The sequence below is a fragment of the Dendropsophus ebraccatus genome, chromosome 5 (genome assembly GCF_027789765.1).
Source record: "Dendropsophus ebraccatus isolate aDenEbr1 chromosome 5, aDenEbr1.pat, whole genome shotgun sequence".
In the NCBI taxonomy this organism is placed as follows: Eukaryota; Metazoa; Chordata; class Amphibia; order Anura; family Hylidae; genus Dendropsophus; species Dendropsophus ebraccatus.
Window position 1 is genome coordinate 143,303,769 of NC_091458.1, and position 144,179 is coordinate 143,447,947.

The 144,179-nt window shown below is 44.4% G+C and overlaps 1 protein-coding gene across 1 annotated transcript; it reads right to left on the bottom strand.

Annotated features, from left to right (window-relative positions):
- Positions 1-50,201: 50,201 nt before the first annotated feature.
- On the bottom strand, positions 50,202-117,376 carry LOC138793876 (choline/ethanolaminephosphotransferase 1). Its single transcript, XM_069972597.1, has 9 exons — positions 117,245-117,376; positions 98,887-99,259; positions 92,981-93,128; positions 85,200-85,341; positions 77,448-77,532; positions 69,523-69,654; positions 65,883-66,041; positions 51,919-52,044; positions 50,202-50,627 (listed from the first exon to the last, which is right to left on the bottom strand). The coding sequence occupies exons 2-9, from the start codon at positions 99,223-99,225 to the stop codon at positions 50,508-50,510; spliced, it is 1,251 nt and encodes a 416-aa protein (XP_069828698.1). The 5' UTR covers positions 99,226-99,259; positions 117,245-117,376; the 3' UTR covers positions 50,202-50,507.
- Between the last annotated feature and the right edge of the window lie 26,803 nt (positions 117,377-144,179).

The following is a 144,179-nucleotide window of genomic DNA, read 5'->3' on the forward strand; positions in this document are numbered from 1 at the left end:
TGCAGCAGCTATCGCCCAATCTCCCTATTAAACGTGGACTTAAAAGTTTATTCTAAGTTACTGGCCAATAGACTAAATCCCCACTTACCCTCCCTTATCCACCCTGACTAAGTGGGCTTTGTGCCAGGAAGAGAGGCCCGTGATAATACCCTCAAAACTCTGGATATTATCCACTATGCGCGATCACGCCATATCCCTCTAATGATCCTTTCACTAGATGCCGAAAAGGCATTCGACAGGATCTCATGGCTCTCCCTGACACAGACCCTGCAACATATTGGAATAGGCCCCTTCTTCCTCACTAAAATAATGGCTTTATATAAGAACCCTTCGGCCCAACTGAAAGGGAATGGAACACTTTCGGCCCCCTTTCCCATTTTCAATGGAACCAGACAGGGTTGCCCGTTATCCCCCCTCCTATACGCCTTAATCATGGAAAATCTACTAGCCTCTATTCGTTCCGACCTAGACATCACGGGTATACGTATTGGGAATCAGGAATATAAATGCTCCGCCTTTGCGGACGGCCTCCTCGTATACATTACAAATCCACATATTGCCCTCCCCGCCCTGATGGCTAGGTTGGAACAATTTGGAGTGTGGTCCAATTTCAAAATCAACTTCTCCAAGTCTGAAGCCCTGAACGTGTCCCTAGACCCCAAAATGGTAAGCATCATTCAGTCCAATTTCCCATTTGCTTGGCCCAAGTCTGGCATCACGTACCTGGGCATTCAAATCCCCCCCACCCTTTCCCAATTGTTTGAGGTAAATTTTCTTTTCCTATTGGCACGTTTTATTAGGGACCTTGATGCCTGGAACAAGAAGGATTTCTCTTGGTTCGGGAGAATCAATATCCTAAAAATGACATTACTGCCCCGGCTTCTGTATCTACTGCAGACCATCCCCGTGCACATCCCCATTTCCTTTTGGAAACGAGTGCAACGTTGCTTCACCTCTTTTGTGTGGTCCGCGGGCCGTCCTAGGATTAGGTGGGAGACCCTATCTCGCTCTAAGGACGCGGGCGGGGTTGGTCTGCCAGATTGCCGTTTATACTAGCTGGCCTGTGTCCATGCCCGTATACTGGACATGGTCCATCATTCCCACTCTAAGTTGTGGGTTCAACTTGCACAGGCGCAATGCCCTAGACCCCTCTTCACCCTCCCTTGGACCTGGTCACCCTCTTTACGGGATGTCACTGCTTTGTCCTACGTCACTCGACATACATGGGCCTCTCTACACCTGGCAGACAAATCCCATGTTTTGCTGCGTAGACTCGGACCACTGACCCCCATAACACATAATCCACAGTTTACACCGGGCCTTTCTTCATCTTTCTTAGGGCTCCCGGCAGACCGGGTCCTCCGTTTCTACCAGGTACTCAAACAGGGCTCCCTCTTGCCCCTACCAGCGATCCTGGATACCACCTCATCTACTGCACGACATTCGTTTGAATATGCTCAACTACAACACTTCTACTCCACCTCTAAACGTACGCATTCCCTACACCAGGAACTGACAGACTTTGAGCATTTGTATGTGTCTTCTCCCTGTCCGCCGCACATCATCTCTGTGGTATACCAACAGTTGCTGTCCTCGGGCTCCCAGCACCTACCATCGTTCTGTTCTGCCTGGTAGTCGGAATTGGGAAAAAGCTTTACACCACAACAATGGTCTAAGGCTTTTTTTCTCTCGCACAAGGCAGTGCTGGCTTGTAAATCGCATGAAACTAGTTATAAGATTATGTCCCGCTGGTATCATGTTCCTGCTCTTCTCCACAAGTGGTATCCCACAGCACCTGATGTGTGCTGGCGTTGTGAGGAGGATGAGGGGACTATGACACACATTTGGCATACCTGCTCGCGGCTGCGGGGGTACTGGTCAACTATCCTACGCACCATACACGATGTCACGGGTATCCTTATTCCCAACACCCCCGAAGCGGTGTTGCTGTATATGTTTCCCACTGCCCAATCCCGATTTAAGAAGTCCTTAGCCAGACACCTCCTGCAGGCGGCAAAGACAGTTCTTCCCCGACGGTGGAGATCCACGGAACCCCCTACACTAGATGATTGGTACGCTGAAATTATTATATGATATGTTTATCTATTTATTATTATATGTTTATCTATTTATTTATTTTCATATGTTTTATTTATATAATGGGAAAGGGGGGTGATTTCAACTTTTATTGGGGGAGGGGCTTTGGGGTAGTGTAATAGTGATTTAAAATTTTTTTTTTTACACATTTTAAGTCCCTTTGGACTTACATACACTACTTTGATTTTATACACTGATCATTGTTATGCCATAGGCATAGCATTGATCAGTGTTATCGGCGCTCTGCTCATTGAGCCTGCCTGTGCAGGCTCAGTGTAGCAGATCGCTGATCGGACCGCACGGAGGCAGGTGAGAGACCTCCGGCGGTCCGTTTCAACGATCGGGACCCCCACAGTCACACTGCGGGGGTCCCTATCGGTAAGTGACAGGGGACTCCCCCTGTCACTTACACTTAAATGCTGCGGTCGTGCCGCGATCGCAGCGTTTAAGGGGTTAATGACACGCGGCAGCGCGATTGCTGCAGTGTGACATTACCGGGGAGGTCCCGGCTGCTCACTGCAGCTGGCCCCCACCTCCTATGAAGCGTGAGAAACACCCAGGACGTAGAGTTACGTCCAGGGTTGTCTGGGGACAGACTTCCATGACGTAACTCTACGTCCTGCGTCGTCTAGGGGTTAAAAGCAGCTATCTGACGGAACAAGTGGTTTGGGGGAAGGGGGGGCAGAATGTGGGTACACAGTCTCTTTAAATAGCTACATCGCTATTTTTCAGAGTCCTGTATTTCAGCTGATGTTTTTTATTTGTTCGTTTTTTTGCATCACAAACAATTTTCCTGGCAGTTGTGGCTGAAACTGTTGTTGGTCCTCAATATCATTAAAGGGGTAGTCCGGCGGGGGGGCATTTTTTTCCTGACACCGGGAAGTAGGTGGCTGAGGGAAACGACGTCCACTCACCTCCCCGGTTCCAGCGGCGGGTCCCGCATTGCAGCGCTCCGGTCCCCGGTTCCCGGACGCTTCCTGGTGTCTGACGCGGGCCCGAGACGTGACATCTCAAGTCCGCTCAGCTAGTCAGTGACGGAGGCGGGATCCGTGTTAAGTCCGCTGAGATACCGTCTCTGCGCGGATTCCACCCTCTGTGCAAAGAATGAACTTGATCATTCTTTGGACGTATGAAAGAATCCGCCCATGCATAGAATGGAGTCTATGACACAGGCGGAGACGTGCGCACCCGCCACAGTCTGCGAGCGGGCATGAGCTGAGAAATCTGCGTCGGAGTTTGCGCCAAAATTACTCAGTATGCACATACCCTTAGAAAATAAAGAGCCTCATCCACTACTACCACAAAAGACTTCAAGCTGTTATTGATATTAGAGGGGGTATTAACTGGAGTATGTAAATGTTTGATCAAGAAAGCAAAAATTCTGCCGGGCTATGTAAACTTTTGAGCTGTATGTGTATGCATCTGTTTGTTTACCCAGCTTTTTTAAGGAAAACTAAGCTAAGACACAGCACTGAGCAGAGCATTTGTCTCTTCAGTCTAGTAGTTGGTAGGGGTCTCAGCAGTCAGACCTTCACTGATCACCAAGTTTAGTAAAAGCTGATGTACAATTAATTTTACAGCAATGACAATTATGGCTGCAAAATGAACACGTATGCAAACAGCCACTGTACTAAAGAATTCAATTAACCCCTTAGTGACCACCGCATCGTTTTTAAAGTCCACTACTGGACTTTATTCTGTCGGCTTTTTATAGTAGGGACCAAATAAATTCTACCGGCACAGTGTGACAGCTGACCTCCTACTGCAACTACCCACAGCAGTAATTTACATCATTTTGTTCAGCGGTTCTCCTAAAAGGCAGGAGAATAGGATTCTTGCCACACCACTCCCCCCGCCCTCCAGCTGCTGATTGACAGCTGACTGCCTATGCACAACATGTAAAGATAACTGCCAATCAGCAGCTTGTGGGCAGAGTTTTCTAACGCTCATGAATATCCAGGACTACTGGGCACACACACATAATGGACAGGATTTCTTATTGTCCATGTTATTCAGGATGATATCTCTGAATCAGCTGCACAGAACAATGTAAGTGATACATTATACTCTTCAGCTTCTCTGTGACTAATTGATGCTACCCTTAAATAGGACAGTATAAACCTACTGACAGAGTCTCTTAAGTTAAACCTATTACATAGTTTCTATACAAATGCATCCCATCTTTATGTATTGCCTGCTGAAAATTACCGTACAACCCATTTATTCATTACACATCAAAGCTATCTCACTCCAGTGCGTATGCACAGAATGGGTCGGTACCAATTGGAGGAGTGCCACAGATGTAGACACCCCATGTCTGACTTTTGGCACATGATATGGGCTTGTCCAGTGATTGCAAATTATTGGTCTGAGGTTACCAGCCAATTATCCCAGATTATAGGGTTCACAGTCTTTTGTACTCTTAAAATATGCCTGTTAAATCTTCTTGATGAAGAAAGCTAGCTCCATTACCAATTTTCCTAAAGGAATCTTTATTAATGGCAAGTAAGGCGGTGGAGATGCAGTGGATGGGCGTCAGACCCCCACTCTGGGCACTTAGAAAAAAACTGATCAACTCCATACTACCATTTTAAAACATTGTTTTTAGGGATAGAGGCTGCCCTGGAAAATTTAAAGGAAACTCCGGCCAAAAGTATTTTTTTAACAAATTCCTAATGTACATTAAAATACATTTTTGATATGTTATTACTTATGAAAAGTTATAAAAATTTCTAATGTACATTAATTATGGGAAATGCACATATAGGGCTATTTCCCTTAATTTAGTAGATCAGGAAGTGTTAGAATTCTCATATACCGGCTCCCAATGCATCAACGCGGACACCAGAAAGCATCTGGAGCCAGTATATGAGAGCCGAGAGCGGCGGCCAGGCGGGGAGTCAGCAGTGCTATAGGGGGAAGGTATCCCGGAAGGAGGAGGAGGAGGGGGGAGCGCTCCTGTGTACTGAGCGGCTCCCCCCTGCGCCCGGCGGCATAAGCAGTGGCATCAGCGGCGGCAAGCAAGTCAGCCATAACCCAGCTACAGCTCCCATCACCTGTTCATACTATAAGCAGATGATGGGAGCTGTAGTTCAGTGTATATGCGGCGCATCGGCGGGATTGCGGCGGGAATGCGGCTGATTGGCGTGCGGCGGGAATGCGGCGGATCGGCGGGCTTACTGTGATATCCTAATGTATTGAATGAATACATTTATGCAATACTTTGGGGAGCAAGGACACTTGCTCCCCAAAGTATTCCATAGATGTATTCATTCAATAAAGCACTGTACACTACACTACATTACATTACATTACACAGAAATCCATAGAAACAATAAAGTCCCATAGACTTCTATATAGAGAGCGCCCCCTGCTGGACACTCCATAGGAATTACACCTTTCGTCGTGACGTCACTGGATCTGAGAGAATTCTAACACTTCCTGATCTACTAAATTAAGGGAAATAGCCCTGTATGTGCATTTCCCATAATTAATGTACATTAGAAATTTGTATAACTTTTAATAAGTAACAACATATCAAAAATTTATTTTTGCCGGACTTCTCCTTTAAGTATGGCAAATGCACATATACTGCTATTTCTATTAAGTTAGCAGATCATGGAGACTTCAAATTCTCTGAAATACCGTGACGTCACAAATCATTTGTAATTCCAAAGGAGTGTCCAGCAGGGGGCACACTATATATAGAATTCAATGAGTACTATTGACTGCTATATATAGTGCGCCCCTGCTGGACACTCTATGGAATCAATGCCTGTTTATGGAACAGGTCTGTATACACATATCATAGTATGAGTAGATGATGGGGGAGTAGTACCAGGGCCATCCCCATCACTAATCCGGCCACCCTGCTTCCGCCACATATGCTCTGCACTACTTCCCCATCATCTGCTCATACTATGAGCAGATGATGGGTAAGTTGTACCAGCGCTATCCCCGCCGCCCACCATGGCTACTATATAAGAGACTATGGGAGAGGGCTGGCTACTAAATGAGACTATGGGGGAGGGCTGGCTACTATATAAGAGACCATGGGGAGAGCTGGCTACTATATGAGACTATTGGGGAGGGCTGGTAACTATATGAGACTATGGGGAGTGCTGGCTACTATATAAGAGACTATGGGGGAGGGCTGGCTACTATATGAGACTATTGCGGAGGGCTGGTTACTATATGAGACTACTGGGGAGTGCTGGCTTCTATATAAGAGACTATGGGAAAGCACTGGCTACTATATATGAGACTATGGCGGAGGGCTGGCTACTATATGAGACTACAGGGGAGGGCTGGCTATTTTAAAAAAGACTATTGGGCAGGGATGGCTACTATATGGGACACTTGGGGGGCTGGCTACTATTTGGCCACTATTGGAAGGGCTGACTAATATGTGGGGCAATTTTTGGGGGATTGGCTATTATATGGTTTGGGGTTTAATCATGTCATAGCAATTTGTCTTGTCATTTATCATAGTGCACAGGGCTGGGAGACGCACACCACTGACAGTGCCAGGAACAACGGACGCTATTCGCGCTTCAGTTATCAAGGTTAGCCTGCGACTTTGTCCAATTTTTTAATTTTGGCCCACTGTGTATTTGAGTTTGACACTCCTGCCATAGAGTGTCCAGCAGGGGCGCACTATATATAGAAGTCAATGGTACTCATTGAATTCTATATATATAGTTCACCCCCTGCTGGTCACTTCGTTGGAATTACACCTGATTCGTGACGTCACGGCATTTCAGAGAATTTGAAGTCTCCTGTGCATTTCCCATACTTAAAGTACATTAGGAATTTGTCTAACTTTCCATAAGTAATAACATATTAAAGAATACTTTTGGCCAAACTTCTCATTTAATAAGGAGTGGGACTGGTGGTGTAATTCCCCCTTGACCAACTACCAACCCAATAGATATGTAGTCCCGCCCATGTGCACCAAACCGCCTCATTTACATATGTAATAGACTACAAAGTTTACAAAAACAGCATTAAAATTACTTCCTGTTCCCTTTAGGGCATATCAGCAGTTTTCCTCTAAAGGGGTAGTGCGGCACTAAAAAGTTATTCACAGAATTACACACATTACAAAGTTATACAACTTTGTAATATATGTTATGTCTGTGAATGGCCCCCTTCCCCGTGTCCCCGGAAGTGTTGGTGCATTATACATTACCTGATCCGTGTCGAGGGCCGTCCGTTTCCAGGAGCTGTGGAAGCCCCTGCTTGCTGCCCTTTTATATGTGTATTAATGAAGGAGTCCAGCCCCCTGACGCCTCCCCAACGCCGGTCACGTGATCGCACGTGATCGCGTTGCCATGGATCCAACAACACTTCCCCAGCTCAGATACGGCGTCAAGCCGATCTCCACAGTGACGCCCCGATTCCACGCCTACCTGTCAGCCTATCTACCACTCCAGTGTGGCCACAGACTAGAGGACCTGCACCAATAGAATACAATATAAAACAATATAAAACCTGGCATAGGCTGTGTTTAGTGAACTGCGGTACTAAATAGATGCCTGTCTAACATAACAAGGGACATTACTATAAATGGATGATTGCATACTTAAATCAATAACGGCATGTTCTAGCTCATGCTGGTCTATATCTACATACATATTTAACCACCACTGTGTGCCGACAATAACATAAAAACCTGGTAAAGTACAATGATGACATTTGTGAACATATGAGTGACAAGAATTAATGAAGTGAAATATTCAAAAAATGTACAACCGCCTCTGTGAATACATTTTTACACAATGTGGATGAATTTAACACATCCTTGTGGGAAATATACTAATAAAAGGATAATCAAATGTAAATAAAAATAGATATAAAATGTAAAGTGTGTTTATGTGACAATCTGTGTACCATATATATGTGTATGTGAATCAAAAATATGTGAGTGATGAATTCAAAATAATGTGATAGTATTGAATGAAAAATAAAAAAAACTAATGTAGGTGTAAGACCACAACTATTGAAAACAAACTGCATAATTGCTCAAATTGTTGTGTGTGAAACTTATACAAATGTGATGTAAAAGTGATGCAAACACCTCTGGAATGCATCTGGGAAAGCAGGGAATCAGTATTACAGGGAACGGTATTACCGGGGTTAGCGATCCCGAGAAATAATGCTGATCCCTGTAATTGTTAATATTTAATTAATAAAACTAATTTTCGTTCTAAAAAAGCTAATTTCATTGTTCAATAGCTTCCTTAATTAAAAGGAATCAATGGTTTTGCAATTAAATATACTGTTAATAAAAAAATAAATATATAAATAAATGTGTATGTATATACATATATATATATATATATATATATATATATATATATTTATTTATTTATTTATTAACAGTATATTTAACCCCTTAACGACATCCGGCGTAAATGTACGCCCCGGCAGAGTAGGCTTTAACACAAACGGACGTACATTTTTGACCGATATTTCCCTGATCGCTGTAAAAAAACAGTGTCCCCGGGTTCTGCACCCCTCAGCTAGGTAACTGAGGGGTGCAGAACAGGTGTGTGTAGTGTAGGTGCACTATACTCACCTGATCCCGGCATCCGGAGTGAAGATCGGCTGTCCACGGTGTCCTTTTTCTCTTCTTCGGCTGACTTCCGGGTTCCGTCTGGTCCGCGTCGTCTTACTTCGGAAATCTTCGGCTCTTCTGGCTTTGGCAATCTTCTGCAGCTTCTCTCTACTGCCCCCTAGCGGCTGATCAGTGTATATTATACACTGATCAGTTTCTTTGGGTTGAAAAGAGGTGTTTTTTTCCCCCAAAAAAAATTTCTTTTTATACACCGCTGAGGGCTGATCAGCAACTCCTCCTTTTTGGCATATGGCCGTTTTTTCCCCCCTATATCCTACCGCCACTGTCTGCTGATAAGTGCCGCATAAGTGCGGCATTTATCAGCAACTCCTTTCTTGGTGTAGGTATATTTTTTCATACTGTAAAAAAAAACCAAAACATAAAAAACACTACATTAAACCACACTACATGAAATAAAGTTTCACACTACACTACACATTTACATACCCCATATACCAATGCCTATATAAAAATGGCCCCCAGGATGTTTTTGGTGGCGGACGCATACGCTATTATTGCCTCCGACACCAAAACAGCCAGTGAGGATAAAAGGGGGGGGATCCTTTTTTCCTCCATTCATCCTCATCCTCATGCCCCCCAGACACGTCTGTTCCGCTAGTACCATCACGGTATGGAGTGAAATTCTACAAACTCTGTGAGAGTACCTAAGGGTACACTTACAGATTTAGGGTACGTGCACACTGTGGAGTGCCAGCTGCGGAATGCACAAAGGGTTATTCTTCACCATTCCGCAGTGCGCACGTACCCTTAGCTGGGTTCACACTACGTATATTTCAGTCAGTATTGCAACCAAAACCAGGAGTGGATTAGAAACACAGAAAGGAGAAAGGATCTGTTCACACAATGGTGAAACTGAGTGGATGGCCGCCATATAACAGTAAATAACTGCCATTATTTCAATATAACAGCCGTTGTTTTAAAATAACAGCAAATATTTGCCATTAAATGACGGCCATCCACTCAATTACAACATTATGTGAACATAGCCTTTCTGTGTTTTCAATCCACTCCTGGTTTTGGTTGCTATACAGCCTCACAAATACAGCCTCAAATATACATAGTGTGAACCCAGCCTTAGAGTGTAAGAAGGAAGGGACACCCGAATCCAACCCCCAGATGCGCCCCCATCCTCCGAGTAAGTGGGAAGATCGTTTGGGAACTGATCTTCCCACTGCTGGATAAAGGTCACCACCTGTACGGGGAAAACTTTTATACCAGCACCCCCTCCTCCGGTCCCTCGCTGACTGAGCTACTGTAGTTTGCGTCACGATACGAAAATACCAGAAGCAGTAATAAAGCCCTAATATTTAGCAGCCATGGAGCGGACCCAGCGCTTCTGGATATAAAGGACCCCGTATCGCGCCAGGGCAACATTTTCTAGGTGACGTCCCCCACACTGGAAAACAGGAGACCCCAGAAGAAGTGCAGAGTGTGGCGTAACAGGGGGATCAGGAAGGACACCATTTTCCAGTGTGACACCTGTCCTGATCAGCCCACCCTCTGCATACTTGATCACTTCAAGGCGTACCACATGTCATTGGAGTTCTACATTTTCTAAATCCTTTTTCAGGGTTGATCCAGGGATTATTCTGATTGCCATTATGGAGTCGGGAAGGAATTTTTTTTTCTGTGATGAGGCTACTGTTGTCTGCCTTATGAGGGTTTTTTGCCTTCCTCTGGATCAACACAGGTTGAATTTCATGGACTCCTGTCATTTTAAACCTTATAAACTAATAATTGGCCTAATACCCCCCAAATAAATTAAAATTGTCCCTTTCCCCAGCTAAATAGGTATGGCCACCATTCCCATTAGAGACTTGCCATGATGCAATTACAAAGCCTCTGTGCTGCCAGAAGGAAAACAGTACAGTAGAAACCCCCCACACCTGAACCCATTCTGGAAACTACACCCCATAAGGAACCTAACAAGGGAGGCAGCGGGGATAGATTTTGGAGGCTGGATTTGGCCAGAATGGATGATGAACGCCATGTCGCATTTATAGAGCCGTCGTGCTGCCAAGACAGTGAAAAACCCCCACAAGTGACCCCATTCTGGAAACTAAACTCCTCAAGGAACCTAACAAGGGGTGCAATGAGGATATGGACCCCTTGATGACGGGCACATTTGTGCCGTGAAAGTGGAAAAATGAAAGTTTTCACTTTTATGTCACATTGTTCCACATTTGTGCCCTTAACCAGTGGGGTCCATATGCTCACTGCACCCCTTGTTAGATTCCTTGAGGGGTGTAGTTTCCAGAATGGGGTCACTTGTGGGGGGTTTCCAGTGTTTTGGCAGCACGAGGGCTCTGTAAATGCGACGTGGCCCTTGAAATCCATTCCAGTGAAATTCAGCTTCCAAAGGCCAACTGCGCCCGCTTGGCACTTTATTTCCACATGTGGGGTATTTCCGTACTCGGGAGAAACTGCGCTACACGTTTGGTGTTTTTTTTCCCTTTTATCCCTGTGTAAAAATAAAAAATGAAGGCTAGAACAACGTTTTAGTGTAAAAAATAGAATTTTTCCTTTTTTACACCACATTGTTCGGAAAATCTGTGAAGCACCTGTGGGGTCCAAATGCTCACCGCACCCCTTGTTACATTCCTTGTGGGGTGTAGTTTTCTAAATGGTGTCCCTTTAGGGGTGTTTTTTATGTTCTGGCAACCCAGAGCCTCTGTCAACCTGAAGTGGTACAGTCAAAAATCACCAAATATAACAGAGGTGAAATTCACTAGGCGCTGCTTTATATATGAGGCTTGTGGTTGCGTCAAATAGCGCAATAGAAACGGGGCAATCAATATTGGGGTGCATTTCTCTGGTATAAGGTTTATAATTATGAAAAATATTGGATTACAATAAAATCTCTGCACAGAAAATTGAAATTTTCAAATTTCTTATACACTTAGCTTTTATTTCTGTGACTCCCCTAAAGGGTTAAAACACTTTCTGCATGTGCTTTTGCAGAGTTTGGGGGCTGCAGTCCCTAAAAAAATCTAATTTTGAAATTTTACTGAAAATTTGGAAAATTGCTGCTAATGTTTTAAGCTTTCTATTGTCTAAAAAAAAGGAAACATAGTTTAATAAAAGCTGCCAACATAAAGTAGACATGTTGCTGATGCTATTTAATATATAATTTATCTGGCATAACCATTTTCTGTATCTTATTGTAGATTTACCAACCACCTCTGCTGGAAGTTTGTTCCAGGTATCTACTACTCTTTCAGTAAAATCATATTTTCTCACATTGCTTCTGATCTTTCCCCCAACTAACCTCTCACTATGTCCTCTTGTTCTTGAGCTTAGTTTTATACTAAAAACACTCCCCTCTTGAACCTTATTTAGTCCCTTAACATACTTAAAGGTTTCAATCATATCCCCCCTTTCCCTTCTTTCCTCCAGACTATACAGATTCAAATCCTTAAGTCTTTCCTGATATGGTTTATCAGTCCTATGTAACACCACAGATAAAACAGTGATATCTCTCAGTACAGACAATGTAGTAGATGTCAGTCCCATATGCACACCTAATCCTCCCCCACCCTCAGTACTGTATAAAAGCTGTTCCCAGCACCTTAGACTTCCCCCCTCAGTGCTTGAAATCTTGTAAAACATCAGTGAATATTTTTGGAGAAAAATAAAGGTGTTTTTTTGTGTGTGGGAACAGATATCCGCATATTCAGGTGATCATTGCTATTTGCTATCAGCCTAGGGCCCTCCTATGTGATCTCCTTCTTCTCCAATGCGATCCTCCTGTGCCGTTCTCTCTCTCTCTCTCTCTCTCTCTCTCTCTCTCTCTCTCTGCCATTCATTCAGCGCTCAGTAACTCTTAATTGATTCATTCATACTTTTTCTAACCACATTGTAAACACCAATTTTATTGTGCTAATTGTTAATGATGAGAGACAGCTGGGCTACACATGTACAATGTTATAGCTGCCCTGTCAGTGTAGACCTCTATGACCATAGAACCGTGGGGAAGGTCCTGAGATCTTGGTGTGTTTGTAGCCCAGCTGTCACTGCAGGTGACATCTACTACATTATCTGTACTCAGAAATATCACTGGGTTATCTGTGCTGTTACATAGGACTGCAGGTGACATCTCCTACATTATCTGTACTCAGAGACATCACTGTGCTATCTGTGCTGTTACAAAGGACTGCAGGTGACATCTACTACATTATCTGTACTCAGAAATATCACTGTGTTATCTGTGCTGTTACATAGGACTGCAGGTGACATCTACTACATTATGATGGGTGCCCTATTCATACAGTACTGGGGGAGGGGGTCAGGTCTACACATAGGGAGGGGGAGGGTTCTGATACAGAACTGGGGGCAGTGGAAGGGTCTGCACATGGAAAGGGGTGCATTGCAGCGAGATCTCTGAAGTGCTTGGTGATGTATTTATACAGTACTGGGGGGGGTTGCATCAGTTCTGCAGTGTTTAGCATTAGGCAGTGAAAATAAAAATTGTATATGATTTGAACAGATAAAGTTTATTGGCTAATGGTCTAAGAGAGATCTCCCTGCACTATATAACAACACCCCCTCCCCCCATTGCTGGATAAGAACCCTACCCAGTACTTAAAAGATATCCCTGCACTGTATAAGAACCCTCCCCATCTGCAGACCCTCCCCTCAGAACTGTATAAGAACCCTCCCCCTCCCCATGTGCAGCAGGAACGGGGAGCAGGGGGAGCGGCTGATAAAGGAGCTCTGCTGGGGGCTGGGTGGTCCTATATACTCCTATATAGGTAATAGTAATGCCCTAATATCCACAAACTTTCAACACATTCAGTAATAAACGTCTTCTTTTCTTTAGTTTGGATGTTATATTTTATAGTGGATATTATCCACATACAGTTTATTCTGCCACAAGGGCTCTGTGGTATATTTTGTTGTAATATACTCTGTTATCAATTTGCTACTTTTTATAATATACTAGAAAATGTACCCGGCGCTGCCCGGGTATAAAGTGTCAGTATGTTAATTAGATTTGTTCTAAGGTGCCCAGGAGGCCAAGCTAAAGGTATTGTTTCATCTGAGTTAATCAGTGGAATTAGTGTATACCTGTAGTGCATAGTTGGAGGGGTTCTGTATACCCACAATGTATAGTTTTTAGGGGTCTCGCATATCTGTAGTGCATAGTTGGGGGGGCTGTATACCTATAGTGCATAGTTGGGGGGGTCCTGTATACCTGTAGTGTGTAGTTGGGGGGGGGCTGTATACCTGTAGTGTATAGTTGAGGGAGGTCCTGTATACCTGCAGTGTACAGTTGGTGAAGGTCCTGTATACCTGTACTGTATAGTTCGGGGGTCCTGTATACCTGTACTATATAGTTGGTGCTGTATACCTGTAATGTATAGTTGGTGGAGGTCTTGTATACCTGTAGTTTATAGTTTGAGGGTCCTAGATACCTGTAGTGTATAATTGGTGGAGGTCTTGTATACCTGTAGTATATAGTTCGGGGGTCCTGTATACCTGTAGTGAATAGTTTGAGGGTCCTGTATAACTATAGTATAGAGTTGGTGGAGGTCCTGTATACCTGTAGTGTATAGTTTGGGGTCCTATATACCTGTAGTATATAGCTGGTGGAGTTCCTGTATACCTGTAGTATATAGCTTTGGGGTCCTGTATACTTGTAGTATAGAGTTGGTGAAGGTGCTGTATACCTGTATTATAGAGTTGGTGTAGGTCTTGTATACCTGTAGGGTATAGTTTTGAGGTCCTCTATACCTGTAGTGTATAGTTTTGGGTCCTGTACACCTGTAGTATATAGTTGGTGGAGGTCCTGTATACCTGAAGTATATAGTTGGTGGAGGTCCTGTATACCTGTAGTGTATAGTTTTGGGGTCCTTTATACCTGTAGTGTAAAGTTTTGGGTCCTGTATACCTGTAGTATATAGTTTTGTGGAGGTCCCGTGCACCTGTAGTGTATAGTTTTGGGGTCCTGTATACCTGTAGTGTCCTGTATACCTGCAGGGTTGTATTTACCCATATGGCAGTGTTATTCAGTCACAGTGTGTCGGTATTGGTCATGTCTGGTATGGCGGTGTTATCCAGTCACAGTATGGCGGTATTGGTCAGGTCTGATGTGGCGGTGTTATCCAGTCACGGTAGGGTGGTATTGGTCAGGTCTGGTATAGCGGTGTTATCCAGTCACAGTATGGCAGTATTGGTCAGGTCTGATATGATGGTGTTATCTAGTCACAGTATGGTGGTATTGGTCAGGTCTGGTGTGGCGGTGTTACCCAGTCACAGTTTGCCGGTATTGGTCAGGTCAGGTATGACAGTGTTATCCAGCACAGTATGGCGGTATTGGTCAGGTCTGATATGACAGTGTTATCCAGTCACAGTATGGCGGTATTGGTCAGGTCTGGTGTGGCAGTGTTACCCAGTCACAGTTTGGTATACCTGTTGTGCCCTGTATATACATGTACTGTATAGATGGATTAGGGGATCCTGTATATACATGTACTGTATAGATGGAGTAGGGGTCCTGTATATACATGTACTGTATAGATGGAGTAGGAGGTCCCGTATATACATGTTCTGTATAGATGGAGTAGGGGGTCCTGTATACATGTACTGTATAAATGGAGTAGGGGGTCCTGTATACATGTCCTGTATAGATGGAGTAGGGGGCCCTGTATATACATGTACTGTATGGATGGAGTAGGGGGCCCTGTATATACATGTACTGTATAGTTGGAGTAGGGGGTCTACCAGTTATTACTGTGGATGTTGTGAGGCAGCTTCCCTAGCAACCATTGTTTCCTGTGAAAATGAAAGCAGTAATCCTATTGGTTGCTAAGGCTCCAACTGCCGTGTCTGCTGCAGCTAATTATATCACCTGTGTTTGCAGTGAGGAGATTTTCCCATTCATCTCTATGGGGCGCCTCTCTTTCCCCTCCCCCTCCCCTCCTGTACATCTGGCGGGAACGGGACCTTCGCAATAACCTTCCCGGGCACCCAATGTATCTGTGTGCCAAATTTGGGGTCAAACAGTTCAGGCGTTTGGAAGTCTATAGAGGACAGACAGACAGAAGGACAGAAGGACAGACAGACAGACTTTGATTTTTATGATATAGATTACTTATGGAAAGTTACACAATTTTCTAATGTACATTAATTATAGGAAATGCTCATATACTGCTATTTCCCTTAATTTAGTGTATCAGGAAGTGTTAGAATTCTCTCAGAACCAGTGACGTCACGACGAATTGTGTAATTCCTATGGAGAGTCCAGCAGGGGGCGCTCTATATATAGAAGTCAATGAGTACCATTGACTTCTATATATAGTGCGCCCCTGCTGGACACTCCATTGGAATTACAATGGATGTGTGTATGTAATGTAATGTACTGTACTTTGCGATTGAATACATTTATGGAATACTTTGGGGAGCAAGTGTCCTTGCTCCCTAAAGTATCCCATAAATGTATTCAATAAATACATTTGCTGGGCACCGAGCAGGGAGGGAGAGAAGTGCCATCTACCTCCCCCCTCCCTGCTCGGTGCTGGGAACATATACAAAGTACTACTCCCCCATTATCTGCAGATAATGGGGGAGTAGTACCTGTGCCGTTCACAGAAGTGCCGCCCGCTCCGCTGCTCACATAAGTGCCGCCCGCTCCGCCGCCGCTCACAGAAGTGCCCCCTCCTCCTCCGCTCCCCCTCCTCCTCGAAACACTATGGCCCCGCTGACTCCCCGCCGCCTGCCCGTGCCGCTCCTCACACTATCCGGCCGGCCACCACTCTCTGCTCCTGCAGGCCAACCGCGTCAGCCCTCACCCACACCGGTGCTTCCTGGTGTCCCAGGCCGGTGTGGGTGAGGGCTGACGCGGCCGGCCTGCAGGAGCAGAGAGCGGTGGCCGGCCGGATAGTGTAAGGAGCGGCACGGGCAGGCGGCGGGGAGTCAGCGGCGCAGGCGGCGGGGATTCAGCGGGGCCATAGTGTTTCAAGGAGGAGGGGGAGCGGAGGAGGAGGGGCACTTCTGTGAGCGGGGGCGGAGCGGCCGACACTTATGTGAGCGGTGGCGGAGCGGGCGGCACTTCTGTGAACGGCGGCGTGGGCGGCGATAGATAGCACAGGTACTACTCCCCCATTATCTGCAGATAATGGGGGAGTAGTACTTTGTATATGTTCCTAACACCGAGCAGGGAGGGGGGAGGTAGATGGCACTTCTCTCCCTCCCTGCTCGGTGCCCAGCAAATGTATTTATTGAATACATTTATGGGATACTTTAGGGAGCAAGGACACTTGCTCCCCAAAGTATTCCATAAATGTATTCAATTGCAAAGTACAGTACATTACATTACATACACACATCCATTGTAATTCCAATGGAGTGTCCAGCAGGGGCGCACTATATGTAGAAGTCAATGGTACTCATTGACTTCTATATATAGAGCGCCCCCTGCTGGACACTCCATAGGAATTACACCATTCGTCGTGACGTCACTGGTTCTGAGAGAATTCTAACTCTTCCTGGGAATTAATTAAGGGAAATAGCAGTATATGAGCATTTCCCATAATTAATGTACATTAGAAAATTGTATAACTTTCCATCAGTAATAACATATAAAAAATAAATTTTGGCCGGACTTCTCCTTTAATGATGCTATTAAACAACAAAAATAACTTTTTTAGAACTAAATTATTTGCCGGGGATCGCTATTGCTGTTTCACTTACACCTTGGCTAAATTTTTTTCTACTATCTTTGCACTTTGATTTTTTCCACTTTTTTCATTGTAATAGCAACTGCAACTAAACAAAACTATACCCTATCAGACACCCACTATTGTAGCTGCAATTATTCAGCCGTTATAGCAAGGTTTTGGTTCGGTTCGTACGAATCTGAACTTCAGGAAATTTCGCCGGATTGAACCGAACTTTTCAAAAGTTCGCTCATCCCTACTTCTAATGTTTAATAAGATGTGTGCATATATATATAAATATATATATATATATATATATATATATATATATATATATATCCTATCTTGCACTCTTTTCCTGTTTTTTTTTTTTCTCATTCTTATCTGCTCTGGATGTCTATAATCCTCTACTCTGGGTCCACTCTGACCACGCCAAACTGCCTCTTCCCCCCTCCCTTTGTAGTCACAGGGAATGTGATCTTCTCTCTGGGGGGTGGGTTAGCTGTCTATCGACTTGGTAACCCGACCCCCAGGAGACATTGTCTGCATCAACTACATGCACCTGTGCTGCTTCCATAGACTTATGGTGGTTTTACACGGAACGATATATCGTTCGAATTTGCCCGATAACGGTCGAATTGGAACGATAATCGTACGTGTAAACGCAGCGAACGATCAAGCGACGAGCGAGAAATCGTTCATTTTGATCTTTTAACAAGTTCTCAAATCGTCGTTGATCGTTCGCAAAAAATTCGCAGATTGTTCAGTGTAAACATTCTTTCTTTTTTTTTCTTTTTTTTTATTGTATTTTTATTGAAAGGATTTTTTCTTTTCTATACAACAGTCAACATGTCATACAACGTGTGCATCAACCAGTAGGCTACATACAAGCTTACACAACCCAATACAAAGAAACGGTCAAAGCCTACGATCAGGCGCATGTGCAGGTAAAAACGTTGCCCACGTCACATCAAATAGTAAAATAAAATAAAAAAGAGAAAGAGAAAAAGAAAAACCAAACCCAAAATAAGGCATAATAAATAAACAGCCTCATACCAAACAATCCCAGGGGGAAAGGGAGGGGGTAGACAAGACAAAAGACACAGGGGAAAGGCTAAAGGGAGGGATTCCCGTCATTCGGTGGGACAAGCATTACGGTGGGGTCTGGTACTCGCGGACTCCTTTTCGGCCCAAAAAACATCCCACAGGTTCCAGACCTGCTTAAGATGATCTAATCTATTGTTAAGCATGGCTGTTAACTGTTCCATGTTCCTCACATCAAGGATACGGGCATATAGGTCGTCTCGTGTAGGGGGGACCGTCCGCTTCCAAAACCTCGCTATGAGGCAGCGTGCTGCTGTAAGGATGTGAAAAAGCAATTTCATGGTCCTGCGCCCCAATTTCACAGACGGTACATTAAAAAGATATAAAACTGGGTCAGGCGCAATCTCAATACCCACAACCTCCTTGATCAGATCTTTCACCATCGCCCAGTAAGAGGTAATTAGGGGGCAGGACCAGTAAATGTTCTGAAGGGAGCCTACAACCCCCTGGCATCTCCAGCAAACATCAGGCAGCGTGGGATTTATAGCATGAAGGAATTCGGGTGTGTGGTACCAGAACAACATCAGTTTGTATTGATTCTCTTTATAGGTTGTGCATATAGAAGTTTTAGCAGCTCTATCCCATATCACACGCCATACAGATTGCGGTAGCTGTCTACCAAACAATGCTTCCCAGCGCGCCATATAGGGGTATCTCACTTCCTCGTCAGGAGGGGGACTCTTTAAAATACGATATATATCAGAGATAAGGCCCTTAGTGGACACTCCTGCCTTGCACAACCTCTCAAAATCCGTAGGAGAGGAAACTGTAGTAGTAGAAAAAAGGGTAAGCATGAAGTGCTTTATCTGGAGATATTGATACTGCGCTATGGGAGGTAGGCCATACTCGGCAGCCAAAGAAGAGTAAGATAGAAGGGACCTATCTCTAGGGTTAACAATGTCTGCAAAACAAAATAGTTTATTGGGGTGCCACACTCTAGACATACCACTCGTCAAGCTATCCGGAAGGCCTGGGTGGAAGAGAAAGGAGGTCATTGGGGAGCATTCGAAAACTAAGGAGAATTTTTTGATGCAGGTACGCCAGACTTGTCTCGTGTGAATCATAGGGCCTAAGGCCGGTCTCTGAAGGGGGGTATCAGAGGTGGACCATAAGAAGGAGTTGGGGTGCACAGGCGCCATCCACAGTTTCTCAAGTAGCATCCATTTCATGTAGGCTAAATGCGCCGACCAGGCAGGAATGTGGCGGAGGTGTGCCGCCCAGTAATAACAAACCAAGTCAGGGAGGGCTAACCCCCCTAAGGAATTGGGGGCTTGCAGGATACTTTTTGCTATTCTGTGGCGTTTATGAGCCCACACGAAACGCAAGATAGAGGCCTGCATTGCTTTAAGGGCACTCATAGGGACTTGGATCGGAAGAGTCTCAAAGTAATACAGAATTTTAGGCAGAACCGTCATCTTCTCCCTAGTAGAGAAATGGGCAGTGAATTCCATTTATCCAGCAGGGTTCGGATTTCTGCAAATAGTTTTGGAAAATTGTGGGTATAGAGGGAGGAGTAAGAGTTTGTGATTTGAACCCCCAGGTATTTGAGCGAGTCGGTTCTCCAATTATAAGTGAAATTACTCTTCAAGGTAGTAAGTAACGGGCTGGGGATATTAATAGGCAGGGCTTCTGTTTTGGATGCGTTCACCTTATACCCCGATAAGTGACCAAAGTGAGTCAAGAGAGTATGGAGGTTGGGGAGGGAGATATGTGGTCGAGTCAGGGTAAGCAAGACATCATCCGCAAAGAGAGAGAGCTTATAGTCCTTCCCACGGATTTGTACCCCATGAATATCCGGGTGGTTTCTAATGGCAGCCGCCAGGGGCTCAATACACATTACAAAAATGAGCGGTGAGAGTGGCCAACCCTGGCGGGTGCCATTGTGGATCGAGATCGTCCCGGACATAGCATGTGGAAATTTTATGGAGGCCGTGGGAGAGGAGTACAGGCCGTCGACCGCTCTGAGAAAGGCTCCACATATGCCAAACGTTTCCAAGACCCGTGTCATAAATGGCCAGCTCAGGCGGTCGAAGGCCTTCTCTGCATCAAGGCCTAAAAGCAAGGCCGATCCATCTTCCCTATTGACCACGTCTATCAGGTTGACAACTCTCCTGGTGTTGTCACCCCCCTGTCGACACGGAACGAACCCAACCTGGTCCTTGTCAATGAGCTGTGGCAGCCAAGTGGACAGGCGGGTGGCAAGAACCTTAGTGAACAACTTGAGATCAGCATTTAGAAGGGCAATTGGGCGGTAGCTAGCGCAATCAGCTGGATCTTTGCCCGGTTTGGGGATTAAAGATATGTAAGCATGAGTCAGTGTCGTGGGGAGGGGAGTCCCTGACAGGAACGCATTGAAGAGGTTTAGCAAGTGGGGAGTCAGAATCGGCGCAAAGGTGCGGTAGTATAGGTATGTGAGACCATCAGGTCCAGGAGATTTACCGGTGGGAAGTTCTTTCATTATGTCTCCCAATTCCTTCGCGGACACCTCTGCGTTTAGGGCTTCCTGAGCCTCCGGCGGCAGCCTGTGGAGGCGACACCCCTCAAGAAACTCATCAAAAAGCCTTATGCGCTCTGCGGAGTCCCCAGGCAGCGTGGAAGGCAAGTGATAAAGGCGGGCAAAGTAGTCCCGGAACTTTTCAGCTATGGCTGAGGGGTCATGAAGCAGGGCACCGTCCCCATCAATAAGTGCGTGAGGAGTCTGTTGCTCAGTGCGATTCTGAAGCTGCTTAGCTAATAATGTGTGGGCTTTATTGCCTCTTTCATAGTACTTTTGTCTAGTATAGAGAAGCAGCTTCTCAACTTTATGCAGAGCCAAGTTCTTCACCTTCTCTCGGAGGCCTATAACCTTCCGAAGTAAAGACAGCAAAGGAGCGGCTAATAAATCACAAAATTGAAGTTGCCTGTATCATCGTAGTGGGTCTCCTGTAAAAAGATTACTTCAGCCTTTGAGGAGGAGAACTCAGTAAGGGCTAGCCTACGCTTCGCATTGGTGTTCAAACCATGAACATTTAGGGTGAGCAACCGGACCATTTCCCAGAAGCGCAGCAGCACCTATCCCCAGACAAAGAAAGAGATGTGTAATGTACTCACCAAGGACTAGGAGGACCTCGTCTGCAGGGGGGTAATGATGAAAACACTAGGGAGGAGATGGACGACAGACAGGGATGGACACAAACTAGAGCAAAGAAACGGAGAACCAAATAACGTGAATGACCAATCAGAGAAAAGGAAAACAATATTAACGAACGAACTATACTCCCAATCAACTTAACCAGGTAGCCTCACAGATAGCTGTGAGGGCGTCCTGGGAGTCCTATAACAGGGTCAAGTAATCACAATCAGGCGAATGCAGCCTACAGAAAAAAGGGATCAATTAGATCCCCCCAATACCAGACGAGGAAGGGGAGATCCAATGAAGCCGGAAAAATACCCCAAAAGGAGGGGGGGGAGAAGTATCCGATCTAACCCAGCAAGATCCAACAGGTGATAGTAAAAAACTATAATTTGTATACTCTCTACAAGAGGAGGCTTAACCACCAAATGAGCATGAGTGTCTCAACTATCTTGACACTAGTCTAGTGCCAGGCACATCACTTGAACCCGTTATACCCGAACCTCACTACACATATAACACAGCAAACTGTAAAACTGTAAAAGGAAAGCCGAAGGCAATTGTGCAGCCCGAGCACCCGGGTGTCCATCTCAGTCCTCGTGTAGGGGGGGCTGAAAAAGACATCAGATTCCAAGGCACACAATATCCGGGGCAACAGTGTGACAATATCAGGCACAAACTCCCCAGTAGGCATTATGGTATAAAGAAAATGAACAGTAGGCATTAATTATCACAAAGAAGGAACCGGATACATCAGCGAGGGGGAAGTCCCGGGGGAGCTTTGGATGGAGTGGACTTTCTCTTTTGCGCCTCGACTCTCTGCCACTCAGGCGGTGGAGGCCTAGGTGGAAGCGGGATCTCCCAGTCCAGGAGGTCAGGGCGGGGGATTTCCAGGGACCCACAGAAATCATCCAGGTCAGCATAGGAGACCAACGTAGCAGTCTGCCTATTTCTTCGGGCAATGAGGGCGAAAGAAAACCCCCATCTGTAGGGGATGTTGTAATCCCGCAGCAAGTTCAGCAGGGGCTTTAGTTGGCGTCTCTTCTTCAGTGTTAGCGACAGATCCGGGAAGAATTGAATAGTATGTCCCTGATAGGTGATGACATCTAGCTGCTGCGCCTTGTTCATGATCAGTTCTTTGGTAGTGTAGTCAGTAACACAACAAATTACATCTCTAGGTTGTGTGGAGGCATTTCTGGGCCGAAGGGCCCGGTGTGCTCGGTCCAATTGGATAGTAGCGTCCTCAGGACGTCCCAGGATTCCATTGAAGATAGACTGTAGCACTGTGTGTAGGTCTTCAGGGGATGTTTCAGGGAGACCTCTGACCCTTATATTGTGTCTCCTGCCTCTATTATCCAAATCCTCCAAGTGTCGTGTTGTTTCCTGTAGGTGGTTAGTGGTAAGCACCACGTGTCTTTGGAGTCTGGAAATGTATTTCCTAGTATCATCATGGGTATGTTCCAAACCATCAACCCGTTCCGCAACATGTTTTAGATGCTTGCGAATATGCGCAATTTCAGCCCTACATGCCTCCCTCACCTCAGTAACCAGAGCTTGGAAGTCTGCCTTGGTGGGCAGGGATTGCAATAGTGAGCGCCATTCTGGGGGAGCTGTAAGTGGAGACCCATGTTGTTCCACCGCCTCTTCTTGCAAAGATTCAGAAGAGGAACGCCATCCTTTTGCAGAGGCTAGTGCCGAAGGGGTCAGGCTATAATCATCTTCATGCTGCACATGACTGCTTACATGCTGCCGGGTGTGGGCTGCAGGGCCCTTCTTCACTGAGTTAGAGTTCTTAGAACTTTTGTAAGGCATATTTACGTCTGAAGAATAGGTAAGGTTCGGCTCACAATTATGCAGTGTATCAGAGATCTGATCTTGTGTATGTAGGTCTCTACTTGAGAGGCTTATTGTCATAGATTTAGGAGTGAAGTATTGCAGCAAAGACTTTTGGTGTAGGGGCTGCAAGGACGCAGGGAGAAAGTTCGTGTCCCGCAAAAGGGAGGGGGTTTGAGACCCTGTGCTCTCCAGCACGGTGGTGCACAAAATGGCGGCGGTTCCCCGCCAATACACTGTACTTTAGGGGGTCAGGAACGGGCAGCCCCAGGGCAGTATATGCAGGGCTGCAATATGGCAGGGGCGGTAACTCAGTCTGGTGCGATTAAGCCCCTTTCTCTGCCCAGACAATCACTGTCCTCCCGCAAACCTCCGGTGCTGACAGGGCCGTCAGGGGAAGGGTTAAGATGGCGCCGAGCGCCGTTACTCACAGAGCTCCCGTGTGGAAGATACGTCGGCCGGGAAGGTTACGGGCGCTGTGCAGGGCTGAATCGTATGCAGGGCTGAGGTATAGTCTCTCTGTGTCTCCGTGCCCAGTGGGGTAAAGTGAAGGCTCCCTCTCCACAGCGCAGGGTAGTGGTATCGCAGCACCACGTGTCCCAAGATGGCGGGCGCAGCATTCTCCTCAGCTCTCCGGACGTCTCCTCTCGGTCTCCGGGGACACTGATGCGGCGGGCGACAGGTCCAGCAGCACCCCAGCGGTCCCGTGCAAGTCACCAGCAGCGAGGAACGGGCAAGCGGGCGGCGAAACAGGCAAGGAGCTAATGAAGCAGGCGGCTAAGAGCGGAGCTCCTCTAACGAGCGGCCATCTTGCTGGGCGGTCAGACACGTCCCCCCTGTAAACATTCTTTCAACGATTTCCCCTATGCGTGAGATAGGCTTAAGCGATCGCAAAACGATCGCAAAACTAATATTTCGTACGATGTATCGTTCCGTGTAAACGCCGATCATTAGAAAAAAAAATTGTTCATTCAAAATCGTTAATTGTGCGATTGGGCGAATTATCGCTCCGTGTAAAACCACCATATCATGTGTCCCTAAGGGCCCTATTCCACCGGACGATTATCGTTTGCATAATCGTTAACGATTAACGATCTCAAACGACCGCTATTGCGAAAGACCTGAAAACGTTCACTCATTTCCATGGAACGATAATCGTTACTTATGATCGTAATTGCGATCGGTTTTTTCTTCGCTATTTATTCGCTATTGCGTTCGTATCTATTGCGAACGACCGAACGATGTCTTATTCAATGCGAACGATTTATGAACGTTTTGTGAACGAGCAACGATAAAAATAGGTCCAGGTCTTATAAAGTGATCAACGATTTCTCGTTCGGTCATTAATTGTTAACTGCATTTCAACCGAACGATTATCATTTAGATTCGAGCGATTTAATGATAATCTGAACGATAATCGTCCGGTGGAATAGGGCCCTATGCCTAGGTTTCTGTGATATTATGGGCCCTATTCCACCGGACGATTATCGTTCAAATTATCATTAAATCGTTCGAATCTAAACGATAATCGTTCGGTTGAAATGCAGTTAACGATTAACGACCGAACGAGAAATCATTGATCGCTTTATAAGACCTGGACCTATTTTTATCGTTGCTCGTTCGCAAATCGTTCGCATTGAATAAGACATCGGTCGTTCGCAATAGATACGAATGCAATAGCGAATAAATAGCGAAGAAAAACGATCGCAATTACGATCATAAGTAACGATCATCGTTCCATGGAAATGAGTGAAGATTTTCAGGTCTTTCGCAATAGCGATCGTTTGAGATCGTTAACGATTATTCAAATGATAATCGTCCGGTGGAATAGGGCCCTAAAGGCCCTATTCCATGGGTCGTTTAGAGGAGTAATATCGTTCGTATTCGGCCGATATCGACCGCTACGAACGATATTCGTCCCGTGGAATAGAGGATCCATCGGCAGGAGCATCGGCAGCAGACGCTGCTATATCCTATGGGCTGCCCGGACGATCAGCGATCCTCCGAGCAGCCCACCCGCAGCTACCCGCCGCCCCTCCCGCACTCACCCGCTCGCTGACGCTGCGTTGAATAGCGGCGGCAGCGAGCGTGGAATGAGGAGCAAACGAGCGCTAATAGCGCTCGTTTGCTCCTTCAAACGACTCTTGGAATAGGGGCATAAGTTATAATTCTATCTCTGCTTGCTGTCAGTGAATGCAGGCATATACACCTGTCTTTTTGTCACAGCTCTGTATATTGTAAGTGTTATAGATAAAGATGAAGAAGAGATGGCACTCCAACATAAGGTGAAGGTGAAAGTTTATTCACCCAAACAGGTGTAGCAACATTTCGACTCTAGAGTCTTTTCAAGCTTAAAAAAGTCTTTTTTTGGCTTGAAAACGACTCTAGAACAGAGTTGAAACGTCACTACACGTGTTTAGGTGAATAAATTCTCACCTTCACCTTATGTTGGAGTGCCATCTCTTCTTCTAATTGATGGTGCCTAAGGTCGGTCACCTGAAGAAGTGCATCCACAATCTAGAAGCTCAGTGACTAAAAGTCTGCACAGTGCCGTAACCCATAATGATTTGTAAGTGTTATAGATGTTCTTAAAGGGGTATTCCCCCCAAATTTATTTTTGCATTAATACGCTGCCCACTCGTAGCTTTCCATCTTTCCAATATAAAGTTATTACGGATTCTGCACAGTTTTGCTGTTATCCAGCTGCATTCACCCCCACGGATTGCATAGAATCATCAGACCTCAGTCCACTCCGACACGCTCCCTGCTCCTGGCCCCGACCCTCCGAGACGGCATCACGTGTCCTCAGTCCCAGCACAGTGAAGTGACTGAGAACACTGATGGGGTGGCTGCTGTTACAGAGGGAGACAGTGATCAGCGCAGCTGTGACTGTCTCCCTCTCTAACAGCAGCCACCCGGTCACGCCAAGCCAAGAGCTCCCCCCCTGTGTCCACCCGCCCCCCCACCCCGCGGCAAGCTCCGCCCCCTGCGATCGCCGACGGCAAGCTACGCCAACCACCCCCCCCCCCCCCCCCCGCGATCGCCCACGGCAAGCTCTGCCCCCCATCGCCCGCGGCAAGCTCTGCTCCCCCCCGCGGCAAGCTCTGCCCCCCCCAATCGTCCGCGGCTCTGCTACACCATCCCCCCCCAACTCTCAGCTCTGCTACACCGTCACCGCCAACTTAGCTCAAAATACTCAGGGGGACTTGGTGAGTAAGACCAGCTAGGTTTGGGAGCATTTCATTTTTTTAGCTCTTGGGGGGAGTAGCCCTTTAAAGGCTGAATGGAACTAGAATGTTTTCATTCACAGTCAATTAGCAGAGAGCTAAACCTACACTACACCTCCCACCCCCGTTAAACAGATAACCATAATGCAGCACATAGCTACACCATGCGCATGTCGGCTCTGCTACATCATCAGCTAGTATGGAATACATATTGGGGTGATGTGGTGCAAAATCAGTGAAAAAAAAGTCCTGTGTTTACTGTACTATAGTAATGACAGCAGTGGGCAGGAAAGAAAGTTAAGGGGGCGAGCATGCAAATGGACCAATCAGGAAAATGGCTGATGATAAATGTAGTTTCCTATCTTGGATATAGATTGGCTTTTAGAAAAACTTAGAATGGCAGCAGCTAGAAATACAGGAGACGGCTCAGTATACTCAGGGGGACTTGGTGAGTAAGACCAGCTAGCATTAGAGATGAGCGAACCTCGAGCATGTTCGAGTCGATCCGAACCCCAACTTTTGGTATTTGATTAGCAGGGGCTGCTGAACTTGAATAAAGCCCTAAGACTATGTGGAAAACACGGATATAGTCATTGGCTGTATCCTTGTTTTCCAGACAACCTTAGAGCTTTATCCAAGTTCAGCAGCCCCCGCTAATCAAATGCCGAACGTTCGGGTTCGGATCGACTCGAACCCGGTTAGATCATCTCTAGCTAGCACTTAATTTTTCCGCTCTTAGGTGGATAACCCCTTTTACTATTTTTCAGCCTATTAAGGGTACAATCACACCTACCGGATCCACAGCGGATTTTACGCTGTGGACTTGCAGTAATATCTGCTGCGGATCCAGTTCCATTCATGTCTATAGAGCACATACTCGCAGCGGGATTGACATCCCGCTGTATGTGCATTAACCCCCTGCCGCCCACCGCCGAGAGCATACATTACCTGCTCGGCAACGCAGCTGCATCCCGCTCAGCCAATCAGTACAGTCTGTTTCACGCTCGTGGCGCTTCTACGGACCTCCTCCTTCTGTTACGTCAACACGCTATTCAAATAGCCTAGTCAGATCATGACGTAACGGTGACATGGGAAGTGAACATATAGTGAGGTACACATAAGGTTAAAAACAATACAGTAATGAGAATAATAAGATTTATAACAGGTAATTCCTGTCGACTCGCTCATTTAGGCCTCCAGGTCCTTCTGCACACATTTTTATTATCCATTTTAACTCTGTTTTTAATAATATCCAATAATATCCGGTTATCTTGTCCCCTTTTACCATACGTTCTTTCAATTCCAGCTACTTTTAATACTGAAGGGTCGCCTCCATGAGCATCTCTCACATGTTTGATCAATCGCGGGGCGCCCACTCCAGTTTCCAGAGAATAAACATGTTCTCTGAAACGTGTACAAAGGGGTCTTTTAGTTTGGCCGATATAAAATCGGCCACAAGGGTAAAAAATAGAGTAAAAAACTGAACATGTTTTGCAACAGATGAAATCTTTTATGGGTATATTTACTCCATTAAATGTTAACAAAGAACCTCTTTGTACATATTTACACCAGTTGCAAGAACCGCATTGGTTATTTCCTTTGAGATCATTACTCAACCAAGTTTTATTTTTCTTTTTTTTCGTTAGATGCAAACTTACTGTAGACCAAGATGTCTCTTAAAGGGGAACTCCAGGTAGAGGTTAAAAAAAATGAAAGTTTTGAAAGTACCAAAAATCCAATTGGGGGGGGGGGGGGGGTTGCTCTGTTTTGTGTTTCTGTCTTTCCTAGTTTAGCATTTCCCAGAATGCAATGCTTTTCCTCATGTGACAATCACAGCCCCCATTCATTACAAGTAGCTTAAGGTTTGAGCTACGTCTAAAAGCTATATAGGGTTTTTCCTCTGTCCATTCATCTAAGTCAGTATCTCCTTGTAACAAATACCAGTCTTTAGCAATGGCTTTGCGGATAGGTACTGCCATGGCTGATAATTTAAAAGCAAAAGCAAATCCTTTATTTTCATTTCTACTTCTCTGTTTATTAGATGTAAGGTTGTAAGGTGTAAGGTGTAATACGATCCTTATTGGCTGCTTTTGCCCTAGCTTCATTTAGGAGTTCCGCGGGATAGCCTCTACGTAGCAGGCGAAAATACAAATCGTCTGCTTGTTGTTCAAGCAATTCTAGACTGCTGTTTATGCGCAGCAGTCTGAGAAACTGACCATACGGAACAGCCTTTTTGGTGGATTCCGTATGGTAGCTCTCATAATGTAGCAAAGTATTGGATGAGGTGGGTTTCCTATAGCCAGAGGTTTCGATCATGGTGCCTTTTTTGTATATCATTACATTGAGGAATTCGAGTTTATCTGAACTAACCTTATGGGTAAACAGCATATTCATATCATTACAATTATTTAACCAGATGACAAAGTTCTCGAAGTTCTCATGTGTGTCAGTCCATATGACGAACACGTCGTCCACAAAACGGGTATATTGCTGCATGAGTGGTAGAAATTGATTATTCTCAGAAAAAATATATTTCAAATGCTGCTAGATAGAGATTGGCTACACTGCAGGCCACCGGCGTGCCCATGGCAACGCCGGAGACCTGCAGGAACCAATCCCCATCAAAAATGAAAGTGTTATTTGATCAAATTAAATCCAAAGCCTCAGAAATGAATAGGATGTATTCTTCACTTTTGTCGGTATTACGTAGTAGTTTACAGATACTATCTATTGCAAGTTTTTGGGGTATACGGGTGTATAACGATTCAACATCTATAGATGCTAGAAAAAAGTCCTCCCCATGCGTGCAGCTTCCCAGGACGTCCAAAAATTCGTTTGTGTCTTTAACAAGGTTAGGGAACCCCACTCAAAAGAGGATTCAAAAGCCAGTCAATGTACTGAGAGAGGGGTTCAAGAATAGAACCTACCCCTAACACGATAGGACGTCCTGGGGGGCTGCACGCATCTTTATGCATCTTTAGGAGGAAATACCAGTACGCTGGTTTGTACTCAATAGGCAAAAGTTTCCAGGCAATATTCTGTGAAATCATGCCCCGTTCAACTTGTACTCTAAGGAAACCTTGTAGTTTTTTAAGGATTTTTAATGTAGGATCCGCGTCTAATTTTTTGTAATTATTTATGTTATTTAACTGACGTCTAGCTTCCATAATATAATATTCCTTAGTCATGAGTACGATCCCGCCTCCCTTGTCAGCATTTTTTACCACCACATCATCCCTTTTCCTTAATTTGTGTACGGCTTCCCATTCAACGCTATTCAAATTATGCAGTTCTTGGGGGTAGATTAAAGCACGTATATCACCGAGAACACTTTTGTGAAATAGATCTAGATTGCTTCCTGGCACTAATGGGGGTGCAAAGGTGGATTTAACTCCTTTTGTAAATGTTGCTTTCACGCTACTGTTCAGTGTTTAGGTTCGGAGGAATAAATCCTAATGGGCCTATATCTGAACGTATTTCACCTTCATATTTGGCATTTGTAGGGCTATTTTTATTTTGGAAAAACTTTTTAAAATTTAATTTCCGTATAGATGCAAAGAGGTCCTTCTCAAACTCTGTTATATCGAAGGGCTCGGGGAAACAAAAATTGAGGCCCTCCGACAGAACAGAGATCGTAGCTTCATCTAGGATCATTTCTGTAAGGTTAAAGATTTTTATAGAGTTTGAGTCATTAGTGTCCTTTAGTGTCTCCATGAGACACTCTTTCTCTTTCCCCCTCTCCTCTCAGAGCTGTTTTTCTTTTTTCGTCCTCCTCTCCTAGTTTTCGGCCTAAAGGGGTCGCCCGTCTATCTTCATGCGGTTTTGATGGAGTTTTCCGGTTGCCATAGGATACTTCCGGATCGGAGGCACTCGAGTCCGAGTCAGTTGTCCAGAATTCACTACAAGGGCGATTATGGGGTTTGTTCTTTCTTTGTTGTCTTTTAGTTATTTGTTTTCTCTCAAACACCTTATTGGTATCGTAGTCGGTTTTGTCTCTGAGATATTTGTCTCTTTTTTGTTCTTTGATGGTTATTTGAAGAGTAGTGAGTCTTTTTTCTAACTTGATGGAAAAAGTTTTGAACTGTTCCTTGGTCATTCTTGTACTCAGTTCAGTTTTAGCTTGACTCACGTTTCAGAGAACATGTTTATTCTCTGAAAACTGGAGTGGGCGCCCCGCGATTGATCGAACATGTGAGAGATGCTCATGGAGGCGACCCTTCAGTATTAAAAGTAGCTGGAATTGAAAGAGTGTATGGTAAAAGGGGACAAGATAACCATCGGATATTATTGAAAACAGAGTTAAAATGGATAATAAAAACGTGTGCAGAAGGATCGGGAGGCCTAAAAGAGCGTGTCGACAGGAATTACCTGTTATAAATCTTATTATTCTCATTACTGTATTGTTTTTAATTGTATGTGTACCTCACATGTCCTGTTACATCACGATCTGACTAGGCTATTTGAATAGCGTGTTGACGTAACAGAAGGAGGAGGTCCGTAGAAGCGCCACGAGCGTGAAACAGACTGTCACCACTCCTTTCACTGAGCGTCTGCTCACCACATGTCCACACCATGTCCTTGCTTTTATAAAGTGAAATAAACGGCAGAAGACAACTTTGGTGAGTGCAACTGGCTTTTTTCCTTCTATTTGTGGATATGTGCTCTATAGGAATGAATGGGACTGGATCCGCAGCAGATCTCGGTCTCCGGTGTATTCCCATCTCAATGAACAAAGTGCTGACCTTTTTTCTGTGGAATCGTACATACATTTACAAATACATTTATATATAGATTATACCAGTTGTGTGCAGAATTTTAACAGGGGATACAGTTGCAATGTAATCTCTTATAATGTTTTCACTTTTCCTTTCATATGTATGTTGACCACCATGGCGATTTCTTCCAGCCACAACTGGTCTCTGCAGTACCTGGCAGACAATCATCTTGGGCTCTGTTGTATTTCAGCACCTTCCTTACTATATCCATCTTTGGCCAGCTCTCCCATTAACTACTCTTTTATACCTCAGGTGACGTCATGAGTGCAGTCACTAGAGATTAGGACTGCCTTCTATGTTTATGTATCAAAGCTGTGTGTGTGATGTAGCAGAGCTGGCTGCATGTTTTAATTAGACAAAGTGAATTTACAATATAAATAAAAGCAAAGCACTTAGTCAGTTGGCTTAATAGCCTGCTGCCTTTCAACTCCATGCCGCCCTGCTCTGGGTGCTGGGAAAAGCTGAATCCAGTCCTAGAAAATTGGGAGAAGTTTCCCAAGACTCTATCTAGCTTTTCTAGGCACCCGGGGAGGAGTGGCATGAAGTTCAAGGGCAGCAGGCTGTTAAGCCAACTGCCAAGCTAGCAACGCTTTGCTTTGTTTATTTTGTAAATTCGCTAATTTCTAGAATTGACGCAGCAGAGCAGAGTGTGTGTAATGCAACACAGCTGTGTACATGTGGGTGTAAAGTACTGTCATGGAGAGTGTTAAAGTGGTCCTGTCATTTCAATAAACCTTGACCCCTTCACAGCTTTAACTCCTTCACTGCCTTAGACCACCTGGAAAGGTAATTATTATAGAGTGAAAAATACAGTAAAGTTTAAAACATTTTCCTAACAGCACATACGCAGAGAGTTTCCCCTTTGCAACCGTATCACATGAAAGAAGTATAGACGTCCTCAGGATTGCAAAGACTAAAAGGGAGGCAGTACAGAGAAAAACTGTGTTGCAACATTTAAATGCAGAGGTGCTTAGTTTTGTGTGTGTTGTCTGTTAACCCCTTAAGGACCGGGCCTGAAATGGCCTTAAGGACCGGAGCAAATTTTATATGACCTGTGCCACTTTATTCATTAATAACTTTGGGATGCTTTTACCTATCCGGCTGATTCTGAGATTGTTTTCTCGTGACATATTGTACTTCGCATTTCTTGTAAATTGGAGTCAATACTTATAACGAATCTTTATGAAAAAACACAAAATAGCATGAAAAATTGTGCAAAAAATGCATTTTTTCAACTTTAAAACTTTTCTGCTTATACAGAAAATGGTTATACCACATAAATTATATATTAAAGAAGTCCGGCCAAAATTATTTTTTTATATGTTATTACTGATGGAAAGTTATACAATTTTCTAATGTACATTAATTATGGGAAATGCTCCTATACTGCTATTTCCCTTAATTTAGTGTACCAGGAAGTGTTAGAATTCTCTCAGAAGCAGTGACGTCACGACGAAAGGTGTAATTCCTATGGAGTGTCCAGCAGGGGGCGCACTATATATAGAAGTCAATGAGTACCATTGACTTCTATATATAGTGCGCCCCTGCTGGACACTCCATTGGAATTACAATGGATGTGTATGTAATGTAATATACAGTGTTTTTGATTGAATACATTTATGAAATACTTTGGGGAGCAAGTGTCCTTGCTCCCCAAAGTATTCCATAAATGTAAGCAATCAGTACATCACAGTAAGCCCGCCGCTGTGGACTACTCTCAACTACTACTCTCCCCACCTGCTCATAGCATGTGCAGGTGATGGGAGAGTGGTAGCAGTAGTAGTAGTAGTAGTAGGTTATATAGCTGAGACCGCCGCCGCAATGCCGCGCAGGGGGAGCCGCTCATCACTGCAGCTATCATCCCCCTCCGCTCCCCCCCTCCTGCTGCTTCCTTACTCTATGTGATAGCTGACTTCCTGCCGGGCCGCCGGACTGCAGTCACGCTATCAGCACTTCACTGAAATGGAGTCACACTATCAGCACTAGGAATTACAATGCTCCTATATACCATGTTTTACGGTAATAGCCAGGACTAGTTAGTTCCAGGCTTCAGAATGTGCCAGGAAGATCATAGGGTGACAACTACATGTGAGACTAACTAAAGAATGCCAACTCTTCAGGTCCATTCACCCACTGTTAACCCCTTCAGATCCATAACTGTTCAATTCCCCCACTGTTAACCCCTTCACATCCACTACAATCTAATTCATCCACTGTTAACCCCTTTAGATCCACAACACTTCAATTCATCCACTTTTAACCCCTACACATCCACCACAGTTTAATTCATATACTGTTAACCCCTTCAGCTCCAAGAATATTTTATTTTTTTCTAACTACATGTAATTTTTAACACCTGAAAACCAGGCTCATTTTAATTTATTTCTCTTATTTGTCTTAGATATATAAAAATCATTTTTACTGTAGGGATTTGGATTAATGTGATGGTAAAATGTCTATTTGGGCCTATTTGAAGTCCAATAAAATCACGAAATCAAATTGTTATCCAATCACACTACCATATCCTAGAAGAGCGCTTACTCTGTTACAGGTTCTGTGATTTTCAGACATTTTTACTGTAGGGATTAGGAGTAATGTGATGGTAAAGTGTCTATTTAGGGCTATATGTCGCACATTTTGAAGTCCAATAAAATCAAGAAATCAAATTGTTATCCAATGTCGTTACCATATCCTAGAAGAGCGCTTACTCTGTAACAGGTTCTGTGATTTTCAGACATTTTTACTGTACGGATTCGGAGTAATGTGATGGTAAAGTGTCTATTTGGGGCTATATGTCGCACATTTTGAAGTCCAATAAAATCACGAAATCAAATTGTTATCCAATCTCGTTAACATATCCTGGAAGAGCGCTTACTCTCGTACAGGTTCTGTGATTTTCAGACATTTTTACTGTACGGATTCGGAGTAATGTGATGGTAAAGTGTCTATTTGGGGCTATATGTAGCACTATTTGAAGTCCAATAAAATCACGAAATCAAATTGTTATCCAATCACACTACCATATCCTAGAAGAGCGCTTACTCTGTTAAAGGTTCTGTGATTTTCAGACATTTTTACTGTAGGGATTAGGAGTAATGTGATGGTAAAGTGTCTATTTGGGGCTATATGTCGCACATTTTGAAGTCCAATAAAATCACGAAATCAAATTGTTATCCAATCTCGTTACCATATCCTAGAAGAGCGCTTACTCTCGTACAGGTTCTGTGACTTTCAGACATTTTTACTGTACGGATTTGGAGTAATGTGATGGTAAAGTGTCTATTTGGGGCTATATGTCCCACTATTTGAAGTCCAATAAAATCACGAAATCAAATTGTTATCCAATCTCGTTACCATATCCTAGAAGAGCGCTTACTCTCGAACAGTTTCTGTGATTTTCAGACATTTTTACTGTAGGGATTTGGAGTAATGTGATGGTAAAGTGTGTATTTGGGGCTATATGTCCAACTATTTGAAGTCCAATAAAATCCCGAAATCAAATTGTTATCCAATCTCGTTACCATATCCTAAAAGAGCGCTTACTCTCGAACAGTTTCTGTGATTTTCAGACATTTTTACTGTAGGGATTTGGAGTAATGTGATGGTAAAGTGTCTATTTGGGGCTATATGTCGCACATTTTGAAGTCCAATAAAGTCACGAAATCAAATTGTTATCCAATCACACTACCATATCCTAGAAGAGTGCTTACTCTCGTACAGGGTCTGTGATTTTCAGACATTTTTACTGTACGGATTCGGAGTAATGTGATGGTAAAGTGTTTATTTGGGGCTATATGTCCAACTATTTGAAGTCCAATAAAATCACGAAATCAAATTGTTATCCAATCTTGTTACCATATACTAGAAGAGCGCTTACTCTCGTACAGGTTCTGTGATTTTCAGACCTTTTTACTGTAGGGATTTGGAGTAATGTGATGGTAAAGTGTCTATTTAGGGCTATATGTCGCACATTTTGAAGTCCAATAAAATCACGAAATCAAATTGTTATCCAATCTTGTTACCATATCCTAGAAGAGCGCTTACTCTCGTACAGGTTCTGTGATTTTCAGACATTTTTACTGTAGGGATTTGGAGTAATGTGATGGTAAAATGTCTATTTGGGCCTATTTGAAGTCCAATAAAATCACGAAATCAAATTGTTATCCAATCACACTACCATATCCTAGAACAGTGCTTACTCTAGTAGAGGTTCTGTGATTTTTAGACATTTTTACTGTAGGGATTTGGAGTAATGTGATGGTAAAGTGTCTATTTGGGGCTATATGTCGCACATTTTGAAGTCCAATAAAATCACAAAATCAAATTGTTATCCAATCACTTTACCATATCCTAGAAGAGCGCTTACTCTCGTACAGGTTCTGTGATTTTCAGACATTTTTACTGTACGGATTTGGAGTAATGTGATGGTAAAGTGTCTATTTGGGCCTATATGTCGCACATTTTGAAGTCCAATAAAATCACGAAATCAAATTGTTATCCAATCACACTACCATATCCTAGAAGAGCGCTTACTCTTGTACAGGTTCTGTGATTTTCAGACATTTTTACTGTAGGGATTTGGAGTAATGTGATGGTAAAGTGTGTATTTGGGGCTATATGTCCAACTATTTGAAGTCCAATAAAATCATGAAATCAAATTGTTATCCAATCACACTACCATATCCTAGAAGAGCGCTTACTCTCGTACAGGTTCTGTGATTTTCAGACATTTTTACTGTAGGGATTTGGAGTAATGTGATGGTAAAGTGTCTATTTGGGGCTATACAACTGATAATTTGAAGTCCAATAAAATTACGAAATCAAATAGTTCTCCATCTTGTTCTTGCATAGGGCCATGCAGCTGCCACTGACTGACAGCTACTTACCGCCCTAGCGGTCTTGTCTCTGCCACCTAATAAAGAGTGCTGAGGGGCCTGTGTGAGCTGCTGGCGCTTGCTGATGCCCGTCCCCCGTGCCGACTTCTATGCTTTTATAGAAGAAGTCTGGCTAAAACATTTTTGTATTGTTATTGTATTGTCACCCAAAAGTTATACAAATCCCCAATATACACCTATTACGGGAAATGCTTAGAAAGTGTTTTTCTCTGCATCAGGGCTTCACTTCCTGAATAACAAGGTGAGGTCACTTCCTGGATAACAAGGTGATGTCCCTTCCTGGGTAACATGATGATGTCACTTCCTTGATAATATGGTGATGTCACGACTCGACTCCCAGAGCTGTGCGGGCTGTGGCTGCCGGAGAGGATATTGGCAGGGGGATGCTCAGTGTTCCTCTGGTGCCCTGTATCCCTCAGTGTCCAGTGCCATCATCCTCTCCGGCAGCCACAGCCCGCAGAGCTCTGGAAGTCGGGTCGTGACATCATCATGTTATCCAGGAAGTTACATAACCATGTTATCCAGGAAGTGACATCACCATATTATCCAGGAAGTGACATCACCATGTTACCCAGGAAGTGACATCACCATATTATCCAGGAAGTGACATCACCATGTTACCCAGGAAGGGACACCACCTTGTTATCCAGGAAGTGACCTCACCTTGTTATTTAGGAAGTGAAGCCCTGATGCAGTAGTAAGTGCAGAGAAAAAAGCGCTTTCTAAGCATTTCCCGTAATAGGTGTATATTGGGGATTTGTATAACTTTTGGGTGACAATACAATAACAATACAAAAATGTTTTAGCCAGACTTCTTCTATAAAAGCATAGAAGTCGGCACGGGGGACGGGCATCAGCAAGCGCCAGCAGCTCACACAGGCCCCTCAGCACTCTTTATTAGGTGGCAGAGACAAGACCGCTAGGGCGGTAAGTAGCTGTCAGTCAGTGGCAGCTGCATGGCCCTATAATGCACTGGGGAAGACTTGCAGAATAGTAAGGGTGCTTTCACACACTGAGGATTTGATGCAGATTTTCTACAGCAGATTTGAAACTTCAGGTTGACTTTGGTTTGGCAACAGACAATCTGCTGCAGAAAATCTGCCTAAAATCTGCAGCATGTGAAAGCAGCTTTAGTCTAGTGGGGCTCCTTGATGGCTCGATGTCCAATCTTCAATGAGGTATTAGTAGATATCTTTTACCGTTGAAAACTAGAAGAAAAAAATAGGCAACAAATATCGTAAGCTCGCAAGCCACATCAAGGGTCCTCATTCTCCTGCGAGTCCCTAACCTAAACTTAAAAGGAACATAGACTTATTAAACTAGAATAGAAGAACAGTCCTGAAAAAAGTCTCTTAATGGTTATCCTCCATCAGCCATGAAACTGGTCCCTCCTGGGATTGGAAGTAGTCTACCAAGAGCGTCCAACAACAAGAACAAGATGGATAACAATTTGATTTCGTGATTTTATTGGACTTCAAATAGTGCGACATATAGCCCTAAATAGACATTTTACCATCACATTACTCCAAATCCCTACAGTAAAAAGGTCTGAAAATCACAGAACCTGTACGAGAGTAAGCGCTCTTCTAGGATATGGTAACGAGATTGGATAACAATTTGATTTCGGGATTTTATTGGACTTCAAATAGTGCGACATATAGCCCCAAATAGACATTTTACCATCACATTACTCCGAATCCGTACAGTAAAAATGTCTGAAAATCACAGAACCTGTATGAGAGTAAGCGCTCTTCTAGGATATGGTAGTGTGATTGGATAACAATTTGATTTCGTGATTTTATTGGACTTCAAAATGTGCGACATATAGCCCCAAATAGACACTTTACCATCACATTACTCCAAATCCGTACAGTAAAAATGTCTGAAAATCACAGAACCTGTACGAGAGTAAGCGCTCTTCTAGGATATGGTAGTGTGATTGGATAACAATTTGATTTCGTGATTTTATTGGATTTCAAAATGTGCGACATATAGCCCCAAATAGACACTTTACCATCACATTACTCCGAATCCGTACAGTAAAAATGTCTGAAAATCACAGAACCTGTACGAGAGTAAGCGCTTTTCTAGGATATGGTAACGAGATTGGATAACAATTTGATTTCGTGATTTTATTGGACTTCAAAATGTGCGACATATGGCCCCAAATACACATTTTACCATTACATTACTCCGAATCCGTACAGTAAAAATGTCTGAAAATCACAGAACCTGTACGAGAGTAAGCGCTCTTCTAGGATATGGTAAAGTGATTGGATAACAATTTGATTTCGTGATTTTATTGGACTTCAAATAGTGGGACATATAGCCCCAAATAGACACTTTACCATCACATTACTCCGAATCCCTACAGTAAAAATGATTTTTCTATATCTAAGACAAATAAGAGAAATAAATTAAAATGAGCCTGGTTTTCAGGTGTTAAAAATTACATATAGTTAGAAAAAAATAAAATATTCCTGGAGCTGAAGGGGTTAACAGTATATAAATTAAACTGTGGTGGATGTGTAGGGGTTAAAAGTGGATGAATTGAAGTGTTGTGGATCTAAAGGGGTTAACAGTGGATTAATTAGATTGTAGTGGATGTGAAGGGGTTAACAGTGGGGGAATGGACCTGAAGGGGTTAAGACTTGGCATTCTTTAGTTAGTCTCACATGTAGGTGTCACCCTATGATCTTCCTGGCACATTTTGAAGCCTGGAACTAACTAGTCCTGGCTATTACCGTAACACATGGTATATAGCAGCACTGCAATTCCTAGTGCTGATAGTGTGACTCCATTTCAGTGAAGTGCTGATAGCGTGACTGCAGTGCCACCGGCACGTGTGAACGGAGAGCGGCGGCCCGGCAGGAAGTCAGCTATCACATAGAGTAAGGAAGCAGCAGGAGTGGGGAGCGGAGGGGGATGATGGCTGCAGTGATGAGCGGCTCCCCCTGCGCGGCATCGATCTCAGCCATATAACCCTGCTACTACTCTCCCATCACCTGCACATGCTATGAGCAGGTGGGGAGAGTAGTAGTTGAGTGTAGTCCACAGCGGCGGGCGTTCGGTAGCGGCGGCAGTGGCGGGTGTTCGGTAGCGGCGGGCTTACTGTGATGTACTGATTGCTTACATTTATGGAATACTTTGGGGAGCAAGGACACTTGCTCTCCAAAGTTTTTCATAAATGTATTCAATCAAAAACACTGTATATTACATTACATACACATCCATTGTAATTCCAATGGAGTGTCCAGCAGGGGCGCACTATATAGAAGTCATGTCAATATAGAGGTCAAGTCAATGGTACTCATTGACTTCTATATATAGTGCGCCCCCTGCTGGACACTCCATAGGAATTACACCTTTCGTCGTGACGTCACTGCTTCTGAGAGAATTCTAACACTTCCTGGTACACTAAATTAAGGGAAATAGCAGTATAGGAGCATTTCCCATAATTAATGTACATTAAAAAATTGTATAACTTTCCATCAGTAATAACATACAAAAAAATAATTTTCGCCGGACTTCTCCTTTTAATAGCATTAGCAACATGTCTACTTTATGTTGGCAGCATTTATTAAACTATATTTCATTTTTTTAGACAATAGAAAGCTTAAAACATTAGCAGCAAATTTCCAAATTTTCAGTAAAATTTCAAAATCAGATATTTTTAGGGACCTGTTCAGGTTTAAAGTGTATTTGAGGGGACTGTGTGTTAGAAAGCCCCACTAAGCACCCCATTTCAGAAACTGCACCCCCTAAACTCTGCAAAAGCACATCCAGAAAGTTTTTTTAACCCTTTAGGGGAGTCACAGAAATAAAAGCTAATTGTGTAAGAAATTTGAAAATTTTAATTTTCTGTGCAGATTTTATTGTAATTCAATATTTTTCATAATTATAAACCTATTACCAGAGAAATGCACCCCAATATTGATTGCCCCGTTTCTGCAGTTTATAGAAATACCCCATATGTGGCCCTATTGCGCTATTTGACGCAACCACAAGCCTCAGATACAAAGGAGCGCCTAGTGCATTTCAATGGCTCCATTATATTTGGTCATTTCTGACTGTACCACTTCAGGTTGGCAGAGGCTCTGGGGTGCCAAAACCTAAAAAACACCCCTAAAAGGGACACCATTTAGAAAACTACACCCCTCAAGGAATATAACAAGGGGTGCGGTGAGCATCTGGACCCCACAGGTGCTTCACAGAATTTCCGAACAATATGGCGTGAAAAAAGACTAAAGTAGTTTTTACACTAAAACGTTGTTCTAGCCTTCAATTTTTCATTTTCACAAAAGGATAAAAGGAAAAAAAAAACACAAAACATGTAGCGCAGTTTCTCCCGAGTACAGAAATACCCCACATGTGGACATAAAGTGCCAAGCGGGTGCAGGGCGAGCCTCCAAAGGGAAGGAGCGCCAATTGGCTTTTGGAAGATGGATTTCACTGGAATGGATTTCAAGGGCCATGTCGCATTTACAGAGCCCTCGTGCTGCCAAGACACTGGAAACCCCCCACAAGTGACCCCATTCTGGAAACTACACCCCTCAAGGACTCTAACAAGGGGTACAGTGAGCATATGGACCCCACTGGTGGCGGGCACAAATGTGGAAAAATGTGACGTGAAAGTGAAAATTTTCATTTTTTCACTTTCACGACACAAATGTGCCCGTCATCAAGGGGTCCATATCCTCATTGCACACCTTGTTAGATTCCTTGAGGGGTGCAGTTTCCAGAATGGGGTCACTTGTGGGGGGTTTCCAGTGTTTTGGCAGCACGAGGGCTCTGTAAATGCGACATGGCGTTCATCATCCATTCTAGCCAAATCCAACCTGTAAAATCCAAATGGCGCTCCTTCCCTTCGGAGGCTTGCCCTGCGCCCACATGGCGCTTTATGTCTACATGTGGGGTATTTACGGACTCGGGGGAAATTGCTCTACACATTTTATGTTTTTTTTTCTCTTTTAACCCCTTGTGAAAATGATAAATTCAAGGCTAAACCAACATTATAGTGTAAATATTTCATTTTCACGCCACATTGTTCCACATTTGTGCCCGTCACCAGTGGGGTCCATATGCTCACTACACCCCTTGTTACAATCCTTGAGGGGTGTAGTTTCCATAATGGGGTGTTTCAACTGTATTGGCAACACAGGGGCCTTTTAAATGCAACATGGCCCCTCGAAATCCATTCCAGCCAAATCCAGCCTCAAAAAACCAAATGGCGCACCTTCCCTTTGGAGACTTACCCTGCACCCGCATGGCGCTTTATGTCCACATATGGGGTATTTCTGTACTCAGGGGAAATTGCTCTACACATTGTGTTTTTTTTTTTATCTTTCAGCCCCTTGTGAAAATGAAAAAAATCAAGACAAGATCAATGATTTAGAGTAAAAATTAAAAAAAAAATTAGACTAGATGTTGGTCTAGCCTTGATTTTTTTCCATTTCCACAAGGGGTTAAAAAAGAAAATAAAAGCAAAACGTGTAGGGTAAATACCCCTACACGAAAATACCCCACATGTGGACATAATGTGCCATATGGGCACAGGGCAAGCCACCAAAGGGACAGAGCGCCATTTAGAGGCTGGAATGGAGGATGGAGGCCATGTCGCAATTACAAAGCTCCTGTGCTGCCAGGACAGTAGAAATCCCCCACAAGTGACCCCATTCTAGAAACTACACCCCATAAGGAATCTAACAAGGGGTGCAGTGAGCATATGGACCCCACTGGTGACAGGCACATGTGTAGAACATGTGCCGTGAAAATAAAAAATACCATTTTTTTCATTTTCACGTCCCAAATGTGGTCGTCACTAGGGGGCCATATACCCGCTGCCCCACTTGTTAGATTCCTTAAGGGGTGTAGTTTCCAGAATGGGGTAACTTGTGGGGGGTTTCTACTGTCCTGGCCGCACAGAGGCTTTGTAATTGCATCGTGGCATCCTCTAATTGGAATGGCGGCCATGCCTATTTAGCTGGGGAAAAGGGACAATTCTAATTTATTTGGGGGTATTGGGCCAATTATTAGTTTATAAGGTTGAAAATGACAGGTGTCCATCAAATTCAACCTGTGTTGATCCAGAGGAAGGCAAAAAACCCTTGTGAGGCAGACGACAGTAGCCTCATCACAGGGGAAAAATTCCTTCCCGACTCCATAATGGCAATCAGAATAATCCCTGGATCAACGTGACCCCTGAAATAGGAATAAGGGACAGAATTTAGAAAATGTAGAACCCCAATGAGGTGTGGTACGCCTTGAAGCGATCCAGTATGCAGAGGCTGGGGGGATCAGGACAGGTGGTACACTGGAAAATGGTATCCTTCCTGATCTCCCTGTTACCCCACACTCTGCACTTCTTCTGGGGTCTCCTGTTTTCCAGTGTGAGGGACGTCACCTGGAAAATGTTGCCCTGGTGCGATACGGGGTCCTTCATATCCAGAAGCGCTGGGTCCGCTCCATGGCTGCTAAATATTCGGGCTCTATTACTACTTCTGATATTTACGGATCGTGCCGCAAGCTACAGTAGCTCGGGCAGCGAGAGACCAGAAGAGGGGGATGCTGGTATAAAAGTTATCCCCGTACAGGTGGTAACCTTTATCCAGCAGTGGGAAGATCAGTTCCCGAATAATCTCCCCACTAACTCCGAGGATTGGGGAGGCATCTGGGGGCTGGATTCGGGTGTCCCTTCCTTCATACACTCTAAGGGTGCGTGCACACTACGGAATGGGGAAGGATAACTCTTTGTGTATTCCGCAGCTGGCACCCACCGGCGGACTGATGCGGGCGCGCGTCTCCGTCCGTGTCATAGACTCCATTCTATGCACGGGCGGATTCCGCTCTCCGTCCAACGTGTTCATTCTTTGGACGGACGATGGAATCCGCCCGTGTATAACATGGAGTCTATGACACGGGTGGAGACGCGTGCCCACATCAGTCCGCCGGTGGGTGCCAGCTGCGGAATGCACGATGGGTTATCCTTCGCCATTCCGCAGTGTGCACGTACCCTAAATCTGTAAGTGTACCCTGAGGTACTCTCACCAAGTTCGTAGAATTTCACGCCATACCGTCATCTCTTATTGGGACGGTACTGGCGGAAAAGACGTGTCTGGGGGGCAGCCAGACACGTCACTGGATGATGAGGATGAATGGAGGAACGAAGGATCCCCCATTCATCCTCACTGGCTGTTTCAGTGTCGGAGGCAATAATAACGTACGCGTCCGATACCGAAAACATCCTGGGGGCCACTTTTATATAGGGATTGGTATATGGGGTATGTAGTGGTGTAGTGTAAAACTTTATTCAATGTAGTGTGGTGTAGTGTAGTTTTTTTACGTGTTTTTTTTAAAGTATAAAAAAAAAACTACGCCAAAAATGGTGTTGCTGATAAATGCCGCACTTATGTGCGGCACTTATCAGCAGACCGTGGCAGTAGGATATAGAAAAAAAACCACCCTACGCCAAAAAGGAGGAGTTGCTGATTAGCAGCGCACTTTCGTGCGATGCTGATCAACGCTCAGCGGCGATAGGGTGCGGAAAATAGAAAAAAAAAAAATTTGGAAAAAAAATAATTTTTTTTTACTACATTCTGAACATCCCTATAGTGGCTGATACGTGTATTACACTCATCAGCGGCTAGGGGGCAGCAGAGCGCAAGATCCGAAAAAAAGATGACGCTGGAGCCAGAAAAATACGAAAAAAGACAACGCTGGAGCCGAAAAAAGCCGATCGGGACGTCACGGAAGAAGGCGAAGACCCAACAAGAAGAAGAGGACGCCGGGAACCCGGAAGACGCCAATCAGGACCCCAGGACAGGTGAGTAATGTACAAATACCTGCTCTGGACCCCTCAGCTACCTAACTGAGGGGTCCGGAGCAGGTATTTATTACTTGTGGGGACTGTGATCGCCGTTCACGGCGATCGGGACGGTGGTACCGTGACCACCATTACTTTTTACAGTAATGGCGGTCGGTGCCGTCCTCGGACAGCACCGACCGCCATTTTTGGAAAGGTTCCGATCGCCGCTATGGGCTGATCAGCCAATAGCGGCGATCGTCGGCATGCCGACAGGGAGAGATGGCCTGCTATGTATTATAGCAGGCTATCTCCCCCGATCGGGACCCGGCCGGCCGCGGCGCCCTCTTAAAGGACCCGCGTACCGGTACGTCATGGGTCCTTAAGTGACCGTGATCCATGACGTACTGGTACGTCATGGGTCCTTAAGAGGTTAAACTTAAAGTGTCACTGTCGTTAAAATTTTTTTGCAGAAATCATTAGTCCAAGCGATTTTAAGAAACTTTCTAATTGGGTTTATTAGCCAAATCTGCCATTATATACATGTAAAAAGCCTTTCCCAAGTCCCCCCCTCCTCTCCTTTCTGCTGTCCACTCCTCAGAATCAGGAAATCTCGACTGTTTTTTCATCTCTTTCATCAGTTGGATCCTGTCTGGTCTATGAAGAGGGGAGGGGGAAGGAGCAAGATTAGCAGCTGAGAGCTGAGAACAAAGGATTGCTCAGGAGGGGAGCTATTCAGAGCCCTAATTAGTGGTCAGATAGCTCAGTGGTGATGTCAGAGGAGAGAGCCCAGGATGTGAGTGTAAATTAACTCTTTGTTGTCCTGTTTTTGCTGCCTTTACTTTCACTATAGGAAAACCATGAAGACAGGGGGGAGAGCTTAAAACTGCTTTTCATGATAAAAATTCATTTTTCGGCTAATAAACCCAATTACAAAGTTTCTTAAAATCGCCTGGACTATTGATTTCTGCAATAAAAATTTTAACGACAGTGACACTTTAAGAAATTGAACCATATACAATGAGTAAAGGAAACACTGGAAATCCAGAAAACAAAAGTTTGTTAACTTTATTTTAGAATGGGTGTGTACAGGTTCTGAAACGGAGTGAAAAAAAAGAAAATGATGCATTAAAAAGGAAAGTGACAGCTGACAAACACTGCTAAAACCCACTGTCAGTCATCAATAGTACAAAGGACATACATTAGAAGTACCTTTTGTATAAATACATATTTATGTGCTAGATAATAAAACACTGGGAAAAACGGCTTCTGAAAAGGACCTGGGGGTATTGGTGGACAGTACCTCCTTCTATAGTGATCAGTGCCAGGCAGCGGCTGCCAAATCATGGGATGCATCAAAAGAGGGCGAGATGCTAAAGATGAGAACATAGTCTTGCCTCTTTATAAATCACTGGTCACACCACATATGGAATACGGTGTATAATTTTGGGCAGTATAAGGGGACAGCTGAACTAGAGTGGGTGCAAGGTCACTGAGGGGATGGGGGGGGGGGGGTTACAGGACCAAGACTGGTTATCAAGCTTGAGGTTATTTAGGTTATAGAAGAGATGTCTTAAGGGTGATCTGATCATAACATACAAATATATGAATGGACAGTAAAGAGATCTTTGTACTGATCTTTTTACCCCTAAGCCTGTAACTATGACAAGGGGGCATCCTCTACGCCTAGAGGAAAGAAGGTCCACCACGCAGATTCTTTACTGTAAGAGCAGTGAGACTATAGAACTCTCTACCACTTGATGATGTCATGGCTGATCCATTATATAAGTACAGCGGATGCCTGGATGCTTTTCTTAAAAAATATAATATTACAAGGTATGTGAACTAGATTTCATGTGATAGGATACTGATCCAGGGATTGTTTTCTGATTGGCATTGAAGTCAGGAGGGATTTTTCTCCCTGTGATGGGGCAACTGGCATCTGCCTCATAATGTGTTTTTTTTTTTTTTTTGCCTTCCTCTAGATCAGGGATGGGCAAACTTCAGCCCTGGAGCAGTTGCAAAACTACAGTTCTCAACAGGCCTGGACAGCCAATGCTAAAGCTTTGGCTGTTCAGGCATGATGGAAGCTGTAGTTTTGCAACAGCTGGAGGGCCGATGTTATTGTTTGTCCTTCTTACTAATGATGCCAACTGTCAGTTGTCTGTTTCCCTTTAAAAAAAAAACCAAAAACAAACAAAAACAAAACCATGAAATAGAAACGTAGTACGCTTTTCAACATACTGTATTCCATTATTAAACCGAGAAATGCCCCGTTTCCCTGAAAATAAGACAATGTCTTATATAAATTTTCGCTCCCAGACTTGCGCTAGGTCTTAGTTTTAGGGGAGGTCTTATTTTTTCCATGAAGAATTCACATTTATTGTTGAACGAAAAAAAAAAAGAATGACACCGCGTACAGTGTAACGATCTCCCACAGCAGTTCCTGGACCAGAGGTGGTATTGCAGCTTCCAGCCACCAGGGGAAGCTTACCACAGCACACTTGTACAGCACAGCAGGGACAGCATATGGTATGGTGTCAAGCAACAGAATAAAGGCAGACTGTATGCAGCTCTACATCTGGTGGTAGGGGACAACAGAGATGGCAGCAGGTGACGGACCTCTTGATACCTTGCCTGCACATTTACAAGTGACTGCAGCAGAAGGGAACACCGGGGTTGGCAGCAGGTGACGGTGTTCATGTCCTGCATGCCATGCATCTGTTCTGCAACAGACAGTGAAGGTAGGACACAACAGCAGCAAGTTAAAAAGAAACAAATGCTGCATACCCTGATGTTCTGTTCAGCGGGCATGCTTCCAAAGAAGAGGAGGCCTTATATTTAGCAATTCAGCAAAACCTCTACTAGGTCTTATTTTCAGGGAAACCAGGTACTACTTGATTATGTAAGAGTAGTTTCCTGCTGATAATGATAATGAACAATGATATGATAATAAAAACACATTTAGTTCTTCTATTGAAAAACAAACAAGAAACAAACAGCTGTGTCAATTAGTGGAACATGTTTGTATTCCATGAACCAACTGTGGAAGGCAAGAACCTGTCTCTGTAAAGAGCCTTTTACATAGGCCTGAAAGGTTGCTAGAGAGGCTCCTGGGGCCTATAATCAGCCCATGTAAAAGTGACAACGATCAGCTGGGAGCACGAAAATGGCTGATTGGGTCTTTTAAGTCTGCTATAAAATTTACTGTTGTCAGCAACACATTTCCTGTTTAAATAGGGGATGTGTGGCCAATAACTATAAAAAAAACCTGACAGCACAGATATTTATATAGGATATACTGTACATATAGGATATGTAGATATCTGTGCTGTCAGTTTCCAGATCACAAGCAGCAGTGTATACTTACCATTAGCGCTGCTTCTGATCCAGCATCTGGGTTTCCAGTCCTCCAACCACTGCTCTATTTTCAGGCCTCTCCTCCCCCCATGATGACCGACAGCTGGAGGAGTCAGAGCCTGAAGAGACAGCAATGGCCAGAGGACAGGATACCTGAATGCAGTGGGTGAATCACTCAGGGGATTGGGGATCCAGCCCTCCGTCTGCATCATCAGCCTGTGCCTAGCAAACACACACAATGTGAGACAGAGCCATGAAATATTTGTCTCCTAAGGGGGGATAGCAGAAGGAGCAGGAGACAATGAATTGGCACAGAGGCCATTTTTCTTCACTTCCTGGATTTCTATTAACTACCAGTGTGGCAGAACCGTACAGATATGGTAATACATTTTATAGACACATCTATATCACTTTTAATCGAAATTTTTTTCCTTATATGGAGTTCCCCTTTAAGAAAGCAAATGGAACATGGAAGACTGTCAAACACCTTTAGCCTCATGCTCCACAGGCACGCAAAGGAGGAGGCATCAAACATTTGCCTCTTAGAAAATGTTGAAGCTCTGAGGACTACAGAGCTTCCATAAGGCAATAAGTCAAACTGCAAAGTTACATAACTGTATATCCTCGTATTGTTTGTGCGGCCATGGAAACGGACAGTAAATATAAGCATATATCTGCGCTATCAGTTTCCAGATCACACATACATAGCTAGTGTGATGCTGTACAATCTGGCATACCTCTCTTCCATCCTGCTCTCTGTCGCCGCCCTGCTGTTAATCATTGTAATGGAGGCAGGGCTGTCTGAAGATACTACATACAGCAGTGCTGAAGGGATGCATGTAATGCATGTGTGATCTGGAAACAGAGCATTGGTATATTGCTACACATATTGTTTACACAGGAAGATGTACGGGCTGACAGCAATACATTTTAAAGGGAACCTGTCACGCCCCGTGCCAGGGTGACAGGCTCCCGACCCCCCGTTAGAGCCCCCTATACTCACTTAATCCCGCTTCTGGATCCGGTCGGGTGACGGAGATCTCAGCCGCTGCAGCCCGGCGCGCGCGCTGAGAGATAAGTCCAATGCTCATAGAGAATGACGGAGCGCTGAACTCTCCTGTCATTCTCTATGAGTGTTGGACTCATCTCTCATCGTGCGCCAGGCTGCAGCGGCTGAGATCTCCATCACCAGACCACCTCCAGAAGCGGGATCCGGCGGGATTAGGTGAGTATAGGGGGCTCTAACGGGGGGTCGGGAGCCTGTCACCCCCGGCACGGGGGGTGACAGGTTCCCTTTAAGGCATTCCAAAAGATGAGATCAGCCAAGGATCAGGCGTTTTGCTGCTCCTAAGCTCAGAGCTGTCACTTTTACACAGGTTTCTAGCTCATTACCAGCACACATAAATGTCTGAGAAGAAAGGAGTTACACTAGATTTGGTATTTTTGGGTTATTTATGCATTGATTCATAATTAAACGCAAACCCCCACCCAAAACTGAACATAAAGTTTAAACTAAAGGAAAAGTCCAGCAGGGGGAGGGTGGCTGGAATCATTTTGGGCAGGGGGGTGGGGAAACAAAGAACGTATGCTTACCGGCCTCATTCCCTGGGCTCCTGTACTCTGCTGGATGTCTTTGTTTCCCAGCTGCAGGGTACGTCATGACTTGGCTGAAATGTCACAAAAGGGTGGGATATAGCCGCTCAGCCAATCAGTGACTGCAGCGGTGTCCCGCCACTGTCACTGACTGGCTGAGTGGGGCATCAGTCGGCCAGGTTGTGATGTAACAGAGGGGAGATATGAAGACTGTCAGCGGGGGGTCAAAGAATAGGATGGGGTGCTGCGTGGGCACCAGGACGGGTAAATATACGTTCTTTATTATGGTGCTCCTGTCCGAAAGGATTCTACCACGGCACAATTATTACTTTAAATTCAATGTCAGTTCATTCTAGCGATCGGCAGGGGTCTTAGCACCCGTACCCCACACACTTCTGACATGTCGCTATGACACGTGAGCAGTTGTTACAAATAGAAACATAGAAGATTGTCGACAGAAAAAGACCACTGGGTCCATCTAGTCTGCACTTTTAGTATTTTCTTTCTTATTATCTTAGGATAGATGTATGTTTATCCCAGGCATGTTTAAATTATTTAAATCTGTTATTGTAAATTTACCAACCACCTCTGCTGGAAGTTTGTTCCAGGTATCTACTACTCTTTCAGTAAAATAATATTTTCTCACATTGCTGATCTTTCCCCCAACTAACCTCTCACTATGTCCTCTTGTTCTTGAGCTCAGTTTTTTACTAAAAACACTCCCCGCTTGAACCTTATTTAGTCCTTTAACATAATTAAAAGGTTTCAATCATGTCCCCCCTTTCCCTTCTTTCCTCCAGACTATACAAATTCAAATCCTTAATCACATCAAATCAAAATCACAGTTATACTTTAAGGGAAGTGGATAGGAGTCGCTGGAGTGTAATTTTATGCTGATGTCAAATCCTAATCAATAGCAAAGCATTCTGAAAAATATAGGTCACCTGACTCTTGGGAACTACACTATCTTTGGCAACTGAAAGTCACAACTTAAAGACACATGAAGAAGCTGCAGTCCTGTGCATAACACACTGATGTTACAAAGAGTTCTGTCAAATTATACATCTTTTGCACTACTAGAAGTAATCATACCAGGTTAACAAGAAATGGGTGGAAAAATATCTAGATTTTTAATTTGGGTGGAGGTGCTCTTAATAAAATCTTGACTTTTTCCATTTAAAAACAGTGGATATTAAAAAAAATTCTAATAGCAATGGTCAGAAGCAGGGATTTTTCTCATGCCTTTTTCTCAAAACGTTCAGAGTTCAGAGTTACGCAACATTTCAAGCATAGAAGAAAATCTGAACTCTGCAAGTTCCAGAATAAATTTCTAAGATGCTGTACTTTTTTTTTTTTTTAACTTTCTATCTCTTCTTGTTATGAAACATGCATTAACTTAAAAGCTTAGGACACTTAGTGGTGGTTAGAATGCGTAGTATGTGTCTTTATTCTGAAGACTTCAATGTGAAGATGAGACGCTATTTGATTGCAGATGCTCACACTGTAGCGGATCAAATCTAACAGTGAAAGTACCTGGAAAAAGATAAAAATTATTATTTTATTTACCTAGCAGCTTTAGAAAACTTCACAACATACTATATTCAAAAGGTCAAGATCATTAAGACTGCATTTATGCTTAGCAATGCCTCAAAACTCAACAAAAAAAAAGATTTTCTCATTTGTCTACAATTAGGATATGTTCACACTGAACAGGCGAGGAATTCCCCACCTTAATTTAACGCATATTCCACTAGAAATTCCAAGTGTAAAATATGTACAGAGCAATGTCCCATTGTGTTCAATGGAATTTCCACTCTTCTATTCACACAGTGTAATTCACTCCCGTAATATTCCTCAGTGGATCAGCTTTTCTTAAATCTCCAGCGTGTTAAAAGACTCTGTACCCACAATCTGCCCCCCCCCTCATACTGTCAGATAGCTGCTTTTACTCCAAAATATGGTTGATAAGTAGAGATAAGTGCACCTCGAGCATGCTCGAGTCCATCCGAACCCGATCATTCGGCATTTGATTAGCGGGGACTGCTGAAGTTGGATAAAGCTCCAAGGTTGTATGGAAAACATGGATACAGCCAATGACTATATCAATGCTTTTTTAGATAGCCTTATGGCTTTATGCAACTTCAGCAGCCACCGCTAATCAAATGCTGAACGATCGGGCTCGGATGGACTCATGCATGCTCGAGGTTCGCTCATCTCTACTGATAAGCCCTTCACACATTAAAACTCCTTATAATAGGGGTGTACATATATGTTCTTACTGCACAAGGTATTGGCAGTAGGAACACATATATATATATGTATTGCTGGTATGAAGGGGTTAAAGGGCTAAACAAATATTCACTAAATAACACACATTACAAAGTTATACAACTTTGTGATGTATGTTATGTTAGTGAATGGCCCCCTTCCACGGTTATGCTCAGCCAATTTCGGCTGAGCAGCTGACGACGGGGCAGAGGGGGGGCCGGCACGAGGGATGGTCGGAGCAGTTCGACCGGCCTCCCGAAGATGACATAATTATCACAAGATGGCGGACGGGGGTCAGATGAGTATAGAGCACTACACTTCCGGGTTTAGCGTGGGGGGATGGGACACGGGGAAGGGGGCCATTCACTAACATAACATACCTTACAAAGTTGTATAACTTTGTAACGTGTGTTATTTAGTGAATAATCGTTTAGCACCGCACTACCCCTTTAATATACAGATTTGGTTAATAACTTAAAAAGAAAAAAAAACAAAAAACAACAACCTCAAAACGTTAGTTTCAACATTTACAAATACTGACGCAATAAATGCTTACCAGTGCAATCCATAGTACTATATATTCATCAATGAAACTGTTAAAATACTGATTGAAAAATAACAGGGCAGGTCCAATAAACGCTGTATCTTGCAAATGCATTTCACTTTTTGTCATATGAGCAACCTGAAAGAAACAAACATTAGAAATTAGTCTGCATTTATTTTGCAATAAGAGTATAGGTAGTAATACCTAGATCTAGTAAAGCTGTATTGATATTATAGGGAATATTCCAACATACAAAACCTATTAAAAATATGGTGTACACTTTAAGTTTGAACGCGGTACCTGCCCTTTAACAGTGACATCCACAGCAGCCTTATAATAGTAAAGAAAATTGCTCTGTTACCATGAAAATCTTGTGAAAATCTGTATTTGTCATTAAAGGGGTACTCCCGGGGAGCTGTATAATCAGTGTATGGCCGGGGAGGGGGTGGCAATAGAAGGCTCCGATGACTTACCGCCCAGGTTTCAGCACAGGCTTCCGGATCGTGCCGACGCGTACTCCGGTCCCGGAGTCGCTTCCTGGTCTTAGCTGCGGCTTGAGACGTGACTTATCAAGGCAGCTCAGCCATTCAGCAGTCATAGCAGAGTCCCGCCTCGGCAGCTGAATGGCTGCGCTGCCTTGAGACATCACGTCTCAAGCCGCAGCGGAGACCAGCAAGCGGCCGCGGGACGGGAGTAAGGGGGGGCACGATCCGGGAGCCAGCACTAAAACCGGGGAGGTAAGTCATCGGAGCCTTCTATTTCCACCCCCTCCCCAGCCATACACGGATTAAACAGCTGGCCCAGAGTACCCCTTTAAGGAAAAATTTTAAAGGCCTGCCATCTTCTATAGTCAAATCGGGGACATGTGACTGTGTGGATGTCGTCAGGCATTGAGTGAAGCACCTGCAAGTTTTTTTTTTATTGGCTGCAGTCACTAGGTTTATGCATATTCAAGATATAGAATTTGTGTTAACCCCATTACTGACAGGGCTATTTTAGGCCTAAGGATCCAACATATGCAAATAGTATAGCGCCCATTGATTTGAATGGACCCTTTTACACATCCATGGTTGCTACAGATCTGTAAAAGGGCTGTGATCTGTGCTTCAAAACAATACCAGCAAACCATTACACAGGATGCATTTTAACCCCTTAAGGACAGAGCCTGAAATGGCCTTAAGGACAGAGACAAATTTTATGAATATGACCTGTGTCACTTTAGTCATTAATAACTTCGGGATGCTTTTACCTATCTGGCTGATTCTGAGATTGTTTTCTCGTGACATATGGTACTTTAAATTTCTGGTAAAATGGAGTCGATACTCATAAGGAATCTTTATGAAAAACACCAAAATAACGTGAAAAACTGTGAAAAAATGCATTTTTCAAACTTTGAAACCTTTCTGCTTATACAGAAAATGGTTATGCCACATAAATTATACATTAAATAGCATTAGCAACATGTCTACTTTATGTTGGCGGCATTTATTAAACTAGATTTCATTTTTTTTAGACAATAGAAAGCTTAAAACATTAGCAGCAATTTTCCAAATTTTCTGTAAAATTTCAAAATCAGATATTTTCAGGGACCTGTTCAGGTTTAGGCTGGGTTCACACTATGTATATTTGAGGCTGTATTTGGTCCTCAAGTCAGGTCCTCATAGCAACCAAAACCAGGAGTGGATTGAAAACACAAAGGATCTGTTCACATAATGTTGAAATTGAGTGGATGGTCGCCATATAACGGTAAATAACTGCCATTATTTCAATATAACAGCCGTTGTTTTAAAATAACAGCAGATATTTGCCATTAAATGGCGGCCATCCACTCAATTTCAGCATTATGTGAACAGAGCCTTTCTGTGTTTTTAATCCACTCCTTGTTTTGGTTGCTATACAGCCTCAAACATACAGCCTCAAATATATGTAGTGTGAACATAGCCTAAAAGTGTATTTGAGGGGCCTGTGTGTTAGAAAGCAACACAAAGCACCCCATTTCAGAAACTGCACCCCCCACACTCTGCAAAAGCACACCCAGAAAGTGTTTTAACCCTTTAGGGGAGTCACAGAAATAAAAGCTAAGTGTGTAAGAAATTTGAAAATTTTTATTTTCTGTGCAGAGATTTTATTGTAATCCAATATCTTTCATAATGATAAACCTATTACCAGAGAAATGCACCCCAATATTGATTGTCCCGTTTCTGCAGTTTATAGAAATACCCCATATGTGGCCCTATTGCGCTATTTGACGCAACCACAAGCCTCAGATATAAAGGAGCGCCTAGTGAATTTCAACACCTCCGTTATATTTGGTTATTTTTGACCAAACCACTTCAGGTTGGCAGAGGCTCTGGGGTGCCAAAACCTAAAAAACACCCCTAAAGGGACACCATTTAGAAAACTACACCCCTCAAGGAATGTAACAAGGGGTGCAGTGAGCATTTGGACCCCACAGGCGCTTCACAGATTCTCAGAACAATGTGCTGCACCCCCATGGCGCTTTATGTCCACATGTGGGGTATTTCCATAATCAGGGGAAATTGCTCTACACATTGTGTTTTTTTTATCTTTTAACCCCTTGTGAAAATGAAAAAAATCAAGACAAGATCAATGATTTAGTGTAAAAATTAAACATTTTTTACACTAAATGTTGGTCTAGCCTTGATTTTTTTCCTTTTCCACAAGGGGTTAAAAAAGAAAGTGAACACAAAACGTGTAGGGTAATTTCCCCTGAGTACGAAAATACCCCACATGTGGACATAATGTGCCATATTGGCACAGGGCAAGCCACCAAAAGGGACAGAGCGCCATTTAGAGGCTGGAATGGAGGATGGAGGCCATGTCGCATTTACAAAGCTCCTGTGCTGCCAGGACAGTAGAAACCCCCCACAAGTGACCCCATTCTGGAAACTACACCCCATAAGGAATCCAACAAGGGGTGCAGTGAGGATGTGGCCCCCACTGGTGACAGTCACTTACGTAGAACATGTGCCGTGAAAATAAAAAATAATTTTTTTTTATTTTCACGCCACAAATGTGGCCGTCACCAGGGGGCCATATCACCGCTGCCCCCCTTGTTAGATTTCTTATGGGGTGTAGTTTCCAGAACGGGGTCACTTGTGGGGGTTTTCTTCTGTCCCGGCAGCACAGAGGCTCTGTAATTGCATCATGGCATCCTCTAATGGGAATGGCGGCCATACCTACTTAGCTGGGGAAAAGGGACAATTCTAATTTATTTGGGGGTATTAGGCCAATTATTAGTTTATAAGGTTGGAAATGACAGGTGTCCATCAAATTCAACCTGTGTTGATCCAGAGGAAGGCAAAAAACCCTCGTGAGGCAGACGACAGTAGCCTCATCATAGGGGGAAAATTCCTTCCCGACTCCATAATGGCGATCAGAATAATCCCTGGATCAACGTGACCCCTGAAATAGGAATAAGGGACAGAATTTAAATAATGTAGAACTCCAGTGACGTGTAGTACGCCTTGAAGCGATCCAGTATGCAGAGGCCAGGGTGATCAGGACAGGTGTCACACTGGAAAATGGTGTCCTTCCTGATCCCCCTGTTACGCCACACTCTGCACTTCTTCTGGGGTCTCCCGTTCTCCAGTGTGGGGGACGTTACCTGGAAAATGTTGCCCTGGTGCGATACGGGGTCCTTCATATCCAGAAGCACTGGGTCCGCTCCATGGCTGCTAAATATTAGGGCTTTATTACTACTTCCGATATTTTCGTATTGTGCCGCAAGCTACAGTAGCTCAGGCAGCGAGAGACCAGAGGAGGGGGTGCTGGTATAAAAGTTATCCCCGTACAGGTGGTGGTGACCTTTATCCAGCAGTGGGAAGATCAGTTCCCGGACGATCTCCCCACTAACTCTGAGGATGGGAGGGGGGGAGGGGGCATCTGGGGCTGAATACGGGTGTCCCTTCCTTCATACACTGTAATGGTACGTGCACACTGCGGAATGGCGAAGGATAACCCTTTGTGCATTCCGCAGCTCGCACCCACCGGCGGACTGATGCAGACGTGCGTCTCCGCTCGTGTCACACTCCATTCTATGCACGGGCGGATTCCGCCCTCAGTCCAACGGAATCCGCCCGTGCATAGGATGGAGTCTATGACACGGGTGGAGACACGCGCCTGCATCAGTCCGCCGGTGGGTGCGAGCTGCGGAATGCACAAAGGGTTATCCTTCGCCATTCCGCAGTGTGTACGTACCCTAAATCTGTAAGTGTACCCTGAGGTACTGTCACAGAGTTTGTAGAATTTCACGCCATACCGTGATCTCTTATTGGGACGGTACTGGCGGAAAAGACGTGTCTGGGGGGCAGCGTACGCTACGCTACCCCCAGACACGTCACTGGATGATGATGATGAGGATGAATGGAGGAAAGAAGGATCCCCCCATTCATTCTCACTGGCTGTTTCGGTGTTGGAGGCAATAATAGCATATGCGTCCGACGCCAAAAACACCCTGGGGGCCATCTTTATACGGGGACTAGTATATGGGGTATGTAAATGTTTATTGTAAAACTTTATTTCATGTAGTGTAGTGTAATGTAGTGTTTTTTTGACAGTAAGAAAATAATATCCCTACGCCAAGAAAGGAGCTGCTGATAAATGCCGCACTTATGTGCGGCACTTATCAGCAGACAGTGGCGGTAGGATATAGGGGGAAAAAAATGCTCCTACGCCAAAAAGGAGGAGTTGCTGATCAGTGTCGCACTTACGTGCGATGCTGATCAGTACTCAGCGGCGTTAGGGCGCCAAAAAAAAAAAAAAAAAAATTGGAAATCTTTTTAACCTAAAGCAACTGATCAGTGAATGATATTCACTTATCAGCCGCTAGGGGGCAGTAGAGAGAAGATTGCCGGAGATTACCGAGGCCCGCCGAACACGAGGACCCGAGAGTTTCCGAAGATTTCTGACGCTGGACGAACGAACCCGGAAGCGACGCGAAGAAGACGCGAGGACGGCGCGGACCAAAGATCTTCGCTCCGGACGGCCAGATCAGGTGAGTATGGTACACCTGCACCGCACTTACCTGTTCTGCACCTCTCAGCTACCTAGCTGGGGGGTGCAGAACCCGGCAAAACTGTTTTTTACAGTATGATCGCCGTGATGGGCCGGCCGGTACTGGCCGGCCTATCACGGCGATCGTGGGGGTGGCATCGGCGCCATCTTTGGTGGAGACACTAACGGCGATTGGTGCTATCTCGGACAGCACCAATCGCCATTGCTTTCCGGGCCACCGGGTCACCGATGACCCGGAAAGCTGTTTTCAGATGCTATATGCTGATCTGTATAGATCAGCATATAGCAGCGATCGTCGGCACGGGAGGGGTTAATCACCCCCCGTGCCGACGAGCAGAGATGGCCTGCTATACATTATAGCAGGCCATCTTCCCCGACCGCTGTGTGTGAACACACAGCGATCGGGGAAACATCGGGCGTATGTATACGCCCGTTTGCGTTAAAGCCCACCCTGCGGGGGCGTATACGTACGCCCGATGTCGTTAAGGGGTTAATCAAAGGGCCCGTGCAATGCAGACAGGGACGGATGTACATCTGAATCCTGTACGTAGGTGCAGGTCGAAAATTACAAATTAGATTACAAGCTTGTAAATAGAATACCGATTCTCCCCTCCCCCTCATTTACAGCATGATGAAGTTTTTTTGCGGGACAAGTTTAACTCTTTGACCCTGTAAAAAACAGGCCAAAGTTCATTTTTGCTCTTGTTTTCTATGTTATCAAGCCTGTATGATTAAAATGATACTAAAATAAACTTTAAAAAGTTGTTTCAATTTTATGTCGCCCCGTGTAATAGGGGCCTTACAGGGACCTATCCTCACTACAGTCATGGCCAAAAGTTTTGAGAATGATACAAATATTAATTTTTATAAAGTCTAATGCTTCAGTTTTTAAAATGGCAATTAGCATATACTTCAGAATGTTATAAAGAGTATCAGCTTAACGGCAATTAATTGCAAAGTCAATATTTGCCTAGAAAATGAACTTTATCCCCCAAAACACATTTCAACATCATTGCAGCCCTGCCTTAAAAGGACCAGCTAACATCGTTTCAGTGATTGCTCCATTAACCTCTTAAGGACATATGACGTACCGGTACGTCATATGTCCGCACTTGCACTTCAAAGCGGGGCCGCGCGGCGGCCCCGCTTTGAAGTGCTGCGATCCCAGGTGCCGCGAGTAGCCCGGGACCGCTGCTATTAGCGGGCACGGTCTGATCGCCGTGCCCGCTAATTAGCTAATCGGAGGCAGCTGTCAAAGTTGACAGCTGCCTCCGATTACCGGAGGCAACGTTTCCCTGGTGTCTAGTGGGGGAGATCGCTCCTCCGGGACCTTGTCCTGGAGGAGCGATCTCCGTTACTGATGCCGGCCGGGGACGCGTCCAAGATGGCGCCGTCCTCGGCTCGGCACTCGTTTGTTTTCGGCTGCAGCAGCCGAAAGCAAACGAGTGCCGATCTCATGGATCTCTGCAGCATATCTATGCTGCAGAGATCTCAATGAGAGATCCAAGTGTATATACTAGAAGTCCCCCAGGGGGGCTTCTAGTATATGTGTAAAAAAAAAAAAAAAAAAAAAAAAAAAAAAAGTGTTGTTAATAGTAAAAAGCCCCCTCCCCTAATAAAAGTCTGAATCACCCCCCTTTTCCCAGGTTTTAAATAAAAGTAAACAAATAAATAAATAAACATGTTTGGTATCGCCGCGTGCGTAATCGCCCGAACTATTAATTAATCACATTCCTGATCTCGTACGGTAAACGGCGTCAGCGCAAAAAAATCCCAAAGTGCAAAATTGCGCATTTTTGGTCGCATCAAATCCAGAAAAATGTTAATAAAAAGCGATCAAAAAGTCGTATATGCGCAATCAAGGTACCGATAGAAAGAACACATCATGGCGCAAAAAAATACACCTCATACAGCCCCATAGACCAAAGGATAAAAGCGCTATAAGCCTGGGAATGGAGCGATTTTAAGGAACGTATATTGGTTAACAACGGTTTGAATTTTTTACAGGCCATCAGATACAATATAAGTTATACATGTTATATATCGTTTTAATCGTAACGACTTGAGGAACATGCATAACAAGTCAGTTTTACCCCAGGGCGAATGGCGTAAAAACACATTTCCCCCAAATAAAAAAAATGCGGTTTTTTTTTCAATTTCACCACACTTTGAATTTTTTTCTGGTTTCGCAGTGTACTTTATGCAAAAATTCAGCCTGTAATTGCAAAGTACAATTAGTGATGCAAAAAATAAGGGGTCATGTGGGTTTCTAGGTGGAAAAATGCAAGTGCTATGACCTTTTAAACACAAGGAGGAAAAACCGAAAACGTAAAAACGAAAATGGGCCATGTCCTTAAAGGGTTAACACAGGTGTGGGTGTTGATGAGGACAGGGCTGGAGATCAATCTGTCATGATTAAGTAAGGACACCACTGGACACTTTAAAAGGAGGCTGCTTGGCATCATTGTTTCTCTTTTGTTAACCATGGTTATCTCTAAAGAAAAACGTGCAGTCATCATTGCACTGCACAAAAATGGCCTAACAGAGAAGAGTTTCGCAGCTAGAAAGATTGCACCTCAGTCAACAATCTATCGCATCATCAAGAACTTCAAGGAGACAGGTTCCATTGTTGCCAAAAAGGCTCCAGGTATCCCATGAAAGACCAGCAAGTGCCAGGACCTTCTCTTAAAAGTGTTTCAGCTGTGGGAATCGGGCTGCCAGCAGTGCAGAGCTTGCTCAGGAATGGCAGCAGGCAGGTGTGAATGCATCTGCACGCACTGTGAGGCGGAGACTCTTGGAGCAAAGCCTGATTTCAAGGAGGGCAGCAAAAAAGCCACTTCTCTCCAGAAAAAACATCAGGGACAGACTGATATTCTGCTAAAAGGTACAGGGAGTGGACTGCTGAGGACTGGGGTAAAGTCAATTTCTCTGATGATTTCCCTTTCCGATTGTTTGGGACATCTGGAAAACCGCTTATTTGAAAAAGATGAGGTGAGCGCTACCACCAGTCTTGTCTCATGCCAACTGTAAAGCATCCTGAAACCATTCATGTGTGGGGTTGCTTCTCAACCATGGGAATCGGCTCTCTCACAGTCTTACCTAAAAACACAGCCATGAATAAAAAATGGTGCCAGAATGTCCTCCAAGAGCAACTTCTCCCAAACGTCCAAGAGCAGTTTAGCAATCAACAATGCCTTTTCCAGCATGATGGAGCACCTTGCCATAAAGCAAAGGTGATAACTAAATGGTTCAGGGAACAAAACAGATTTTGGGTCCATGGCCAGGAAACTCCCCAGATCTTAATCCCATTGAGAACTTGTGGTCAATCATCAAGAGACGGGTAGACAAACAAAAACCAAAACATTCTGACAAAATGCAAGCATTGATTGTGCAAGAATGGACTGCTATCAGTCAGGATTTGGTCCAGAAGTTGATTGAGAGCATGCCAGGGAGAATTGCAGAGGTCCTGAAAAAGAAGTGTCAACACTGCAAATATTGACTTGCTGCATTAACTCATTCTAACTGTCAATATAGGCTTTTGTTACTTATAATATGATTGCAATTATATTTCTGTATGTGATAAAAACATTTGACAAATGCACATAAAAACCAGAGGGCAGCAGATCATGTGAAAATATAATATGTGTCATTCTCAAAACTTTTGGCCATGACTGTACATCCAATCTATAATTTTATTTAAACCAAAAGCTTCAATAACTCTTTACTGATCCCTGTCACTACGCTGATAACCCTCTCTCTGCAGAGGTATTTACAGGTATCCCATCCTTAACATAAGTTCATTAATAGACACTAAATTCATCTACCTGACAAATCGCCATCATGTCATATCAAGCACTTATACATAAAGTGATAGTTTAGACCATGCAGTTTTTTTCACATGTAGTCTATAGTTTATGCAGCTTCTTCCAGTCACCCCTTCGTTTTTGTTTTATCACCCCTGCAACCTGGAATTTTAAACTTTTTGTTTCATTGTTACAGCACTCCGTAAAATGTTGCTGGGGTATATACTGTGTTATCAGGCACATGAATAATATCTGCCTCTGATCGGCATTTGTAGGGGGTGGACTTGGGAAGATTAACATATAGACAACATATATGACTGATACTCTGGCTTACAAAGACCTTTCCTGGTAATATAAACTCACATACAGTACATTTAGGGAAGGGAACCTTGGCTCTCCAGCTGTTGCAAAACTACAACTCCCATCATGCTTTAGCTTTGGCTGTCTAGGCAATGTGGGAGTTGTAGCCCTGATTTAGGGCCATATTACACAGTCCAACATCTGCTGGATCAGCGCTTGCTAACTGAGCTTATTACATAGTCCGATGATTGTGCAGCAAGTGAGATTATGTGTGCATATATATTTATTGTTCCTTGCTGCGTATATAGAAAATAAAAGTTATTACTTACCTCTCTATGCTTCCTAGTGTCCTCCTGCCTGTCCCCCCTCACTGCAGCCAAGGCTGAAGCTTCTAAATCCATCTGTGCAGTGACAGCTTGCTTAGCCAATAACTGGTCCATACAGGATAGTGCCACGGCCAGTGATTGGCTGAGTGGCCTGCCCCTGGGTGTAGAAGCTTCAGCCATGGCTGCAGTAAGCAGGCAGGAGGAAAATGGGAGGCATGGAGAGGTAAGTAATAACTTTGTGTTTTCATCAAGATTTTTAAAAGTAGCTGAAAGCCAAGGATCAGTTGATGATCGCCTCCTCGGCTGATTGTTGTCTTTATTACGGGCCGATTCTGCAGATAACTGCACCATGTACTAGGACCCTTACTGCACAGATAGGCCCCTACTGTTTTTAACAAGTAACTATGGGTCAATTGATTCTTTCAAAAATTTTCCCCTCCTATATGTAATTTGGGAGGAATCTGGGAGTATCACAGCCAGTAATGGTGAGTTTACACAGATTTATCTGACAGATTTTGGAAGCCAAAGCCAGGAACAGACTATAAACAGAACAGGTCATAAAGGAAAGACTGACATTTCCTGTCTTTTCAAGTCCATTCCTGACTTTGGCTTCCAAGATCTGTCAGATAAATCTGTCTGTGTAAATTCACCATAAATCATCCGATTTAAAGTAACCTCTTATGACTTTGTTAGCAAGGCTTGTCTTTATGCCTTTTTTAGCCGTTTTCAGATGCCCACGTCTCCGCAATCTGTTTTTAAACTCTCGGTCCCAACTCTGCGCTCTTTACTGACATACAGTTGCAACATAATCTAAGATACGTAAGATACTTTGCTAGTGGGTATTCCACTCATTAGAAGATTTGGGTAGCAGGTCTCCCACTTGAGCCAAGTATTCCTTGTTGATGGTTTTCTATAGACTGTAGTTGTGATTTTATGGTCACTGGTTAATTCAGTTTTTAAATCTTGGAATAACATATGTGCTGGACTGATGGTACATGAACCTACCTACAACTTCCTCCCAACCCACTTAGCTATCCACTTTACTGTGCAAGGTGCCAAGTGGGGCAATATTATCGCTCAGGGTACTATATGTAGAGAAAGGTAAGCAGAGAGCAGGTAGAATGCAGAGCCCAAGAGGTTTTTCTGGCAGTTAGAAGGTGGAAGAAACCGTCTGGACTGGAGAAAAAAGGGAATGTGAACACTGGTAATGTAGGTCTGTATATAGGGTATTTTGTTTACGGATTTAACACTAGAAAGTACTGCACTCTCTCCATCACTTATGTAGGATTTTAGACGACTTTATACTTGTGCACACTGTGCAATATCTTAACATAGCTCCTGGGAAAATTAGCTTTGTCTCACTGGGACACAGATAGAAAGCCTCCAATGCAAGTGTGTCCAAGTGTATATTATAATGAGCTTCAGTGTGTACTGTAGAGTGTGATACAATTTATCTCAGGGAGCATGGTTTGGGCCTATGGGAACTTTAGTTTTACACTAGAAAAACTTAAATTTACACTGTCACCTCCTTTTTGCATTATGACTTCTCTACACAGGTGTAAAGTGTAAATTTAGCAGTTTTCGTACCTTATCCCTTAGACGACCCTGGACGTAGGGTTACGTCATGGAAGTCTGTCCCCAGACGACCCATGACGTAACCTTACGTCCTGGGTGTTTTTTCCCGCTATGAAGCGCGCTCCGGAGCGGAGCGCGCTTCATAGCAGGTGGGGGCCGGCTGCAAACAGCAGCCGGGACCTCACCGGTAGTGACACGCTGCAGCGATCACGCTGCCGCGTGTCATTAACCCCTTAAACGCCGCGATCACGGCGCGACCGCGGCGTTTAAGTGTAAGTGACAGGAGGAGTCCCCTGTCACTTACCGATCGGGACTGCGGGGGTCCCGATCGTTGAAACGGACTGCCGGAGGTCTCTCACCTGCCTCCGTGCGGTCCGATCGGCGATCTGCTACACTGAGCCTGCACAGGCAGGCTCAATGAGCAGAGCGCCGATAACACTGATCAATGCTATGCCTATGGCATAGCATTCATCAGTGTAGAAATCAAACTAATGAATGTACAAGTCTCCCAAAGGGACTTCAAAAGTGTAAAAAAAAAAAAAGTTCAAAACACTAACACACTACCCCAAAACCCCTCCCCCAATAAAAGTCTAAATCACCCCCCCTTTCCCATTATATAAATAAAACATATAAAAATAAATAAATAGATAAACATATAATATACCGTAGCGTGCGTAATTGTCCGATCTATTAAAATATAACAAGCGTCATTGTGACCGGTAAACGGCGTAAACGAAAAGAGGGGAAAAAGTGCGCAGATTACCGATTTTATGTTACATTATATATTAAAAAAAATCAATAAAAAGTGATCAAAACGTCCGATCTTCACAAATATGGTATTAATAAAAACTAGAGATCATGGCGGAAAAAATGACACCCCATACAGCCCCGTAGGTGAAAAAATAAAACCGTTATAAGCGTCACAATAAGCCCATTTTATTAATATTTAATTGGCAAAAAAAAGGATTTAATAAAAAAAAATACATATATAACATTAGAGAATCTGTGTAACCTGCATATGGTTGTGTTCGGACTGACCTATAGAATAGTGTCATGTCGCTGTTACCATATAGTGCATTACGTAGACACAGGAACCCCCCAAACGTTACCATATTGCATTCTTTTTTACGATTTCACCTATTTATATCTTCATAAATAATATATTTGGAATTCCATCATACATGTTATGGTAAAATGAATGACGCCATTACACAGTACAACTATTCCTGTAAAAAACAAGCACTTACATGGCTTGTAGATAGAAAACTGAGAGTGCTGGAGCTCTTAGAAGGGGAGGAGGGAAAAACGAAAACACTAAGATCAAAATTTGCGTGGTCCACTGGGTCATTTTGGGCCTGGTCCTCAAAGGGTTATTGTATATCATACGTCATGGTGTTTGTTCCACTAAAGTGTTCTTATATCATGTGCGTATTGTGCTACACGGGCAGGGCTTCGTGGGCGCAGTGCCACATAGCCCCACCCCTCGGTGATGTCACCGGTGCATAGGCCCTGCCCCTCTGTGATGTCATCGGTGCATAAACCTATAGGTCAGACCTTTCAATGGCCGTTGATGGGGCAAGGCCTTTTCGTCCATAACATTACAGAGGGGCGGGCTACAGTTGTGACATGGGCAGGGCTAAGTGGAGCTGCGGTTGCAATGCTTCGCCAAGGTAGCACAATAAGCAGAGGATAAAAGATCATTTTTTACTGGAACAAGCACCATGATGTACAATATAAAATAAGGTATGAAAACTGCAAAATTTACACTTTACACCTGTGTAGAGAAGTCATAATGCAGAAAGGGGGTAACTGTCACTTTAAGTGAATTATCTTGATTTGGTAATTGGTTAATTTGTAATTAGTAATCTCATTATGAAACATTGTCAGTGTTGTCGCCAGTATTAATGGTGCATTTACACAGAGATTTATCTGACAGATTTTTGAAGCCAAAGCCAGAAATGGATTGGAGCAGAGGAGAAATCTCAGTCTTTCCTTTATGACCTGTTCTCTGTTAGTCTGTTCCTGGCTTTGGCTTCAAAAAATTTTCAGAATTGCCCTGTTGACCAAATTACCTGTAAACTGCCCTGTGCATAACACATATAAACCACCCCCTGCTGTCCTGCAAGTTTAAGTCAAAGCTTCCACTGTATGTCTTATGTGTATCTATTTATGTTTATGGGGCATGCAGGGGTTGTCTGCAGTCTTGATTATGATTTCCCTACTGATTCATTCTGTCCCTGGAAGCTCTTACAGACAGGGAAACAGTCAGTCTACATCATAAGAAGACACACTAGAGAATCTACTAAAAGCAAATAGTGACAGGCAATGTGATAGAGGAGTGTTATAACACTGCAGTTAATCACTATATCACTCACATACTACTAAATGTCATTGCTCTCTTGGGCCCAAAAATAGCAATAGCAGAATTCTGTAAATGGAAAGATATACAGAAAAGGCTGGGGGAAAGGTGGGACGAGTTGCCAGGAAGGGTCTGATAGGAGATTCTGTAATCATGTAGTTCAAAAGGAAGTCCACCAACACAGGACAGACCACTTCCTGTTACACATTAGAGCATTTAACTTTCTGGTTACATGCCTGAGATGAAACAACTGCACAAACAGTGATTACAGATGAGCAGCATTTGAGCATACAGCCTGGAAAACATGGTACAGCCATTGGCTAAATCTAGACTCTCTAGGGCTGCATCCAATCTCTTTATTCACTGGTATTCAAATGCCGAACGATCACACTCAAGCATGCTTCCGCTCATCTCTTCCAGTATTGAGTTATTACATAGGAAAACAAAAAAAAACAAACACAAAAGCACAAAAAAGCCCTGTGGCACTACCAGTGCTTGTCTGCAATGTCTGAGAAAAAAGGCAGAGTTGTCAAGCAAAAAAGATTGAGACAGACAAAAAAAAAAAAAAATTCTTACCACTAATTTATTTGTTACTTTGGCAGAAACACATCCAAATGCAAGAATATAAAGGCATGGGTGCTTCTCAAACAGCTGAACAGTAGATTTCTTGTATATCATAGTGGCTAGAACTATGACACTTCCAATATGTAGCATTGGGGATAATACACTAGTACCCTATAAACAGAAAAAGAAAGGAAAATTATGTTAGGTAGGGTGACACTACATATTCTTTAAATGATAAAAAATCTCATGAACAAACCTAATTCCTATGAATTTTATTGAACCCTGGCAGCTCCCTTAGCAAACGTGCAGGAAGCTCAGCAGCAGCTATGTCCAACCGCTTGCGGAGGCACAAACAGTCCACACAATATACTGTAAGAATTGCCATTCTGACACTTCTATAGTTAAACAATTATGGAACCTTGATTAACTACATTTTAAGTGTACCCATCATTACATTAACCCCCCCCCCCAGCAAATATAGTTATAGGGGAATTTCACTCGAATCAGGCACATCAGAGACAACGATCAGCCGATGACAACAATCAGCTGATTACGTCAAATGATCTGACACCAAAATCGTCCGCTGACCAAGAGCTAACGACTGAATAAACTTAACACATTACACCTCCCCATGCTCCCGGTCTTTTCCTGCTCACTTACCGACAACATGACTGCAGCTTCAAGAGTGGTCTCTGAGCTGACAGACCACTCAGCCAATCATTGGCTGAAAAACACTCTGAAGCCATGGCTCCAGGGAGAAAGCAGTGGGCAGGGAGCGTAGGGAGACCGGGAGCGTGGGAGGTAATGTATTAAAGGGGTATTCCCCCCAAGATCTAAAAAAATAAAATGCTCCCAAACCTAGCCATTCTTACGCACCAAGTCCCTCTGAGTATTTTGAGCCATCTCCCGTCTTTCTAGCTGCTTCCGTTACATAGTTACAAGTTTTTTTAAAAAGCTGAACTATATCCAACATGGCGCTGGCCAGAAAGCTACATCTCCCATCATGCAATGCTAATGTTTGATTGGTACATGCTGTAGCAGAGCTGATTCACAATATATAGCAGAGTTGAATAAGTGACGCAGCAGAAGTGATTGTGTGATGCAGCAGAGGTGAGTGAAGTGGGGGGGGGGGGGGGGCGGCGTGTATCTAGGGGTGCCGCGGGCCGGTCGATTTCCAGTTGCGGGGGTGGGGGTAGTTATTGTTGGGGACGCTTGCCAAGTAAGGGGAGTGCCGCCGCTGCTAGTAAGTTACAGGGGGCGGGGATCGCTGGTGGCGTTTGCCGCGGGCCGGGCGATTTCCGGGCGTGGGGGGTTGCAGCCGCGGGTGAGTTAACGGAGGGGGAGGGGGGTGGGTGTTGTCGGTGGTTGAGATTGCTGGCGGGGGGGGGGGGGGGTTGTTGGTGGTTGAGATTGATGGGGGGGGGGGGGGGGTTAGTAAGTGGAATGGCAGTAACTGAGTTCCCCCGCGGCCAGACAGCATCTGTAATAAGATGCTGGGAGCGGGAGACTGTACTCAAACGCTGCGCTGTACTGACACTGTCACATGGCTGCTTCGTTACAGCGTGGCGCTTGTGAATACAATCTCCCCTGCTCCCAGCATCTAATTACAGATGCTGTCCAGCAGCAGCACCTCTGTCACCCATGGCCCTCACTGGGGGGTGGGGGGTATGGGGTGCCGCCTGTATACCCCGCCACGAATGATGCGCGAGTGAGCCGCCGCGGATGACAGGGGTGGCGTGAGTGACCGGGTCTGTGCAAAAACGGTAACGGGGGGAGTGCGCCAATGCCGCCAATGATAACAGCGGGTGGGTGGGGGGCCGGAGGGCGGTTGCCAGTAAGCACCGCCGAAGTTCCGCAAATGAGCCCAGTGAGGGGCGATAGCCGCTGGTGACGGGGGGGGAGTTGCCGCCGGTAAGCGCCGAAACGAGTGAGGGGGCATAGTCAGGGGGTGAGCTCTGGGGCTGGGGGCACACTGTTCGGGTGAACGGGGTGGCTGCTGTTAGAAAGGGAAACAGTGACAGCTGCACTCTCTAACAGCAGCCACCGCTATCAGTGTACTCTATCACTTCGATTTGGCTGGGTTAGAAGCGCTAACCCGGCCCATTGAAGAGATGCAGGACACGTGATGCCGTCTCGGAGGGTTGGGGCCAGTAGCAGGGAGCGGTGTCGGAGTGGACTGAGAGCTGATGATTATATGCAATCCGTGGGGGTGGGGGCACCTAGATAACAGCAAAACTGTGCAGAATCCGTAATAACTTTATATTGGAAAGATGGAAAGCTACGGGTGGGCAACGTATTAATGCAAAAATAATTTTGGGTGGAATACCCCTTTAACTGTTTACGGCAAGGGATGCATGGAAATCACTAACAATTTTGTTATACACACACACCTTGCTCAATGAGTATCGAGCTGTGTAATAGGCTCAATAAACGAGTGCTGATCTAGCATAGATCTCCTATGATCATTCTTTGGGCGGAGGAAGGAATCCACCCGTGCATAGAATGAAGTCTATGGCACGTGTGGAGACGGGGCTGTCCACGCTGGGGTGCGAGCTTCGGATTACACAACAGACTTTCCGTCCTATTTACTCAGTGTGCACATACTCTGACATGTCAATTCTTTGGGCAGATTGCGCTTGAGAAATCCCACTGAAATCAATGGAACAGGCAAAACTTGAAATTCCTGTACTTTTCCACAGTGTGAACATACCCCTTTGGGATTATGCTTGGCTGCAAATTATTGAAGAAACAGTTTTGATGACCGGAAGCATTTTTTGATGCAGGACTTGACATGCTGGGGCAAATTATTAATCATTTTTTAAGAGTAATCTACCCAGTCCATTCGTAGAAAAAAAAAAAAAGAAAAAGAAAAACACAAGTCAATGTAAATGTAGCCCTAGCCTTTTTTTTTTTTTTTTTAACTCCTTAAGGGTAGGTTCAGACTATGGAAGCCACACGGATAAGTTCCGGCGGATTCCGTGGCTCGTACCCGTTCACTGCGGGGCGCATATCTGCCCGTGCCATAGACACCATTCTATGGGTTGGACGATTCCGTGTCCTGCCGAGAGAATAGACATGTCAGTTCTTTCGGCGGAATGCAGAATCCGCCCGGCCATAGAATGGTGTCTAAGGCATGGGCGGATATGCGTGCTGGCAGGAAGGGTACGAGTCGGAATCCACCGCAACTTATCCGTGCGGATTTTGAAGTGTGAACCTATCCTAATTAGGGAGCAGTCTTTCATATATTTTCTTCATCTCCTTTTAGTAGCTATAACACCTCTTATAGAACCCTGTACTCACCCTTTGGGTACAAGCTCAGTTAATGAGCGTGTGGCATACGGTCTCAACACTTGTGTGCTGTATGCATGTATGGTGCATAAAGTTAAAGGGTTAAAGTTATGCATTCATTTCTTCTCTTTAAAGTCAAGATGAAAACTTATCAGCTATTCACAATAAATGTCTCAGAAGGGGGGGGGGGGCATCCAATTGCTGAAACTGCACACTGCTCCTTTATTCAAACCCTATGAGACCGAGTAAGTGACAAGCTGTAATCTTGGCATACCCTTGTTAATAATTCATTCTTTAGATAATCCAACAATTAAAAAAGTTTTTTTAAACACTTAGCAAGATACATTCTACAGTTTGCACTTACAGCTATTGTTGATCCATTTTTTCCTACTCCACCTGTAAAGATAACTCTGAAGTAATTGATAGAGGAAAATATGGTGCCTGCAACAGTGCAGAAGGCAGGAACTAGTTTCACTTGCACATTCAGTACAGGGATCTTCAACACAGAAAACAGAAAGAAAAAATAAGCAACAGGTCTTAAACAGTACTTGTATTACGTATAACACATGTAGGTGAATACAAAGGACGCAAAAATAAGCAGCATACAGTTTATGGCAATTATTTTATATGTAAGAAAAAGTTTAGAAGGTTGAGATGTAATATTTTTAGCAGAAGACGGACATTGCATCTTCCATGAAACCTGGAACCTACGGATGGTGAAGCTGCACACTGGAATGAAGGTCCTCCTGTGGGGTTGTGTCAGTACAGTCCCACAAAGATTTAAACACTTTCAGCATTCCCAGCATCATAACACTACATGATGCCGGGAGATCATCTATTCATCTGATCAGCTTCAGCCGTAGGTTCCGTGTTTCACAAAACGTGTTAATGTCCCCTTACTAGGTCCTAAGGACTCGCTGCTTGTGAAAGAGGCACAATATAAGCTGCCCCAAATAAAACTTATTTGCAGGAGCATTTCAGTAATAAACAGAATATATGAACGCAAACTGTTGTAAATAGACTGTACATCCCATGCACTGACATTTAACCCACAGTCTGCTGACAGCACTACAGATTATCGGTTCTGAACATTTGTACAGGAAATTATCTGCACGGCCTCCTGTCATTAAAAGAGACATCAAGTGTAGCGTTCCCTGTTAGGATCTATTAGCAGGTTGGGATGTCCTAATCCAGGGGTGTCAAACTCACATCCCCTACAGTTGTTATAAAACTACAATTCACATCCTGTCTTGACAACCAACAGCTTGAGGTGCAAAACTGTGTCCAAGCTGATAGCTTCGTTCCTTCGTATTATAAAACTGACTGCCTGTCTGGGGGTCACGGTCTTGACATACACAATGAATGTAATTGTTGTGCATCAGGTACAGAAAGAGTATTGCAATTTAGCTTTGTCCCATTCCAAGTGAATGGGACTAAGATGCAATACCAAGCAAGATACTAAGACTATGGAGACTGGAAATACAGTATGTAGCAATGCAGCCACATTCAGACCTCCATCAGTCTAATATTCATGACCTATCCTTAGGCATATCCTTTGTTTATATACAATTCATGGTGGCCTCCCTTGTATTAGCTCCTAGTTAGCCTAAATCAGGCTTTTTAATGCTTTTTCCAGTGTAAGGCTATGTAAAAACAACATTTTCTTCAGCTATGTTTAACCCCTTAAGGACCGGGGCAATTTAGATTTTTGAGTTTTCGTTTTTTCCTCCTTGTGCATAAAAGGCCATAGCAGTTGCATTTTTTCACCTAGAAATCCACTTTGTACTTTGCAATTTCAGGCTGAATTTTTGCATAAAGTACACTGCAAAACCAGGAAAAAATTCAATGTGTGGTGAAATTGAAAAAAAACAAAACACATTTTGTGTTTTTAGTGGATATGTGTTTTTACGCCATTCGCCCTGGGTAAAACTGACTTGTTATATATGTTCCACAAGTCGTTACGATTACAATGATATATAACATGTATAACTTTTCTTGTATCGGATGGCCTGTAAAAAATTAAAACCATTGTTTACAACTATACGTTCCTTAAAATCGCTCCATTCCCAGGCTTATAGCACTTTTATCCTTTGGTCTATGGGGCTGTATGAGGTGTCATTTTTTGCGCCATGATGTGTTCTTTCTATCGGTACCTTGATTGCGCATATACGACTTTTTGATCGCTTTTTATTAACATTTTTCTGGATTTGATGCGACCAAAAATGCACAATTTTGCACTTTGGGATTTTTTGGCGCTTACGCAGTTTACCGTGCGCGATCAGGAATGTGATTAATTAATAGTTCGGGCGACTACGCACGCGGCGATACCAAACATGTTTGTTTATTTATTTACTTTTATTAATAACCTGGGAAAAGGGGGGTGATTCAGACTTTTATTAGGGGAGGGGGCTATTTATTAATAACAACACTTTTTTTTTACTTTTATACTTATACTAGAAGTCCGCTTCTAGTATAAGTGCACTGATCTCTCATTGAGATCTCTGCAGCATAGATATGCTCCAGAGATCCATGAGATAGGCACTTGTTTACTTCCGGCTGCTGCAGCCAGAAGTAAACGAGTGCCGAGACGGGGACGGCGCCATCTTGGACCGGTCCCCGGCCGGCTTCAGTAACAGAGATCGCTCCTCCGGGACAACGTCCCAGAGGAGCGATCTCCCCACAAGACACCAGGGATGACGCTGCAAACGGTAATCGGATGCAGCTGTAAACTTTGACAGCTGCATCAGATTACTGTATTAGTGGGCATGGCAATCAGACTGTGCCCGCTAATATCTGCGGTCCCGGGCTACAAGCGGCACCCGAGACCGCCGCGGTGCCCCGCTCTGAACGTCCTTAACGACCGCAGGGCGTAAATATATGCCCGTGGTCGTTAAGGGGTTAAAATTACATGTGTCTAAAATAAAAGATGTCATTTAGCCGTCTGGCCTCCACTTAGTGCAATGACTGCTGTTGGTACATTACTATAGTTTGGGGTTACCAATTGGCCTTTGGGTGTGGCTTAATTGAAAAGTCCATTGAGTTTAATAGTAAAAACGGAGCAAGAACAGTGAAAAAAACAAAACAAAAAAAAAAAAACTTAAAAAAGTCAGCTGTTTGCAAAAGACGTCCAAAAATAATTGTCATGATCATTATTTTGACGTCCGCGGTGATAACGACCGCTTAGAAAACACTGTGTGCATTGGACGTCAGTCTTGACTTTAATGCATTGCAATCAGTTAAATCGTAGCAAAAACTGATGCTCTTTTAAAATTGCAAAAGCGGCTGCCTTTATCTATTTTTGATGTTCTGTAAACATAGCCTAATTTAGTAATTTTATGATTAATATACTTCCCACAGATCATGCAAATCATTTTTTTTTTTTATGACAAAAGCGTGTGATCTAGATGTTGCTGTTATATACACACACTCACTATCTATGGAACCCCCGTTAAGGTCCCCAATACTTTATGGTGAGCAGAGATAAGCAGATTGTACTGTAAATTTGCTCATCAGCCAGCTGCCTTTGAAGTCTGTGCCACTCTGCCGCAGGTGCCTGGAAAAGCTGGATCTAGTCCTGGGAGAAGTTTCCCAGGACTGGATCCAGCTTTTCCAGGCACTCTGGGAGAAGCAGCCGGCTGATAAGCAGATTGCTGGGCTAAAGAATCTCTGTTTGCACTATAAATTTGCTCATCTCTGCTCATGTTGACCAGCGGCTTCGGCAGTCAGTGTAAGGGGCTCTCCCGACCATCAACCAACAGATTATGTTGGTATAAATAGGGGTCAGGAGTTCCTGTAAATCACTGCTAGTAACTGGAACATCCCCACAGCATTTTTCTTTTTAAAAAGTAAATGTCATTAAAAATAACTTCTGACATGTCATCATACATGACAAATATTACTGATCACAATGAAATCACTGTGATTAGGAGATATAACCAAGAAGACAGTTCGCACTCCCCTATCTCTGTAATGGCTTATTCCGACGACATAAGTAAGGCTACGTGTCAGAATCAGCAGACAGCCGGGGAGTGGATTGCACTGCTGCAGCACTTTCTCCCAGACTACCCCTCCTGATCACAGCAAAGCTCAGCAGTGAGACCTGTTGTGATTAATAATGCCTGATGACATGTCTAAAAAAATTTTTTATGACAGGTACTCTTTAAATTTTGCAGTTTCCCCATTGCATCATACAAAAAAAATATTTAAATATCTTTTCTTGGGACACATACCCTAAAAGAGTAGAGTTTTTTTAGGATGCAGTTTTGATTCATAATGCCCAATGAATACATATTTCAAAAATTTGCCAGTGCCAGGAGGAGGACGTATGATTCAGGAACATAAGTCAATAAGCTGAGATATTTACAATGTTTTATATATACTATACATGTCACAACTACTCAAACATACTGTATATATAACTCCGTTATTTTTACCAGTTGAAGCATACCTGTAGGTTTCAGAATACCCTGCCTTGTGTGCAAATGAGGAATAGCACTATTTCTGGACAATGTACATCTTGTTTATGGCATTTTTCTTTTCTCCGATTCCTGCTCTGTAGGTTCCATCTATAATTACCAGATGTTCCTGTGCTTGTGATACTGGAAATTTACTCTTAAAGACGGAGCTAACTTTCGTTTTTGCATGTTTGCGTTTTCCTGTTTGTGTTTTAAAGACCATAGTGCTTACATTTTTTCACCTACAGACCCACATGAGCCCTTATTTTTTGCAAAATTGTACTTTGCAATAACACACTTAATCTTTCCATAAAATATGCTGCGCAAAAAAAAAAAAAAAAAAGGAAGAAATGGATTTGTGAAAATTCAAGTGAGTGTGTGTTCAGTGTTTCCGCTGTTCGTCTTATGGTAAAACGGACATGTTTATCTGATGGCTTTAAAAAAAAAAAAAAAAACTTAACAAAAAAAATATATATTTTTTTTGGTATATAGGGCTGTGTGGGGTGCCTATCTGTGCTTTCTATAGGTAGTTTGCTTGCGCATGTGTGACTTTTTGATCACTTTTTATTCCATTTTTTCTGGATTTGATGTGACAAAAAAAAAAAAAAAAACAGCAATTTTTGAGGTTTTTTGCCTTACGCCATTTACAGCTCAAGATCAGGAATTTAATAGTTCGGGTGATTCCGTATACAGCGATACGAATTATATTGATTTATTTATTTATATCTATAAAAAGGGGGAAAGGGATTTAAACTTACTAGGGGAGGGGATTTTTTAAAATTAAATTATACTATAGCTATACTGATCTCTCAGAGATAAATTCAGTATATATAAACTGCATTGTTCAATGATATCAATGACCCATTACTCTGGGCTGCTGCAGACAAGAGCAATGGAGCACTGAGCAGAAATCAGCATCATTACAGCGTACAGCCCCAGCCCGGCAGCAAGCACGGATCACCCCTCCGCAATCACTTGGGAGGGGGTAGGTGTATCTTACCCACTGTACCACCACCAATGGGCTTTACATAGCATTTAAATGCAGCTGCCAGTTTTGACAACTGCATTTAAATGGCTAATTAACAGGTGCAGCTATAATTATGTTAATAGCCACGGGCCCCCCCTGAACACCCATAGCAGCACCATGACAAATATAAGTCATCTGTCGTTGAGGGGTTAAATTTGGAAACTTAGGACTCATTCACACATTTAGTGGTTTTTCAGGACTGTATAAATAATGTCCACAATAGTGGTCCGTAATCAATTTTGTCTGTAACGCATCCATAAAACGTACTGCTAATCCGCAAAAAATGGGAAGGATAGTTACGCATCTTTCGTTGGTAAAAACAAACAAAAACACTAATTCACTTAGATTGTGGGTGAATCCTTAAAACTACACACTGGGAAGATGAGAGAAGTTTCCCAGCACCTGGGGAGGAGCAGCACGGAGCGGAGAGGACTTTAAAGTGACTCTGTACCCACAATCTTTCCCCCCAAACCACTTGTACCTTCAGATAGCTGCTTTTAATCCAAGATCTGTCCTGGGGTCCGTTCGGCAGGGGATGCAGTTATTGTCATTAAAACAACTTTTAATCCGGCAGCGCTGTGTCTAACGGCTGGGGCTTACATTTGTATATGCATTAGGCTGGCACACCCTCTCTGTCCTTCCTCCCCACCCTCCTCAATATTAGTAATGATCTAGGAGCATTTACTGCTGTTTAAGCTTTGCAGAGGTGTATTAATGATCCAGCCCATATGTCGGGCTGCCACAGGTGGGGAATAGGAAGCAATCTGCCTGGAGTATTCCTAATGATGAGGAGGGTGGGGAGGAAGGACAGAGAGGTTGTGCCAGCCTAATGCACATACAAATGTAAGCCCCGGTCGTCAGACACAGTGCCGGATTAAAAGTTGTTTTTATGATAATAACTGCATCCCCTGCCGAACGGACCCTAGGACAGATTGTGGATTAAAAGCAGCTATCTGACAGTACAAGTGGTTTGGGGGGGGGGGCGGGGGTCAGATTGTGGGTACGGAGTCGCTTTAAAGCCTGCAGCCTAATAAGCATAATGCAGATAGGAACGAAGCGCTTAGCTCTGAAATGTAAAATCCTGGTACTATATAAATCAGTTGCAGGTACATTCAATCAATGCCTAGGGCAGTGATGGCTAACCTTGACACTCCAGCTGTTGCAAAACTACAACTCCCATCATGCCTGGGCAGCCAAAGCCATATCTTTGGTTGTTCAGGCATGATGGAAATTGTAGTTTTGCAACAGCTGGAGTGTCAAGGTTAGCCATCACTGGCCTAGGGCAATAGTGAATCTAAATATGTCCCTGTTCAACGTACTACTGCTTCCAGGTATATATGCTGCCACAAGGAGGGAGAAGCTTTATTGTAAACATATTAAAAGCCTATGGCCTCATTCACACGTCCGCAAAATTTGTCTGCAATTGTGGATCCATAATTACGGACAAATTTAGGACCAAAATGTTTCTATGAGCCTATTCACGGATTCTCCAATATGTTGGCCATGGTCCGTTCCACAAAAAAATATGACAGGTCCTAGTGCAAACAAGCAATTGCGAAACTGGTCAATGTCTAATGACTAGGTCTGTGAAGAGTGGACCACTATGGATGTATGAATATAGCCCTATTCTTAATGAATAAAGACTAGCAAATAAAATCCACTTAATTTCTTCAGGATTATATGGACTTTAGTTTTAGTTTAGAAAAACCCAATAATTCAACTTCTTACTGGCAGGCAGCTTGCTGCAATTTTTTTCCAGTCAAAAAGAAACTTAAAAGCATGAGCAAAAGAACATGGGCCATGGAGGACGACATGCCTATTTTCTTAAACGTCTCTAACTCACATGATTGGCCCTGGTGAATGTTTGGAGAAAAGAGGGCGTAGAGTGTACAGTCAGGACAACCACAAATGTGTACAAGAGCTTGAGCGGCCCATACCACCAGGAAGGCCTTGAATTTTGAGGTATGCCAGCAGCAGACAGAGGGATGCACAATGCTTAAACATATAGACCCCAGATGGAAAAGAGGACAAATGTGGAGAAGAGCCAGTGCAGTCATGGATAAAAGCCTGAAAATGGTAAAAGCATTCAAAATAGTGTTCTTGTTATTGTATATTTTGGCAGAACATGTGCAGAGAAACTAAGTATTGGAAAAGTGATTAAATAATCAAGGTCTCCATTATCTTAAAACATGGAGAACACTTCCCAGTCTCTCTCCTCTCATGTGATCTGTGTTTAGTATGGCAGAAAGATTTGCTTTACAGCCCCCGTTTGTAATCATGCCAGACCACAGATAGGAGAAGGAGATGGCTCTGACAGAGCCATTAACGTTTATAATTATGTCCTCCTAGCATTGTGGCTGCCAGAGAGCATGATAGCCAGGAAGAGGAAGCAGGGAGGATCCCGCTAAAGGTCCCATTTTATTTTTTTTATAACATTTTTTTTTCTTTACTCAATGGGAAGGGAAGGGGAGGAGGGAGGTACAGAGGAGTAAACATACATAAAGAATATTTGATATAAAGTGTATGGTATAATGGAATTTTGTGAAAATAAAAAATTTTATATATTTTTTTTCCACACACATCTATCCATCCATCTATCTATTGCGCAGATGCTTCAAATAGCTGTTTGGCAGGGATGCCAGAAGTAAAACATTGACAATCTTCTATCGATGGTAGACAGTCAATTCTAAAAATACTAGATAACCCCTTTTACCTTTAGAGTATGTATACAAGTATGCTTGGTAAAAGTGACATGTTTTTGTTTTTTTTAGATTAAAAGCAATTTTACAAGTAATTACATCAAATTACCATTGACTGCCACAAATCTGGTCCACCGATCACAGCCAATAAGTGCATGACAATTATGAAGATCTGCACTTCAGTCACATCAATTCTGATTACATATGCAAGAAGACAAAACAAATCATTATAACATTGTTAATACCAGACACCTTAATCTCTGATAAGTCATTTAAACTTGGAAGTATTCATTCAAATTTATATAAACTTAAATACCAAAAAATACTAGTGTCATGGTGAAAAGTTTTGAGAATCACACAAATTTTGGTTTTCACCAAAATTGCCACCTTAATTATTAGTGTGGCAATTTGTAATAACTATAGATTGGTATCAAGGCGGTGTTCACACGTACAGTTACAGTACTTTTGCAATACTGCGTCATTTCAGAGACAACGTAGCTGTACCACAACAGAGTTACAAAGCAGCTGTCTTGTGAACAGAGCCTAAGAGAACATTTACACAGATTTGTGAAGCCAGAGCCAAGAGCAGACTATAAACAGGGAACAGGTCAAAGGAAAGAGAGTTCTCATCTTTTCAAATCCTGTCTTTGGCTTCAACAATCTCTGTGTGTAAACACACCATAAGAGTGATCAGATGATTGTAAAGTCATTCCTTCCCAGTAAATCACAGTAAAATAGCGCTATTTTGACAAACAATATTCTTCAATTGTGCAATTCACAGAAAAATAGCATCAAAATTGCAGCACAAAACATAATTAAAGTGTCACTGTCGTGAATTTTTTTTTGTTGCAGAAATCAATAGTCCAGGCGATTTTAAGAAACTTTGTAATTGGGTTTATTATCCGAAAAATGCATTTTTATCATGAAAAAGCAGTTTGAAGCTCTCCCCCCTGTCTTCATTGTTCTCCTATGGAGAGAGCTAAAGAAAAGACCAAAACAGGACAACAAAGAGTTAATCTACAAATCCCTCACGGGATATCTCCTGTGACAGTCACCAGTGACCTGTCTGAGCTCGGATTACAGCTGTCACCCAGCTCCGTGCCTGTAATCCTCTGTTATCTGCTTTCTGGTGCCGGCTAACTCCCTCCTTCCTCCTCCCCCCTCCCCTCTCCCTAGAGCAGACAGGGTACGACTCCGGCAACAAGTCACAATTTTCAGATTTTTCAGAGTGGATGAAAAAGAGGAAGGAGGGGGGGACCTGGGAAAAGGCTTTTTACATGCAGATAATGGCAGATTTGGCTAATAAACCCAATTACAAAGTTTCTTAAAATCGCCTGGACTATTGATTTCTGCAAAAAAAAAAAAACAAAAAACAACAGTGACTCTAACGCTTAAAAAAAAAAGAGTGAACATTGCCTTACTGCATTGACTTTGTTGCAGTAATCATTTAATTGCCGTCCAGTACTGCATTAAAGCAATGAAACTCCATTTTTTTTTATTTTTTTTTTTAAACCAAATTTTTATTGCCACAGGTTGACAGAAGAAAGTACAGAATGAACAGTACTACAATGGATATCAAGAGTCCATACACCCATGTTATGATTCAGACTGTCCATTATGTAGAACGCAGGTTTGCCATGTCTGTGTGCCTTTTTTCTTTTTTTTTTTTTTTTTTTTTTTAAATTCTCCATTTTATTCTTTTTCCAATTTATATAACAAAAAAAAAATATACAGCAACATATTGCACTCACAGGTGCACTGACACATAATCATCAACTTCTTCGTCCATTTCTGACAGTCTTATTGCCAAGATCAGATAAAATCTCAGGTGAATAACCAATAACAATCATAACCTAACGTAACAAAACACACAAAAGCCAAGGAGATCTAATGAAACTCCATTTAATTGAAAAACACTTGTCATATTCGGACTGAGGCATCAATAGCAATCATATTTGTAATTCACAATTTGAAAAAATGTTTTCTGTGTCAAATTCATGGCCACTAGGTGTCAATATTTTGAGCCCCACTGCCTGCTGTCAATGAATGCTCGACAATAATTATAGCAATTTAGAGGTGATTAGGAAGTGAGGGAAGGAGATTTAAAGCTGTCACAGGGCAGGGAGAGAACAACGGACATCACAGAGTCAGATAGAGGAGGCACACCAATCCTATGTACTTTGAGTATATGATGGCGACATCCATAATTTGATTTCTATTAAACTCTATAGCACTCCATTCTTACAGCCAATTAAAATTCTGCTGCATGAATATTGTGCTATAAAAGTTAACTACTTACCCCTGACACCATGCTTACCGGGTCCACGCAAACGAACAGCCAATCACTATGCCCTCCCACCGAAGCCAGTGACTGGCTGAGCGGGCCGTCACTAAGCAGGAACAGGAGAGAAGCGTGCCGGGGAATGTTGACAGGCAAGCATAGTGTCAGGAAACTTTTACAAGTCTATGGCACAATACACATTCTTGAGAATGGAGTGTTATAGACTTTAAGGGTGCTAACACACACGACCGATGCGCAGCAGATTTGATGATGCTGTGTTCAGTTATTTTCATCAAATCTGCTGCGTATCGCAGCCGAAAATTCACTGCGATACAGTGTGTATGTTAGCACCCTAGTAGTAATCAGCATTGCAGCAGATTTCACTGTGAAACACACAGCATGGAATTGGTACGTGTAAATCCACCCTGAAATCAGTGTATGTTTATTAGAGATGAGCGAACCTGACGAGGTTCGGGTTCATATGATAGTCGGCGTCTGATTCCCGCTGTCTGCAGCCTCCGTGAAGAGGGTGAATACAGCCGAAGGACCGCCTGGAAAACTGGGATACAGCCATAGGCTGTATACCAGTTTTCCAGGCGGTCCTCCGGCTGTATCCACCCTCTTCACGGAGCCTGCAGACAGCGGGAATCAGACGCCGAGAGTTTAGGTTCATACGAACCCGAACCTCGGCAGGTTCGCTCATCCCTAATGTTTATATTGAAAAATTGCTTTTTGAATGTTTAACAGATTTTGCAGCAAACTGCCCCCAAATTCGAGTAGAAATTATTTTACCACAATTCATGCAATTCGGGCTAAAATAGTACAATTTGTGATGAGAAATTACTTTATTAAATTACTTTATTTGCCATTAAAAAAAAAATAAGAAAAAAAAAACCACACACCCCCCTTTCCGGCCAAAAAAAAGTTACGCTGTTACACAGCAGTTGGCTGCAATTCTGGCTGAAATAGCACCATGTCACTATTTTAGCGAGAAGTAAAGTAAAAAATTGAATTATTTTGATAAGAATTGCGCAATTCATTGTTTTTTGATTTACCACCATTTAAAAGGTAAAATTTGCTGTTTCGCAAAAATTGCACAGTTCAGGGTCAACTACATAATTTTTACAGCAATTTTGAAAAATTCATGGCAAAACCACACTTAAAGGGGTACTCCGGGCTCGGGGGCTTTTTTGCCTATGGCCGGGGAGGAAGTGGATGAGGGCAATGACTTGCCCTTACCTCCCCGGTTCCAGCGCCGTGTCTCGGATCGGGCTGCGCTGCCCGGCGGCTTCTTGGTCTCTGCAGGGGCTTGAGACGTGACGTGGGATCCCGCCTCTGCCACTGACTGCCTGAGCAGACTTGAAACGTCACGTCTCAAGCCCGCGTCAGTGACCAGGAAGCGGTATACATGATTGGTTCAGGAGTTTACGTAATGTTCAGTTGATGGCTCTGTCTCTGATGTCTGTTGCTCTCACGCTGCACTGTGGTTGACAGCATGCGAGCAGAGCTTTGAATCTCCCTCACTCCATGGTTACCCCTAAACCTGCATTCATAGACCACAAGAAGTGGAGCTCATAATAGTGACACCCACTAGCCAATGTTATAAATTTGAAATTGACACAGAAAACTTTAAAGTGAACTACAAATATACTAGATATTAAGACTTCTGTCAGAATACACAAAAGGGGAGATTTATCAAACTGGTGCAAAGTAAAATGGTCTTAGTTGCCCCTAGCAACCAATCAGATTCCACTTTTCATTCCAGAGAGTCTTTGAAAAATGAAAGGTGGAATCTGACTGGTTGCTAGGGGCAACTAAGACCATTCTACTTTACACCAGTATGATAAATCTCCAAAGTGTTTTTTCAAGACAGGTACTCAAACAAGAACAAGGCGGCTGATATCTCACTGTCATACTTAGTGAATTATAACAGCAGATTGGTTTCTTTAAAGCTGCTTTGTAAACAGGAGATGTGTGGCTGATAGCAAAGGAAAACTGACAGCAGGGATTTCCAGTTACCAGATCAGAAGTGGTGCATACTTTTCCTCTGAGCAGCTTGTGATCCAGCATCCCGCTCTGTATCTCTTGTCATCTGGTCGCTGCTGCATCTTTAGCCATCAGCCGGAACAAAAGCAGCACAAAAGGTAAGTATGCACTGCTTGCGATCTGGAAACTTACAGCATAATTATATGCATTTCAATGCTGTCAGTTTCCATGGCTGCACAAATGGTATAAGGATAGTTTGTGCAGCCTGGCCACTCAAAGTGTTATGCCCTGTAAAGGCATTGTAAATGAGCACCGATCTCGCCAACTAGCTCTCATTTGCTTCCTTGCGCGGCCCCACATCGGGTTGTGTACAAGGCCCCTTAGCAGTAAAGTAAATTGTTGGTTGTAAGATTGCCACTAAAACAAAGGTTTATTGCATCATCATGAACTTCAAGTAGAGAAGCCTAATTATTGTGAAAGCGGCACCCAAGAAAGCCCAAAAAGTGCAAGAAAAGTCGCCATTTGACCACAATAGGTTGTATTGTGTCCTTTTCTGATCTGTATTGTGTTACTCACTATATTGTCTTGCACATTTTCTGTATGTACTATTGTACCTGGTCTCAATCATTGATTTATCTTCTGCCCGCTCAGTGGGGTGCACACTTTGTATTGTTGGGTGTTTCAAGGATTTTAAGATATAAAGTTTTGGGAGGGACATGGCCTGCATAGTGGGGTCTACAGCCCTGTACTCTGACCCAGGATGTCTCCCTCACCTTCCAAATCATAGCAGATTCACTTCAGGCTGGGGCTTACATCAGAGGACAGGTCTGTGGAGGTAATCTCTCCATAGCTGTAACTCCTCTCTCCCCGGACAGAGAATGCTGCATGTATGTGCCCACATCTCCCTGCTCATTCCTTCATGCTCCCTGCAGTCTCTGTCCGCCTTTGTCTTTCCCATCCTCTCCATTAATGTACAGTAACTTATAGTATCACATATTCTGCTGTTTCTGAATGTTTGTTTCATTTGTTTTACATGTTATTCTGAATAATAATTCATTATTTTTGGGATGTGGAACCAATTGTCAGCATTTCTATGATTTCTTATGGGAAAATTTGCTCTGGTTTAAGAGTGGATTTGGATTACAAGCACGGTCCCGGAACGAATTATGCTCGTAATCCAAGGCACCACTGTATGTATATAATCTCTATCTTAGAGTATCTATCTCTATCTCTACTGGCCTTGGATTGTCGAAAAACAATTAAAGAAAACAAAAATGTATTTCTATTGTGCCAAACTAGTAAAACTAAAACAAAATAAAAGCCACTCTATACAAGTTTGGAATCGCTGTTATTGTACTCACCCCAAGAATAAAAGTAACGTCGTTCTCACTTGTAATGCAAATCATGTATTATTAAAGACAGTATTGCAAGAACTGCAATACTGTCCTAATCACTTGAATGGGACAACACTGCAGTTTCTTGCACCACCAGTTTAATTTTATTAAGCATAAAAAATAAGATTAATACTGAGAATTGCAATCTTGAAAAAGATTTTATTTTTTGCCTGTATTACCTAGCCCTAGTATGTTGCCATATGCCGAAATGCACTGTTCACATAGTGCAGTTTTCCCTATCAATTCCAACACTTTGTTTTCTATTCCATGACATGCAAGAGTTGTAACTTTTCTCAGATGCATGACATGAGATGCATTACATCCATGTGCCTTGATGATGCAACATATGTGCAGTGTTCAGACAAGTGATGAATAGGAGAAATTGTCCCCAGGAGCATTCCTATTAATTTTATTTTTTTGTAAGGGGGGTGGGGGTGGTGGTTTCGGGTGCAGGCCTAGGGTATGCCAATTTGACACAGGGCTACAATGCTGGTTTGGGGGTAATATCAGATGTGTTATACCCATCTCACTATTAAAGCGTAACTATCATTCCTTGCTGGCAGCAGTATACGTGTCAAAATCCTGCTGCTAGCATGTCCATTCGGGTGCGTGCCAAGGACAGAATTCATCCGGCAGCACCACTGACTGTACTGGACTCAATGCAAACAATGGCGCTGCCAGATGAATTACGTCCTCTGCGCGCACCCAAACAGACATGCTGGTGGCAAGATGTTAACAGGGTATCCTGCTGCCAATGACTGACAGTTACACGTTAAATGAATTGACAGAAAATTTATAAACCAACAAGTCTCAGAAATGGAAGGACATTTCGAGAAGCTGTAAAATGGTTTGTGATCAGGGGACACCAAGCAATTTCATGATATGACATTTTTTCTCTTTGGTGTTGACAGATGCACTTTAAGTGGATGCTTGGAACAAGCCTACCTCCAACCACTGTAATACACCAATCACCAATAGCTGGGGCTGCTGAACTTGGATAAAGCTCTAACATTGTCTGGAAAACACGGATACAGCCAATGACTATATCCATGTTTTCCATATAGCCTTATGGCTTTATCCAACTTCAGCAGCCACCGCTAATCAAATGCCGAAAGTTCGGGTTCAGATTGACTCGAGCATGCTCGAAGTTCGCTCATCTCTACTCCCTAGCGATTGCCATCCAGGCAGCTTCATTATTAAGGCCCTATTACACACAAGTTACGGTTGCAAAAGGGCATCCATCACCCTTCAGAGCGCAATGACAGGACAGAGAGCAGTGACTAGTCACATCCCAGATGACTAGTTCATGGCTCTTCTCCCCCCTGTATCACGCACGGTTTTAAAAATAATTTTACCCCATGAAGCCTACGGAGCCCGGAACCCCTGACAACAGCTACGAGGTCTGCACAGCTGTTCTGGAAGCACAATCAACACAAATGTAATAGGTTCCCTTTAATGGTGTGTTTACACAGAGATTTATCTGATAGATTTTTAAAGCCAAAGCCAGGAATGGATTTGAAAAGAGGAGAAATCTCAGTCTTTCCTTTATGACCTGTTCTCTGTTTATAGGCTGCTCCTGGATTTGGCTTCAAAGATCTGTCAGATAAATCTCTCTGTGTAAAGACACACATCATGAAATCTGCGACATCAAATGCTGTACGTGTGAACGCACCCTAAAAGATGTTTTCTGGGCACTTTACCATTTTACATTGATAACATCCACAAAATATGTTCAGAATCATAGGAGTTCAATCTAGCCATGGGCTTATTTATACTACTGTGTAATTGCTGACAGGTCCCCCTTAGGCTTCCCTTAGACACAACTATTGTTCAGCATTTTTGAGGGCCAACAAAAAACACCAAAAAAATAGCAGGTTTTTTTTTTTTTTTTTGCATTTTCAGATTTTTTTCTTTTAATTTAAAAGTTAAATTGGGTAAAACAGCAATATACATATACACATAACCGAGCTTAAAAGGCTGTAATGTGCCGTTCCTCAGTTATTCTTACTAGGAATATAGTGACCAGTTGCGGTCATGCCCCTTTACCTCTGACTGGACAGTGTTAGATAAAATAGGAGCATGCCCACAGTTGGTTATTGAGTCATACATTTCTCATTACAGTTCTTCTCTAAATAAAAGTCTCTATTATTTAATAAACATTTAACAATTTAAAGATACTTAATGATCTTAGGTAACTTACATTCCAAACCGCAGCATTCCAGATACATATGTCTGCCAATGAGCACAGTAGAACATAAACATGCCTGCAAAGCAGCAGAAGAACATCCAGTCTGGATGAGTACCAAGTTGTACTGCAATACATGTTCCCAAAACCACGAACACTGAAAAAAATAAAAAAAACATTCAGACTTTTTTGTTTTAGCAACAAACATTCATGTATTAAAAGTTTTGAGACATCCACTAATAAAAAGGGTTTCTATGAGATTACTGTAAAATTTGTAACAAAGGAAAATAAAGTCCTTCAAAAACGACAAAGTAGTGACTATAAAGTGACTAAAAATGGGCCATCAAAAATATATTTACGTTTTATTCTATGAAGAAAAAAAAAAGAAAAAGACAAGGTAGAACATCCATAAACACCATATTTTCTGAGCACTACATACTACTAAAATCAGGAGTTAGTTATACAGAAATTAGAAAAAAAAAGTGTAAAGGCCCACACACCACCAAGTTACAGACCCAAACAAATCAGGAACCTAATGCTGCGTTTACACAGATCGATTATCGTGCAAATTTGCATGATAACGATCGAATTCGAACGATAATCAGACATGTAAACGATCAAACGACGAACGAGAAATCGTTCATTTTGATCTTACAACATGTCCTAAAATCGTTGTTCGCAAAAAATTCGCAGATCGTTCCGTGTAAACAGTTGTTCGCCGATTTAACCAGTGTGTGAGATAGGCTTAAGCAATCGCAAAACGAATTTCCGTACGATATTGTACCGTCTAAACGCTGACCGTTATGGAAAAAAAACGTTACTCCGACATCGTTAATCATACGACCGGGCCAATTATCGTTTCATGTAAACACAGCATAATTTGATCAAATTGTAAGGCAAGGCCCTGTTACACGAAACGATTATAGGCTGGACATTGGCTGATTACAAGCTGTCCCAGACGATATTAGTTTGGTTTAAAAGCTCATGCTGAAACACAACAATCAGCTGACATGCACGATGTCGGCTGATTGGTCTCTTCCAGCATGTTGAATTAGGACAACCTTGATAGCGACAGTCTTATTCTACTATCTTCTATGGGCCAGCTGGACAATGGGCCCTACAAATCTATAATATCTATATCTAGATAGATAGATAGATAGATAGATAGATCGATAGATAGATAGATATCTAGATCGATAGATAGATATCTAGATCGATAGATAGATATCTAGATCGATAGATAGATAGATATCTAGATCGATAGATAGATAGATATATATATATATATATATATAGAGAGAGAGAGCGAGAGCGAAAAAATACTCTTGCTGTAAAGTAACATTTTCTCATGCCGCGTCTTTCCCCAATAACCTCAGATTAACCCCTTAGGGACCAAGCCTATTTGAGCCTTAACGACATCGGGCGTACCCATACGCCCCCGTTGCCTGGGCTTTAACACAGCGTTTGGGGAAGATGGCCTGCTATAAATCATAGCAGGCCATCTTAGCTTCACGGCACAGGGGGTGGTTAACACCCCCCGTGCTTACGATCGCCGCTATAGGCTGATCAATTCAGATCAGCCAATAGCGGCGATCGGAACCGGAAAAAAATGGCGGTCGGTGCTGTCCGAGGACGGCACCGACCGCCATTACTGTAAAAAGTAATGGTGGTCACCGTGCCGGTGGCACGGCGATCAGAGTCCCACAATATAGTAAATACCTGCCCTGGACCCCTCAGCTAGGTAGCCGAGGGGTCCAGAGCAGGTATTTGTACATTACTTACCTGTCCCGGGCTCCTGATCGGCGTCTTCCGGGTTCGCGGCGTCCTCGTCTTCGTTCGGGTCTTCGGCTTCCTCGGTGACGTCACGTTCGGCTTCTCTCGGCTATTTTCGGCTCCAGCGTCTGCTTTTTCCGTATTTTGCGCTCTGCTGCCCTCTAGCGGCTGATATGTGTAATACACTTATCAGCAGCTACAGGGATGTTCAGAATATACAAAAAGTTTTTTTTTTTTTTTCAAATTTTTTTTTTTCTATTTTCCACACCCTATCGCCGCTGAGTGTTGATCAGCATCGCACGAAAGTGCGCTGCTAATCAGCAACTCCTCCTTTTTGGCGTAGGGTGTTTTTTTTTTCTATATTCTACTGCCACGGTCTGCTGATAAGTGCCGCACATAAGTGCGGCATTTATCAGCAACTCCTTTGTTGGCGTAGTTTTTTTTTTTATACTTACTGTAAAAAAACACGTAAAAAAACACTACATTACACCACACTACATTGAATAAAGTTTGACACTACACCACTACATACCCCATATACTAGTCCCCGTATAAAGATGGCCCCTAGGGTATTTTCGGTGTCGGACACATATGTTATTGCCTCCGACACCGAAACAGCCAGTAAGGATGAATGGGGGGATCCTTCTTTCCTCCATTCATCCTCATCATCCAGTGACGTGTCTGGGGGTAGCGTAGCGTACGCTGCCCCCCAGACACGTCTTTTCCGCCAGTACCGTCCCAATAAGAGATGGCGGTATGGTGTGAAATTCTACAAACTGTGTGAGCGTACCTCAGGGTACACTTACAGATTTAGGGTACGTGCACACTGCGTAATTGTGAAGGATAACCCTTCGTGCATTCCGCAGCTGGCACCCGCTGGCGGACTGATGCGGGCGCGTGTCTCCGCCCGTGTCATAGACTCCATGTTATGCATGGGCGGATTCCATCGTCCGTCCACAGAATGAACACGTTGGACGGAGAGCGGAATCCGCCCGTGCATAGAATGGAGTCTATGACACGTGTGGAGACGTGCGCCTGCATCACTCCGCCGGCGGGTGCCAACTGCGGAATGCACGAAGGGTTATCTGTCGCGATTCCGCAGTGTGCACGTACCCTTAGAGTGTGTGTAGGAAGGGACACCCGAATCCAGTCCCCAGATGCCCCCTCCCCCCCATCCTCGGAACAAGTGGGAAGATCGTCCGGGAACTGATCTTCCCACTGCTGGATAAAGGTCACCACCTGTACGGGGATAACTTTTATACCAGCACCCCCTCTTCCGGTCCCTCGCTGCCCAAGCTACTGTAGCTTGCAGCACGATCCGAAAATATCAGAAGCAGTAATAGCGCCCTAATATTTAGCAGCCATGGAGTGGCCCCAGCGCTTCTGGATATGAAGGACCCCGGATCGCACCAGGACAACATTTTCCAGGTGACGTCCCCCACACTGGAGAACAGGAGACCCCAGAAGAAGTGCAGAGTGTGGCCTAACAGGGGGATCAGGAAGGACACCATTTTCCTGTGTGACACCTGTCCTGATCACCCCGGCCTCTGCATACTGGATCACTTCAAGGCGCACCACACGTCATTGGGGTTCTACATTATCTAAATTCTGTCCCTTATTCCTATTTCAGGGGTCACGTTGGTCCAGGGATTATTCTGATCGCCAATATGGAGTCGGGAAGGAATTTTCCCCTGTGATGAGGCTACTGTCGTCTGCCTTACGAGGGTTTTTGCCTTCCTCTGGGTCAACACAGGTTGAGTTTGATGGACACCTGTCATTTTCAACCTTATAAACTAATAATTGGCCTAATACCCCCAAATAAATTAGAATTGTCCCTTTTTCCCAGCTAAGTAGGTATGGCCGCCATTCCCATTAGAGGATGCCATGATGCAATTACAAAGCCTCTGTGCGGCCAGGACAGTAGAAACCCCCCACAAGTGACCCCATTCTGGAAACTACACCCGATAAGGAATCTAACAAGGGGGGGCAGCGGGGATAAGGCCCCCTGGTGACGCCACATTTGGGACGTGAAAATGAAAAAAATTGTATTTTTTATTTTCTCGGCACATGTTCTACGTAAGTGCCCGTCACCAGTGGGGTCCATATGCTCACTGCACCCCTTGTTAGATTCCTTATGGGGTGTAGTTTCCAGAATGGGGTTACTTGTCGAGGGTTTCTACTGTCCTGGCAGCACAGGAGCTTTGTAATTGCGACATGGCCTCCATCCTCCATTCCAGTCTCTAAATGGCGCTCTGTCCCTTTGGTGGCTTGCCCTGTGCCCATATGGCACATTATGCCCACATGTGGGGTGTTTTCGTACTCAGGGGAAACTACCCTACACGTTTTGTGTTCATTTTCTTTTTTAACCCCTTGTGGAAATGGAAAAAAAATCAAGGCTAGACCAACATTTAGTGTAATTTTTGTAAAATTTTTACTCTAAATCATTAATCTTGTCATGATTTTTTCATTTTCACAAGGGGTTAAAAGATAAAAAAAAACATTTAATGTGTAGCGCAATTTCCCCTGAGTACGGAAATACCCGACATGTGGACATAAAGCGCCATTCGGGTGCAGGGTAAGCCTCCGAAGGGACGGAGCGCCATTTGGTTTTTGAAGGCTGGATTTGGATGGAATGGATTTCGAGGGGCCATGTTGCATTCAAAAGGCCCCTGTGTTGCCAAGACAGTTGAAACCCCCCACAAGTGACCCCATTATGCAAACTGCACCCCTCAGGGAATGTAACAAGGGGTGTAGTGAGCATATGGACCCCACTGGTGACGGGCACAAATGTGGAACAATGTGGCGTGAAAATGAAATATTACATTTGTTACACTATAATGTTGGTTTAGCCTTGAATTTATCATTTTCACAAGGGGTTAAAAGAGGAAAAAAAACAAAATGTGTAGAGCTATTTCCCCCGAGTCCGTAAATACCCCACATGTGGACATAAAGCGCCATGTGGGCGCAGGGCAAGCCTCCCAAGGGAAGGAGCGCCATTTGGATTTTGGAGGTTGGATTTGGCTAGAATGGATGATGAACGCCATGTCGCATTTACAGAGCCCTCGTGCTGCCAAAACACTGGAAACCCCCCACAAGTGACCCCATTCTGGAAACTGCACCCCTCAGGGAATCTAACAAGGGGTGCAGTGAGGATATGGACCCCTTGATGACGGGCACACTTGTGCCATGAAAGTGAAAAAATGAAATCTTTTACTTTTACGTCACATTGTTCCACATTTGTGCCCGTCACCAGTGGGGTCCATATGCTCACTGCCCCCCTTGTTAGATTCCTTAAGGGGTGTAGTTTCCAGAATGGGGTCACTTGTGGGGGGTTTCCAGTGTCTTGGCAGCACGAGGGCTCTGTAAATGCGACATGGCCCTTGAAATCCTTTTCAGTGAAATTCAGCTTCCAAAAGCCAATTGGCGCTCCTTCCCTTTGGAGGCTCGTCCTGCGCCCCCTTGGCCATTTATCGCCACATGTGGGTTATTTCCGTACTCGGGAGAAACTGCGCTACACATTTTGTGTCTTTTTTTTGCCTCTTATCCCTTTAAGAAAATGAAAAATTGAAGGCTAGAACAACGTTTTAGTGTAAAAAAAAAATTTTTCATTTTTCACGCCATATTGTTCGGAAAATCTGTGAAGCACCTGTGGGGTCCAGATGCTCACCGCACCCCTTGTTACATTCCTTGAGGGGTGTAGTTTTCTAAATGGTGTCCCTTTAGGGGTGTTTTTTAGGTTTTGGCACCCCAGAGCCTCTGCCAACCTGAAGTGGTACAGTCAAAAATGACCAAATATAACGGAGGCGTTGAAATTCACTAGGCGCTCCTTTATATCTGAGGCTTGTGGTTGCGTCAAATAGAGCAATATGGCCACATATGGGGTATTTCTATAAACTGCAGAAACTTGACAATAATTATTGGGGTGCATTTCTCTGGTAATAGGTTTATAATTATGAAAAATATTGGATTACAATAAAATCTCTGCACAGAAAATTAAAATTTTCAAATTCCTTACACACTTAGCTTTTATTTCTGTGACTCCCCTAAAGGGTTAAAACACTTTCTGGATATGCTTTTGCAGAGTTTGGGGGGGTGCAGTTTCTGAAATGGGGTGCTTTGTGGGGCTTTCTAACATACAGGCCCCTCAAATACACTTTAAACCTGAACAGGTCCCTAAAAATATCTGATTTTGAAATTTTACTGAAAATTTGGAAATTTGCTGCTAATGTTTTAAGCTTCCTATCGTCTAAAAAAAAATGAAAGAGTTTAATAAATGCCGCCAACATAAAGTAGACATGTTGCTAATGCTATTTAATATATAATTTATGTGGTATAACCACTTTCTGTATACGCAAAAAAGTTTCAAAGTTGGAAAAATGCATTTTTTCACATTATTTGGGTTTTTTTCATAAAGATTTGTTATGAGTATCGACTCTAATTTACCAGAAATGTAAAGTACAATATGTCACGAGAAAACAATATGTCACAAGAAAACAATCTCAGAATCAGCCGGATAGGTAAAAGCATCCCGAAGTTATTAATGAATAAAGTGACACTGGTCATATTCATAAAATTTGTCTCTGTCATTAAGGCCATTTCAGGCTCTGTCCTTAAGGGGTTAAAGCATAGACAAGAACATGATTGACCAAATTTTTCTGGATGTATTTTTTTTATATGTTATTACATAAGGAAAGTTAGACAAATCCCTATCATACATTAATTATAGGAAATGCACATATAGGGCTATTTCCCTTAATTTAGTAGATCAGGCAGGCTCACTTTCTTAAAAAAAAACATGACGTCACGTCTCAAGTGTGTGCACCAGCAGGGGGTGCATATAGAAGTATATAATTAGAATAGAAGTAGATGAATCAGTGCCTTTCCCTCTGTCCCTACCTTCCCGTCCTTGCAATTTTTCTCTGTCCCATCCCACTGCCTAGTCCCGATACACCCGGTCTAATGCAGCGGGGTGAGCACTCCTTACCTGCCGCTCACTCCCCTGCAGGGCCCCTCCTACATCTCGTCTGACAAGCTGCCCGAGCGCTCATACTCCTCCTTCAGCCAGCTGCCCATGCCCTCATAGCCCCCGAGCACTCAGGTCCGGTCCATAGCCACCCGGTCCCGTGCAGCAGCGCTCACCCGGTCCCGGTAGGGCGAGCGCTCCTGCAGCTTCTTCCTAGCAGCTGCCCGGGCCCGTCCACTTTGATCCTCGGTGGCAGATACATAGCACCTCAGTGCCCCGCTGCAGCAGATACACAGGCGCAGTGGGGCACGGAGGTGCTGTGTATCTGCCGCCGAGGATCAGAGTGGACGGGCACGGGCAGCTGCTAGGGAGAATCTGTAGGAGCGCTCACCCCGCCGGCACCGGGACCGGGTGAGAGCTGTTGCATGGGACCGGGTGGCTATAGACCGGACCTGAGCGCTCGGGGACTATGAGGGCACGGGCAGCTGGCTGAAGGAGGTGCAGGAGAGTTCACCCCGCTGGGACCGGGATGGGGTGAGCACTCCTGCATGGGACCAGGCGGCAGGGTGAGCGCTCGGGGGCTATGAGCGCTTGGGCAGCTGGTCAGACGAGGTGCAGGAGGGGTCCTGCAGCGGGGTGAGTGGCAGATAAGGAGCACTCACCCCGCTGCATGGGCCAGGTGTATCAAGACCGGGCAGCACCAAGGGAGACAGGCAGTGGGATGGGACAGAGGAAAATTGCTAGCACGGGAAGGAAGGGAGGAAAAGGCACTGATTCATCTACGTCTATTCTAATTCTATACTTCTACATGCGCCCCCTGCTGGTGCACACACGTGACGTCACTTTTTTTGAGGAAGTGAGCCTGCCTGATCTACTAAATTAAGGGGAATAGCCCTATATGTGCATTTCCCATAATTAATGCATATTAGGGATTTGTCTAACTTTCCTTATGTAATAACATAAAAAATTATTTATTTTTTATTTATTAACAGCACCACATTATAAAAGTAATGTAAACAAACAAACAAAAAAAAAAACGTAACACAAAAAAAACACATACCTGTAGAAAGAGAGTCACATCCATGATCAAAAAGTTCTCCAAGGGGTGTGCTGCTGTTTGTTCTCCTTGCTTGTTTCCCATCGATAGCATCCAATGACTGGTAAATAAACAAACCAACAGCACAACACAGGTACGTCCACGTGGGGGCCTTGGGGGAGGGGGAAAGGTTATAGGTAATGTGTTATCAGAAATGACATTGTTCAATTCAAGATTCTATGTTAAACATATTTTTAAAAGGGAACCATTCACTGGTTTCATGCTGCCCAAACCACAAGCAGCATTAAAACACAAACTTCTTTCAAGTAATCACAGATATAACTTCGTCCAGGAATGGGGTTCTAAGATTGTTAGATCTCTCCCTGAATGTAAACGTATGGAAATACTACGTGTGAACATAGGCTGAAAGTGATGCAACTCACGTTCCAAACTGCTGACACTGTCAAATAGCCGTTAGGCTGCATTCACAATTTCCGTGTTCTGCATGGAACACATACATGGAATGCCTGTAACCGAACCACCCTCTCCCCCCGTGATAACATTCTAGGAGCAGAGAACTGTATGCACATGCGTCGCACTGTAATGAAGCAGCCGCGCTGCGCTGACGTTACAGGGCAACGTATACACATATGTGGATAAGGCCTTAGGTCTGTCTTTATAAAACTTTCTAAATCAACAATAGATATGATATAAAGCTTGCAATATACAATAGATTTTTTGCTGTTGTCATGCTAAAAAACACAAGGCTGAACCTACCAGAAATTCAGGTCTAGTCTCCTGGAGCTTTTTAGACTTCGTGCTGATTGGGGGGAAAAAAACCCCAAAAAAACACAAAAAAGTCTTACCAGTACAGAGAATCACGGCTCAATGTGTCCATCTATCACATGACTGCCTTCTCTCTGAGCACTAAGATGACCTGGACAACACTGGACTTCCTGTTTTCTGACTCTTTATAATTGGGAAAAAAAAACACACACACACACACACACACACAAACAGGAAAACAGGAAGTGTATTGCAAACTTACTTTATATCACATCTACTGTTGATTTAGATTTTGAAATTTATAACGAGTGACACCAAGTGTAGAATCAGTGATGCATCAGTTTTTGTGAATCCGTGAAAACGGGTAAAAAGTAAATAAAAGTGCCTACACTTTTACGCACTTGTGATCCGGTATCAGGTTCTCCACCCACTGTAATAACTTGACTCTGCCTCCTCCGGAATGATTGACATCCAGAAGGGGCAGGGCCTGAAGATACAGCCGACACGATAACTGGAGAGGCAGATGCCGGATTACAAGCAGAATGGCTTGTATCTGTGCTGTCAGTTACCGGGGCTGCATGAGCGATACAAGAGTCATTCATGCAGCCCATCTGCTTAATTTTCTCGTGCAGTGTAAATGCACAGCAAACAAGCCACTGACCAGCACTCACTTGTGGCCCCTAAAGCAATCAAATCTGTGTGTAAAAGAACCCTAAGGGATGTTACAGCCTCTGACATTGTACTATATAATGAAAAAAAATTTTCTGAATGCACGAAATCAAGCAGTTTTCTATGGAAATTTGCTACTTCTCTGGACAGTTCCTGTCATGGACAGAGGTGGCAGCAGAGAGCACAGAGTCAGATTGGAAAGAATACCACTTCCTGCAGGACATGCAGCAGCTGATAAGTACTGGAAGACTGGAGACAAGGGGCAGAGCAACTTTAACCCTTTGAAGACCGGCTTTTTTTTTTGTTTGTTTGCGCATTTGTTTTTTTTCTCCTTGTGCTTAAAAGGCCATAGTGCTTGCATTTTTTCACCTAGAGACCCAGATGAACCTTATTTTTTGTGCCACTAATTGTATTTGTCGATGACAGGCTTAATTGTTGCATAAACTACGCTGTGAAACCAGAAATAAAAATTGTGTTTGCCCTATGGTAAAACTGACATGTTAGTTGAAAACTACTATTTGGACACATTGCAGGGCTCAGATAAGTAGTGTTATTTGGCTTTTGATTGAAATGTCCTATTTGCAAAAGCTCATGGTACCCCCTATTGTGAAAACACCTTTCATTTTAATTAAGGGATATAGTAAGTATTTTAGCCTTAACGCTTTCCAGAAATAAGAAAGTAGGGGATGCAAGGTACTAGACGACAGCACTCTATCCTGTGTTTTATGATTTTAGACACCCTACACATGGACGTTAAAGAGACTCTGTACCCACAATCTGACCCCCCCCCCCCCCCCCCCCCCCAAACCGCTTATACAGTCAGCTGCTTTTAATTCAAGATCTGTCCTGGGGTCCGTTCAGCAGGTGATGCAGTTATTGTCCTAAAAAACAACTTTTAAACTTGCAGCCCTGTGTCAGAATGGTGTGGCCTAGAGTACCCATGCCTTAGCATTGCGACACCCCTTCGTCCCACGCTTCTGGGTAGGATTTTTACAATTCCTCACTGAACACTGCACAGGTGCCTTAACTATCCAGCCCATATGTCGTGCTAACACAGGTGATGAATAGCAGAAATTGTTCTAGGGGCATTCCTAATTATGAGGAGGGAGGGGAGAAGGGACGGAGAGGCGGTGCAAGCCTAGGGCTTAGACACTCTAAGGCCACGCCAATTTGACAAGGACTGCAAGTTTAAAAGTTTTTAGGGCAATAACTGCATCACTTGCCAAACAGACCCCAGGACAGATCTTGGATTAAAGGCAGCTATCTGACGGTACAAGCAGTTTGGGGGGGGGGGGGGGTCACATTGTGTGTACAGAGTCGCTTTAAGCTTTTCACTGGACTATGGTTATGTTCACACCAAGTAAAAGTGGCAGAAAAATCCAATCTGCCTTCGTGCCCCACAGTGTCTATTGGAGGGCTAGTGTCCTTCCGCTCATAGAATTGACATGTCAATTCTTTGTGTGGGGAGCGGAGGCGCGCAAGCCCTCCCATAGAAACACTGTGGGACACTGAGGAAGGCAGGATTCCTCCACCGCTTTTACTCAGTGTAAACATACTCTAAAAGGGCCTGTTTACACTGCTGCTATCTGTTTGAACGCAAGGGCTTGTGCGACTCAAAGAACTGACATGACAAGCCAAGTAAGCGTGCAGGGGTTCCACTCAGAACTTTGGCGCAGATTCTGTAATGTGAACGGGCCCTTATGTGGCGATTTACACAGCAATGGCTCCCAATATCAGATGTCTTGCTATGACATGAAATAATTCTTTTTTTTTAACATTTTTTTGAAAACTATACGTAGTATTTGTAAAAAGTATTGTGAACTTTTTCATCCAGCTACTTTTTTTTTTTTTTTTTTTTAAGATATAAATGCGCAGCTGATTAGGAGGAAGTGAAACAGCTATTTTCATAGAGCCCAGTTTGTTGAGCTAAACTTGAGTAAAAGGAGAAGTAAGCTCCAAGTCATCTGTTGACGTCACAGAGGTGGCTAGAGAGTGACAGATGACTGGCAGCTTTCTCAGCCAATCAATCTCATAGGGAAGGGGGGCAGAAGGGTAATTAAAACACTTTAGACTGCAGAGGCGTGGAATCAGCAAAATCTGCAGCATTTATGCTACATGTAACCCTATCTGGCAGTGTACTTGCTAATAAAGCAAACCTTATTTGAGGTAAAATAATGTGGTTATAAAGCATGCTGCAGTGATTTTACTATATAAGCTGATCATTTGCAGTTTTTCCCCGAAGACTTTTATTCCTCCCTGCGATGTCTGCAAATCAGCTGTAACTAGTCATGTGGGCTGCATCTCCTCCTCTACTAGTCACTACTCCCGGGCCACAAGAACTGTGACTACAGCCTGGGGAGTTGTGACTAGATGAGGGAAAGACGCCGCCCACATGACAAGGTAGCAATAATTTGCATACAGCGCAGGAAGGAACAAAACTACGTTTTTAGGGAGACAGACAGCGGCATCAGCTTAAATGGCGAGGATGCTGCAGCATGCTTTATAACCACATTATTGTACCTCACAACACTAAATCTTGGTGATTGGTTCCCTTTAACCCTTAGGGGACACAGCCAGTTTTCATTTTTGCGTTTTTGTTTTTCCCTCCTCGTGTCTATAAGGCCATAGCACCTGCATTTTTCCACCTAGAGACCCAAATGAGCCCTTATTTTTTGCGCAACTAATTGTACTTTGCTATGGCAGATGTAATTTTTGCCTAAAATGTGCCGGGAAACCAGAAAAAAATTATATGTGTGGTGAAATTGAAAAAAAAATATGTTTTTTTTTTATTTGAGGGGGTTTGTTTTTATTCCGTTCGCCCTAGGGTAAAACTGACTTGTTATATATGTTCCTTAAGTTGTTACAATTACAACGATATGTAACATGTATTACTTTTATTTGATTTGATGGCTTGTAAAAAATTAAAACCTTTTAAAGAAAATATATGTTCCTTAAAATCGCTCCATTCCCAGGCTTATAGCGCTTTTATCCTTTGGTCTATGGGTCTGTGTGAGGTGTCATTTTTTGCGCCATGATGTGCTCTTTCTATCGGTACCTTGATTGCGCATATACGACTTTTTGATCGCTTTTTATTACAATTATTCTGGATTTGATGCGACCAAAAATGCACAATTTTGCACTTTGGGATTTTTTTGCGCTGACGCTGTTTACCGTGTGAGATCAGGAATGTGATTAATAGTTCGGGCGATTACGCACGCGGAGATAGCAAACATGTTTGTTTATTTATTTTAATTTATAAAATGGGGAAAGGGGGGCGATTCAGACTTTTTTTAGGGGAGGGGATTTTGTGTTATTAAAAATACATTTTTCTTTTACTTTACACATATACTAGAAGCCCCCTTGGGGGACTTCTAGTATATGCACTCTGATCTCTCATAGAGATCCATGCAGTATAGTTCTACTGCATGAATCCATGAGATCGGTGTTCTATTGCTTTTGGCTGCTGCAGCCAAAAGCAATAGAATGCCGAGCCGGGATCAGCGCCATTACGGCGCAGACCCCGGCCCGGGATGGATGCGCGATCCCCCCACTAGACCACCAGGGATGGAGATGAGCAAGCATTTAGAAGCAGCTGTCAACTTTGAAAGCTGCTTCTAAGTACTTAATTAGCGGGCACGGCGATCGGACCGTGCCCGCTAATAGCCGCAATCCCAGGCTACATGCGGCACCCGGGATCGCGGCAGTTCAGAGGGGGGTCGCCGTGCGACCCCCCTCTGAACTCCCATAGCGGCACGAGGACGTTCAGTAACGTCCTGGTGCAGCTATGGGTTAAGGGCCAAGCAAATTTATATTATTGCACTTTCCTCCTCTTGTTTAAAAGGCCATAGCAGTTGTACTTTATCAACACACCAACATAAGCTTTTTCATTTTTGCTACACCAATTGTACTTTGTAATGACAGAATCTTACCATAAAATATGCTGTTAAACAAAAACAAAACAAACATACAAACATCCTGATTCACAGACAGAAAAATGACGACCCATTGTTTTCTATTGGGTCCCACACGCACGTTTTTTTGACCACTAATCTCTTTAGAAAAAAAAGTAGGACCTGCATTATAACAGGTTTTTTTTTCCCCAGAGCAGCTGCAATAAAAGTCAATGGGTCCATTTTTAACGGATGACATCGTCTGAATGCCACCCGTTTTTCATTGAAACATTGCTGCATGGCTGAGCTTGACAGGATCTGCAGACATGAATGTCAGAAAATGCAAACTCAAGACTCTGAAATCTGTACTCGCTATCAGCGGGGTTCTGAATACTTATGTCAACAAATTATCTGAAATTTCTAACATTATCATTATGGGGTAATGAGTGTAGAATAATGGGGGGGGGGGGATATATGAATTTTCTGATAGGACAAGGCTGCAACATAATATGTGAAAAAGGTGAAAGGCTCTGAAGACATTCTGAATGCATTATACAAAGGGTATTAAAGCATGTTATATTTTACCTGCTCAGTTGCTGTTGGGCAGTAACATACCAGCACTACTGTAGTCAAGATATTGATAAAAAGTCCTATAATGGTGATTAGATTTGGAGCAATCCATGAAGGGACCTGACCAACCAACCATTCCCAAAATCCTTGCATCAACGGCTCCAGAAGTGATTTCCCACAGCTTTTATACCGATGTTCTTCCAATCTCTTTAACTGATGTCGAGAGAGAGGAGGTGTTGGCAATTCCACAAGCTTGCTTAAACCACATGTTGTGTTGGAGACATGCTCACAGTGTGAAGGAAATTCTGAGTGGATTTCTCCACATCTTTTTCTTGCTGCTCTTTGCCCACTCATGGAGTTCCGCCGTCAAACCAAAATCCAAAAGAATCTGAGAGGTAAATTTAAAAAAATAAATAAATTATATTATGTAAACACACAGTTATAGTGTGTTAGCATAACAAGAATATACAACAGCTTTACACATACAGCTTTGGTCACTCTATGGAAAAATGACGTTTCCTGTATCGATAATGTTATGTCACACGATCACTTGCCCCCTCTGAGGATCTTATAGGAAGCTCCACCCCCTCACTGTACCCTCCTCTCTGTCACTCATAACAGCAATCTTATTCCTAATATAGCTGACCATGGAGGAGCATGTGACCATACTACTAAATTGGCATCTTCAATAGTCACATACAGGCCCTGAGGAGGACACACAAGGAGTAGCATGGCCACAGGTGAGCTCTAAACTTCAGAAGCAGCTATGGTCTTGTTCTAAAGCCAAAGATCTAGCTGCTATCAAGCTTGAGACATAGCAGGTTGAAACAAGAGCCGCATGTATAGTACTTACAGAGCTAACTCACTTGCGTGATTAAAGGCAGAGGTTTTTGGTTTACAAAAAACATATAAAGATTATAGCTAGCTGCTTTCTAGTTTCACTAGGCTGCATGTATGTGGACGTGGTAACAATAAAAAAAAAAATTGCACTGAACATGTACAAAGGAAGTTAAGAACAGACATGAGTGGAATAAACAAAAAAAACCCTAATATTTGCACAATGAAGCAACTGCTTAAACATTTGCAACTCTTCTGTCATAATCTTGGTGCAATGGTGGAGGGAGATGAGGAAAAGGTCAATCAACCAAATACATAACATGATATGATGATGTAAATCCTACCATAAATCTCACCTGCCTAACCCAACAAGAAGTGCAGTGTCGCCTAAAATCTAAAAGGATGGGGCTTGTCCCACAGCACAGGCGCATAGCTAATGTAGTACAGATATTCAAGGAGGGACCAAAAAGAGGAATTAATTCGCCCAGAATTGTAGAATCGATTAGATTTTTTGGGAAAATCGTAAATTCACAAAAAATAATTGCGGGCGGTGAAGTGTGCGGCGGGGGGCAGAGAGGAGCGGAGAGGTGTGCGACGGCAGTGGGCAGAGAGGAGTGGTGAGGTGTGCGGTGGCGGCGGGCAGAGAGGAGCGGTGAGGAGTGCGGCGGCGTGTACTGCGGCACTGCAGAGCCGCTGATGACCCGCTACCCCTTAGCGTCCCTGTCGCACATATAGCTCCCTGGTCTCTGGAGGAGGCCGCAGGAACTTCAAGGTGATCGCATCGCTGCGAGTCCTGGAGCTCTTACACCAAGAGACCATGAGACCGTGAGGAAGTGTGCCGCTACAACTTGGATCCACACACACAGGGACAGCAATCCATGAGCACGTCCGCCAACAGGAGGGATAAGTATACACAGGCACATGTATCTATCGTTTGCCAAGCTATGTATTATTTTTGAACGGAGGGGTAGTCGTAGTGATTCTTTGAGTTGACTATTCCTGCTAATCATGATTCTCCTGGGCACATATCGTTGTGGCTCATAGTGAGTTAGTCAATACCTCCTGTGCATAGACTGTGTATTCACACACTACCCTGTAGTGACCCTTGATCACTTTATTTAAACATCTAAAGATGTGGGATCATTAAAGCGACTCTGTACCCACAATCTGACACCCCCCCCCCCCACACACAAATTTTGGATTAAAAGCAGCTATCCGAAGGTACAAGCGGTTTTGGGGGGGGGGGAGGGTGTCAGATTCTGGGTACAGAGTCGCTTTAAATCATAATATATTGGGGTACACTGCGTGTTGTGCTAATTAAGATATGTTGATCATTCATCATAGTACATGGCTTACATTATTGATCACCAAGATCTAATATATATATATATATTATATATATATATATGCGCGCACAGAGTGGCACATGGTTGGGAAAACTACTTATATGGGGCACAAAGAGGGCTTGTTTACTACATGGGGGCACAGGGGGAAGCAATATAGTTATTGTCGCAAATGTCATTAAAATAGCGAGAAAAATGTTGTTTAGCAAAAAATATATAAAAAATAAAAGCGAGATTTAAATCGAGAATCGTCCAAAATTAAAAATAAAGTGCGGATTCATTTTTTGGCCAGATCGCCCTGTCCTAGGGGAAACTATAGGCCTGTCTAACATCTAGCATATACACATATATATATATATATATATATATATATATATATATATATATATATATATATATATATATATATATATATATATTTTTTTTTTTTTATTATTATTTTTTTTTTGGGGGGGGGGGGGGGGTTCTGTCCTACATGTTAGGGTAGATTTAAAGGGAATGTCCAGCAAAAATCTTTTTCTTTCAAATCAACTGGTGTCAGAGAGTTAAATAGATTTGTAATTAACTTTTATTAAAAAATCTCAAGTTTTCCCATACTTATTATCCTATATGTCAAGCAGGAAATGTTTTATCATCTTCAGTATGACACAGTGCTCTCTGCTGACATCTCTGGTCAAGACAGGAACGCTGTCTGTTTTCTATTAATCCCCATAGAAAACCTCTCCTGCCCTGGACAGTTCCTGTCTCGGTCTCAGGTGACTTCCAGGACGTGTTTACATGATACGTTCACCCTTCCCAACCACTAACTTTCCACCGCCGCCCAGGACTCTGAAATCCCAGCAGATTAGCGCTACAGAGCAGCCCCATAGAGAGGGAATGGAACCCTCTTAGCTAATGCCCTATCCAAAGTATGCACAGGAGAGGGCAAACTACCTTAGATGAGAAGACAGCCTGAGAGAGAAACAAGTCTGGAATGAGACCTTTCAGGTGTCTGGCTCATCATGTTGTTTGTGAAATGTTACTATTCCAGTTAGAGGACAGTTGCTCTTAAAGGGGTTGTCCAGCGAAAATCTTTTTCTTTTAAATCAACTGATACCAGAAAGTTATATAGATTTGTAGTTAACTTCTATTAAAAAAATCTCAGGAGGGGGGCGTGGCGAGCCGTCCATGAGAGCAGACGTGCACTAACTGAGCTCCCACTCCTCGCAGCTACATAAGCGGCCCCAGCTACATTTGCACACCCCATCGATGGGCATACGACCAAGGAGAACAACCCGATCTACCCCCCAACACCCCGGACCCGGTACCCGTCCGCGGACGCTCCTCCGGTACCTTACAAGGAGCTGTGATCCCACTGCGGTACGTCCTCCCATCCGGCAACCCGGGACCGGGACCGGTCCATCCCTCGGTGTGGGGAACGACCTTCCGGACACCCCGCTGCGCTCTGTGCCTCAGCCCTCCTCCCGTCACCTGCTGTCTGCACTCCCCGGCGGATCGGGTGAGTCGCGGCCTTTCGCCCGGACGCCACGTGGTGAGGCGCCATCTTGCCTCCCTCACACGGAGCAGCCACAGGCGGGAGCAGCGGTCAGTCCGGCACCCGGGGTGGACGAGCACCTTCTTCAACCCCCGCTGTGCCCTGAGTCTCGGTCCTCCTCTCAGCACCTCTCTCCAGTGCCTTCGGACAGGCAAGGTAAGCCGCAGTCCCCTGCACGGACATCACGTGTCAAGGTGCCACTTTGCCTCACTGATACAGCACAGCCCCTAGCAGGGAGAACGGCAGCAGAACTATTAACCCCTCGGGCTCTGGCCTACACTGCTACTCCTGCCCCATCCTCACTTCACCATACCTTGATTACTGACTGTCCCCTGGGAAACGCACCCCCTGCAGTGGGGATAGATATTGCAACCTCATCGGGTGTCTTAAAGGGCCAGAGTCTGTACAGTATGGCGTCCTCCACAAAATCTCGCCGCGCGGACAAAGCCCTCATGGCTACGCATACCATGGACCCAGATTGTACTAGGGCAGTTCCTGCCTCTGCCCGACAGTCCCTTCACAGTGACAAAACATTGCTGCACCATGCTGACTCAGACTCTGATGCTTCTTGTGCGGGCCTCCGCTCCCAAAATGATGTCCGGGACCTGATCTCTCAGCTTCCCACTAAACGAGACTTTCAATCCCTGATATCGGAGGTCAAAGAGGCCTTCCGAAAAGAGCTGTCGGAGGTCAGGAAAGACATTCGCCACGTTTCAACGCGAGTGGAGTCACTGGAAGACGAGCATGATTCCACCCGCGACTACATCTGCCATCTACAATCTACCATTTGCTCCCAGACAGTCGTCTTAGACAATATGCAGAGGCACCTGGAAGATTTGGATAACAGGGGCAGGAGATGTAACATAAGAGTCAGGGGCTTACCGGAGGCCACACAGGACGATGATCTGGCTTCGACACTAGAGGGCTTATTTAACACCATCCTGGGGGAACCACCGTCCCATAAAATAAAGCTGGACAGAGCTCACCGGGCCCTTAGGCCGAAACCTGCTTCAGGACCCCCCAGAGACGTCATCTGCTGCTTGCACGACTACTCGGTGAAGGAGCGCATCATGACTAAAGCCCGTATGCTTCGCAACTTTGATTTTGATGGGGCCCCCATTCAACTTTTTCCTGATTTGTCCTGGGTCACTCTGCAAAAAAGGCGCCTCCTGCGCCCCTTGCTAACCGCCCTGAAGGATCATGATGTACTGTATCGCTGGAATTTCCCCTTTGCCCTGTCAGCTAGGAAGAACGGACGCTCTGCAGTCCTGCGTGATCTGTCGGACCTCCCGGGCTTCTGCGACACCCTAGGAATCCCGGTCCCTCAGATTTCAGACTGGACTGTTGCCCCCCCGCCTCCACCACCTCCACCGGTGTGGCAAACGGTCCGTCAGAAGAGGAGATGTAGACGCTCTGAGAGATCTCCACCGCTACCCAATATGGAGGGTAGTTGCCCTACCTGAGACGCTGCTCTGCAGCAAAGGGGGTCCCTATGATGATTCCCCCTCCTGGTTTCTAATGTCCTTTCAGTAGTTTCTGATCTGCTATCTGGGCCTTCCAAGTTATTAGTGTAGTTAATTCACATAGCTGTGGGGAATAGGGTAGCACTCGTTCTGTTTCCCTGCCGTTATGCTCTGGTGGAGTCTCCTTCCCCCCTCATGGAGCTTTCTTTATGCAACCCCACCTCTAAGTTTACATTCCCTCATTGGGGAGTATCCCTCCCATAGTTGCTTTTGCTCCTATCCGAGTACTGTTACTCAGGATGCTGGGCCGTGTGCCCTGTCCAATCTTAGGATGCTGTTTTGTGTTACTTTTGTTTACGTCTTGTATCTGTCCTCTCCCTTGTCCTCCCTTTTGTGTGTTCCCTGGTGTTTTCTCCCTAGGTCGTGGGGTACTGACTTTATCCTGGACTCAATTGGATCCTCCTTCAAGGGTTCCTGGCCTGGCTATCGGGGTGCGGTGAGTTTCATTACACTTTGGTCCACCCTCTCTCTTTGTCCCAATGATTAATTGTGTATCTTTGAATGTAAAGGGCCTCAATTCCAACTCTAAGAGGCGCTTAGCTCTGAGGGAACTACGTAATTTACAGGCTGATGTGGCTTTTTTGCAAGAGACCCACTTTGATAATACAGCCAATTTTCGCTTTGCCAGGCACGCTTATCCAACGGTGGTGTCGGCCTCTAAAGGTAACAAAACTGCTGGGGTTGCTGTCCTGTTCTCCCGCTCTTGTCCCATTCAGATCTCCTCATCCTACTCTGACCCTGGCGGGAGATTTGTAATAGTAGAGGGCAAACTGCAGGGTACAAGTATCCTTTTCTGTAACATCTATGCCCCTAATAGATCTCAGATACCCTTCCTCCGTAGGGTCCTCTCCCGCCTCTCCAGGTATCCTCCTGGTCCCAGGATCGTGGGAGGTGACTTTAATCTCTCCTTTTCCGAGACCATGGACAGACATTCGGTCTCAGGCCGGCCTATACCAATCGAACAAGTAAAACTCTCCCTGGAGTTCCGCAAACTGATTCGTAGGCACCAATTTTATGACCTTTGGCGACTAGACCACCCTACGGAGCGAACCTATACATTCTTTTCCTCTCCTCACAACACCCACTCACGTATCGATTACTTTTTTGGTAACGTCCCTACAGTCCGCCTACTGCGTGGTGCCCACATTGAGCCTATTTCTTGGTCGGACCATGGCCCAGTTATGCTTACGTTAGCCTCCTTTCTTGCCCCGACTCGCCACTGCCACTGGAGGCTAAATGAGAGCCTCTTAAAGAACCAAATCACCAGAGATTCTATCAAGACCGCCATTATTGACTATTTTCGCACTAATGACGGCTCCGTGTCCTCGGAAGCCATCCTCTGGGAAGCCCATAAGGCTGTGGTTCGGGGTCACTGCATAGCCCTAAGCTCGCGCCAAAAAAAAGACGCCCGTGCACTTATGGACACCACCAAAGCGGAAATACAGACCTTAGAACGCCTTCTTAACCAACGCCCCTCCCTTGGGGTCCTGCGACGGTTGACGGCAGCCCGAGCTAAATTGAAAGACCTTTCCCTTCATAAGGTTGAGAGGCTTCTCCTTTACTCTAAACAAAGATTCTACGAGAAAGGAAACAAAGCCCATACCCTCCTTGCTCGTATGCTCAATGATCGCTCTGCTGCTCAGTCCCCGCAGGTCCTCAGGAACGGACAAGGTAATCTTACTTATAACCCAAAGGAAATTTCTAATATCTTCTCTGACTTCTATTCTAAATTGTATTCCTTGCCCTCCACTCTACCCTCAGACCCGGGTTTGCGCTCCCAACGCATTAAGGATTTCCTAGCAGGTTGTAATTTACCTTCTCTTTCAAGTGAGGCTCTGGAGGAGCTGAATGCTCCGGTTACGACAGAGGAACTCGCAGAAATTCTTAAATCCCTTCCGTCGGGGCGCTCCCCGGGGCCTGATGGCTTCACATATCTTTACTATAAGACTTTCCCTGCTGAACTAACCCCCCGCCTTCTTACTCTCTTTAACTCTTTCCTACAAGGATCCTCTATACCCTCCTCTATGTCCCATTCCTATATTACTCTTATCCCTAAACCTGGTAAAGATCCCCTAGATTGTGCCAACTATAGACCCATCTCCCTCTTGAACTCCGACTTTAAGCTATTCACCAAACTGCTGGCCACCCGTTTGGGTAATTGGCTGCCTTCCCTAATACATGCAGATCAGGTGGGATTTGTCCCTGGTCGACAGGGAGGGGACAACACTAGGCGTGTGATTGATGTCATAGATGCTGTGAACCAGCAATCCAGTGAGGCCCTTATTTTAAGTCTGGACGCAGAAAAGGCGTTTGATCGCCTGGGCTGGCCCTTTTTGTTCGAGACACTTGGCTGTTTTGGCTTCACCGGACCTTTCTTAACGGCAGTGCGTGGTCTTTATTCACGCCCCACTGCAGCCCTTAAATTTCCTCATATGGTGTCCAACTCATTCCCACTTTCGAATGGCACCCGGCAGGGCTGTCCTTTATCACCCCTACTTTTTGTTCTATGTATTGAGCCCCTGGCGGCTGCCATTCGGAACTGCCCGGACATCAGGGGAGCCTCCATTAGAGGAAAAGAATTCAAAATCATGCTGTTTGCTGATGATGTCCTCCTCTCCCTGTCTGACCCTGTGACTACTCTGCCTAACCTCCATGCTCTGCTGACTAAATATGGCACATTATCGGGGTACAAAGTGAATACCTCTAAATCAGAGGCTATGCCACTTAACATACCTAGCTCTACAGTCTCTCTTCTGTCCTCTACCTTCCACTTCCGCTGGACCTCCTCCTCTATTAAATATCTCGGGATCCGCCTGACACCCACATATTCCTCCCTATACTCAGCTAATTTTCCCGGTTTGTTTAAAGACATTAGATCCCTACTTGCCAAATGGTCCTCACATTACATCTCCCTTTTGGGGAGGATTTCGGCAGTCAAAATGACCATCCTTCCTAAGGTTCTCTACTATTTTGAGACCTTGCCGGTACGTGTCCCTCTCCAGGAGCTCAGAAAGTTACAGAAGGACTTACTTAAATTTATTTGGGCCTCTAGGAGGCATCGCATACCTAAGTCTGTAATGTTGCGAAGTAAGTCGCTTGGGGGACTTGGAGTCCCGGATCTTGTTCTGTACTACTGGGCGTCCCACCTGAGACATGTGCCGGCGTGGTCCTCCTATTTGGCATTTAGGAAGTGGGTTGAGATTGAGAAGATTTGGTTGGCCCCGTCCCACCCCAACTCCTTCCTTTGGCACGTCTCCCCCCCTAGCTCATCCCACCTTCTCCTGCTTGGCCCTATTAGATTCACGATGCACATTTGGAATACCTGTGCTGCTAAATTTGGCCTCTTCTCTCGCTCCTCCCCGCTTGTTTCCTTCCTACTATTTCCAGCCTTTTCTTCAGGTTTACAATCTCAAACTGTTCGAACCTGGGGTTCCTTACGACTTTTTCAGTTTGCAGACGTTGTTGACCCTCTCACTCGCACCATACTGCCCTTTGAAAAGCTAGTGGACAGGTTCCATCTCCCGGCATCCGAACATTTCACTTACCTTAAACTGAGACATTTTATGCACTCCCACCTAGGATCCCTTACAGTATCTAAACCCACAGCCTTTGAACAACTGGCTAGATCTGGCACATCTACCAAGGGATTGATATCTGATATCTACCGTATTCTAATGTCCCCGGTGGGCGATGAACAGGTTAGACATACCTATATGGATAGGTGGGAGAATATCCTCCAGAGACAATTACCTCTGGAGTCCTGGAGTGTGGTTTGGAGCAGGGCAGCAACCTCATCTATATGTACAACGTATAAAGAAGTGCATTATAAAGTACTTATGTTCTGGTACCACACACCGGAGCTACTCCATAAAATACACAGTAGTATTTCCCCACAATGTTGGAGATGCCTGGGAGCTGTCGGTACTCAGTTTCATATTTTTTGGGACTGCCCCCTAATTCAAGAGATTCTGGGGAGAGGTTTGTGCTCTCTCTACTACGGTTCTGCAGGCGGAAGTACCTAAAGACCCAGCGGTGTGTCTTCTCAATCTTTTCCCTAAGAGACTGGGTAAGAAATCTGCCAAATTGTTATTGACGATCCTCACCGCGGCAAAAACCCTGATTGCCAGGAACTGGAAACGCACCTCCCCTCCCTCTATGGATTGCCTACAATCTAAAATCAAGGAATTGAGATCCTTAGAGAAGTTGACTGCAATGATCAATAATAACATCTCAAAATTTGAATCTATATGGTCTCCATGGGACTCCTACTGTGGCCCAGACCCTACTTGACGTGATCCTAGGTTCACCCCCCATCCCCCCCCCCCCTTTTTTTCTCCACACCTCTTAGTTTTTTCTGTTGTGTCCGATGTCTTCCCTCCCTGTTATTGTGTTCATTGTTTCATGTTTTGTGTCTCATTATAATCAGTTGGGATAATGTCCCGTTTCTCTCTTCATCTTATACATGGTTATCCGATGTTTATTACGTTATTTTATGACTAGATACCTCTGTTATCCTGGGATACTCTGTTTCTGGCTTCTTTTTGTTTCTGTGTATTACTTTTGGTGTATAAATGTAAAATCTCAATAAAAATACAGTTAAAAAAAAAAAAAAAAAAAATCTCAGGTCTTACCATACTTATCAGCTGCTGTATGTCCTACAGGAAGTGGAGTTTTATTTTCAGTCCGACACAGTGCTTTCTGCTGACATCTCTGGTTGAGATGTCTTTGTTTTCTATGAATCCCTATAGAAACCTCTCCTGCTCTGGACAGTGTTCTGCAGTATCTCTATGGAAGCATGCGCGTGCCTCTGCTGCCGCTGATCTCCACTCAAAGAATTGACATGTCACTTCTTTAAGCGGAGAGGGGAGGAAGTGGAGGCACATGGGCGCTTCCATAGAGATAAGGCAGAATACTGAGCACAGTGGGAATTCCGCTGTTTTTGCTCAGCGTGAACAGAGCCTTAGAAGGCAAGTAGGAAAAAACTAAAATGCAAAAATTAAAAAAAAAATTGCCGCAATGTACAAGCAAAAATAAACAAACTCTAAGGGCCCTATTCCACAGGCCCGATCAACAGTGTAAACGAGCACCGATCTGCTAGATCGGCGCTCGTTTACTGGGTCTATTCCACGGCCTCATGATCGTTTAGCGAGGGCTGCAGGGACATAGTTACCGATGTCCTTGCAGCATACATTACCTAGCAGGGCTTCTCCTCCGCTTAGTCTTCCTCCCCGGGTCCCGCGGCACAGCATCAACTCCGGAGCGGCCTGACTGAGATGTCAGACCACTCAGCCTATCACTGGCCGCGGCAGTCGCGGCCAGTGATTGGCTGAGCGGTCTGACAGCTCAGTCAGGCCGCACTGAAGCTGATGCTGCGCCGCGGGACCCAGGGAGGAAGAAGGAGCGGAGGAGAAGCCCTGCTAGGTAATGTATGCTGCTTCTCAAATCGTTGCTTGCCCGCCGCGCACCGCTATTCCACGAAGCGATGCACGGTGGGTGACCGATGATTTTAGGTTTGGGCCTAAATAAACATTTAGCCGATGACACGATCATCGGCTGATTGTTTTCTCTATTCCACAGAGCGATAATCGGCCCGATAGTCGCTCCGTGGAATAGACCCCTAAGTCTCTGGAGTACCCTTTACAGTTTAAAGGGGTTATCCAGCGCTACAAAAACATGGCCCCTTTCCCCCTACTGTTGCCTCCAGTTTGGATGGGGTTTGGAACTCCGTTCCATTGAACTAAATGGAGCTTAATTGCAAACCGCACCTGAACTGGAGACAACAGTAGGGGGAAAAGGGGCCATGTTTTTGTAGTGCTGGATAACGCCTTTAAGGGTTCCATCCATCTGGCGATAATTCGTGTGGTAGTCCAGAACCTAGGCAAAAAGCTATATAACAGTTTTGAGGAAAGGGGTCAAAATAATTAAAGGAGACCCCCAGCTAGACCCACTTATACTGACCTCATCTCGCCGAGTCCCGCTCCCGGAGCCGATCCCGGGACGGAGATATCCTGGTCAGAAGCTGGTGCACGTGCTGTGGAGATTGGAGCGGGACTCATCTCTGCAGCACACGCACGGCTCCATTCATTCTCTATGGACGCCGGACCTATCTCCACAGCACGCGCGCCAGCTTCTGACCAGGATATTTCCGTCCCGGGATTGGCTCCGGAAGCGGGACTCGGCGAGATGAGGTCGGTATAAGGGAACTAGCTGGGGGTCAGGAGCCTGTCACCCTGGCACAGGTCCTCTTTAAGAAAGCATTTACAAAATGGCTCTCTTTTGCATTCCTTATCACCTAACAAAAGTTTAGATGATGGAATATCCCTTTAGGTTATTTCACAATCTCCATCCCCCTCCCTCCTCCCACTAAGTAATAGTAAAAAAACAACCCAAGTAAACATACCACTATCTTGCAACTCCATGGCTTTGGCATCTGCCCAAAAGCCAGCTGGAGCCATCAATCAGCCAAGCTGTTAGAACAGGTTGGAGGCTACTACATGAGATAATATGCACTACTTGCTGCTCCAAACCCTTCTGTATAATATAACACACGGCATTCTGCATAGGTAATAACTTATAAATCAAATCATGAAGAGAGCAGGGACTGAGGTCTCCAACTCAGTAAATGTAAAGTAATTGAAACTAGCAGATAAAATACATAATACCACCAGGACAATTAAGGAGTTGCATTTGACAAGTTGGGATAAGTCTTTAAAAACAGCTAAAACAAGATGGCTGCCCTTAAGAAAGTACAAAAGAATGGAAAAAAAAAAAATTACAATGAAAATAAATTTTAAAAAAATTGTTTCATTATAATTTTATATATATCTTTTATGTAGGGATAAGGTATTTGAACAGTAATCATTTAAATTGAATGTGTTGCCTAGGGGAGTTTTTGTATATTATATTAGCTGAGCACAGTTATGCTCAGCCAATCGCGGCTGAGCAGCTGATGACGCGGCAGAGGGGGGGGGGGGCGGCATGAGCGGGTCGGCCGGCCTCCCGAAGATTAAAGCACTGTGCGAAAAAAAGCGGACGGGGGGGGGTCGACACGAATCAGGTATGTATAATGCACTACACTTCCGGGTACACGGGCGAGGGTCGGGGAACACGGGAAAGGGGGGCCATTCACATACATAACATACATTACAAAGTTGTATAACTTTGTAATGGGTGTTATTTTGTGAATAATTTCTTAGTGCCGCACTACCCCTTTAATGGTTTGATTTACCAAAATAAGAATACGTGGCCCTAAATAAAAGCTCCTAATTCTTAACCACTAGGCACCTCACTTCTCTGCAACCTGCTGATTCCTGCCCATTAAGGCTGATTTAATTTGTGTTCCTAGATGAACCAGAATAGAACACAGGAAGATCAGGGCTGTGGAGTCGGTAAGCTGCAGCTCCAAATTATGAATTTTATCAGGACCGACTCTGACTTCATCTCCTTTATAAATGGCCAGTCATATACCAGGGGACTTATTTGTCCAACTAGTGTAAAGTAGATCTGGCTCAGCGGCTTCAGTTTTAATGTCCTACATGATCCTGGGGTGACTTCTGAGGGAATAAGGAAATCTATAAAACTAATTCTGCTGTGTGTACAGTGGATGCAGCTGGTTTCCAGCCTCCATGTCCTGAACAACTCAGAACTAGACTAGATAGAGCAGGTGGTCTTGTCTGCTGACAATCTTCTATGTTTCTAATATTCACCATACACATAGGAAAACTGCTAACAATGCCAGATACCTGTGATATAGAGGTCAGCCATAGGCTCAGATTTATCAGCTCACTTTCAGCGTTCGTGCTCCTGAATTATTGCAGCCCCACAGGAACTATCCACTCAGCTAGTCAGTGACTGCAGCTGTTTCCACCTCACTCAGCGATTGGTTGAGCGGGGCCATGACTTAACAGGATTGGGAGAATGTACAGTGGGCCTGGTGAGTTGTGCCCGGAGTGCCTGAGGTGTGGAGCAGCGGGTCCGGCAGCTGGCTGCAGATAATTTGATTAATCGCCTAGCCCTTCCACACACACACACACACACACTATCTATAGTAGTGTACTACAAGTCAAAAACCAGCATAGTGCCAGCCTCTGTACAACATTTTCATCAGCACTATGCCATGGGATAGCAAAGAGAAGTAGGTGCTGTGCTAAGACAAACGAAGGAAAAGAAGGTAACTGCGTACTTCTGACAAACAGCCCATCTCTTCTCCCAAGCCCCAAAATGAAGAGAAAGCGAAAAATGTGCACCAGCTTGTAACACTCAGAGCTGGACCAATCAAAACTTTTGACATGTCTCTGAAGTTCAAAAAAAATAAATAAATAAATGTTGACAGTGAGACTTTATGGATCGAAACCTGTAGTCTGAAGAAAAGAAAGAAAGGGGAGGGGTGACGTTATTGAAACCTTTAACTACGTTTAACCCTTTGAGGACCAGGCCCAAAATGACCCAGTGGACCGCGCAAATTTTGATCTTAGTGTTTTCGTTTTTCCCTCCTCCCCTTCTAAGAGCTCTAGCACTTTCAGTTTTCTATCTACAAGCCATGTAAGTGCTTGTTTTTTACAGGAATAGTTGTACTGTGTAATGGCATCTTTCATTTTACCATAACATGTATGATGGAATTCCAAATATATTATTTATGAAGATATAAATTGGTTAAATCGTAAAAAAGAATGCAATATGGTAACATTTAGGGGGTTCCTGTGTCTACTTAATGCACTATATGGTAAAAGCGACATGATACCATTATTCTATAGGTCAGTCCGAACACAACCATATGCAGGTTTACACAGATTCTCTAATGTTATATATTTTTTTTTAAATGAAATCCTTTTTTTGGCAATTAAATATTAATAAAATGGGCCTATTGTGACACTTATAACAGTTTTATTTTTTCACCTACGGGGCGTCATTTTTTCCGCCATGATCTCTAGTTTTTATTAGTACCATATTTGTGAAGATCGGACGTTTTGATCACTATATATATATATATATATATATATATATATATATATATATATATATATATATATATATATATATATATATATATTGTAACAAAATCAGTAATTCGCGCACTTTTTTCCCTCTTTTCGTGTACGCCGTTTACCGTTCGCAATGACGCTTGTAATATTTTAATAGATTGGACAATTACGCACGCTACGGTATATTATATGTTTATTTGTTTATTTTTATATGTTTTATTTATATAATGGGAAAGGGGGGTGATTTCAACTTTTATTGGGGGAGGGGTTTTGGGGTAGTGTGTTAGTGTTTTTAACTTTTTTTTTTTTTATACACATTTGAAGTCCCTTTGAGGGACTTTTACATCCAGTACTTTGATTTTTACACTGATCATTGCTATGCCATAGGCATAGCATTGATCAGTGTGATCAGCGATCTGCTAATGGAGCCTGCCTGTGCAGGCTTAGTGCAGCAGATCGCCGATCGGACCGCTGGGAGGCAGGTAAGAGACCTCCGGCGGTCCGTTTTACCGATCGGGAAGTGACAGGGGACTCCCCCTGTCACTTACACTTAAACGCTGCGGTCGCGCCGGTGATTGCAGCCGGCCCCCACCTCCTATGAAGCGCGCTCCGCTCCGGAGCACGCTTCATTGCCGGAGAAACACTCAGGGCGTACAGTTACGCCCTAGGTCGTCTGGGGACAGACTTCCATGGCGTAACTATACGCCCTGGGTCGTCTAAGGGTTAATAATAACAGAGGCACAGCGACAGGTGTGTTCACTTGTTCATTATTTTTCTCTCATTTTTGCTTTAATATGACTCTTGGTGGTGGTTAAAGAATAGGAAGAATGTTATACTTACATCCCCTGCTGCTGCGGTCGTCTTCAGGTCTTCCAGTCTCTAAAGTGGTCCTCTTGTTCCGATGGCGTTTTACATGTGCTGGAACTGCACACTAAGCCAAGTGACGGGAACACATTCTTGTCAGAAAAAGGCGGAGGAAAAGGAAAATGACAGCAGCAGGATAGGTTAGTATGGCCTCTTTGTAGTTGTCACTGTGCTGGGAGGTCGATTTACATATTGTCATTTAGAAACAACTTTGCGGAAATCAATAGTACAAGCTATTGGAAGAAACTCTGTAATAAGTTTTATTAGGCAAAAGTGTTTCTTTCTGTACTCCAAAAACTGTTTTCCACCTCACTTCAGATAAAGCAGGTTTTGTGTGTGCATTATGGTCTATGGAGGGGGAGGAGGAGAGAAACAGCCCTTTTATAGGAGCCAGCACATCATCCTGCAATCTTCCCTCACTAAAGGCCCTATTCCACGGAACGATTATCGTCCGTATTCGGCCGCTACAGACGATAATTGTCCCGTGGAATAGAGTGCAACGATCAGCCGACATCGTTCATGTCGGCTGATCGTTGCAGTCGCTTGCTTTCAACATGTTGAAAAACAAGCGACTGATATAGAAGCGATCTGCTGCCGGCGCTCCGTTGAATAGGAGCGTCGGCAGCAGACGCAGCTATATCCTATCAGCTGCCCGGAAGATCAGCGATCACCCACGCAGCTCCCCGCCGCCCCCTCCCGCTCGCTGCTGCCGCGTTGAATAGCGGCGGCAGCGAGGAGACCGTGTAATATGCCCTTAAGTTCCCAGACCAGCACTGAGCTTTCTGACCTGTGAATCCAGCAGTTTACGTGCCCAAACAAACATTCTCCAAGGTGCACGGGCTGTTTGTCTGTTCTTTGCTCATTCATCCTCCTCGACCCCCCCACCCATAGGTTATAATGGACACAGCAAACCCACCTTCACTTTGCTCCTCTGTAATGTAGACAACTTTGCCTGATAATAAACAGATAAGAATCTTCTGACAGCTCAATGGAGTCGCATACCTAATCTTTTCGGCGCTGGTCTTCTTTCCTTAGTGTCCTATTACACTGAGCGATTTTTAACGATTAACGACTATTAATAAATGATCGCAAACGACATTGTTTATCGTTAACCTGAAATCGTTCACCATATCACACAGAACAATTATCGCTAGTTACGATTGTTACTATGATCGTTTATTCCTTCTGATCCCAGAAAAACAATGAACAATGTGCTATTACACTGAACGATTAGTGAAAAAACACAAAACTTGAGCGAACGAATGTGGAATTACAGCGAACGATTATCAATAATTTTAGGTTCAGATCTAAATAAACGATCAACGACATACGAACGATTTTTCGATTGTTGCCTGCAATTACACAAAAAGATCATCATTTAAATTCGAACAATTTAACGATTTTTTCGCACAATAATCATCCCGCGTAATAGGGCCCTTAGGCCTCATTCACACGATCTGTGCCGTGATGACCAGAGGAGGATCTCGGCACAGATCCCCCAATAAAGGTGCAGCCCCCCACTGTCTGGCAGCAGAGATGAGAGGAGCGCAGAAGACAACTGCCCGCCTACAGCTTTTGTGCCAGCCAGCTCGCATGTTTACCAGCTCGGGGGGGGGGACGATTAAGCGAGTAGTTGCACTCCTGTCATCTCTTCTGCAGGGCGGCGGGGAGGGATCCGTGTAGCGATCCACACTAGGACTTGCCCTATGTTTTCATGATAGGGGTAGATGGCACGGAGCATGTAAATGGTTGCGTTCATTTGAATGGTCCCTTAAATTGTCCATGGTCGTGGATCCGCCACCACGGACAATTTTACAGGACGTGTAAATGCAACCTTAGTTGATCCCTCAGTTTTTGATAACTTTAATCGAACAATGATGTAAATTAGTTCATTAGGAACACTAATGCTACATTTACACAGAGCGATAATTTGCCCAATCGATCGTTTAATGATTTTGAAGCAACGATTTGGTTTTTATAACGATCAGCGTTTAGACGAATAAATCGTTAGAAAAATCGTAAGAAAATTTGTAAGCAAAATCGTTAATGCAATAGTTTTTAAGCTCATCTTTTACATAGGGTGAATCTTTGAAAGACTGTTTACACGATACGATCTGCGAATTTTTAGCGAACGATGAACGACGATTTGAGAACATGTTGAAAGATCAAAATGAACGATTTTTCGCTCATCGCTTGATCGTTTGCTGTGTTTATACAGACTGATTATCGCTCAAATGCGATCGTTATTGCGAAAATTCGAACGATAATCGTTCCGTGTAAACGCAGCATTACTCACTTGTCCCCATTAAAGTACCGTTCATCCCATCCACCACCTCCCTCAGTCAGGCCTACCATTGCATATTCAATTATGCATAAGCAGGATTGTCTCTAGGTAGTTGTAACTAGAGAGGGGCGAACCTGGAGCATGCTCAAGTCCATCCGAACCCAATCATTCGGCATTTGATTAGCAGTGGCTGCTGAACTTGGATAAAGCCCTAAGGCTATGTGGAAAAGATGGATATAGTCATTGGCTCTATCCATGTTTTCCAGACAACCTTAGCGCTTTATCCAACTTTAGCAGCCCCCGCTAATCAAATGCCGAACGTACCGGTTTAGATGGACTTGAGCATGCTCGAGGTTCGCTCATCTCTAATTGTAACCAAAGGATTCAGCAGGTAGGCTGATACATATTTCTGATAGATTTAAGTTTTAAAAACTGTGGGACAGACTAAATAAAGACGACCAGCTCCATAACAATGAGGTGCGCAGCTCCAGGGAGCTATTAATGGTTTCCCTTTAAATCTGCACCAGTATGGCCTATGGCTCATCACTATTATGAGATGGCTATGAGGTGATCTAAAAATGTGGGGGCAAAGTTTCATTAAAAAAAAAAAAAAAAAGTTAAATTCTATAGTGTAGTAAACAAGGCTCCAATTGATGACCTATGTGACCCCAGAGGAACAAAGATATCTCAGAGCTTGACAGGCCGAGGGATTTCAGGGAGCAGAACAGTTAACCCCTCCTAAGCCGAAGAATAATTGGCTTCATACAATTAAAGCGTCAACAAATAAGCCTGTACCAACCATCGCTGGAAACCAGTTCTAACATGATTGTAACCTGACGTTATGTGTATAAAACCAGACTGTCCGGGCTGAAGAGCGCACGACTGCCATTCCAGGTCAGAGCCCATGTACCACACCTGCTCAGCAGTGCAGGCGCCAGCAACACGTCCCCGCCATGGTTCAAGGGAAAGCTAGAAAACAATCAGCGACTAGTCGCTACAAAACTTACCTTGGCTTCTCCACCAACCAGTACAATACTGATTCGCTGCTTTTCCGCGACAGCGTACGCCGGAAGCAGTGATGCTACACGGTAACTCCGAAACACGCTTTCCTGCTGGGCTCACTACCTCCTTCCCCAGACTTACAGCCAACCAGCAGACGCCAAACGGAGCACCAATAGCGTGCCGCGAAGGTTACTACGTTATCGCTTTACATGTGACAAGAGTTTGGATTGGCTGCTGGATCACACGTGTCAGGTGACTACCAGGACGTGTTTTACATACGTGTGTGCATGATACGTTCACCCTAGCCACTGCCGCCCGGGACCCTGAAATACCGGCAGATTAGCGCTACAGACCGTGCCATTCATTCTCTACAGAGCAGCCCCATAGAGAGGGAAAGGAACTCTCTTAGCTATGCCCTCTCCTGTGCATACTTTGGATAGGGCATAACTACCTTAGATGAGAAGACAGCCTGAGAGACAAACAAGTCTGGAATGAGACCTTTCAGGTGTCTGGCTCATCATGTTGTTTGTGAAATGTTACTATTCCAGTTAGAGGACAGTCGCTCCTAACCTCTTAACCCCTTAGGGACCAAGCCTGTTTGGGCCTTAATGACCAGGCTCATTTTTCAAAATCTGACCTGTCTAACTTTATGCGCTTATAGCTCAGTGATGCTTTAACGTATTCTAGCGATTCTGAGATTGTTTTTTCGCAACATATGGTACTTTGTTAGTGGCAAAATTTGGTCACAACATCAAAATATAATGAAAAATGTAAAAATTTTGCACTTTACGAACTTTGAAATTCTTTGCTTCTAAAAAAAAGGCACATGACAAAAATTAGTTCGTAAGTCACATTATCAATATGTCCTCTTTATTCTGGCTTCATTTCGTAAACATATTTCACTTTTTTTAGGGTGTTACGGGGCTTAGAAATGTATCAGCAAATTATCAAATTTTTTTCAGGGACCAGTTCTTTTTTTAAGTTGATTTAGAAGTCTGGTATACTGGAAACCCCCATAAGTGACCCCATTTTGGAAACTAGACACCTTAGAGAATTAATCTAGGGGAATAATGAGCATTTTAACCCTACAGGGGCTGGAGGAAAGTATTCACAATTAGGCCGGAAAAAAATGGAAAATAGAAATTTTCCAATAATATATTTGTTAAGATTAAAGTATCTCATTTTCATAATAAACATGAGAGAAAATGCACCCCAAATTTTGTAGTGCAGGTTCTCCTGAGTACAACTGTACCCCATATGTGGGCGTAAGCCACTGTATGGGCACACAGCGGGGCTCAGAAGCGAAGGAGCGCCTATTAGCATTTCCAGTTCAGATTTTGCTGAAGAAGTCTCTGAGCACCAGGTGTGTTTGCAGAGCCCCTGTAGTGTCAGCAGAATAGAACCCCCCCCCCCCAAAAGTCACCCCATTTTGGAAAGTACACCCCTCAAAGAATACATCTTGGGGTGTGGTGACCGTTTTGACCCCACAGGTATTAGAGGAAAGTATTCAAAAGAAGACAGTAAAAATGAAAAAATAGAATTTTTTCAAATAATATGTTTGTTTAGTTTGAAATTTCTCAATTTCACGAGGAACAGGGGAGAAAACTCACCCCAATATATATAACGCAGGTTCTCCTGAGTAGAACGATACCCCATACATGGGTATAAACCACTGTGTGGGCACACAGCGGGCCTCGGAAGGAAGGGAGCGCCAATTAGCATTTTCAGTGCATGATTTTTCTGAAGAAGTTTCTGAGCGCCAGGTGCGTTTGCAGAGCCCCTGTAGTGTCAGCAAAATAGAACCCCCCCAAAAGTCAACCCATTTTGGAAAGTGCACCCCTCAAATAATTCATCTTGGGGTTTGGTGACCATTTTGACCCCACAGGTATTAGAGGAAAGTATTCAAAAGAAGACAGTAAAAATGAAAAAAATAGAATTTTTCCAATAACATGTTTGTTTAGTTTGAAATTTCTCAATTTCACGAGGAACAGGGGAGAAAACACAACAATATATGTAACGCAGGTTCTCCTGAGTAGAACGGTACCCCCTATGTGGGCATAAACCACTGTGTGGGCACACAGTGGGTCTCAGAAGGAAGGGAGCGCCAATTACCATTTTCAGTGCATGATTTTGCTGAAGAAGTTTCTGAGAGCCAGGTGCGTTTGCAGTGCCCCTGTAATGTCTACAGAATAGAACCCCCCCCCCCCGCCAAAAAGTCACCCCATTTTGGAAAGTACACCCCTCAAGGAATTCATCTTGGGGTGTGTTGAGCATTTTGACCCCACAGGTATTGGAGGAAAGTATTCAAAACTAGACCGTAAAAATTAAAAAAAATAAAATTTTTCCAATAACATGTTTGTTTGGTTTGAAATTTCTCAATTTCACTAGGAACAGGGGAGAAGAAGCACCCCAAAATTTGTAACGGAGGTTCTCCTGAGTACAATGGTACCCCATATGTGGGCATAAACCACTGTATGGGCACACAGCAAGGCTCAGAAGAGAAGGAGTGTCATTTTAGTTACAGGCAATATGTGGGTGTTTACTGGTTATCTGGGGTGGTAATGGACAATCTCGGGGTGTTTACTGGCTATCAGGTGGCAACAGGCAATCTGGTGGGGTTATGGGCAATATGGGGTGGTTACGAGCAGTCTGTGCCAATCTGGGGTGGTTACGGTCAATCTGGGGTGGTCACGGGCAATCTGGGGGTGTTTACTGGCTGTAAGGGGTGGCTATGGGGTGTTTACTGGCTAAATGGGGTGGTTATGGGCAATCTTGGGGTGTTTACTGGCTATCTATGGGTGGTTACTGGCTATCTGGGGTGGTGATGGGCAATCTGGGGGTGTTCACTGGCTATCTGGGGTGGTGACGGGAAATCTGGTGGTGTTCACTGACTATCTGGGGTTGCAACGGGCAATCTGGGGTGGTGACGGGAAATCTGGGGTGGTGACGGGCAATCTGGGTTGGTTGCGAGCAATCTGGGGTGGTTACAGGCAATTTGGGGTAGTTACAGGCAGTCTGTGGCAATCTGGGGTGGTTACGGGCAATCTGTGGTGGTTACGGGATGTCTGGAATAGTTATGGGCTATCTGGGGGAGATACGGGCAATCTGGGGAGTTTACGGGCAATCTGGGGTAGTGACGGGCAATCTGGGGTAGTGTCCGGCAATCTGGGGTGGTGACAGGCAATCTGGGGTGGTGACGGGCAATCTGGGGTGGTTATGGGCTGTCTGGGATGGTTATGGGCTGTCTGGGATGGTTATGGACTATCTGGGGTGGTTACGGGCAATCTGGGGTGGTTACAGGTAATCTGGGGTGGTTACAACTAATCCAGGGTGGTTACGGGTAATCCAGGGCACTTGACTTTGGTGACAGGCGTAAAAAAGTGCCGGCACCATTTGGAACAAGCGATCAGTGGTATATAGTATATACTGCTGATCACTTGTACTGGGACCACACCGGGTGGTCACCGATCATTGCCCCATGCTCTCCGCCACCTCCGGTGGTGGAGAGAATGAAGCTTTGATCATTTTTAGGAATCCATCACTGTGAACAGAGCCTGTTCACAGTGATGGCGGCGGCCATCTTGGATCAGATGGCCGCCCTGGGAGGGGAGGGTCAGTGACCAGTTCACTAGGGTTAATTCTGGGGAGAGGGGGGGAAATGTTCTCATCTCCTCTCACTGTGTATTCACAGTGAGAAGAGATGAAAGCGTTCAGCTGCGCTGGTAATGTCTGTTACCGGTGGCCGCCGTTATACTGGTAATAACGGCGATCGCCGATGAGGGGACTTGCCAGGACTGACCCCACACTCTTCCCCAACCCCTCAGCTACCTCCGGTAGCTGAGAGGAGGGGGCTGCGGGCATTACCGGCGCCGCTGCACTATTCTGCACCATCGCCATAAAGAGCTAATGGCAGCAGAATAGAGCCCATTAGTGATCGCCGTAAATATCCGTATGGGCGGGCACTAATAACATAAAACATGAATTCTCTGGGTCACTACGGTTACGGCGATACCACATTTGTATAGGTTTTTTTAACTATTATCACTTTGGCGCAATAGAAACTATCTTCCTAGCAAAAACCCACAAAAACTGTCGCCGCATTGCAAGATCCATAGCGTTCTCATCTTTTGCGCGACAGAGCTGGTTTTGGGCTTATTTTTTGCGGGAAGATCTGTAGTTTCTATTGATACCAAGTTTTATATGTATATGACTTTTTGATCTCTTTTATGACGTATTTTCTAAAGTGGATTGATAAAATACAGCTATTCTGGTACTGTTTGTTTTTTTTTTTCTTTACCGCGTGTTGTGCGATATAATTATTGATATAGTTTTATAGATTGAGTCGTTACGGACGTGGCGATACCAAATATGTATAGGATTTGTGTTTTTGATCACTTTTATGTCACGTTTTATTGGGTATAGGGAATGTAATGCATCTTTATTATTGGGGGGGGGTCTGTGTTGTGTTTGGTGCACACTTTTTTTCACTTTGTTTTACTTTTACACTAGTGTACATTACTGTACACTAGTGTAAAATACTTAGATCACTGATACAATACACTGCAGTACCTGATGTACTGCAATGTATTGTATCATGCCTCATGCTGACAAGCAATAGCCACAGCCACCCCTGTCAGCATGATGCATCTCCATGGTGACCCCGGGGACCTTCATTAGAACCCCGGACGGCGCCGCGGGACATTGCGATCGCGTAAGTGACCCACGGCGCCGTCCGGGATCCACCGGGACCCGTTAGATGCCGCTGTCATGGTTTGACAGCGGCATTTAATGGGTTAAACTGCCCGGAGCTGCTCCAGGCAGTTACAGGAGGGCGTCACACTGACCGCTGATCAACAGACCTGCAGCCGCCGCCAGGCAGGAATTTATTCCGATGCGCCCGCGGTTAAAAGACGTACGCATCGGAATAAAGCCCATTAGTGGCCGCCGTGAAAAGGCAGCATGGCGGTCACTAAGGGGTTAAGGCCCGGGTCAATTTTCTTTTTTTCCTCCTTGTGTTTAAAAGGCCATAGCAGTTGCATTTTTTCCACCTAGAAACCCCCTTTATTTTTTGCGTCACTAATTGTACTTTGCAATGGCAGACTTAATTTTTGCATAAACTATGCTGCAAAACCAGGAAAAAATACGCTGTCTTTACGCTGTTATAGCAAGCATGTTATATATGTTCCTCAAGTCGGTACGATGAAAACGGTATCCAACTTGCATAACTTTTATATTATTTGATGGCTTTTAAAAAAATAAAACCTTAAAAAAAACATTCCTTAAAGGGAACGGGTCACCCCCCCGTGCCGGGGCAGTGACGGCTGACCCCCCGGTGGAGACCCTTATACGTACCCCGTGCACAAAGACCCGTTGCCGAGATCTCGCCATCGGAAGCCCAGTGTGCGCTCTTCAGAGATGAGTCCGACGCCCATAGAGAATGACGGCTCCGTTCATTCTCTATGGGCATTGGATTCATCTATGCAGCACACGCGCTGGCCTTCCGACAAGGTTATCTCTGTCCCGGGATCGGCTCCAGGAGCGGGACTTGGCGAGATGGGGTAAGTATCTGGGGCGGGGGGGCGGGCGGCCTTTACCCCGGCATGGGGGGGTGACAGGTTCCCTTTAACAGTCTTAATTAGCGGGAGGGAAGATCGCCTGCTCCCGCTAATAGCCGCTGTCCCGCGCTGCAGATAGCAGGGGTTGTCCAGCAAAAATCTCTTTCTTTCAAATCAACTGATATCAGAGAGGTATATAGATTTGAGGTTTACTTCTATTAAAAAAAAACTCAGGTCTTCCCATATTTATAAGCTGCTGTATGTCCTACAGCAGTGCTTCTCAAATCCAGTCCTCGGGCCTCACCAACAGGTCATGTTTTGAGGATATTCTATACAAAGAACACCTGTGCTAATACCTGATGCACTGAGTATAATTATATCACCTGTGAGATACTAAGGAAATCCTCAAAACATGACCTGTTGGTGAGGACTGAGGACTGGAATTGAGAAGCACTGTCCTACAGGAAGTGGTGTTTTATTTTCAGTCTGACACAGGGCTCTCTGCTGACATCTCTGGCTGAGGATGCATGCACACTACGGAATACACATGTAAAGGCCCAAGTTGCCCCATTCTGAAATAGCAGCAGAGCTTGTTACACCCAGGGCCGGCCTTTGGGGTGTGCGACCTGTGCGCTTGCACAGGGCGCCTCACTCCCGGCCAGCTAGGGGGCGCTCTGGCAGAGAGCTGCACAGCACATCTAACAACAAATAGAAGTTAGATGTGCTGTGTTTCTGCCAGAGGACACTACAGAGATGCTGCTGCGTGGATTCCCGCCATCACCTCCTCCCTATTGGCCGCTACACATTACAGCTGCAGGTGACATATAACTCCGCACAGCTCCCAGCCTCGGTTCTCTGTGTCCTGTCAGAAGCTGCAGTGAGTGTCCTCCACCACATGGGGGCAGTGTGTGGCAGGCCGGGGCGGCACCATGTCTCTCATCCTCCTAGGAGGAGGGGATCAGCGCTCCATCCTCACAGCCTGGGCTCCAAACAATGGACTACTGTGCCCAGCACTGCACAGCTCAGCACCAAGTACACCGTCCGCAGTGGGGGAGGAGCCTCCGGCCGGTAGGGGGCTCTACAGTCATGTTCTGGAGGGAGGAGATGGAGCTCACCCTGGTAGGGCTGCAGCATGAGGAAGCTGAGATACAGGCTGCTGCAGGCATGAGGAGGCTGAGATACAGGCTGCTGCAGGCATGAGGAAGCTGAGATACAGGCTGCTGCAGGCATGAGGAAGCTGAGATACAGGCTGCTGCAGGCACGAGGAAGCTGAGATACAGGCTGCTGCAGGCACGAGGAAGCTGAGATACAGGCTGCTGCAGGCACGAGGAGGCTGAGATACAGGCTGCTGCAGGCATGAGGAGGCTGAGATACAGGCTGCTGCAGGCATGAGGAGGCTGAGATACAGGCTGCTGCAGGCCTGAGGAAGCTAAGATACAGGCTGCTGCAGCATAAGGAAGCTGAGATACAGGCTGCTGCAGGCATGAGGAGGCTGAGATACAGGCTGCTGCTGGCCTGAGGAAGCTGAGATACAGGCTGCTGCAGGCCTGAGGAAGCTGAGATACAGGCTGCTGCAGGCCTGAGAAAGCTGAGATACAGGCTGCTGCAGGCCTGAGGAAGCTGAGATACAGGCTGCTGCAGGAATGAGGAGGCTGAGATACAGGCTGCTGCAGCATAAGGAAGCTGAGATACAGGCTGCTGCAGGCATGAGGAGGCTGAGATGCAGGCATGAGGAAGCTAAGATACAGGCTGCTGCAGGCCTGAGAAAGCTGAGATACAGGCTGCTGCAGGCCTGAGGAAGCTGAGATACAGGCTGCTGCAGGCCTGAGGAAGCTGAGATACAAGCTGCTGCAGGCATGAGGAATGCTGAGATACAGGCTGCTGCAGGCATGAGGAGGCTGAGATACAGGCTGCTGCAGCATAAGGAAGCTGAGATACAGGCTGCTGCAGGCATGAGGAAGCTAAGATCGGTTATAAACATTGCCTCAGGGTTAATTCACTTCTACGTTTCCCAGCGAAATCCGCTGCAATACTCTGTACTGTTACCACCTATGGCTCTGCGCAGCATAATGAAAATCCACTCCAAGAATGCAGCGCCACAGGCCATAACAGTACAGAGTATTGCAGCGGATTCGACTATGATCTCTGTACATGTGAATCTCCCCTTAAATAGGACAAGATCACACTGCTGCCATAGGCTCTGGATAAAATCTCTGTCAGCAGTTGATTCACAGATCAGATCCCCCCCATAACAATGGGACTGACCTGTAGGACCCATATAATAATGCCCTCTTTTACAATAATAATGCCCACCCTGTAGCTCAGGGGTGGGGAACATCCGGCCCGCGGGCCGGATCCGGCCCGCAAGGTCCTTCGATCCGGCCCCCGGCCCCCCGGCTAACAGTAAAATGTCCCTGCTGACTTCTTCACCGCGCTCCTAAGCAGTCAGGGAGCGCGGTGTGGAGGTGGGCGGGCACAAGGCCACCGTGCGATAGGCCGCATCCCCTGTCACTCCAGCTTATTGATTGCGTACGTCGCAGCGGCCGTCCACTGCGGCGCTACGCACAAGCCCACACACCCACACCAGCAACTGTCCTCCGCGCCATCTTCTCCCACATTCTGTGTCCAACAGGTGCAGGTTTCGGGGTAGAGCTAGGGGGGAATAAGGAGCGGGAGTGCGGGGGAATCACCGGCAGGGTAATCAGTAGCGGGAGTGCGGGGTAATCATGGGAGGCACAGCTGTGGCAGCATGATATACAGGGGGCACATGTGGCAGCATTACTCTGTGCCCCCTGTACATCATGCTGCCACATGCTGTGCCCCTGACTAATGCTGCCACATGTGCCCCCTGAACATCATGCTGTGCCCCTGACTAATGCTGCCACATGTGCCCCCTGAACATCATGCTGTGCCCCTGACTAATGCTGCCACATGTGCCCCCTGTATATCATGCTGTGCCTCTGACTAATGCTGCCACATGTGCCCCCTGTATATAATGCTGCCACATGCCGTGCCCCCTGTATATAATGCTGCCACATGCCGTGCCCTTGTATATAATGCTGCCACATGCCGTGCCCTTGTATATAATGCTGCCACATGCCGTGCCTCTCCTCTTAGTAGTGTGTAAGTAAGACTTATTCACAATAGGGCCACCTCACTCTGTCCCCCAAATAAAAGGTATATTAAGCCTCACATGGACTACCACCCCAACTATGCAAAATTTTAATGCAACATGGTGAGGGTTAAAATCCAATTGAGATTGTCCAAAATTACATGAATCATCAATGCAGGTAGCTTTTTGACAGTGTCATATGGACATCCCCCACCATATTGCAATACATTTTACTGCAGCATGGTGAGGGTTGCAATCCACTTGAAGCTATCTAAAAGATACATTAATTCTGTAGGTTAGTAAGGTGACAATTTTTCTTATGGGTTATACTCCTTTCCTTTAGGTGCGACATTGATAGTACAAATGGCGACTTCCAAAAAAAGGAAAACTGATGCAGAATGTCGAGCTTTCCAAGAGAAATGGACACATGATTATTTTTTTCTTGAAGTCAAAGGCAAGTCTGTGTGTCTGGTTTGTGGTGAGGCATTGGCAGTAATGAAAAAAGCCAATCTGGAACCTCATTACAGCTCCAGACATGCTAAACTTAGTGACTTGAAAGGTCAGATGCGTCTGGATAAAATCAGTGCTCTTCAGCGCACTCTGGAATCCCAACAAGCTGCTTTTACTAGGCCTAGGTGTGACAGAGACAATGTAATTCATACCAGTTATGTTGTTAGTGAGCTAATTGCAAAGAGGCTGAGGCCTCATATAGAAGGAGAGTTTGTAAAGGAGTGTATGGTGGCTGCTGCAGAGCTCTTAGCACCAGACAAACTAAAATTATTTAAGAGTGTTAGTTTGTCTCGAAGAACAGTGTCTGATCGGATCACAGACCTAGCCCAAGATATTGAAAAAACCCTTAAAGATTCTGCAGGAGATTTTCAATTCTTCTCTTTGGCTCTTGATGAAACAACGGACTTAACAAATACAGCCCAATTGTCTATTTTTGTTCGTGGCATAACAGCAGAATTTGAAACTAGAGAGGAGCTGCTGTCTCTGGAAGCCATGCACGGCACTACAAGAGGTGAAGACTTGTTTGAGAGACTTGTTTCAGCATTGAAAAAATTTGATCTATCATTTGAGAAATTAAGTGGCCTTACCACAGATGGGAGCGCCTTCCATGATTGGCTCACAGAAAGGGCTAACAGCCTTTGTGAAGAAAGAGATGAATCGTCTCAGTCATGATCCAAGTGGTTTAGTTATATGCCACTGCATCATACACCAAGAAAGTCTCTGTGCCAAGTCTTTGCGGTTAAACAGTGTGATGTCAATAGTTGTGTCATGCATAAATTTTGTGAAAAGCAAAGGGTTAAATAGTCGCCAGTTTAAAGAGCTACTGAATGATCTGGACTCTGAATATGGTGATCTTGTATATTACTGTGAAGTACGGTGGCTGAGTCGTGGGAACATGCTCATCAGGTTTTATGAACTGCGGGATGAAGTCAAGCAATTTATGGAGATGAAGGGAAAACCTGTCAGAGAACTCAGTGATAGCAAGTGGCTGTGTGATCTAGCGTTTATGGTGGACATTACTAAGTACCTGTCAGAGCTGAATGTCAAGCTTCAGGGCCCCAACCAGTTTCTTAGCTGCTTGCTGTCGCATGTTAAGTCATTTGAAGCTAAGTTAAAGCTGTGGAAAGTGCAACTTGAAAGGAGTAACACTGTGCATTTCCCTACTCTGGAAGGACAAAAGCCTTCTACAACACTTGAATATGCTGGTGAATGTGCACAACTTATTGAGGCATTTAGCGAGAGATTCCAGGACGTGAAAAGTAAACAAATGGAATTAAACATTTTTTCTACGCCATTTAATGTGGAACCAGCTGATGTGCCTGATAACCTACAACACGAAATTATTCAGTTACAAAGTAATGATGAGCTGAAAGCAAGGTACAACAATGTCCCACTGCTTGAGTTCTATAAACGTTACCTGAGCAACGATGAATTTCCCACTTTACGAAAACATGCATTGAAATATGCATCTGTGTTCGGAACAACTTACTGTTGTGAGCAGTTCTTTTCAAAACTAACAATAGCAAAATGTCAACTGCGTACCAGGCTGACTGACACAAACTTAGAAAATCAGTTGCGAGTAGCAACATCATCAGTACCAGCCCACATAAAACGCATCGCCAAGGAAAAGCATTTCCAGCCATCACATTAACGGTGAGTTTATTTTCATTTTTTATAACGTTATTTTGTACGGCCCTTGAACTATTTTGTAAATTTTCAAATGGCCCCCGACAGGAAAAAGGTTCCCCACCCCTGCTGTAGCTTGATGCACTACCTCCTGTAACCTGATATGCCCACTGCAGCCAGATACACCGCTTGCAGTTACACCTGCCCCTTTCAGCTAGGTACACCCCTGGAACCAGATACACTGCAGCCAAATACATCCCTTGCAGCCACATATACCCCTTTTGGCTGGGTACTGTATGTCTCTTGCAGCCAGGTATGTCCCATGAAGCTGGATATGTCCCCTGCAGCCAGATACCTCCCCATCATAGTCAGATACCTTCCCATGTAGCCAGATACCTCCTTATATCTCCCCATGTAGTTAGATACTTTCCCCATGTAGTTAGATGCCTCCCCCCATGTAGTCAGATACCTCACCCATGTAAACAGATACCTTCCCATGTAGCCAGATACCTCCTTATACCTCCCCATGTAGTCAGATACTTTCCCCATGTAGTCAGATACTTTCCCCATGTAGTCAGATACCTCCCCCATGTACTCAGATACCTCTTCATGTAGTCAGATACCTCGCCCATGTGGTCAGATACCTTCCCATGTAGTCAGATACCTTATATAGGGGTACAGCAGGAGCAATATTACTATTTACTGCGGGGCACCCCTACCAAATATTGTTCTTCAAAATACAAAAAAACTGCATTCAGTAATCTCACAGGTAACGTCTTCTTTGATCTGAGGTGTCACTTTTCTTTTCTTCTCTATCCATCCTAGGCCTCCATTATGATTTCTTCCAGCTACAATTCTTCTCTTCAGAACGTGCCAGACAAATATCTTAGGCTCCGCACTTTTTTCAATGGCTTCCTTTCCTTCTTCCCTCCTGCTTGGTGTCATGTAAAGTAAAGTGAGTAGGAATGTGGATTACCCCCTGTATGTAAGAGCCCCTGCTGTGCCCTCCATATAGTAATAATGTGGTGAGGTCTGAGGGGGAGAGAGGAGGAGGCAGATTTGCGGTGCAGGTTCAGGAGGGGCGTGTCTGTGGCTGTCGGCACGGGTTCAGGCTGATGGCACCAGGGTCCGCAGAGTTTTCGGGCTGTATCTGCTGGCGTTGGTCCGGTGGGTGGCGCCCCCTGTCAGCGCGGTTTCCGGAGGGTGGGGGGCTGACGGCACCAGGGGTCCGCGTGGGTTCCGGAATAGCTGCCGGTGCCTCGTGCTCTCTCCTTTCCCTAGCAGCAGCTCACCAGTGTTTTGTGTGTGGGACGGGGCATGGTGAGCTGTCGCTAAGGGAAGGTGAGAGCCGGGCCGGTGCTGCAGGTCTGAGGGGTACACAGGAGTTGATGGGGGAGAGGGGGTGGTAAATTTGGCATCAGAGGGGGGGGGGGGTCTGGGGGGAATCAAGTACTGAGCGCCGCATAGCAACCCCTCATCCCGGGAACCAAACAAGCAGAGCAACCGGCGGCTATACTCCTTTACACACACACACACACACACACACACATATATATATATATCTACCTTACTGCCATCCGTTCCCTTCTCCAGTTGTATACCACTGTGCATTTTATCCCATGTTTGTACTATGTTTTTAATTATTGATTTAATAAAGAATTGTATATATATTTTCTCTATACATATGGTCTTTGCAATTTTTTTCTTTGGTTAATATTTCATTATGAATTGCAAATTTGTGATTTTGTGGCAGACCTTTTTCTTTTGGGTTTCTATATGTAGATATAGATCAAAACTTTAAAGAGTCACTGTCGTATTTTTTTTTTTGCAGAAATCAATAGTCCAGGCGATTTTAAGAAACTTTGTAATTGGGTTTATTAGCCAAATCTGCCATTATCTGCATGTAAAAAGCCTTTTCCCAGGTCCCCCCCTCCTTCCTCTTTTTCATCCACTCTGAAAAATCTGAGAATTGTGACTTGTTGCAGGAGACGTCCCCTGTCTGCTCTAGGGAGAGGGGAGGGGGGAGGAGGAAGGAGGGAGTTAGCCGGCAGCAGAAAGCAGATAACAGAGGATTACAGGCACGGAGCTGGGTGACAGCTGTAATCTGAGCTCAGACAGGTCACTGGTGATGGTCAGAAGAGATATTCCGTGAGGGATTTGTAGATTAACTCTTTGTTGTCCTGTTTTGGTCTTTTCTTTAGCTCTCTCCATAGGAGAACAATGAAGACAGGGGGGAGAGCTTCAAACTGCTTTTTCATGATAAAAATGCATTTTTCGGATAATAAACCCAATTACAAAGTTTCTTAAAATCGCCTGGACTATTGATTTCTGCAAAAAAAAATTTCACGACAGTGACACTTTAAGGGTACAAACCCACTTGACGTATTTGCTGCGTGAATCAGTCTTAAAAATAAGCAGGCAAAACGCAGGTTGGCTTTATACAATTGTTCTGCGTTAAAATACGCAATTGCGTATTTTTGAAGCGTGAAGCTACATGTGTTTTTCGCACAGGTTGTTAACAACTGATGCTTTGCTAACAACAAGCTTCACGCTTCAAAAATACGCAATTGCGTATTTTAACGCAGAACAATTGTATAAAGCCAACCTGCGTTTTGCCTGCTTATTTTTAAGACTGATTCACGCAGCAAATACGTCAAGTGGGTTTGTACCCTAACACCAGAAAGAAGCGAATGTCGATAACAGATCAGGAGCAGGTAATTATTTACTACTACTTATACCACCAATCAACACTACTAATCACAGACATCATAGCCTGCAACAAATGATGGCTACTTGTGACAATTCAGCGTTTACTAATAACCTCCATCCTGTCACATGTAAATGATTAAGGTGGAGACATCATGGAATTTCTTGTGAAAAAGGCTGAGGGATCTGTGTCAACCTCAAATAAGTTCCTTTGGACATTGTCATCAGCAAACTGAACTGTTCTTGGGTCCGTATGGCCATTACAGAGGTATGCTTCATTTCTATCTTCTGCAAAACTTTTGGGATCACTGGTATGTCCTGGAATGTGTAGGTTAGATGGAAATTCAATGGCATTGATATGACCTCAAGAGCTGAAGGTCTGTCTCTCCTGAACAAAACGAAGCGCCCTATTATATCAACAGATTATCTTACAGATTTTTTTTTAACAGAGAACAGGTAACAAAGGAAAGACTGATATTTCTCTCCTTTTCAAATCCATTCCTGGCTTTGGCTTAAAAAAAATGTCAGATAATCTGTTGGTGTAATAGGGCTCTAAGGCACTTTGGTATTCACGCTTGGCAGCTCCTGAGGTAGTCTGTTCCACAGTTTTCAAGGTAAAGAAGACTTGTCACTTCGGGAGACAAATATTTTTCTAGGCAGAGAGAATGACCCCCTTGGTTTTTTTTTAGGTTTTTTTTTTTATTATTATTATTATTATTTTTTTTTTTACCTGGAACCACTTTTTATCATATATTTTGTATGAGCCATTTATATACCCGTAAATAAATCTAAGCTGCTGCTAAAACTGTCTGGCTGCAGTTTAGTCTTCCCCATAGAGAATACAGGAACGTTCAGCCATGCTGGAAAGGAGATATGACTGCTGGTTAAATAATTATTCGGACCACAGTTATTAAAGGTCACCTATATGCTATGCTAACACACAGCCTTAGACTGCTTTCCTGTCATAACAGAAGATTTGCAGCAGGGAAGTCTAGCCATACACTTTAGATAGAAGTAGGTTGAATATTGAGCAACTGTTGAACAAATTACTGTCTGATTAGCTACTGTTTCAAGTATGTAGTTATATCCATTTTAGTGACATTAGGTCACTTAACGCTTTGGTTGGAAATTGTTCGGTTTCATCTACTTTAAGATGAATGGGCACCTGAAGGGTTAAGTAGTCTATATACCACGAATAACTGTAAGCTTCTCATACAAATGAAATTTTAGCACAGCTAAACATACTTGTGTTCTCTTTGGAGAGGGGAGGGTTAAGCCACCGCAGTAAAAAGCCATCACACCCATAGAAACATAGAAGATTGTTGGCAGAAAAAGACCAATTGGTCCATCTAGTATGCCTGTTTACTATTTACTTTCTTATTATCTTAGGATAGATATAGGTTTATCCCAGGCAGGTGTAAATTCTGTTATTGTACATTTACCAACCACATCTGCTGAAAGTTTGTTCCAAGCATCTAAGCGCCCGCCCACTATCTCCATCGCAATCATTATAAAGTGTATGGGGAACTTTAATTCCTTCAAGACAGTGATGAGGAAGCATTGAAACATCTATAATCCAGACAGAAGCTGACCCCCTTCCCTGGACATTGCAAATGACCTTTGCTCCTTCTCCACTTTTCTGGAACTGATTAAAAAAGCAGCAGAGAAGTCTGCTGACTGCTACAACAGCAATGAGAGCTGACATTGCAGTGGAGAAGAAGGAGAATTGTCGGTCTCTCACTCTGAAATGCCAGGAAAGACGATTATTACATGGAGAAGGGGGCCTCCTCGTTGCCTTCAACTATGACAGGGAACACTGGAAATTGAGAACAGGAGACACATTGGGGAGGGGGTAAGGTTAAAGGTGATGACTGTCTTCCATATAAAAGGAGGAGCCATTGTGGTGGGACCAGAGGCATAAGTGAATTTGCAATTTTGGTAAAACTTCAAATTTTCCTGCAGTTAATGGGCATTTTAATTTGATTTCCAAGATAAAAAGTCCATAGCACTCCATTTCCCAAAATAACGATCCTTTATTGATAGCAAGCACGAATAAATCCACATAAAAAGAGAGCGTGCACAGCAACGCGTTTCAACGTTTCCGTCTTTTTCACAGCTTATACACTATATGATTAAAACCACTTTATATACAGGTATCCAAATAAAACCACTGAAAACTGAACAGAATTATAGGTGAGGGTTGTAAATTCGTGGCGAGAAGAGGGTTAACTATTGGTAATTTGATTTCCCCCACAGTGCCCAAGCATAATCAAAACAAAGGAAAAGTGTGGCTATCTCAAAAAGGGTTCTTCCCCTGTGGTGGAGCACGGTGCAATGTCTGTAAGTACACAAAAAAAACTACTACATTTAGTGACACTAACGGAGCAAAAACGCATCAAATAAAATCTTTTTTGAATTGTAACAGTGATCATTTAATATATGCCATCTTTTGCTCTGCTTGTGTCAAAACATACATAGGTTGTACCACAAGAAAATTAAAAACCCGCATTGCGGAACACATTTATGACATTGGACGGAAGGGGGAGCATGTGTCTGGTGCAGCGAAACACTTTATATCCGCTCATGATGGTGATTTGAAATATTTTTGCTTTTATGGTTTAGAAAAGGTTCATAGAGATTGCAGAGGAGGGAACTGGTCACAGAAGGTCCTAAATCGTGAAGCCTTTTGGATTTTGAATATGGATACTCGTTTCCCCAAAGGACTAAACTATAGAACAGACCTAATGTATATATATTGACAGTTTTGTTTACAATGTACATGCGCTAGTGGACTGTTTACTACTTTTCATACAATGTTGTCATGTTTGTATAATATGTATAATGTCTGCCTTCATCCACTGGTGTGAACACTACTCTCTTCCACCGCGCCACCAGTACTTCGGCTTCTGCATAATTAAGCTAATTCACGCATGCGCAGTTTAGCCTGGCTGACGCGATGAAAGGTGAGAGGTTCATTTCCTTTTGGTTTTATTTGGATACCTGTATATAAAGTGGTTTTAATCATATAGTGTATAAGCTGTGAAAAAGACGGAAACGTTGAAACGCGTTGCTGTGCACGCTCTCTTTTTATGTGGATTTATTCGTGCTTGCTATCAATAAAGGATCGTTATTTTGGGAAATGGAGTGCTATGGACTTTTTATCTTGGATTTCTACGTATACACCCAGTGAGCTCCTGGGTTTTCTCACAGCACCCTCCCTAGATCCAGACACACCGGGATACAGGTATTAACCAACACTGAATACTGGCATTATTGTGGTTGAGCGGTGAACCCACTCAAGTTATTTGTATTTTAATTTGATTGATTGCCCAGTCCTAAAACCTACCATTATTCACTGCAAAAGTGCCTTCTGTCAGCAACATTAACAAACTTAACTGCCAATTTCTCCAGGCTGTTCTTCAGATAAAGAATAGAGGGTTATGAGGAAAGATTTAAAAATAAATAAATAAATCATAAAATCCTCTCTTTCCTTGACAGGGGGAAACCAAAGATTAGAAGTTCTGCAAACCTACCTTACCTCAAGGGATAATAGAGACCATCACCATTTGGTACTGCTAGGTTGATGTACAGGCCTATTAAGGTCCATCCCGGCATGAGGCCACCTTATCGTGGCGAGATGGTTTACGCTATTTGCAAATAGTAACCAAGAGCCTCATTATTTTTATGGAATTTTATTTTTTTTGCAGTTGGGCTGCTTTTAGTGATTTTCATATCTGTATTGGGTCTGTATCTCGCCATTGTGGTGAGCTGTTGCATTTTTCTGTGTTTGCAACTTTTAGCTATAGCAACATGCTCCTGCCTAGTGTGAATAGTGTTCTAGGAGAGCTGACCAAATGTCTTTTTTTCTTTCCTGTGTTTCAAATGGGGGGAGTGGATGCCTCTACTTGGTCGTGCACTCCACCCATCCCACCCAGGTGTTTAATTACTTTTGCCAGTATAAGATGGATCCTGCATGCCCACAGCACAGGCTTATTATATGCCAAGGAGAGGCTAGTACATTGTAGGTCCATCCCTGCATGAGGGCACCTTATCCTTGGTGAGATGGTTTACACTATTTTCAAATGGTAAGTTTGGGTTGCTTTTGGTGATTTTCAAACTCAGTTTTATTAAGGGTGTACAATGATAATAAAACCTTTTACATACAGTATTTAGCATACAATTAAAGAACATCAGTACACACGAAACAAACAAAACAATGTACAGCTGCTGTAGACGCAACTAGCGTTCCAACTGGTTGATAAATGATAACTGTGACAAAAGTGAGTCAGAAAACATATGTTATGATACAATCTGGAGGATATCTATACAGGTCACATACACACTCCGCTACGTACACCAGCGCTAAGTGATAGCGAGATTACTCTTAGGTGGGGTCGGCCTCATCCGGGGCCACCGTCAGTGGAGACTGGCACCATGGGTCCCAAACCTTATGGAATTTTTTGGGGCATTTTCTATGCTTAAATATGACCTTCTCATATAGGGATGGTCCGAACCCGCCGAGGTTTGGGTTCGGCTGAACCCGAACGCTCGGCATCGGATTACCGCTGTCTGCCCGCTCCGTGCAGCGGGCGGATACAGCGGGAGGACCGCCTGGAAAACTGTGATACAGCCTATGGCTATGGCTGTATCCCAGTTTTCCAGGCGTTCCTCCTGCTGGATCCGCCCGCTGCACGGAGTGGGCAGACAGCGGTAATCATTGCGGATGGTTCGGGTTCCGTATAAACTCGGTTCGGACCATCCCTATTCTCATATGCAGTGATTTTATTGATTTGCTTTTTCCACATTAGGATGGTAGGGGAACAAGGATCCATCCAGCACAACGCTATGGATTTGCGCGATATGAATAATGTTTCTCGAAGCATTATGCACATGTGGTGCGCCCACTCCTCCTCGTCCAACAGTCCAAATAAGCAAACTGATGGGGTAAGAGGAACTGGGATATGAATTAGGACGTAAGAAGCTGAGTCACCTCCGACCAGAAGGAGGCAATAGAGGGGCATGCCCATACCATATGCCAGAAATCAGCCAGAGTGAATTAGCATTTAGGACACGCCCATACGGTGCAATCTTAGAGGTGTCAGGTATATGCCTGATGAATATAATACAGTTGCATAAGTTTATTGTTGGCAGCTGGGGACACAAATTTGTGTGACTCAAGAATTGCTTCACAGTCCTCGTCATCTAGTGTAGGAATTAATATTTTCCACTTCTCCAACGCAGGGAGAGGAGTGGACGCAACCACCGCTTGGATCAAGTAAGCATACAAAGATGAAATTATGCCACCTGGGCCCTGTGATCTAATAATGCCTATTAGTGGGTATGAAGATATAGCATCCGCTGGACGGGGAAATTGAGCAGACAAGGCATGTCGTAACTGAAGGTACCGGTAGAAATATGTGCGGGGGATAGCAAATCTGTCTCTAATGGTCTCCAAGGGTAGTATAGAGCCATCCTCATATAAATCACTAAGATACCAAACCTCTAGAGATGAGCGAACCTCGAGCATGCTCAAGTCAATCCGAACCCGAACTTTCGGCATTTGATTATCAGTGGCTGCTGAAGTTGGATAAAGCCCTAAGGCTATGTGGAAAACATGGATATAGTCATTGGCTGTATCCATGTTTTCCAGACAACCTTAGAGCTTTATCCAAGTTCAGCAGCCACCGCTAATCAAATACCGAACGTTCGGGTTCGGATGGATTTGAACCCGAACCCGGTTCGCAATAGTGGGCGTCCACAAAGGTAGCAAGCTGGGGCAGGGCCGTGTTGTACCATATAGGTGACTCTACCGGGACCTTCTGAAAGTCTGTTAAGCACCGCGTGGCCTCCCATGTCTTTTGCGCCACCCTGTGTGCAGGTAACAATGGAGTACGCGGGCACGTCGGGGCCTCCAAAACAGCCCACAGTGTTACCGGGGATATAAAGTATGCGGCGTGTATTTCGGGCTGTCCAGCCGGAGGTGCTTTAGTCCAGGAGCTGAGGTATCTGAGCTGTCCTGCCAAGTAATAAAGATACATATTTGGTAGCGCCATACTCGCCTCCTGTTTTGGGCGCTGTAACTTGGCTAGCTGGAGCTTAGACCTGGATGAGCCACAAATAAAGGAAATCATAGCCGAGTCCAGGTCTCGGAAAATTGATTTAGGGATTGGGGTAAAGATGTGCTGTAGTATATAAAGGCATTTAAGCAACACCACCATTTTAATTAAATTAATACGGCCTGCCACTGAGAGTGGCAAGGTGGCCCACAATTTAAATTTGTATCTAAAGTGAAGGAGTAGCGGGTCTACATTCAAAGATAATGATTGGGATCCAGTTTTTGTTATAATAATCCCAAGGTACTTAAAGTGGTCTACCACCTTCAGTCCGCACACCTCCTGACCTATCATAGCATTACAGGTAGAACTAAGAAATTGTATTGAGGATTTGCTCCAATTTATGGACAGGCCAGAATACACGCCGAATTCATCTATGATGGCAACAGCTCTCGGCAGGGACTCCTCTGGGTTGGACAGGAACAGTATTAGGTCATCTGCATAGAGACCCACCCTGTCCTCCCCAGTGGAGTGGGGTATACCAGACTGTGTCCCATCGCAGGAGGGAAGCCAGGGGTTCGATAGATAGAATAAAGAGAACAGGGGATAGGGGGCAGCCCTGGCGAGTTCCGCGTGACAAGGAAAAAGAGGGAGAAACCATACCATTCATTGCAATTGCAGCTCGGGGTTCTTTGTATAATACAGTGATCCATTTAACAAAGTTGGGGCCAAAGCCCATGCACTCCAGCACCCCAATAAGAAATGGAACTTCGACTAAGTCAAAGGCCTTGGCCGCATCAAGTGAGGGTAAGGGTCCTATTTTACGGGCCAAGGAGGGCCCGATCAACGGTGTAAACGAGCGCCGATCTGCTAGATCGCCGCTCATTTACTGGGCCTATTCCACGGCTGATGATCGCTGAGCGAGGGCTGCAGGGACATCGTTACCGATGTCCTTGCAGCCCTTGCGGCATACATTACCTGTCAGGTCTTCTGCTCCGCTCCGTCTTCCTCCCCGACTCCCGCGCGCTCTGGCATCAGAATGTCCTGTCAGCTGACTGGCCACTCAGCCAATCACAGGCCGCGGAGGTCCCGGCCTGTGATTGGCTGAGCGCTTCGTCAGCTGACAGTCCATTATGAAGCCAGAGCGCGCGGACCCGCGGAGGAAGACGGAGCGGAGGAGAAGACCTGCAGGTAATGTATGCTACGCTTGGGAACAAAACCAGACTGGTCAATATGGATTAGCGAGGGAATGACAATATTTAATCTGTTGGCTAATAATTTGGCAAGAATTTTGTAGTCCCAATTTAATAGTGAGATGGGTCTATATGAGCCGCGTTCTAGCGGGTCTTTGTCTGGTTTTAAAAGAAGGATAATGTTATCATCATAGAATGAAGTGGGTAGTATACCTTGCTAGAAGAAGATGTGCAGAAGGGGGGGAAGTAATAAATCCTGGTATTGGGTGTAGAGTTCTATGCGGAACCCGTCAGGGCCGGAAGCCTTGCCCTTTGCCAGGGCGGGCACAGCATCCTTAAGTTCATCCAGGGTGATCTGGGCTTCTAGAAGAGAGAAGAAATCAGGTGAAGGGGTAGGTAAATCTATCGTTGTTAGGTAGTTAGATATATCCACCAGGGATCGGGTTAGTCTAGTGCTATATAGGTCAGTATAGAATTGTACAAATGCTAAAAGAATATCAGGACTGGTAGTTGCCATGTCCCCTGTGGTCCCTCGAACTTGGAGCACCGCAGGGGACGCAGTGTTTCTGTGTATCAAGTACGCCAATAAACTACTAGAGTGGTTCCCTTGCTCAAAATAGTATTGGTTGGTGAAAAACACCTTGCGCCTAGCCTTTTCATATAATGTTGCCATATATTGTCGCCCACAGTGAACCCACGCGGCTCGATTGGCGTCAGTAGGTTGTGCTATAAACGCCGCTTCTTTGGCGACACAGTCGGCAGCCAGCTCATCCTCTACCCGGGTAGCCTCACGTTTATGATAGGAAATGGAAGACTGTACACATCTACGGAGATATGCCTTAAGGGATTCCCATAGATGAAAATGGTTATCAGCGGGGAGGTTAGCCTGCAGAAATACTGACAATTGGTCTGGTATCCTGTCCCGTTCAGTGAACAGAGACAGCCAGAACGGGTGAATTTTGCGAGGACCAGCAGGTATTGTAAGAGGGGTTAGATTGAAAACAGTGAGTATTGGGGAGTGGTCCGAGACCGCCCTCTGTACATGGGAAATAGACACTAAATTGGCGTTAGCTTTAGGATTTCCAAACATATAATCAATTCTCGAGAGAGTATCTCTCCCTGGGGTGTGACAAGTATACTCCCGTACCCGAGGATGAGCCGCGCGCCATAAGTCCACCCAACCAGACTCCACTGTCAAGCGTGCCAGAGGGGACGCCGGGGCCCGGGGGGGGGGGGGGGTTCCTGCCTGCCCTCTGGGTCATGGAATTTGTCCATGGTAATATCATAAAGCATATTAAAGTCACCCATACAAATAAGAAGGGCTGCTGGGTACTCGGATGCAAAGCACATGGCGTCATGTAAGACACTGACTGGGGCAGGAGGAGGCAAGTATATACACAGGAATACTATAGGTACCTGGTCTAGTTTAGGGTAAGGGGAGGGGAACGGGGGGAAGGGTAAGGAACCAGGGAAGGAGAACAGGCCTGGCAGGGTAAGTAACTTTACAGTTTCTGGGTCTCAAGTTAGACCTCACTGCCAGACAGTATTTGAATCAAACCAAAGGACCTCTCCCAGATCAACGCCGTGGCGATCGGCGTTCCTCAGCTCGGTGACCCTGAGACAGTAGCCAGTCCTCAGTCTCAGATGGCGAGTTGAAAAAGAGGGCTCTATCTTCGTGGATGACCCGAAGCCGCGCGGGGAAGGACATTGAGTAGATGATTTGGCGCTCCCGCAGATTCGCCTTCACAGAGGCAAACAAAGCTCTCGTCTTCTGCAGGGCCGCGGAGAAGTCCGGGAACAAGAGGATGGATGCATTCTGGTAGGTAATCTTGCCCGCTTTGCAAGCTGCCGCCACGGCTGCTTAGTAGTCGGATGAGGAAGGGCCTCGGGGGGGTCCCAGGTGGAAGTGGTCTAGAAGGGACCCTGTGTGCCCGCTCGACCGCAAAAGCTGCTGAAAAGGAGGCCTCTGGTAGCAGTTCTCTAAGCCACCGCTCTGAGAATCACGGATCTTTACCCTCCGCCCCCTCCAGAAGGCCCAGAATCCTTAAGTTGTTTCTGCGGAGGCGATTTTCGAGGTCGTCCGCTCTTTGAGCCCACGCTGTGGCTGCTTTATCCAGCAAGGTCAGTTTAGCAGGCATGAGCTGGACAATATTTTGAAGACCGGAGATCCGGGACTCTCTGTTTCTCTGACACGGGCGCACAGGTTTTGCATATCCTGCCGCAGGAGTCCTGCGTCCACCTTCACCTCATCAATTTTGCCGGTGAGTGAGGTAGTGGAGGCTCAGATTGCGGTGAGCAATTGCTCTGAGACTTGTGCTAGTGTCGGTTCAGAAGCTGCTTCACCTTCCTCCTGAGGTGCTCGCCCAGGTCTCGAGCTGCGCGTGGCCAGTCGGCGCCATGTTGGCCCAGAGGCCGGGTACAGTCTTTTAGCTTTTCAGCCGCCGAGGACTGCCTGGAACGACTCATGGTGGAAGCACCGGTGTCTGGAGGTATTCTGACGTAGATCGGGATCGGGTAGTGGCAAATATCTGCAGGATTAGTCGTGGTAACCGGGATCACGGAGCGGAGCTCACATCAGGCGCGTCTGCTCTGCTCGGCTTCCGGCCACGCCCCCCCCCCCCCCCTTACCCAAAAGCGCTTTTGGTGATTTTCATGTCTGTAGTGGGTCTGTATCTAGCCACTGTGGTGAGCTGTTGCATTTTTCTGTGTTTTTGTGTGTTTGCAGATTCAGCCATAGCAACATGCTCCTGCCTAGTGTCACTAGCGTTCTAGGAGAGCTGACCAAATTTGTAAAATTTTTTTCTGTATAAACCCCTTCCCGCATGAGGTTGTAACTGAACATCCTCCCGCGGGTGGGAAGTTCAGAGCGAGGCCCCGTGGCGACCCCGCTCTGAACCGCCGCTGTCCCGGGTGCAGCATGTAGCCCGGGACCACGGCTATTAGCGGGCACGGTCCGATCGTCGTGCCCGCTAATTAAGTCTTCAGATGCAGCTGTCAAAGTTGACAGCTGCATCTGAAGACTTACTGCAGCTGTTCCCTGGTGGTCTAGCGGGGAGATTAACGTCAAGGAGGAGCGATCTCCACGTCTGGTGCCAGCCGGGGTCTGCGCCGTAATGGCGCTTATCCCGGCTCGGTATTCTATTGCTTTTGGCTGCAGCAGCCAAAAGCAATGGAACACTAGAAGCATGAGGCGAAGCTAAGGCACGCCTCCGTACTGGAACCTTGGCATGTGTGCATGTGTCATGATCTTTCCTGACTATGCGATCAATACTCAGAAAAAAAGGGTGGCATTCACACAGGTAAAGAGGAGATTAAGGGAGAAGAATCTTATAGCCTTAGAATGAATGGAACCGCGTCATACAGGGGAGGGAATTCCCTCCCACTGGGGGCGGCTCGGCTGGCCTCCAGTGCTTGAGCCGCCCCCAGTGGGAGGGAATTCCCTCCCCTGTATGACGCGGTTCCATTCATTCTAAGGCTATAAGATTCTTCTCCCTTAATCTCCTCTTTACCTGTGTGAATGGCACCCTTTTTTTTCTGAGTATTGATCGCATAGTCAGGAAAGATCATGACACATGCACACATGCCAAGGTTGTACATCCTGGTGGTACATCCTCTTTAACAAGGGACTATTTGCAATTATAAGGAATCAAGAGGGCAGAAGGGGCATAGATATATTTAGGAAGAAATCAGGTGGAATTACAAACAAAAAACTTGAGATCTTGGAGGAATTTAAACAATTCTATGCAAAGTTGTATTCCTCTAAAGTAGAATGCCTAGGGGAAGGGTTGGATGAATTTTTTTCGGATCTGCCCATAACTAGAATTAGTTTGGAAGAAAGGGAAGAGCTGGATAGACCAATAGCTTTAACAGAGTTATATAAGGCGTTGGATGACTCTAAGGGAGGATCCTCTCCTGGAAATGATGGCCTTCCCTATGGATTATATAAAGAACACAGGAAAATCCTGATCCCAGCTCTGTTTAAGGTATTGGAAAATTCAATAGAGGTTGGGGAATTGCCTAAATCGATGGTGGAGGCGGAGATAATTAATTCTCAAGGAGGGGAAAGATGGATTAGACGTTGAGTCTTATAGACCCATCTCCCTCATTAATACTGACGTCAAGCTGTTTGCTAAAGTTTTGGCAAACAGGCTTGGCCGGGTATTGGGCGGAATTATACATCAGGACCAGTGCGGAGTTCTCTCGGGACGTATGGTCAAACATAATGTTAGGTGGGTGCATGAGAATGTTCAGTTGGTGAGGAACCCGGTTTCCCACTCCATGCTGTCTTTGGACGCGGTTAAGGCCTTTGACAGGGTGGAGTGGGAATATTTGTTGAGATGAACAAGGCAGGGTTGTCCCCTCTCCCTCTTACTCTTTGCCCTAAGTATAGAGCCCTTGGCACTTAAGATAAGATCTGATCTGGATTGGGCGAGGGGTGAGGGGGACAGGGTGGCACTGTATGCAGATGACCTTTTATTGTTTATTAAGGAACCGACGGTTGGTGTGCCCAAAGTAATGAATTTGGTGGAAGAGATTGGGAGACCGTCTGGATTGGCAATTAGTTGGTCAAAATCTATCCTTATGTCCTTGAACCCTCATTTGAATTTGAGTTTTCCCCCGTTAAAGGTGCTAGAAAATGAAGGGAGCTTTAGATATTTGGGAGTGAAGGTCTCGAGGAGATTGGAAGAATTTAATGTTATAAATATTAAGCCAGTGGTGGAAGAGCTGGAAAAAAAGGTCATTGTGTGGACGAAGCTTCCATTATCTAAAGTAGACAGGATTACCCTTATATGCTCCGTTTGTCTGCCAAAATTGTTGTTTATTTTCTCGGTTGTCTCTGTATGGATTGAAGATGGGTATTTTAGGAGGATAAGAGCCCTGTTTAACTCTCTCATATGGGGTAGAAGGAGAGTACGCATGAAGTTGGAATCGTTATACCTTCCAAAAGGAAAAAGAGAGAATGGGTATACCGGACATGAAGCGGTATTTTTTGTCATCATAGATTTACTGGCTGTGCTCTCAGAGATCTAGTGATTTCTTTCAACATTTAAGGGAAGTTACAAATACGGGAGAATATGACATATTTCAGAAACTAGAATCTGGTTGTTTGGAAGTTGGAGGTTGGAGGGATTGGATAATGGTTAAAGGGTTGGTTATTATCTGGAAAGAGTTGAGGAAAGAGCGGGGGATACAGGGTTTGCTTAGTTTCTCCCCGTTATGGAAGAATAATAAATTGCGGGAAGTTAATAAGAAAGAGTTTCAGGCAGTGTTATGGTGTGGTGGGATTCGCTTACTTGGGGATATATGGGGAGGAGGTCCAATTAAGAACTGGGATCAGGTTAAAAGCGAATATAATATTTCCGATTCAATGTGGCTCCAGTATGGGATGTTAAAAACTGCACTTGAGGCGGATATTAGAGGAGCAAAGGTTGAAAATGGAGGTCAGGACTAGCTGATAAAGTAAGAGACCAACAAATACAAAAGAAAGAAATATCAACAGTTTATAAATATCTTGGCCTGGAGCAAAAGATAAAGTTCAGCTCCCAAAGGAAATGGAAAGAGGAGTTAGGAGGAAATCAAAAATTAGATTGGTCAGTGATATTTAAGAATATAAGAAGAGTGTCAAAAGCAGGGAATCATAGGATAATTCAGTACAACATTGTGCACCGTTTGTATTACACCCCGTTGTTTCTATGTAAAATAGGGAAATATACCCACGATAAGTGTCCTAGATGCGGGGAGGATAGAACTGATTTTATTTATTTACTATGGTCCTGCAGTAAGCTATTTAATCTCTGGTCTCAAGTGATTGGCAAAATAGAGGAGAGGATTTAGTATCCCTAAAGTGAGTTATCTGGCAATATTGGGTGACACATCAGCGATTAAAACTTCTAGGGAAAATATAAATATTATAATAAGGTGGCTCTTTTATGCAAAGCTGGTGCTGGTCCGAAAATGGATTTGTAGTGAAGTCCCAAGTGTGGCTGATTGGGAACGATGTGAGATAATGTATGAAAGATTTTGGCACTAAATCTGAGTAACGATTGTTGACTGGAGGGTTGCCCTGTTGCGTTTTTTTTTTTTGTTTGTTTGTTTTCTCTTTTTGTTTACTCTGGGATAGGCTTTTGATTGGGGATCAGTGGAGAGGGAGGGGGGGGGGGAGAATGTTGTAATTTTTCTTTTTT

Excerpts from the sequence above, each read along its gene's own strand:
- LOC138793876 (XM_069972597.1), bottom strand. The coding sequence starts at position 99,225 with ATGAGTGGGCAAAGAGCAGCAAGAAAAAGATGTGGAGAAATCCACTCA. Across the intron at positions 85,342-92,980 it reads ATGTGACTCTCTTTCTACAG|TGTTCGTGGTTTTGGGAACA; the intron begins GTATGTGTTTTT and ends TATTTTTTTCAG. Across the intron at positions 50,628-51,918 it reads TAGTACTATGGATTGCACTG|GTACTTTCACTGTTAGATTT; the intron begins GTAAGCATTTAT and ends ATCTTTTTCCAG.